The 144,179-nt window shown below is 44.4% G+C and overlaps 4 protein-coding genes across 7 annotated transcripts; 2 read left to right on the forward strand and 2 right to left on the reverse strand.

The window, feature by feature from the left end:
- The first annotated feature begins 18,719 nt into the window (after window positions 1-18,719).
- On the forward strand, window positions 18,720-64,148 carry LOC110537098 (phosphatidylinositol 4-kinase alpha). 4 transcript variants are annotated; one of them, XM_036937088.1, is made up of 51 exons: window positions 18,721-18,956; window positions 24,742-24,858; window positions 26,501-26,594; window positions 26,695-26,856; window positions 27,023-27,285; window positions 27,652-27,718; window positions 27,835-27,983; window positions 28,084-28,149; window positions 28,239-28,335; window positions 28,499-28,690; window positions 28,864-28,964; window positions 29,069-29,328; window positions 29,491-29,586; window positions 29,818-30,001; window positions 30,178-30,278; window positions 30,384-30,552; window positions 30,813-30,863; window positions 31,010-31,118; window positions 31,320-31,456; window positions 31,555-31,688; window positions 32,796-32,923; window positions 33,015-33,085; window positions 33,212-33,418; window positions 33,606-33,689; window positions 33,758-33,847; window positions 34,864-34,983; window positions 35,074-35,166; window positions 41,656-41,812; window positions 43,140-43,267; window positions 43,371-43,529; window positions 44,068-44,219; window positions 44,310-44,417; window positions 44,572-44,699; window positions 52,504-52,662; window positions 52,749-52,828; window positions 52,962-53,161; window positions 56,567-56,654; window positions 56,820-56,987; window positions 58,359-58,412; window positions 58,682-58,802; window positions 58,939-59,068; window positions 59,165-59,235; window positions 59,442-59,514; window positions 59,713-59,890; window positions 60,025-60,129; window positions 60,631-60,756; window positions 61,007-61,127; window positions 61,766-61,925; window positions 62,014-62,103; window positions 62,189-62,272; window positions 62,485-64,148. In XM_036937088.1, the coding sequence occupies exons 1-51, from the start codon at window positions 18,858-18,860 to the stop codon at window positions 62,534-62,536; spliced, it is 6,333 nt and encodes a 2,110-aa protein (XP_036792983.1). In that variant the 5' UTR covers window positions 18,721-18,857; the 3' UTR covers window positions 62,537-64,148. The 4 variants fall into 4 exon arrangements, with proteins under 4 accessions (XP_036792985.1, XP_036792983.1, XP_036792984.1 ...); XM_036937089.1 differs by having other exon boundaries at window positions 32,841-32,923; XM_036937091.1 differs by lacking the exons at window positions 18,721-18,956; window positions 26,501-26,594 and having other exon boundaries at window positions 24,756-24,858.
- An 18,106-nt stretch (window positions 64,149-82,254) lies between these two features.
- Window positions 82,255-110,707, reverse strand: LOC110537100 (hypermethylated in cancer 2 protein-like). The gene is made up of 3 exons (XM_021622869.2): window positions 110,585-110,707; window positions 89,767-90,008; window positions 82,255-89,529 (listed from the first exon to the last, which is right to left on the reverse strand). Exons 2-3 carry the CDS (start codon window positions 89,983-89,985, stop codon window positions 88,168-88,170), a joined length of 1,581 nt encoding a protein of 526 aa, XP_021478544.2. The 5' UTR covers window positions 89,986-90,008; window positions 110,585-110,707; the 3' UTR covers window positions 82,255-88,167.
- Window positions 110,708-114,629: 3,922 nt separating this feature from the next.
- LOC110537101 (ubiquitin-conjugating enzyme E2 L3) lies at window positions 114,630-118,199 on the forward strand. Its single transcript, XM_021622870.1, has 4 exons — window positions 114,630-115,056; window positions 116,545-116,640; window positions 116,820-117,006; window positions 117,307-118,199. Exons 1-4 carry the CDS (start codon window positions 115,030-115,032, stop codon window positions 117,459-117,461), a joined length of 465 nt encoding a protein of 154 aa, XP_021478545.1. The 5' UTR covers window positions 114,630-115,029; the 3' UTR covers window positions 117,462-118,199.
- A 3,447-nt stretch (window positions 118,200-121,646) lies between these two features.
- On the reverse strand, window positions 121,647-129,714 carry LOC110537102 (creatine kinase S-type, mitochondrial). Its single transcript, XM_021622871.2, has 10 exons — window positions 129,647-129,714; window positions 125,667-125,847; window positions 124,845-125,043; window positions 124,658-124,753; window positions 124,347-124,568; window positions 123,642-123,727; window positions 122,888-123,011; window positions 122,476-122,610; window positions 122,227-122,352; window positions 121,647-122,098 (listed from the first exon to the last, which is right to left on the reverse strand). Exons 2-10 carry the CDS (start codon window positions 125,813-125,815, stop codon window positions 121,982-121,984), a joined length of 1,254 nt encoding a protein of 417 aa, XP_021478546.1. The 5' UTR covers window positions 125,816-125,847; window positions 129,647-129,714; the 3' UTR covers window positions 121,647-121,981.
- Window positions 129,715-144,179: the final 14,465 nt, after the last annotated feature.

A 144,179-nucleotide genomic window follows, 5' to 3' on the forward strand; every position in this document is an offset into this window, starting at 1 on the left:
CCACCCCCCTCCCCCTGTAGAATTACAGGAAATTTGCTTTCAACTGTCAAAAATGTCTCCACCCCATGGCAAAATTGGTAGAATTGCTGGAAATTTGCTGTGAAATTGAAATTTATTTCTCTCTGTCCCATTGCAAAATAAGTAGAATTGCATGAAATTTTTTATAAAATTGTAACATTTTCTCTCCGCTCTATGGCAAAATATGTAGAACTGAAGAACACTTTCAAACTGCACCATGTTTTTTTAACGTTTTTTTTACTCAGTCGAGGTCTCAATTTACTGTTGAGTTAGAATAGTAGAATACAGTCGGTGTAAGTCGAAGTTTGGTTGTGCATCAACAATTTATCTCTTATGTCAGTCACTGACAGTCATTCAAATCAATTCACATGTTGTGCCGAATACAACAGGTGTTTACCCCTTACAGTAAAATGCTTACTTATAAGCCCTTAACCAGCAATGCAGTTTTAAGAAAATACCAACAAAAAAAAGTATGAGATAAGAATAACAAATAATTAAAGAGCAGCAGTAAATAACAATAGCGGGGCTATATACACGGGGTACCGGTGTCGAGGTAATTGAGGTAATATGTACATGTAGGTAGAGTTATTAAAGTGACTATGCATAGATAATAACAGAGTAGTAGCAGCAACGTAGGGGGGGGGGCAATGCAAATAGTCCGGGTTGACATTTGATTAGCTGTTCAGGAATCTTATGGCTGTTTAGAAGCCTCTTGGACCTAGACTTGGCACTCTGGTACCGCTTGCCGTGTGGTAGCAGAGAGAACAATCTATAACTAGGGTGGCTGAAGTCGTTGACAATTTGTAGGGCCTTCCTCTGATACCGCCTGGTATAGAGGTCCTGGATGGCAGGAAGCTTGACCCCGGTGATGTTCTTGGCCATACGCGCTACCCTCTGTAGTGCCTTGCGGTTGGAGGCCAAGCAATTGCCATACAAGACTGTGATGCAACCCGTCATGATGCTCTCGATGGTGCAGCTGTAAAAGCTTTTTGAGGATCTGAGGACCCATGCCAAATCTTTTCAGTCTCCTGAGGGGGAATATGTTTTGTCGTGCCCTCTTCACGACGGTCTTGGTGTGTTTCGATCATGTTAGTTTGTTGGTGATGTGGATGCCAAGGAACTTGAAGCTCTCAACCTGCTCCACTGTTAGCAATTAGCCCCCAAAAGGCAAGAACCGACCCTGTTTATATTTAGCAAAACCTAATAGATGTTTTACATGAAACAAGACATTTGCCACTGTTATGTCTACCCAATGTAAAATACATCAATTTTTGATGCTCTTAGACAAGATCTTGTGTAAGCATGTTTTATTGAAAGATCACGTACACAGTCATTGCAGATTGTATTTGCCTGAAGAGAGACATTTGGAACATTTGCCTTTGGGATTGTGAATATGCCATGTGTGCATTAAAGAGTATAAAGGATTGTGTACAAGATGAGTCTGTTTAGACTGGTTTGAACCCAGGCTGTATCACAACCGGCTGTGATTGGGAATCTCATAGGGAGGCGCACAATTGGCACAGCATCGTCCGGGTTTGGCTGGTGTAGGCTGTCATTGTAAATAACAATTTGTTCTTAACTGACTTGCCTATGTCACGCCCTGACCATAGTTTACTTTGTATTTTCTATGTTTTGATTGGTCAGGGTGTGATCTGAGTGGGTATTCTATGTTTCATGTCTTGTTTGTCTATTTCTATGTTCAGCCTGATATGGTTCTCAGTCAGAGGCAGGTGTTCGTCATTGTCTCTGATTGGGAACCATATTTAGGTAGCCTGGGTTTCACTGTGTGTTTGTGGGTGATTGTTCCTGTCTATGTGTTTTTCACCAGATAGGCTGTTTTAGGTTTTCGTTACGTTCATCACGGTCTTTATTTTTGTAGTGTTTGCATTGATTCGTGTTTTACGTTTGTTCATTAAAACATGGATCGCAATCTACATGCTGCATTTTGGTCCGACTCTCCTTCTCACCAAGAAAACCGTTACAGAATCACCCACCACCAACGGACCAAGCAGCGTGTCAACAGGCAGCAGCAGCAGCGTAAAGAGGAATGGACATGGGAGGACGTTTTGGATGGCAAGGGCTGTTACACTTGGGAGGAGATACTGGCTGGAAGAGATCGCCTCCCATGGGAACAGGTGGAGGCACTTAGGAGAGCAGAGGCAGCCGGAGAGAGGAGCCGGCGATATGAGGGAACACGGCTGGCAAGGAAGCCCGAGAGGCAGCCCCACAAATTTCTTGGGGGGGGGGCTAACAGGGAGTATGGCTACGCCAGGTAGGAGACCTGGGCAGACTCCCTGTGCTTACCGGGGGGCTAGAGAGACCGGACAGGCACCGTGTTATGCAGTGGTGCGCACGGTGTCTCCAGTGCGGGTGCATAGCCCGGTGCGGTATATTCCAGCTCCGCGTGTCGGCCGGGCTAGATTGAGCGTCGAGCCTAATGCCATGAAGCCGGCTCTACGCAGCTGGTCCCCAGTGCGTCTCCTTGGGCCGGTTTACATGGCACCAGCCTTGCGCTCGGTTTCTCCGGTTCGCCTGCATAGTCCAGTGCGGGCTATTCCACCTCGCCGCACTGGCAGGGCGACCGTGAGCATTCAACCAGGTAAGGTTGGGCAGGCTCGGTGCTCAAGAGCTCCAGTGCGCCTGCACGGTCCGGTTTTTCCAGTACCACCTCCACACCCCAGCCCTCCGGTAGCAGCTCCCCGCACCAGGCTTCCTGTGCGTGTCCTCGGCCCAGTACCACCAGTGCCAGCACCACGCATCAGGCCTACAGTGCGCCTCGCCTGTTTAGCGCTGTCGGAGCCTTCCTCCTCTCCAGCGCTGTCGGAGTCTCTTACCTGTTCAGCGCTGCCAGAGCCTTCCTCCTCTTCAGCGCTGTTGGAGTCTCCCGCCGGTTTAGCGCTGTCAGAGCTTTCCGCCTCTACAGCGTTGCCGGAGTCTCCCGCCTGTTCAGAACTGCCAGTTAGCATAGAGCTGCCAGTTAGCATAGAGCTGCCAGTTAGCATAGAGCTGCCAGTTAGCATAGAGCTGCCAGTTAGCATAGAGCTGCCAGTTAGCATAGAGCTGCCAGTTAGCATAGAGCTGCCAGTTAGCATGGAGCTGCCAGTCTGCAAGGAGCTGCCAGTCTGCAAGGAGCTGCCAGTCTGCAAGGAGCTGCCAGTCTGCAAGGAGCTGCCAGAGCTGCCTGTCTGCAGGATGCCGCCAAAGCTGCCAGTCTGCAAGGAGCCGCCAAAGCTGCCAGTCTGCAAGGAGCCGCCAGAGCTGCCAGTCTGCAAGGAGCCGCCAGAGCTGCCAGTCTGCATGGAGCAGCCAGGGCCGCCAGTCAGCATGGAGCAGCCAGGGCCGCCAGTCAGCATGGAGCAGCCAGGGCCGCCAGTCAGCATGGAGCAGCCAGGGCCGCCAGTCAGCATGGAGCAGCCAGGGCCGCCAGTCAGCATGGAGCAGCCAGTCAGCATGGAGCAGCCAGTCAGCATGGAGCAGTCAGTCAGCATGGAGCAGCCAGAGCAGCCAGAGCTGCCAGTTAGCAGGGAGCAGCCAGGGCCGCCAGTTAGCAGGGAGCAGCCAGGGCCGCCAGTCAGCATGGAGCAGCCAGGGCCGCCAGTCAGCATGGAGCAGCCAGAGCAGCCAGGGCCGCCAGTCAGCATGGAGCAGCCAGAGCAGCCAGGGCCGCCAGTCAGCATGGAGCAGCCAGAGCAGCCAGAGCTGTCAGTCAGCATGGAGCAGCCAGAGCAGCCAGGGCCGCCAGTCAGCATGGAGCAGCCAGAGCTGCCAGTCAGCATGGAGCAGCCAGAGCAGTCTGCCAGCATGGAGCAGCCAGAGCTGTCAGTCAGCATGGAGCAGCCAGAGCAGCCAGTCTGTGTCGACCAGTCTCTTCCAGATCTGCCAGTCGTCCAGACTCTTCCAGATCTGCCAGTCGTCCAGACTCTTCCAGATCTGCCAGTCGTCCAGACTCTTCCAGATCTGCCAGTCGACCAGACTCTTCCAGATCTGCCAGTCGACCAGACTCTTCCAGATCTGCCAGTCGACCAGACTCTTCCAGATCTGCCAGTCGACCAGACTCTTCCAGATCTGCCAGTCGTCCAGACTCTTCCAGATCTGCCAGTCGACCAGACTCTTCCAGATCTGCCAGTCGACCAGACTCTTCCAGATCTGCCAGTCGACCAGACTCTTCCAGATCTGCCAGTCGACCAGACTCTTCCAGATCTGCCAGTCGACCAGACTCTTCCAGATCTGCCAGTCGACCAGACTCTTCCAGATCTGCCAGTCGACCAGACTCTTCCAGATCTGCCAGTCGACCAGACTCTTCCAGATCTGCCAGTCGACCAGACTCTTCCAGATCTGCCAGTCGTCCAGACTCTCTCAGATCTGCCAGTCGTCCAGATTCTCCCAGATCTGCCAGTCGACCAGATTCTCCCAGATCTGCCAGTCGACCAGATTCTCCCAGATCTGCCAGTCGACCAGATTCTCCCAGATCCGCCAGTCGACCAGATTCTCCCAGATCCGCCAGTCGACCAGATTCTCCCAGATCCGCCAGTCGACCAGATTCTTCCAGATCTGCTAGTCGACCAGGATCTGCTGAAACCGCCAGCCAGCCAGGTTCTGGTAGTTTCTACTACCTGCCTGGGCTTCCTCTCAGTGCTGAGCTTCTTCTCAGTGCTGAGCTTCCTCTCAGTGCTGAGCTACCCATCTGTCCCGAGTTACCTCTGTCCCGAGCTGTCCCTCTGTCCCATGTTATCATTGTGGTGGGTAACCTATTTAGGGACGTTTAGGAGGGGGATTAAAACTGTCATGGAGTGGGGTCCACGTCCAGCGCCAGAGCCGCCACCGCGGACAGATGCCCACCCAGACCCTCCCCTATAGGTTCAGGTTTTGCGGCCGGAGTCCGCACCTTGGGGGGGGGGTACTGTCACGCCCTGACCATAGTTTACTTTGTATTTTCTATGTTTTGATTGGTCAGGGTGTGATCTGAGTGGGTATTCTATGTTTCATGTCTTGTTTGTCTATTTCTATGTTCAGCCTGATATGGTTCTCAGTCAGAGGCAGGTGTTCGTCATTGTCTCTGATTGGGAACCATATTTAGGTAGCCTGGGTTTCACTGTGTGTTTGTGGGTGATTGTTCCTGTCTATGTGTTTTTCACCAGCTAGGCTGTTTTAGGTTTTCGTTACGTTCATCACGGTCTTTATTTTTGTAGTGTTTGCATTGATTCGTGTTTTACGTTTGTTCATTAAAACATGGATCGCAATCTACATGCTGCATTTTGGTCCGACTCTCCTTCTCACCAAGAAAACCGTTACAGCCTAGTTATTAAATGAAGGTTAAATAAATAAAAACTGAAGCAGCAGTTATCCTCTAGATCCTACCAGCGGAATCCTCCTACCTCACCAGTACCTCCATTAATGTCTTACATTATGAAGATGTTTGTGTGTGACACATATGCCTTGCTTCAGATCTACTTGTGCCATATCTGCACAAAAAAAGGCAAGAACTTGTGGGTGGCTTTTATTTTCACATAAGGTAAGCAGAGAGGAACTGACCTCACTGAGAAACTGCATGTGTCACACCCTGATCTGTTTCACCTGTCTTTGTGCTTGTCTCCACCCCCATCCTGCTGCTGCCTATCTTCCCCATTATCCCCAGTGTATTTATACCCGTGTTCTCTGTTGCCAGTTTGTCTTGTCAGGTCTTACCAGTGTAGTTTCCCGGCGCCCTGCCGTCTCAAGTTCTGTTTCCCTGGTTCTGATCATTCTGACTGCCCTGAGCCTGCCTGCCGTTCTGTACCTGCCTGACTCTGACCTGTTTACGTACCTCTGCCTGTCCTGACCCCGAGCCTGCCTACTGTTCTGTACCTTATTGACTCTGCCCTGGATTACAGACCCCAGCCTGCCTTTGACCTGTCTTTTGCCTGCCCCCTGTCAATAAACGTCTGTGACTCTAGCTGTCTGCATCTGGGTCTTATCCTGAGTTCTGATAGCATGGGTCTACAACAGACCCACGTTTGGAAATTCTGTTTAATTATACATTCCATTAGATGTTTTCTCATTCTCCGCAGCACAAGGATCTAGCTTCAGCAAACTATTCTGGGTTTTTTTGCCAGCTAATTCCAAGCAATGCTAGTGTGTAAATACTAGCTTTGCTAAAAGCTTCTAATAATCCCTCATCGTCAACAAACTGAAAAATATTCATGGTCAACCAACAATATTTTTTTTAAGTGATTCCTACATTTTTACATTTCTGGTTCTGAACAGATATGATTTGCCATTCAGTTGAGTTCTCAAATTGTTTGAAGTCAAAACCTTTACAATGTTGACATACCATTAACAACACATTTTTCTGTTGACCTTGAACTCACATGTGGCGGACTGCAATAGCATCGAATAGTCCCCGTGATATGCAACTGTTCAGGGAAGTCCGGAACCAATACACGCAGTCAGTCAGGAAAGCTAAGGCCAGCTTCTTCAGGCAGAAGTTTGCATCCTGTAGCTCCAACTCCAAAAAGTTCTGGGACACTGTGAAGTCAATGGAGAACAAGAGCACCTCCTCCCAGCTGCCCACTGCACTGAGGCTAGGTAACACGGTCACCACCGATAAATCCATGATTATCGAAAACTTCAATGAGCATTTCTCAACGGCTGGCCATGCCTTCCGCCTGGCTACTTCAACCTCGGCCGACAGCCCCGCCCCCCCCGCTGCTCCTCGCCCAAGCCTCTCCAGGTTCTCCTTTACCCAAATCCAGATAGCAGATGTTCTGAAAGAGCTGCAAAACCTGGACCCGTACAAATCAGCTGGGCTTGACAATCTGGACCCTCTATTTCTGAAACTATCCGCCACCATTGTCGCAACCCCTATTACCAGCCTGTTCAACCTCTCTTTCATATCGTCTGAGATCCCCAAGGATTGGAAAGCTGCCGCAGTTATCCCCCTCTTCAAAGGGGGAGACACCCTGGACCCAAACTGTTACAGACCTATATCCATCCTGCCCTGCCTATCTAAGGTCTTCGAAAGCCAAGTCAACAAACAGGTCACTGACCATCTCGAATCCCACTGTACCTTCTCCGCTGTGCAATCTGGTTTCCGAGCCGGTCACGGGTGCACCTCAGCCACACTCAAGGTACTAAACGATATCATAACCGCCATTGATAAAAGACAGTACTGTGCAGCCGTCTTCATCGACCTTGCCAAGGCTTTCGACTCTGTCAATCACCATATTCTTATCGGCAGACTCAGTAGCCTCGGTTTTTCGGATGACTGCCTTGCCTGGTTCACCAATTACTTTGCAGACAGAGTTCAGTGTGTCAAATCGGAGGGCATGCTGTCCGGTCCTCTGGCAGTCTCTATGGGGGTGCCACAGGGTTCAATTCTCGGGCCGACTCTTTTCTCTGTATACATCAATGATGTTGCTCTTGCTGCGGGCGATTCCCTGATCCACCTCTACGCAGACGACACCATTCTATATACTTTCGGCCCGTCATTGGACACTGTGCTATCTAACCTCCAAACAAGCTTCAATGCCATACAACACTCCTTCCGTGGCCTCCGACTGCTCTTAAACGCTAGTAAAACCAAATGCATGCTTTTCAACCGATCGCTGCCTGCACCCGCATCCCCGCCTAGCATCACCACCCTGGATGGTTCCGACCTAGAATATGTGGACATCTATAAGTACCTAGGTGTCTGGCTAGACTGCAAACTCTCCTTCCAGACTCATATCAAACATCTCCAATCGAAAATCAAATCAAGAGTCGGCTTTCTATTCCGCAACAAAGCCTCCTTCACTCACGCCGCCAAGCTTACCCTAGTAAAACTGACTATCCTACCGATCCTCGACTTCGGCGATGTCATCTACAAAATGGCTTCCAACACTCTACTCAGCAAACTGGATGCAGTCTATCACAGTGCCATCCGTTTTGTCACTAAAGCACCTTATACCACCCACCACTGCGACTTGTATGCTCTAGTCGGCTGGCCCTCGCTACATATTCGTCGCCAGACCCACTGGCTCCAGGTCATCTACAAGTCCATGCTAGGTAAAGCTCCGCCTTATCTCAGCTCACTGGTCACGATGGCAACACCCATCCGTAGCACGCGCTCCAGCAGGTGTATCTCACTGATCATCCCTAAAGCCAACACCTAATTTGGCCGCCTTTCGTTCCAGTACTCTGCTGCCTGTGACTGGAACGAATTGCAAAAATCGCTGAAGTTGGAGACTTTTATCTCCCTCACCAACTTCAAACATCAGCTATCTGAGCAGCTAACCGATCGCTGCAGCTGTACATAGTCTATTGGTAAATAGCCCACCCATTTTCACCTACCTCATACCCATACTGTTTTTATTTATTTATTTTTTTCTGCTCTTTTGCACACCAATATCTCTACCTGTACACGACCATCTGATCATTTATCACTCCAGTGTTAATCTGCAAAATTGTAATTATTCGCCTACCTCATGCCTTTTGCACACATTGTATATAGACTCCCCCTTTGTTTTCTACTGTGTTATTGACTTGTTAATTGTTTACTCCATGTGTAACTCTGTGTTGTCTGCTCATACTGCTATGCTTTATCTTGGCCAGGTCGCAGTTGCAAATGAGAACTTGTTCTCAACTAGCCTACCTGGTTAAATAAAGGTGAAATAAAATAAATAAAATAAAAACATGCTCGCTGTAGATGTTGGTGTCTGCTAGGGTCGTCACTAATTACCACAGCCACAAAGACAAACAATTATTAAATCTTAATCTTAATTTAAGGCTAGCAGAGTTAAGATTAGGATAATATTTAAAATCAGATTTTAAGAAGAGAAACTGTAGAAATGGGGAGAGGGGTCCAGCTGCGACATCATCTTTCAGAGCAGGCATCCCTCAGGTTTTCTATGCTTACATATATGGGTTGCACAAATGACATCTCTCAGGAAAAGTAGGGGTTTCGAAAGGAACCATATAAGGATAAGTGGGGGTTTTGGAAATAACCATATAAGAAGAAGTGGGGGTTTCGAAAGGTGCCACTCAAGACGTCGTTTGAATTATCGGACGTTAGTCATGGTCTGCAGAGATGACAGAAAGGAATTTCAGTTATGCAAAAAAAAAAGTCTACCAACAGGTAGCCATGCATGTAACGTTACGTTTTTCGCAGATGTAATTGCTAGCTAATGTTAGCTGAATAATTTTTTTCATCTAAGAATGTATTGTCAATAAAGTGTTTCTTTGTGGGAGGAAGGAAAATATATTAAACAGACCAATGTACATTTCAACCTGCATTTTTATGTAATAATTTCACTAGCAGTTTTAGAGGAACGTAACAATAACAGAAAACAAACACAAGTAACAACATAACCATATGAATTAATTAACACAGCAATAGCACAGCCTCCACATAGGCCTATCTGATAGTATTACACTCATTATTTCAGAGCTCACTTTACTTGCATGCAGCATAACAGGCTCTCTAGGGTGGATGTCTCCTCCCTGCCCCTAGTGACTCAACACACTTTATAGCTCAGTTTTGAACTCTGATCGCTAGGTGGAAGTTTCATCATATTGCCTTGAACCCACCTGTCCTTGACTTTTTCTACACATATGTATTTTACAGTCTAGCACTACTTTGACCGTCATGACGGTCACCGTATGCATATTTAACAGTGGAATAGACCATATTGATTTGCAGCAGCCGTCTGTCTGTAAAGCCATGTAGCTTAATATACAGTACACAATTCCAAATAAATCCATTATTATTTTGTTTAGGAGGGTCATACATTTTTTTTAAATATCTAGACCAAAACTGTTACAGACCTATATCTATTCTACCCTGCCTTTCTAAAGTCTTTGAAAGCCAAGTTAACAAACAGATCACCGACCATTTCGAATCCCACCGTACCTTCTCCGCTATGCAATCTGGTTTCCGAGCTGGTCATGAGTGCACCTCAGCTACGCTCAAGGTCCTAAATTATATCATAGCCGCCATCAATAAAAGACAATACTGTGCAGTCGTCTTCATCGACCTGTCCAAGGCTTTCGACTCGGTCAATCACCGCATTCTTATCAGCAGACTCAACGGCCTTGGTTTCTTAAATGACTGCATCGCCTGGTTCATCAACTACTTCTCAGATAGAGGTTAGTGTGTCAAATCGGAGGGCCTGTTGTCCGGACCTCTGGCAGTCTATTGGGGTACCACAGGGTTCAATTCACGGGCCAATTATTTTCTCTGTATACGTCAATGATGTTGCTCTTGCTGCTGGTGATTCTCTGATCCACCTCTACCCAGATGACACCATTATGTATACTTCTGACCCTTCTTTGGACACTGTGTTAACAAGAGTCCAGACAAGCTTAAATGCCATACAACTCTCCTTCCGTGGCCTCCAACTGCTCTTAAATGCAAGCAAAACTAAATGCATGCTCTTCAACCCATCGCTGCCTGCACACACCCGCCCGTCTAGCATCACTACTCTGGACAGTTCTGACTTAGAATATGTGGACAACTACAAATACCTAGGTGTCTGGTTCAACTGTAAACTCTTCTTCCAGACTCACATTAAGCATCTCCAATCCAAAATTAAATCTAGAATCGGCTTCCTATTTCGCAACAAAGCCTCCTTCACTCATGCTGCCAAACATACCCTCATAAACTGACTATCCTACCGATCCTTGACTTCAGCGATGTAATTTACAAAATAGCCTCCAACACTCTACTCAGCTAATTGGATGTAGTCTATCACAATGCCATCGTTTTTGTCATCAAAGCCCCATATACTACCCACCACTGCGAACTGTATGCTCTCATTGGCTGGTGTCACGCCCTGACCATAGAGAGTCCTTGTTTCTCTACGGTGTCCGGTGCCAATTGTGCCGGCTCCACGCATCAGGCCTCCAGTGCGCCTCACCAGTCCGGTACGTCCTTTGCCTCCTCCTCGCAACCGCCCTGATGTGCATGTCACCAGTCCGGTGCCACCTGTACCGGCTCCACGCAGTAGGCCTCCAGTGCGCATTCACAGTCCAGAGCTTCCGCCGACAGTTCACAGTCCAGAGCTTCCGGCGACGGTTCACAGTCCAGAGCTTCCAGTGATGTTTCACAGTCCGGAACCTCCTGCGACGGTCCACAGTCCGGAACCTCCTGCGACGATCCACAGTCCGGAACCTCCTGCGACGGTCCACGGTCCGGAACCTCCTGCGACGGTCAACGGTCCGGAACCTCCAGCGAGGGTCAACGGTCCAGAGTCCAGTGACAGTGTCCAGTTCCGCTCTATGGCCGGAGCCTTCCTCTGCGCCGGTGCCCAGTCCAGGCACGGCGCCCAGTTCCGCTCCATGGCAGGAGCCTTCCTCTGCGCCGGTGCCCAGTCCAGGCACGGCGCCCAGTCCCGCTCCATGGCAGGAGCCTTCCTCTGCACCGGTGCCCAGCCACCACCGACACTAGTCACTCCCCCTAACCCCCCCATTTGATTTCAGGTTTTGCGGCCGGAGTCTGCACCTTTGGGGGGGGTGTTAGATCAATTTAGTTCTTATGTGTTCATTAACCAATTGGATTAAAACACTGTCCATCTCTAAGAATTTGTAAGGGTTCATATTTGCATAAAATGGACAGAGACCAGCCATCAAAATTGGCCAATAGCGTTTATTCTCGAGAGCTCTACCCATCATTTCATGTACATTGGTTTATATACCTCTCATTTCGTCATAAATGTCCCTCCTCCTCTAAGACAATGACAAAGCTGCTTTTCAATTCCATTCCAACACATACATATTGCTTATCATATGCTACCACATGTTACACAATCTACTGCAAGCCCAACGGTTTCTCCCGTCCCTGGTTGGGGACCAGACATCCTTCCTGTTGTTAGTTTCACTGTGATCACAAGTTGTCTGTTAACCCTTCCTCTTGGCCTATGTACAAATATTCTTCATCAGAGAGGATAGAATTCTATTAGTTATAATTCTATGTTAAATGTATACATAATTTAGTCATTATTGATAAAAATCCTTCAACAGTTGTCTGTTAACCCTTCCTCTTGGCCTATGTACAAATATTCTTCATCAGAGAGGATATAATTCTATTAGTTATAATTCTATGTTAAATGTATACATCATTTAGTCATTATTGATAAAAATCCTTCAACAGGGGGATTTTCACGCCCTTCACCATAGAGAGCCCTTGTTTCTCTATGGTGTAGTAGGTCAGGGCGTGACTAGGGGTATTCTAGTATATTATTTTCTATGTTGGTGTTTTGTATGATTCCCAATTAGAGGCAGCTGGTAATCATTGTCTCTAATTGGGGATCATATTTAAGTAGATATTTCTCCCACCTGTGTTTGTGGGATATTATTTTGTGTTTGTGCCTGTGCACCACGTAGTCACGTTTCGTTTTTCGTTTATTGATTTATTGTTTTTGCTTTAAGTTTCACTTTTGAAATAAATATGTGGAACTCAACCTCTGCTGCGCCTTGGTCCCGTTCTTATGACAACCATGACAGCTGGCCCTCGCTTCATATTCGTTGCCAAACCCACTGGCTCCAGGTCATCTATAGGTCATCAGGCGTGCGGGTGCAGGCAGCGAACGGTTGAAAAGCATGCATTTGGTTTTACTAGCGTTTAAGAGCAGTTGGAGGCCACGGAAGGAGTGTTGTATGGCATTGAAGCTCGTTTGGAGGTTAGATAGCACAGTGTCCAAGGACGGGCCGGAAGTATATAGAATGGTGTCGTCTGCGTAGAGGTGGATCAGGGAATCGCCCGCAGCAAGAGCAACATCATTGATATATACAGAGAAAAGAGTCGGCCCGAGAATTGAACCCTGTGGCACCCCCATAGAGACTGCCAGAGGACCGGACAGCATGCCCTCCGATTTGACACACTGAACTCTGTCTGCAAAGTAGTTGGTGAACCAGGCAAGGCTACTGAGTCTGCCGATAAGAAAATGGGGATTGACAGAGTCGAAAGCCTTGGCAAGGTCGATGAAGACGGCTGCACAGTACTGTATTTTATCGATGGTGGTTATGATATCGTTTAGTACCTTGAGCGTGGCTGAGGTGCACCCGTGACCGGCTCGGAAACCAGATTGCACAGCGGAGAAGGTACGGTGGGATTCGAGATGGTCAGTGACCTGTTTGTTGACTTGGCTTTCGAAGACCTTAGATAGGCAGGGCAGGATGGATATAGGTCTGTAACAGTTTGGGTCCAGGGTGTCTCCCCCTTTGAAGAGGGGGATGACTGCGGCAGCTTTCCAATCCTTGGGGATCTCAGACGATATGAAAGAGAAGTTGAACAGGCTGGTAATAGGGGTTGCGACAATGGCGGCGGATAGTTTCAGAAATAGAGGGTCCAGATTGTCAAGCCCAGCTGATTTGTACGCGTCCAGGTTTTGCAGCTCTTTCAGAACATCTGCTATCTGGATTTGGGTAAAGGAGAACCTGGAGAGGCTTGGGCGAGTAGCTGCGGGGTGGGGGGGCGGAGCTGTTGGCCGAGGTTGGAGTAGCCAGGCGGAAGGCATGGCCAGCCGTTGAGAAATGCTTGTTGAAGTTTTCGATAATCATGGATTTATCGGTGGTGACCGTGTTACCTAGCCTCAGTGCAGTGGGCAGCTGGGAGGAGGTGCTCTTGTTCTCCATGGACTTCACAGTGTCCCAGAACTTTTTGGAGTTGGAGCTACAAGATGCAAATTTCTGCCTGAAGAAGCTGGCCTTAGCTTTCCTGACTGACTGCGTGTATTGGTTCCTGACTTCCCTGAACAGTTGCATATCGCGGGGACTATTCGATGCTATTGCAGTCCGCCACAGGATGTTTTTGTGCTGGTCGAGGGCAGTCAGGTCTGGAGTGAACCAAGGGCTATATCTGTTCTTAGTTCTGCATTTTTTGAACGGAGCATGCTTATCTAAAATGGTGAGGAAGTTACTTTTAAAGAATGACCAGGCATCCTCAACTGACGGGATGAGGTCAATGTCCTTCCAGGATACCCGGGCCAGGTCGATTAGAAAGGCCTGCTCACAGAAGTGTTTTAGGGAGCGTTTGACAGTGATGAGGGGTGGTCGTTTGACTGCGGCTCCGTAGCGGATACAGGCAATGAGGCAGTGATCGCTGAGATCCTGGTTGAAGACAGCGGAGGTGTATTTGGAGGGCCAGTTGGTCAGGATGACATCTATGAGGGTGCCCTTGTTTACAGATTTAGCGTTGTACCTGGTGGGTTCCTTGATGATTTGTGTGAGATTGAGGGCATCTAGCTTAGATTGTGGGACTGCCGGGGTGTTAAGCATATCCCAGTTTAGGTCACCTAACAGAACAAACTCTGAAGCTAGATGGGGGGCGATCAATTCAAAAATGGTGTCCAGGGCACAGCTGGGAGCTGAGGGGGGTCGGTAGCAGGCGGCAACAGTGAGAGACTTATTTCTGGAGAGAGTAATTTTTAAAATTAGTACTTGCACATATATCACTCCAGTGTTTAATTTCTAAATTATAATTATTTTGCCACTATGGCCTATTTTTTGCCTTATCTCCCTAATCTTACTATATTTGCACACACTGTATATAGACTTTTCTATTGTGTCTTTGACTGTATGTTTTTTTATCCCTTCTGTAACTCTGTTGTTTTTGTCACACTGCTTTACTCTATCTTGGCCAAGTCACAGTTGTAAATGAGAACTTGTCTCAACTGGCCTACCTGGTTAAATAAATAAAAATATCAAAGCTGCAGGCTAAAGTTAAATCTAGACATGGTTGCCGCTATCTTAATCGCTCCTCTTTCATCCCAGCTGCCAAACTAACCCTGATTCAGATGACCATCCTACCCTAGATTACGGAAACATAATTTATACAGTGCCTTGCGAAAGTATTCGGCCCCCTTGAACTTTGCAACCTTTTGCCACATTTCAGGCTTCAAACATAAAGATATAACACTGTATTTTTTTGTGAAGAATCAACAACAAGTGGGACACAATCATGAAGTGGAACGACATTTATTGGATATTTCAAACTTTTTTAACAAATCAAAAACTGAAAAATTGGGCGTGCACAATTATTCAGCCCCCTTAAGTTAATACTTTGTAGCGCCACCTTTTGCTGCGATTACAGCTGTAAGTCGCTTGGGGTATGTCTCTATCAGTTTTGCACATCGAGAAACTGAAATTTTTTCCCATTCCTCCTTGCAAAACAGCTCGAGCTCAGTGAGGTTGGATGGAGAGCATTAAGTGAACAGCAGTTTTCAGTTCTTTCCACAGATTCTCGATTGGATTCAGGTCTGGACTTTGACTTGGCCATTCTAACACCTGGATATGTTTATTTTTGAACCATTCCATTGTAGATTTTGCTTTATGTTTTGGATCATTGTCTTGTTGGAAGACAAATCTCCGTCCCAGTCTCAGGTCTTTTGCAGACTCCATCAGGTTTTCTTCCAGAATGGTCCTGTATTTGGCTCCATCCATCTTCCCATCAATTTTAACCATCTTCCCTGTCCCTGCTGAAGAAAAGCAGGCCCAAACCATGATGCTGCCACCACCATGTTTGACAGTGGGGATGGTGTGTTCAGCTGTGTTGCTTTTACGCCAAACATAACGTTTTGCATTGTTGCCAAAAAGTTCAATTTTGGTTTCATCTGACCAGAGCACCTTCTTCCACATGTTTGGTGTGTCTCCCAGGTGGCTTGTGGCAAACTTTAAACGACACTTTTTATGGATATCTTTAAGAAATGGCTTTCTTCTTGCCACTCTTCCATAAAGGCCAGATTTGAGCAATATACGACTGATTGTTGTCCTATGGACAGAGTCTCCCACCTCAGCTGTAGATCTCTGCAGTTCATCCAGAGTGATCATGGGCCTCTTGGCTGCATCTCTGATCAGTCTTCTCCTTGTATGAGTTGAAAGTTTAGAGGGACGGCCAGGTCTTGGTAGATTTGCAGTGGTCTGATACCTCTTCCATTTCAATATTATCGCTTGCACAGTGCTCCTTGGGATGTTTAAAGCTTGGGAAATCTTTTTGTATCCAAATCCGGCTTTAAACTTCTTCACAACAGTATCTCGGACCTGCCTGGTGTGTTCCTTGTTCTTCATGATGCTCTCTGCACTTTTAACGGACCTCTGAGACTATCACAGTGCAGGTGCATTTATACGGAGACTTGATTACACAGGTGGATTGTATTTATCATCATTAGTCCTTTAGGTCAACATTGGATCATTCAGAGATCCTCACTGAACTTCTGGAGAGAGTTTGCTGCACTGAAAGTAAAGGGGCTAAATAATTTTGCACGCCCAATTTTTCAGTTTTTGATTTGTTAAAAAAGTTTGAAATATCCAATAGATGTCGTTCCACTTCATGATTGTGTCCCACTTGTTGTTGATTCTTCACAAAAAAATACAGTTTTATATCTTTATGTTTGAAGCCTGAAATGTGGCAAAAGGTCGCAAAGTTCAAGGGGGCCGAATACTTTCGCAAGGCACTGTAGATCGGCAGGTAAGGATGCTCTCGAGCAGCTAGATGTTCCTTACCACTCGGCCATCAGATTTGCCACCAATGCTCCTTATAGGACACATCACTGCACTCTATACCTGTATACCCGTCGCAAGACCCACTGGTTGATGCTTATTTATAAAACCCTCTTAGGCCTCACTCCCCCCTATCTGAGATATCTATTGCAGCCCTCATCTTCCACATACAACACCCGTTCTGCCAGCCACATTCTGTTAAATGTCCCAAAAGCGCACACATCCCTGGGTCGCTCGTCTTTTCAGTTCGCTGCCGCTAACGACTGGAACGAGCTGCAACAAACACTCAAACTGGACAGTTTTATCTCAATCTCTTCATTCAAAGACTCAGTTATGGACACTCTTACTGACAGCTGTTGCTGATTTGCGTGATGTATTGTTGTCTCTACCTCCTCGCCTTTGTGCTGTTGTCTGTGCCCAATAATGTTTGTACCGTGTTTTGTGCTGCTACCATGTTGTGTTGCTACCATGTTATTGTCATGTTGTGTTGCTACCATGCTGTGTTGTCATGTGTTGCTGCCTTGCTATGTTGTTGTCTTTAGGTCTCTCTTTATGTAGTGTTGTGTTGTCTCTCTTGCCGTGATGTGTGTTTTGTCCTATATTTACATTTCATTTTTTAATCCCAGCCCCCGCCTCTGCAGAGGCCTTTTGCCTTTTGGTAGGCCGTCATTGTAAATAAGAATTTGTTCTTAACTGACTTGCCTAGTTAAATAAAGGTTAAATAAAATAAATTAAATAAAAATGTCTTCAGGTAGGCTAATTTAATCTTGTTTTGTATGTAGTCCCAAAGAAATACATTCATATTTTGTTTAGGAGTGTCATAAAAACAGTATTATATTAAGAAAATGTATTTCAAAAGAACATGATATGTGCTGCATGATATGTGTGCATGATATGATATGTGCTGCTTAGCCAGGCTATTTGCTGCTCCATGCCAATGAAATCAACATGTTCATTTAGAAGACATCAAACACATGCCCTACCACAGTAAACATTTAGAACAATATAACCCCCCCCAAAAAAATTGAAAGGCTACTAAATTGCCTGCCTGCATTGCAGCCCATATAGCCATACTCAGTGAGGAATGGGTTGTGCTGCATTATTCTAGGAGAACAATTCCGGATCAATCAATACATTTTCTAAATGATGACAATTTACATTTGGTGTCCTGAAGTTTATGATTTTTTTAAATTACATATATTTTGTATTATTATTTTACCCCCTTTTTCATGGTATCCAATTGGTAGTAGTTACTGTCTTGTCTCATTGCTGCAACTCCCGTACGGACTCGGGAGAGGCGAAGGTCGAGAGCCATGCGTCCTCCGAAACACAAGCCAACCAAGCCGCACTGCTTCTTGACACAACACACATCCAACCCGGAAGCCAGTCACACAAATGTGTCGGAGGAAACACCGTACACCTAGCGACCTGGTCAGCGTGCACTGCGCCCTGTCCGCCATAGGAGCCCCATGGGCCTCCCGGTCGCGGCTGGCTGCGACAGAGCCTGGGCTCGAACCCAGAATCTCTGGTGGCACAGCTAGCTGCTAGTGCCTTAGACCCCTGCGCCACCGGGGAGGTCTGTTATAATTTATTTTAACATAAAAATGCATTAATTTTAGAATGAATGATTTATTATTGATTATACAACGGGTGGGTCTAATCCTTGATGCTGATGGGTTAAAACCACATTCCAGTCGGTGTCTATTCCACAAATTACCACCGCAATCCCCTGTCTCATCAGCCCAGCCAGGCAATTTATAAACTTGATCTCCACTATAAAAAGCATTTAGACATGATCTCACATTTCTTTTAGACTAACATTTAGTTTTCAACAGCGGAGATTTGTATAAACCTTGCTGTCTGTCTCTGAAAATATGTAAATCATTGTTTGAATATGTTGGTAACCCGTTTGGAGAATATATTGGCCCATAACAACACCCGTGATAATATATCCTCCAAACACCGGCTTCTCGGACATTATCACTTAAATATTTGAAATAATAATATATAATTGAAATATCAAGTCATTGCGGTTCTAGTAGTTGTGGAATTCCCAGCGCTTCTAGTGTTAAAATACTCCTTTCGAAATCCCCACTTCTCCTTACATGGCCCCTTTCGAAACCCCCACTTTTTATGTGGTTAGTTTCGAAAGCCCCCACTTTTCCTAAGAGATGCTGTGCACTGAGATTTACATATCAGTAGGTGGCAGCATAGAGACCCTCCGGGACCCTATTGGAAATAGGCGGGGCTTAGCCATAATTAAGACCTTGTGGCTGTGGTAACTAGTTACGGCCGTCTACTAGGCACCAACGTTGGGTGTTAACTTGTCCTCTTCGCAGCGGTAAAAGCTGTATAATGTTCTTACTACCCGTTTGTCTTGATTCGTAAACATGTCTGCAAAAGGAGTAGGAACGAGGGGTTTTTATTTCAACACTGTATTGTCCCTGGCGCGCTCTTTGGCCGCACACCGCCCAGCGCCGATAGATAAGGTGAGTTATGTTATTAGCGTTAACGTAAAGTGAGCGTATGCTAGCTAGCTAAGTTGTCTATACAGTTCCGTAAACATACATGTTTTACAGTATCGCCACAGAATAATGTACATTATTTACAAAAAAACGTTTCGCTATGGCTAACGTTATATGGCAGTGATATGCGATGCTATCGAAATTAGCTATTAGTTAATTATTCGTTTTCCAAGAGCTGCACACGGCTGTTGGACAGCAATGCTAGCCACTGTAGACATTCATTCACAAGTAGAGGCCCTTAGTTAATTGGCTTGTAATTTCACACCGGAACACGACACAAAAACTAGGCAGTTTTACATACTGACAACCTAGTTTAATAACTAACAAATCACTTGCTAACTACGCGTTTAGCTATCTGTCCTGTCGATTATGATATATCGTGGATTGTCATTCCATCAGAATGAGGAAGTTGGCATACCCATTAGTTAGCTAGCTCTCAAACCTCAACCAAGGTAACGCCCCCGTTTATTTCTGGTCATTGATTGGTCACTATTTACTTAAGTTTTGTATTCTTTATTTCAACCATAAGGTCTATGATTTCAACAGACAGTTTGCTCATTTGCCTTATATCACATTACATCATGTTGATTCAGGTGTTGGTAGGAAAGCTGTATGGGAGGAACTTTCAGCCAAACTTTAGGCAAAAACTGGAAGTCATCAATGATGTTGCTCTGAATGGTCTCCGTTTTAAATTGTGTACAAACGCATATACTGTATATACAGTACCAGTCAAGAGTTTGGACACCTACTCATCAAGGGTTTTTCTTTATTTTTTACTATTTTCTATGTTGTAGAACAACAGTGAATACATCAGAACTATTAAATAACACATGGAATCATGTAGTAACCAATTTATTCAACAAATCAAAATAAATTTGAGATTCTTCAAAGTCGCCACCCTTTGCCTTGATGACAGCTTGGCACCCTCTTGGCATTCTCTCAACCAGCTTCACATGGAATGCTTTTCCAACAGTCTTGAAGGAGTGCCCACATATGCTGAGCACTTGTTGGCTGCTTTTCCTTCACTCTGCGGTCCAAACCATCTCAATTGTGTTGAGGTCGTGTAGTTGTGGAGGCCAGGTAATCTGATGCACCATTCCATAACTCTGCTTCTTGGTCAAATAGCCCTTACACTGCCTGGAGGTGTTTTGGGTCATTGTCCTGTTGAAAAAAAAAAATAAAAAATCACAGTCCCACTAAGCGCAAACCAGATTGGATTAGGGCTGGGTGATAAAATATGATGGTATTTTATGTTTTTTAATAATAAAAGTTCAACATTTTCTTTGAGTAGTGCATGACCCTAGGGTGGCAACACATTATTCTAAGTGATTTCAATGAATCTCTCTCCATTCCTATTGCTTTATACTGTTCAACTTCAATGCAAAAAAGTCCTAATTTTCATACATTTATGCATTTGAGGTCATTTCCACACTGCCACATAGGGATGCACAATATGGGCAAGTAATCTGGGCCTTATTTTTAACCTAATGTTGCAATTTGACTTGCGATTTAGAGCAAAACACTTGGGTTAACTGTTGGAATCATGGGAAGAATGTCTATTCTAATTATGTAGTTGGAATATAATAGTGGGCACTTTTAATACAGTGTTTGACATGACAACGAATGAAAATACCAGGGAGGAGTTATTGTTATTGTGTTATGTGTTGATAGTTGTTTCCTAAAGGACCCTATAATCTTTGGCTACATTGAATGTTTTCTCTAAGCTACCTCATGTAGCTAACATATTCTTGCTTTGCGTTTACCTCTTTAATTTAGAAGACACTGTTGCACAAACATGCTGATTTAGGTCTACACAATCACTGGTATTTTCAGGCTGTATAGATAATTATGCTTGCTCTTAGTACATTTTATTAGCTAGCTAGCGATTAGCATCAGCGGCTAACACGATTTAGGAACAACTTGCTAAGAAAAGACAAACTATCTGTTTGCAGATGTAAGAAACAAAAGCTAATAATGTAATTATAGAATCCTAGTAGATTTATATTAAGAAGCAAGTGACAACTGCATTGTTGTCATCAACAGTGTTGCATATGCTGCATTGACCATACAGACTGAACACAAGTGTCCGGTAGTTGAGGAACACCAAATGCGATCCTTGAGTGACAGGGGGCGTGGCTGTCTGTTTGGGAAGCGGCATAGAGAAAGTGGAGAGATATAACTCAAGTTGTGAAGTAAACTATACAAATGGGCGTTATACACTGCGTATCACATTTAACAAACCAAACATTCAAATACTGGTATAGAAGGTAAAGTAAAAACTCATGGTCCATACATCAATACTGGTATATTGCAATAAAGCAGTATACTGCCCAGCCCTAGATGGGATGGCGTATTGCTGCAGAATGTTGTGGTAGCCATGCTGGTTGTGTGCCTTGAAATCTAAATAAATCACTGACAGTGTCCCCATCACACCTCCTCCTCCATGCTTCAAGGTGGGAACCACACGTGGAGATCAGCCGTTCACCTACTCTGCGTCTCACAAAGAGACAGCTGTTGGAACCGAAAATCTCAAATTTGGACTCATCAGACCAAAGGACATATTTCCACCGGTCTAATGTCCATTGCTCATGTTTCTTGGCCCAAGCAAGTCTCTTATTCTTATTGGTGTCTTTTTAGTAGTGGTTTCTTTGCAGCATTTCGACCATGAGCGGCAGGGTAGCCTAGTGGTTAGAGTGTTGGACTAGTAACCGGAAGGTTGCAAGTTCAAACCCCCGAGCTGACAAGGTACAAATCTGTCGTTTTGCCCCTGAACAGGCAGTTAACCCACTAAGCCGTCATTGAAAATAAGAATTTGTTCTTAACTGACTTGCCTAGTTAAATAAAGGTAAAATAAATAAAAATGAAGGCCAGATTCACCCAGTCTCCTCTGAACATTTGATGTTGAGATGAGTCTGTTACTTGAACTCTGAAGGATTTATTTGGGCTGCAATTTCTGAGGCTGGTAATTCTAATGAACTTATCTTCTGCAGCAGAGGTAACTGGGTCTTCTTTTCCTGTGGCGATCCTCATGAGAGCCAGTTTCATCATAGCGCTTGGTGGTTTTTGCGACTGCACTTAAAGAAACAAATTTCCTGAAATTTTCCGTATTGACTGACCATGTCTTAAAGTAAAGACTGTTGTTTCTCTTTGCTTATTTGAGCTGTTCTTGCCATGACATGGACTTAGTCCTATTTCGTAAAAGGCCATCTTCTGCATACCATCTATCTTGTCACAAGAGAACTGATTGGCTCAAACACATTAAGGAAAGATATTCCAGAAATTAACTTTTAAGAAGGCACACCTGTTAATTGCAATGCATTCCAGGTGACTACCTCATGAACCTGGTTGAGAGTAGGCCAAGTGTGCAAAGCTGTCATCAAGGAAAAGTGTGGCTACTTTGAAGAATCTCTCATATAACATATATTTTGATTTAACACTTTTTGTTTCAACATGATTCCATATGTGTTGTCATAGTTTTTATGTCTTCACTATTATTCTACAATGTAGAAAATAGTACAAATAAAGAAACTCTTGAATGAGTAGGTGTGTCCAAACCGTTGACTGCTACTGTGTATGCATGAATGTTTGCACCATTTTACACAAACATTCAGAATGGTATGATAAAACCATAGAGATCCTATTAAATTACCTTGCTATTGCAACCATGGCAAGTGCACTAGTCTTACTACTGTGCCATAAAGGTCCAGAATTCTGGGTAGAAAACTTTGTGTATATAAGTGTACAGAGGTTAGAATGATATATTATACAGTTGAAGTCGGCAGTTTACATACACTTAGGTTGGAGTCATTAACTCGTTTTTCAAACACTCCACAAATTTCTTGTTAACAAACTATACTTTTGGCAAGTCGGTTAGGACATCTACTTTGCATGACAAGTAATTTTTCCAACAAATGTTTACAGACAGATTATTTAACTTATTATTCACTGTCACAATTCCAGTGGGTCAGAAGTTTACATACACTAAGTTGATTGTTTCTTTAAACAGCTTGGAAAATTCATGGCTTTAGAAGCTTCTGATAGGCTAATTGACATCATTTGAGTCAATTGGAGGTTTACCTGTGGATGTATTTCAAGGCCTACCTTCAAACTCAGTGCCTCTTTGCTTGACATAATGGGAAAATCAAAAGAAATCAGCCAAGACCTCAGAAAAAAATAGTGTAGATCTCCAAGTCTGGTTCATCCTTGGGAGCAATTTCCAAATGCCTGAAGGTACCTCGTTCATCTGTACAAACAATGGTACGCAAGTATAACCACCATGGGACCACGCAGCCGTCATACCGCTCAGGAAGGAGATGCGTTCTGTCTCATAGAGATGAACGTACTTTGGTGCGAAAAGTGCAAATCAATCCCAGAACAACAGCAAAGGACCTTGTGAAGATGCTGGAGGAAACAGGTACAGAAGTATCTATATCCATAGTAAAATGAGTCCTATATTGACATAAGGCCGCTCAGCAAGGAAGAAGTGACTGCTCCAAAACCGCCATAAAAAAGCCAGGCTACGGTTTGCAACTGCACATAGTGACAGATATCGTACTTTTTGGAGAAATATCCTCTGGTTTGATGAAACAAAAATAGAACTGTTTGGCCTTAATGACCATCGTTATGTTTGGAGGAAAAAGGGGGATGCTTGCAAGCCAAAGAACACCATCCCAACCGTGAAGCATGGGGTGGCAGCATCATGTTGTGGGGTGCTTTGCTGTAGGAGGGACTGGTGCACTTCACAAAATAGATGGCATCATAAGGAAGGGAAAATGATGTGGATATATTGAAGCAACATCTCAAGTTCAAGCTTGGTCGAAAATGGGTCTTCGAAATGGACAATGACCCCAAGCATACTTCCAAAGTTGTGGCAAAATGGCTTAAGAACAACAAAGTCAAGGTATTGGAGAAAGCCCTGCCCTCAATCCTATAGAAAATGTGTGGGCAGAACTGAAAACGTTTGTACGAGCAAGGAGGCCCACAAACCTGACTCAGTTACCCCAGCTCTGTCATGAGGAATGGGACAAAATTCACCCAACTTATTGTGGGAAGCTTGTGGAAGGCTACCTGAAACATTTGACGCAAGTTAAACAATTTAAAGGCAATGCTACCAAATACTAATTGAGTGTATGTAAACTTCTGACCCACTGGGAATGTGATGAAAGAAATGAAAGCTATTCTCTCTACTATTATTCTGACATTTCACATTCTTAAAATAAAGCGGCGATCCTAAACCAGGTAATTTTTATTTGGATTAAATGTCAGGAATTGTGAAACTGAGTTTAAATGTATTTTGCTAAGGTGTATGTAAACTTCCGACTTCAACTGTGCGTGTGACTGAGTGTAATTTTTATCACTGGATTTGTATCTCTCTCTGCTGTGGTGGCGAGTTGACATTAGGCTGTAATCCTCCTCACTGAGCTTAAAGGCTGATCCTCGTTAGCTAAGCTAATTAATGCTAAGGGCTAGTTGTTTGGCTCCTCGCCTGGAGTGCAGTCACGCTGTCAATGCCATGTTTACTATGCGGTATAGGACTGTCTGTTGTTTTTCCTGAAGGCCATGGAATCCAGGGGTACTTTACTATCTTTATCTGTAAAGCTGGAGCAGAGGCAAGCGTTTAGCCTCTCGTGAATGTCAGTTGGCCGTGGTAGAAGTCACCCTAATTGCTAATACAGGGCAAGGTATTTGTGAAGGTTAGGACTGATGGTTTGATTAGTCAGCCGCAAGCCACGCTTATTCTCTGTTTCAGGTCCAAAAGCTCCAATGCATGTGTCCAGTGGACTTCCGAGGGGTGTTCCAGCTGGACGAGAGGAGGAGGGATGCGGTCCTAGCTCTGGGTATCTTCCTGGTCAAGTCTGACCTACAGGTACATTGAACTGGAGCAGCGATGCCTTCTCTCTGACACTGTTAAGGGTTGTATTTACAGTGCCTTGCGAAAGTATTCGGCCCCCTTGAACTTTGCGACCTTTTGCCACATTTCAGGCTTCAAACATAAAGATATAAAACTGTATTTTTTTGTGAAGAATCAACAACAAGTGGGACACAATCATGAAGTGGAACGACATTTATTGGATATTTCAAACTTTTTTAACAAATCAAAAACTGAAAAATTGGGCGTGCAAAATTATTCAGCCCCCTTAAGTTAATACTTTGTAGCGCCACCTTTTGCTGCGATTACAGCTGTAAGTCGCTTGGGGTATGTCTCTATCAGTTTTGCACATCGAGAGACTGACATTTTTTCCCCATTCCTCCTTGCAAAACAGCTCGAGCTCAGTGAGGTTGGATGGAGAGCATTTGTGAACAGCAGTTTTCAGTTCTTTCCACAGATTCTCGATTGGATTCAGGTCTGGACTTTGACTTGGCCATTCTAACACCTGGATATGTTTATTTTTGAACCATTCCATTGTAGATTTTGCTTTATGTTTTGGATCATTGTCTTGTTGGAAGACAAATCTCCGTCCCAGTCTCAGGTCTTTTGCAGACTCCATCAGGTTTTCTTCCAGAATGGTCCTGTATTTGGCTCCATCCATCTTCCCATCAATTTTAACCATCTTCCCTGTCCCTGCTGAAGAAAAGCAGGCCCAAACCATGATGCTGCCACCACCATGTTTGACAGTGGGGATGGTGTGTTCAGGGTGATGAGCTGTGTTGCTTTTACGCCAAACATAACGTTTTGCATTGTTGCCAAAAAGTTCAATTTTGGTTTCATCTGACCAGAGCACCTTCTTCCACATGTTTGGTGTGTCTCCCAGGTGGCTTGTGGCAAACTTTAAACGACACTTTTTATGGATATCTTTAAGAAATGGCTTTCTTCTTGCCACTCTTCCATAAAGGCCAGATTTGAGCAATATACGACTGATTGTTGTCCTATGGACAGAGTCTCCCACCTCAGCTGTAGATCTCTGCAGTTCATCCAGAGTGATCATGGGCCTCTTGGCTGCATCTCTGATCAGTCTTCTCCTTGTATGAGCTGAAAGTTTAGAGGGACGCTTTTAACGGACCTCTGAGACTATCACAGTGCAGGTGCATTTATACGGAGACTTGATTACACACAGGTGGATTGTATTTATCATCATTAGTCATTTAGGTCAACATTGGATCATTCAGAGATCCTCACTGAACTTCTGGAGAGAGTTTGCTGCACTGAAAGTAAAGGGGCTGAATAATTTTGCACGCCCAATTTTTCAGTTTTTGATTTGTTAAAAAAGTTTGAAATATCCAATAAATGTCGTTCCACTTCATGATTGTGTCCCACTTGTTGTTGATTCTTCACAAAAAAATACAGTTTTATATCTTTATGTTTGAAGCCTGAAATGTGGCAAAAGGTCGCAAAGTTCAAGGGGGCCGAATACTTTCGCAAGGCACTGTATATCCTGCTTTTATGGGATGGATGTTCCCTGACCTCCTCAGGACTAATAATTGGCTCCTATCCATGGCACCTTCTGTGCTCCCCTTAGCTGTTTAATGGCCTTTGCTCGGGTGGTTTGTGAATTATGTTTTTATTGTAGCACAAAGACTCTATTGTCCCCTACCTGCTGGGGCTGCTGAAGGGACTTCCCAGAGTCCAGTGGATCGAAGAAAGCTCTGGAAGTAAAGGGCGGGGTAAGGAGAGAGATGCCAGCATTTTGTCTCTCGCACCAGTCAAGATGATGTCTAATTCCACCTTTCTGACTGGTTGATGATCTTTCTTCTTGTCCTGTAGATATCCTTCCGGTGGCAGAGAACTTCTGCTTCTGTCTGGTCACTCTTCTCTCAGACGTGGCCCAGCGAGATGACACCCTGCGAGGACAGATCGTGGAGGCCGTCCTGGACTTAATGCAGGTCCTGCTGGACATCTGCTTGAACTCAGAGGGACATGATAAAGGTACCAGCATGCTCTCTGTTCCACCATTTCATCTTCACCAGTGTTTAATGAATATGCTAGTTACTGATTAGTTATCTAGTTGTTGTCTCTTGTCCTCACAAACTTGAAAAAGGCAGCCTTTCACTTATCTTTCTTTCTTTGTTCCCCCGTCTCCCTCCCTCCCAAGAATACCTGTGCAAGTACACTGTGCCCTGCTTGTTGGGTGTGGCCCGGGCCTTTGGTCGCTATAGCAACACGGAGGAGCCCCTGCTGTCCAAGCTGTTTCCGCGGGCGGAAGCCCCGCCAGTGTCCACTGGCAATGATGTCGACCCATCACGACGGCGCTCCTTCAACGACTTCCGCTCCATCATGCCTGCCTCGCTGCTCACAGTCTGTCAGGGAGACACCATCAGACGCAAAGGAAGCTCCGTGTCCAGCATATCACAACAGGCACTATTACTATACTAGACCAGTGGTTCCCAACTCCGGTCCTCCAGTACACCCAACAGCACACATTTTGTTGTAGCCCTGGACAGACGTTCCTGATTGATTTAGGTGTGCTTGTCTAGGCCTACAACAAAAATGGTGTACTGCTGGGAAGCACTGTACTCTACTACTACCACTACACCATAGTACTACCGCTAATTCTCATCAGGTATCAGGGAGACACCATAAGATGCAAAGGCTCCTCCTTTACCATATATATATATATATATCACTACAGAGAATATAACTGTACTACCATAGCCGGCCACTAGAGGACAAAGGAAATTCTTATTTGAAATGTCTGAAAATGATCTGTTCCTCTGTCTGTAGGCCAGTCCAGAGAGAGCAGGACTCACCCCCAGCTCCCCAGCTGACCCCTCAGCACAGTACTTTGAAGGTAAGACTATATTAGACAGGTAATATATTTCTGAAGTATTTCAGTTTATTACTAAGTAGCCTGTGTCTCTCCTTTTTTGACTGTCCTTTTCTCCCCCTGCCTCCCTCTCTCTCCAGGCTCCTATCTCCCTGATGGTAGTGCTGTGGACCCAGACTATTACTTCTCCACCATCAGTTCTAGTTTCTCTGTGTCTCCTCTGTTTGCGGGCAGTGCCCAGGGAGAGTTTGACGTCCCTCTGGACGTTCTGCGCCAGCTCCTCAACATGGTCAGTACGTAGAATCAGAATGCATAGAACTATAGAATTAGAATGGGTAGAACATCGTTTATCAGAATTCCTTTCTGAGTGTTCTGTTTGTCTTTTGCAGGTTGAGCAGTTTGTCTCTGAATCCTTTCTGAAAACACTGGATAACACCCTGCAGGAACTTCTGGAGGTAGGTTAATTTTCCCTATATTTGAATTAAAGCGCTGTCCTGTGTACTCCTCAATGTTACATCATGTTTGTTGTGTTCTCTCCCTCTAGTTGAACCCAGGGATGCACCTGCACTATAGGACCTTCAGTGACCCTCTGTATGTGACCATCTTCAAGATGCTCAGAGACACGCTGTACAACCTGAAAGGTAACAAATGCACTGCTCTCTCACTTTAACCTTTACTATCTCTAATATACAGAAACCCTCTACTATGACCTGATTATTCTGAAGCAGTTCAGTAGAGTTTATTACATGTGTTTATTACTGTGCTACTAACATGTTATTGATGTTGGTGTGGCGGTGTTCCCAGACCTGCAGACAGGCTATGTGAAGGAGGTTCATGACTTTGTGCTGAAGCAGTTCAGTAGTAGCCAGTCAGAGCTGCAGAGGATCCTACATGATGTAGATCACCTCCACAGTGAACTGAGTCCTCTGAAGCTACGCTGCCAGGCTAACGCTGCCTGTGTCGACCTCATGGTCTGGGCTGTCACTGAGGAGCAGGGTACGAGTGTGTTTGTGTTCAAACCTGTGTGTGTACTATCCATCCGTGCACATGTATTGAAAAATATCAGGTCGTGAATTTGGAATGCATTTGCCATGTGTTGAAAAACATTGGGTTGTTAAATTGAATTGAACACCAAACTAACTGTTGTTCATGCGTTTTATTTTGATCAGGAGCTGAGAACCTGTGTACCAAGCTGTCAGAGAAACTGCAGTCCAAGACGTCCAGTAAAGTTATCATCGCTCACATTCCCCTGCTCGTCTGCTGTCTACAGGTTGGGCCTGTAATGTCTTCATCTGTCTTCACAATACTGTGTTGATAAGACGCCATAATACCAGTATTATCCTACCTAATCAAATTTTTCCTATGTGTGTGTAGGGTTTGGGTCGTCTGTGTGAGCGGTTCCCGGTGGTGGCCCACTCTGTCACCACGTCTCTCAGAGACTTCCTGGTGGTCCCCTCTCCTGTCCTTGTAAAGCTGTACAAGTACCACAGCCAGAACACCACAGGGACTGGCGAGATCAAGATCCATGTGACCAATGAGCACTCCCAGTCTACGTTCAGTGCTCACGCTAATAAGAAGAGCCAGCCCTCCATGTACGAACAGCTCCGAGACATCTCCATTGACAACATCTGCAGGTGAGGAAAGATAAAATATTGTATGTGAAAGGAGAGAAATATGAGCTGTGTTTGCATAATTTGGTTACCATGGAGCAATCTCTTTTCTTCTCCCTCTCCCTTCTCTCTTTCTCTGTCTTCTCTTGCTCTCTCTGCCCCCTGCCCCCTCTCTCTGCTTCTCAGGTGTCTGAAGGCAGGTCTGACTATGGACAGTGTTATAGTGGAGGCTTTCCTGGCCAGCCTGTCCAACCGTCTCTACATCTCTCAGGAGAATGACAAGTAAGTATTATTTCATACCTGAGCCCTCCAATATTACCAGTTAGTGTACTTTACTTATTCACAGGCTGGATTACGTCTGAGAAATAACTGTCAATGTTAGCGAGTGAAACCTCAGGTGATCTCGCTAGTTAGACTCTCCTGCAATGATTGACAGCTGCTCTGACCAGTCCCCAGGTCCGTGGCAATGACTGACAGCCCCTCTGACCAACGCACTGTTTCTCTGTCCCCCAGGGAGGCCCATCTGATCCCAGACCACACCATCAGAGCGCTGGGTCACATCGCGGTGGCTCTGAGGGACACGCCACGCGTCATGGAGCCCATCCTGCAGATCCTACAGCAGAAGTTCTGCCAGCCACCGTCACAGCTAGACGTACTCATTATAGATCAGCTGGGATGCATGGTCATCACTGGGAATGTGAGACACACACACACACACACACTTGATACACTGTATACACTTCATTATTTTACCTCTCCCCTCAGCAATATGTCCTTCAGTAAACTCTCCTCTCTCACTCTGTCTCTTCTGTCAGTAAACTCATCAACCTCTCGTCTCTCAGTAAAGTAATCTGTTTCTCTCTCTCCTCACAGCAATATATCTACCAGGAGGTGTGGAACCTGTTCCAGCAGATCAGTGTGAAGGCCTCCTCCATGGTCTACTCCACCAAGGACTACAAGGACCATGGATACAGGTATCCTTAGCCGCTACACCTTTACCCCTATCCCCAATTCCCTACCCATAGCCAGCTCCACGACCCACTCTGCTAAAGACACTGTGTTAATCTTGTGTGTTCCAGACACTGTTCCCTGGCTGTGATCAATGCATTAGCTAACATAGCTGCCAACCTGGCAACAGAGCAGATGGTTGATGAGTTGCTGGTCAACCTACTGGAGCTGTTTGTCCAGCTGGGACTGGAGGGAAAGAGGGCCAGCGAGAGGGCCTCGGACAAGGGCCCTGCACTGAAGGTAAACTCCGTTTACAGTAGCCATGACTTCTGATAGACCTATAGAGTTCAGCGACAACAGGCTTGTGTTAAGGGCCCTACACACTTCATTCAAACTACGCAAACGCAACGTCGTTTTCACACCTAGTTCTACGTACTTTTGTGGGTTTCAATTTTGGAAACGGGCCATATACGTCGCTCTGTTTGGGTGAAGTGTGTAGCGGCCTTTAGAGGTTAACTCTTTTTTTCTTGTTGACATTGGTTTATTATTTGTATTTACAGGCGTCGAGCAGTGCTGGAAACCTTGGAGTACTCGTTCCTGTTATTGCTGTGGTATGTGGGTTGCCTCTATACATTTTTCACTTTCAACAGTTTGTCCAGTAGTGCCTCTGTGCCCGAGTGTCTATACAGTACTACAGTATACAGTATATAATCTATACACTTAGTATTGATCGAGATCCCCCTCTCTCTCTGTGTAGCTGACGAAGCGTCTGCCGCCCATCAAGGAAGCGAAGCCTCGTCTACAGAAGCTGTTCAGAGACTTCTGGCTCTACTCTGTGGTGATGGGTTTCGCTGTTGAGGGATCAGGTGGCTGTTTAACAATGTTAACTTGTACTACAATATTCCACCAGGATTGGAATACAATATAAAGAATTGACTAAACATGGTTGAAATGGTGGACTAATACCCATCTGATGGAAAGATAAAAGGGAAGTGAGTTATCAGGCTAACAGTCATCCTGCTATGTAGAAGTCTGTAGGTTTATTAAGTGCTTTGTGTGTTGTGCAGGTCTGTGGCCAGAGGAGTGGTATGAGGGAGTGTGTGAGATCGCCACCAAGTCTCCCCTCCTCACCTTCCCCAGTGGAGAACCTCTACGCTCTGAACTACAGTACAACTCTGCCCTGAAGAATGACACCGTCACAGCGGTACAGTACACATGCATGCCCACACAACACACGTGTGTACAGACATACACACACACACACACAACTGATGTTCTTTGGGTGGGTGGTTGTGTTTTCAGGCGGAGCTGAATGACCTGAGGAGCACCATTATAAACCTGCTAGATCCTCCTCCTGAGGTGTCTGCTCTCATCAACAAACTAGACTTCGCCATGTCTACCTACCTACTGTCTGTCTACAGGCTGGAGTACATGAGGTAAGGAAAAGGAAACCACGTAGGACTATTGAGATGCACCCCTGCTAGACTAGGGCTCTCCAACCCTGTTCCTGGACAGCTACTGTGCTGCAGGTTTTCACTCCAACCCTGTTCCTGGAGTGCCACTGTGCTGCAGGTTTTCACTCCAACCCTGTTCTTGGAGAGCTACTGTGCTGCAGGTTTTCACTCCAACCCTGTTCTTGGAGAGCTGCTGTGCTGCAGGTTTTCACTCCAACCCTGTTCCTGGAGAGCTACTGTGCTGCAGGTTTTTGCTCCAACCCTGTTCCTGGAGAGCTACTGTGCTGCAGGTTTTCACTCCAACCCTGTTCCTGGAGAGCTACTGTGCTGCAGGTTTTTGCTCCAAACCCAGTTGTAACTAACCTAATTCAACTTATTTAGGTGTACTAGTGTAGGGTTTGAGCTAAACCCTACAGGACATTAGCTCTCCGGGAACGGTCTGGTCTGGAGTGTAGCAGTTGGAGAGGCCTGGTCTGGAGTGTAGCAGTTGGAGAGGCCTGGTCTGGAGTGTAGCAGTTGGAGAGGCCTGGTCTGGAGTGTAGCAGGTAGAGACGCCTGGTCTGGAGTGTAGCAGGTGGAGAGGCCTGGTCTGGAGTGTAGCAGGTGGAGAGGCCTGGTCTGGAGTGTAGCAGTTGGAGAGGCCTGGTCTGGAGTGTAGCAGTTGGAGAGGCCTGGTCTGGAGTGTAGCAGTTGAGGTTAGTTAGTTAGTTAAATCTCCTAGTCATTCATATCGTGCCTCCTTGCCAATTCATTTCTCCTCTCTTCTCTCACCAGGATGCTGCGCGTTCTGGACTCTGACCGTTTCTCTTCTCTCACCAGGATGCTGCGCGTTCTGGACTCTGACCGTTTCTCTTCTCTCACCAGGATGCTGCGCGCTCTGGTCTCTGACCGTTTCTCTTCTCTCACCAGGATGCTGCGCGCTCTGGACTCTGACCGTTTCTCTTCTCTCACCAGGATGCTGCGCGCTCTGGACTCTGACCGTTTCTCTTCTCTCACCAGGATGCTGCGCGCTCTGGACTCTGACCGTTTCTCTTCTCTCACCAGGATGCTGCGCGCTCTGGACTCTGACCGTTTCTCTTCTCTCACCAGGATGCTGCGTGCTCTGGACTCTGACCGTTTCTCTTCTCTCACCAGGATGCTGCGCGCTCTGGACTCTGACCGTTTCCAGGTGATGTTCCGCTACTTTGAGGACAGAGCCATCCAGAAGGACAAGTCTGGTGAGCTGCATTACACACGTGGTAGACAGGTGCTGTGTGCATATTTCATGCGGTAGACAGTGAGAGAATGTCTCTTTTTGTCTGTGTGCAGGTATGATGCAGTGTGTGATAGCGGTGGGGGACAAGGTGTTTGAGGTCTTCCTACACATGATGGCTGAGAAGGTAAAGGTCATCGGTCAAAACAGAGAAACTGGGTCTCTAGGAGAAGTCGAGAGCAAACTACCTTCTGTGGAGCGTGTCCTCTACAATGATTGGCTGCCTGAGTGCTGTCTCTGTTTCTCTCCCCAGCCGAAGACTAAAGCCCATGAGGAGGAGTTGGAGCGCCACGCTCAGTTCCTATTGGTCAACTTCAACCACGTCCACAAGAGGATCCGTAGGGTGGCCGACAAATACCTGTCAGGTCTGGCCGAAACGTTCCCTCACCTACTGTGGAGTGGCCGTGTACTGAAGACGATGCTGGACATCCTGCAGACTCTCTCCCTTTCCCTCAGTGCAGTACGGACACTCACACACTTTCTTTGTCATAACCACCTGCTATTGTTATTCTCTGTGGTCCCTGAAAGGGGTTGTGTTCTGATGTGTCGTGCTCCTACCTTGTTATTGTTATTCTCTGTGGTCCCTGAAAGGGGTTATTAGACAACGTATTGTGTTCTGATGTGTCGTGCTCCTACCTTGTTTGCAGGACATCCATAAGGACCAGCCTTACTATGACATCCCAGACACCCCCTACAGGATCACTGTGCCAGACACATACGAGGCCAGAGAGGTAGGAATGTGTGTGTGATATGTGTGTGTGTTTTCTAAATAATGGTCTATGTTTCTCTGTGGTTGTAGAGCATAGTGAAGGACTTTGCTGCTCGCTGCGGGGAGATCCTGAAGGAGGCCATGAAGTGGGCCCCCTCTGTCACCAAGTCACACCTACAGGTGAGAGACACACACGCCGCATTTCGTAAAGGAAAAGCATAGACGGATTGGTTGTTTAGCACCACAACCGATGCGTGTGCAACTATTGGGCAAAACAGACAGGGTTGGCTTGGATTGTTGACAACTTTATTTCCTCCATGTTTATTAAAAACATAAATATATTTGCACAATGAGCACTTGTCTCTCAAACGTCGTTACAGTTGTTGGTTAGCGAGCGAATTTTAGCCATATTAGCATTGACATGAGATCAGTTAAAACACCTCAAGACATGGCAGCAGCTTGTCATTGTTATTCTCTCCATTAGGAATCACAGCAACTCACGGACTTCTGCCTCATTGAAGCGTGCGCATCGTTTTCGTGACGTTGTCAGCTAACCCATCTTTATGACAACTTGTTGCAGTTGTTCTGCCAAATCATTATTCAAGTACGCAACTAACTTCTTCTTTTTTTTTACATATTTAAAAAAAATATATATATATTTTTACCCCTTTTTCTCCCCAATTTCGTGGTATCCAATTGCTACTATCTTGTCTCATTGCTACAACTCCCGTACGGGATCGGGAGAGACGAAGGCTGAATGTCATGCGTCCTCCGATTCACAACCCAACCAGCCGTACCGCTTCTTAACACAGCGCGCATCCAACCCGGAAGCCAGCCGCACCAATGTGTCGGAGGCTACACCGTGCACCTGGCAACCTTGGCTAGCGCGCACTGCGCCCGGCCCGCCACAGGAGTCGTTGGTGCTTACTTAATGAGACAAGGAGATCCCTACCGACCAATCCCTCCCTAAACCGGACGACGCTAGGCCAATTGTGCGTCACCCCACGGACCTCCCGGTCGCGGCCGGTTACGACAGAGCCTGGGCGCGAACCCAGGGACTCTGATGGCACAGCTGGTGCAGTACAGCGCCCTTAACCACTGCGCCACCCGGGAGGCCCTAACAAGAGCTTCTTGATTGCCTTTCAGATGAATCTTCTCCTATCCCCTGTTTTATATGTTTTCTCCCTGTTCTCCAGGAGTACCTAAACAAGCATCAGAACTGGGTGTCCGGTCTGTCCCAGCACACTGGCCTGGCCATGGCTACAGAGAGCATCCTGCACTTCGCTGGCTACAACAGACAGAGCACTACACTAGGGGTGAGGAGACACACACACACACACACACACACACACAATTACACACACAATTACACACACATACTAACCAAGTTCCGTCATCCGCTCTAGATCACCCAGCTGACAGAAAGGCCAGCCTGTGTGAAGAAGGACTACTCCAACTTCATGGCTTCACTCAACCTGAGAAACCGCTATGCCGGAGAGGTACAGAGAGACACTGCTACAGGTCTAGACAGGACTCCCGCTATGCCGGAGAGGTACAGAGAGACACTGCTACAGATCTAGACAGGACTCCCACTATGCCGGAGAGACACTGCTACAGGTCTAGACAGGACTCCCGCTATGCCGGAGAGGTACAGAGAGACTGCTACAGATCTAGACAGGACTCCCACTATGCCAGAGAGACACTGCTACAGATCTAGACAGGACTCCCGCTATGCCGTAGAGGTACAGAGAGACACTGCTACAGGTCTAGACAGGACTCCCGCTATGCCGGAGAGGTACAGAGAGACACTGCTACAGATCTAGACAGGACTCCCGCTATGCCGGAGAGGTACAGAGAGACACTGCTACAGGTCTAGACAGGACTCCCGCTATGCCGGAGAGGTACAGAGAGACACTGCTACAGATCTAGACAGGACTCCTGCTATGCCGTAGAGGTACAGAGAGACACTGCTACAGGTCTAGACAGGACTCCCGCTATGCCGGAGAGGTACAGAGAGACACTGCTACAGGTCTAGACAGGACTCCCGCTATGTCGGAGAGACACTGCTACAGGTCTAGACAGGACTCCCGCTATGTCGGAGAGACACTGCTACAGGTCTAGACAGGACTCCCGCTATGCCAGAGAGACACTGCTACAGGTCTAGACAGGACTCCCGCTATGCCGGAGAGGTACAGAGAGACACTGCTACAGGTCTAGACAGGACTCCCGCTATGCCGGAGAGGTACAGAGAGACACTGCTACAGGTCTAGACAGGACTCCCGCTATGCCGGAGAGACACTGCTACAGGTCTAGACAGGACTCCCACTATGCCGGAGAGGTACAGAGAGACACTGCTACAGGTCTAGACAGGACTCCCGCTATGCCGGAGAGGTACAGAGAGACACTGCTACAGATCTAGACAGGACTCCCGCTATGCCGGAGAGACACTGCTACAGGTCTAGGCAGGACTCCCGCTATGCCGGAGAGACACTGCTACAGGTCTAGACAGGACTCCCGCTATGCCGGAGAGGTACAGAGAGACACTGCTACAGGTCTAGACAGGACTCCCGCTATGCCGTAGAGGTACAGAGAGACACTGCTACAGGTCTAGACAGGACTCCCGCTATGCCGGAGAGGTACAGAGAGACACTGCTACAGATCTAGACAGGACTCCCGCTATGCCGGAGAGGTACAGAGAGACACTGCTACAGGTCTAGACAGGACTCCCGCTATGCCGGAGAGGTACAGAGAGACACTGCTACAGATCTAGACAGGACTCCCGCTATGCCGTAGAGGTACAGAGAGACACTGCTACAGATCTAGACAGGACTCCTGCTATGCCGTAGAGGTACAGAGAGACACTGCTACAGGTCTAGACAGGACTCCCGCTATGTCGGAGAGACACTGCTACAGGTCTAGACAGGACTCCCGCTATGTCGGAGAGACACTGCTACAGGTCTAGACAGGACTCCCGCTATGCCAGAGAGACACTGCTACAGGTCTAGACAGGACTCCCGCTATGCCGGAGAGGTACAGAGAGACACTGCTACAGGTCTAGACAGGACTCCCGCTATGCCGGAGAGACACTGCTACAGGTCTAGACAGGACTCCCACTATGCCGGAGAGGTACAGAGAGACACTGCTACAGGTCTAGACAGGACTCCCGCTATGCCGGAGAGGTACAGAGAGACACTGCTACAGGTCTAGACAGGACTCCCGCTATGCCGGAGAGGTACAGAGAGACACTGCTACAGGTCTAGACAGGACTCCCACTATGCCAGAGAGACACTGCTACAGGTCTAGACAGGACTCCCACTATGCCGGAGAGGTATAGAGAGACACTGCTACAGGTCTAGACAGGACTCCCACTATGCCGGAGAGGTATAGAGAGACACTGCTACAGGTCTAGACAGGACTCCCACTATGCCGGAGAGGTATAGAGAGACACTGCTACAGGTCTAGACAGGACTCCCACTATGCCGGAGAGGTACAGAGAGACACTGCTACAGATCTAGACAGGACTCCCACTATGCCAGAGAGACACTGCTACAGGTCTAGACAGGACTCCCGCTATGCCAGAGAGACACTGCTACAGGTCTAGACAGGACTCCCACTATGCCAGAGAGACACTGCTACAGGTCTAGACAGGACTCCCGCTATGCCAGAGAGACACTGCTACAGGTCTAGACAGGACTCCCACTATGCCAGAGAGACACTGCTACAGGTCTAGACAGGACTCCCACTATGCCGGAGAGGTACAGAGAGACACTGCTACAGGTCTAGACAGGACTCCCACTATGCCGGAGAGGTACAGAGAGACACTGCTACAGGTCTAGACAGGACTCCCGCTATGCCGGAGAGACACTGCTACAGGTCTAGGCAGGACTCCCGCTATGCCGGAGAGACACTGCTACAGGTCTAGACAGGACTCCCGCTATGCCGGAGAGGTACAGAGAGACACTGCTACAGGTCTAGACAGGACTCCCGCTATGCCGTAGAGGTACAGAGAGACACTGCTACAGGTCTAGACAGGACTCCCGCTATGCCGGAGAGGTACAGAGAGACACTGCTACAGATCTAGACAGGACTCCCGCTATGCCGGAGAGGTACAGAGAGACACTGCTACAGGTCTAGACAGGACTCCCGCTATGCCGGAGAGGTACAGAGAGACACTGCTACAGATCTAGACAGGACTCCCGCTATGCCGTAGAGGTACAGAGAGACACTGCTACAGATCTAGACAGGACTCCCGCTATGCCGGAGAGGTACAGAGAGACACTGCTACAGGTCTAGACAGGACTCCCGCTATGTCGGAGAGACACTGCTACAGGTCTAGACAGGACTCCCGCTATGTCGGAGAGACACTGCTACAGGTCTAGATAGGACTCCCGCTATGCCGGAGAGGTACAGAGAGACACTGCTACAGGTCTAGACAGGACTCCCGCTATGCCGGAGAGACACTGCTACAGGTCTAGACAGGACTCCCACTATGCCGGAGAGGTACAGAGAGACACTGCTACAGGTCTAGACAGGACTCCCGCTATGCCGGAGAGGTACAGAGAGACACTGCTACAGGTCTAGACAGGACTCCCGCTATGCCGGAGAGGTACAGAGAGACACTGCTACAGATCTAGACAGGACTCCCGCTATGCCGGAGAGGTACAGAGAGACACTGCTACAGGTCTAAACAGGACTCCCGCTATGCCGGAGAGGTACAGAGAGACACTGCTACAGGTCTAGACAGGACTCCCACTATGCCAGAGAGACACTGCTACAGGTCTAGACAGGACTCCCACTATGCCGGAGAGGTATAGAGAGACACTGCTACAGGTCTAGACAGGACTCCCACTATGCCGGAGAGGTATAGAGAGACACTGCTACAGGTCTAGACAGGACTCCCACTATGCCAGAGAGACACTGCTACAGGTCTAGACAGGACTCCCGCTATGCCAGAGAGACACTGCTACAGGTCTAGACAGGACTCCCACTATGCCAGAGAGACACTGCTACAGGTCTAGACAGGACTCCCGCTATGCCAGAGAGACACTGCTACAGGTCTAGACAGGACTCCCACTATGCCAGAGAGACACTGCTACAGGTCTAGACAGGACTCCCACTATGCCGGAGAGGTACAGAGAGACACTGCTACAGGTCTAGACAGGACTCCCACTATGCCAGAGAGAAACTGCTACAGGTCTAGACAGGACTCCCACTATGCCAGAGAGACACTGCTACAGGTCTAGACAGGACTCCCACTATGCCGGAGAGGTACAGAGAGACACTGCTACAGGTCTAGACAGGACTCCCACTATGCCGGAGAGGTACAGAGAGACACTGCTACAGGTCTAGACAGGACTCCCACTATGCCGGAGAGGTACAGAGAGACACTGCTACAGGTCTAGACAGGACTCCCACTATGCCAGAGAGACACTGCTACAGGTCTAGACAGGACTCCCACTATGCCAGAGAGACACTGCTACAGATCTAGACAGGACTCTCACTATGCCAGAGAGACACTGCTACAGATCTAGACAGGACTCCCACTATGCCAGAGAGACACTGCTACAGGTCTAGACAGGACTCCCACTATGCCGGAGAGGTACAGAGAGACACTGCTACAGGTCTAGACAGGACTCCCACTATGCCAGAGAGACACTGCTACAGGTCTAGACAGGACTCCCACTATGCCGGAGAGGTACAGAGAGACACTGCTACAGGTCTAGACAGGACTCCCACTATGCCGGAGAGACACTGCTACAGGTCTAGACAGGACTCTCACTATGCCAGAGAGACACTGCTACAGGTCTAGACAGGACTCCCGCTATGCTGGAGAGGTACAGAGAGACACTGCTACAGGTCTAGACAGGACTCCCACTATGCCAGAGAGACACTGCTACAGATCTAGACAGGACTCTCACTATGCCAGAGAGACACTGCTACAGATCTAGACAGGACTCCCACTATGCCAGAGAGACACTGCTACAGGTCTAGACAGGACTCCCGCTATGCTGGAGAGGTACAGAGAGACACTGCTACAGGTCTAGACAGGACTCCCACTATGCCGGAGAGACACTGCTACAGGTCTAGACAGGACTCCCACTATGCCGGAGAGACACTGCTACAGATCTAGACAGGACTCCCACTATGCCAGAGAGGTACAGAGAGACACTGCTACAGGTCTAGACAGGACTCCCACTATGCCAGAGAGACACTGCTACAGGTCTAGACAGGACTCCCACTATGCCAGAGAGACACTGCTACAGATCTAGACAGGACTCCCGCTATGCCGGAGAGACACTGCTACAGATCTAGACAGGACTCCCACTATGCCAGAGAGGTACAGAGAGACACTGCTACAGATCTAGACAGGACTCCCACTATGCCGGAGAGGTACAGAGAGACACTGCTACAGGTCTAGACAGGACTCCCACTATGCCAGAGAGACACTGCTACAGGTCTAGACAGGACTCCCACTATGCCAGAGAGACACTGCTACAGGTCTAGACAGGACTCCCACTATGCCGGAGAGGTACAGAGAGACACTGCTACAGATCTAGACACTACTCCCACTATGCCAGAGAGGTACAGAGAGACACTGCTACAGGTCTAGACAGGACTCCCACTATGCCAGAGAGACACTGCTACAGGTCTAGACAGGACTCCCACTATGCCGGAGAGGTACAGAGAGACACTGCTACAGATCTAGACACTACTCCCACTATGCCAGAGAGGTACAGAGAGACACTGCTACAGGTCTAGACAGGACTCCCACTATGCCAGAGAGACACTGCTACAGGTCTAGACAGGACTCCCACTATGCCAGAGAGACACTGCTACAGGTCTAGACAGGACTCCCACTATGCCGGAGAGGTACAGAGAGACACTGCTACAGATCTAGACACTACTCCCACTATGCCAGAGAGGTACAGAGAGACACTGCTACAGGTCTAGACAGGACTCCCACTATGCCAGAGAGACACTGCTACAGGTCTAGACAGGACTCCCACTATGCCGGAGAGACACTGCTACAGGTCTAGACAGGACTCCCACTATGCCAGAGAGACATTGCTACAGGTCTAGACAGGACTCCCGCTATGCCAGAGAGACACTGCTACAGGTCTAGACAGGACTCCCACTATGCCAGAGAGACACTGCTACAGGTCTAGACAGGACTCCCACTATGCCGGAGAGACACTGCTACAGATCTAGACAGGACTCCCACTATGCCAGAGAGACACTGCTACAGGTCTAGACAGGACTCCCACTATGCCAGAGAGACACTGCTACAGATCTAGACAGGACTCCCACTATGCCAGAGAGACACTGCTACAGATCTAGACAGGACTCCCACTATGCCGGAGAGGTACAGAGAGACACTGCTACAGATCTAGACAGGACTCCCACTATGCCAGAGAGACTGCTACAGATCTAGACAGGACTCCCACTATGCCAGAGAGACACTGCTACAGATCTAGACAGGACTCCCACTATGCCGGAGAGACACTGCTACAGATCTAGACAGGACTCCCACTATGCCGGAGAGACACTGCTACAGGTCTAGACAGGACTCCCACTATGCCGGAGAGACACTGCTACAGATCTAGACAGGACTCCCACTATGCCAGAGAGACACTGCTACAGGTCTAGACAGGACTCCCACTATGCCGGAGAGGTACAGAGAGACACTGCTACAGGTCTAGACAGGACTCCCACTATGCCGGAGAGGTACAGAGAGACACTGCTACAGATCTAGACAGGACTCCCACTATGCCAGAGAGACACTGCTACAGGTCTAGACAGGACTCCCACTATGCCAGAGAGACACTGCTACAGATCTAGACAGGACTCCCACTATGCCAGAGAGACACTGCTACAGATCTAGACTCTACTCACTTCTCCTTTATACACTTTATCATAGTTCTCCTCCTTATTCAACAGAACAATATTGTGTGTGTGTGTGTGTGTTCGTGTTCCCTCCCTCCCTCCAGGTGGCAGGTATGATCCATTTCAGTAAGGCAGTGCGTAGCCAGTCAGACCTGTCCAGGCTGATGGTCGGACAGACAACAGAGGCTCTAGATGCCCAGAACCCTGAGTCCTTCACTGAGAACATGTTCAAACTGGCAGCACTGCTCATCAGCACTAAAGGTGTGTGTGTGTGTGTGTTGAAAAGTGAAGACTTTGATATGGAATGAATGTACCAAATAGCCCGTTGTTGGGATGCATCATAAGTATTCATTCCCCGTTTAGATTTTGTTCCGTTATAAAGTGGGATTGAAATACATTTAATAGATGTTTTTTGTTATTGATCTACACAAAATACTCCATAATGTCAAAGGGAAAATAAAATTCTACACTATTGTTTTGATACAAATGAAATAACTGAAATCTGTAGTTGTTGCATAAGTATTAACCCCTTTGTTTAGGCAAGCCTAAATTAGTTCTGAACAAAATCTTCTCTGTGTTGTAGCTCTGTACCTGTCCTACTGAAGTCTTCCCTTTGCTGTGGCCCTTAAACCTGTTCTACTGAAATCTTCTCTGTGTTGTAGCTCTGTACCTGTCCTACTGATGTCTTCTCTGTGTTGTAGCTCTGTACCTGTCCTACTGAAGTCTTCCCTGTGCTGTGGCCCTTAAACCTGTTCTACTGAAGTCTTCCCTGTGCTGTAGCCCTTAAACCTGTTCTACTGAAATCTTCTCTGTGTTGTAGCTCTGTACCTGTCCTACTGATGTCTTCTCTGTGTTGTAGCTCTGTACCTGTCCTACTGAAGTCTTCCCTGTGCTGTGGCCCTTAAACCTGTTCTACTGAAATCTTCGCTGTGTTGTAGCTCTGTACCTGTCCTACTGAAGTCTTCCCTGTGCTGTAGCCCTTAAACCTGTTCTACTGAAATCTTCTCTGTGTTGTAGCTCTGTACCTGTCCTACTGATGTCTTCTCTGTGTTGTAGCTCTGTACCTGTCCTACTGAAGTCTTCCCTGTGCTGTGGCCCTTAAACCTGTTCTACTGAAATCTTCTCTGTGTTGTAGCTCTGTACCTGTCCTACTGAAGTCTTCCCTGTGCTGTAGCCCTTAAACCTGTTCTACTGAAATCTTCTCTGTGTTGTAGCTCTGTACCTGTCCTACTGATGTCTTCTCTGTGTTGTAGCTCTGTACCTGTCCTACTGAAGTCTTCCCTGTGCTGTGGCCCTTAAACCTGTTCTACTGAAATCTTCTCTGTGTTGTAGCTCTGTACCTGTCCTACTGAAGTCTTCCCTGTGCTGTAGCCCTTAAACCTGTTCTACTGAAATCTTCTCTGTGTTGTAGCTCTGTACCTGTCCTACTGAAGTCTTCCCTGTGCTGTAGCCCTTAAACCTGTTCTACTGAAATCTTCTCTGTGTTGTAGCTCTGTACCTGTCCTACTGATGTCTTCTCTGTGTTGTAGCTCTGTACCTGTCCTACTGAAGTCTTCTGTGTTCTCTCTGGGCGGGGGGGGGGGTGTAGAATGTGATCCTCAGCTGCTGCACCACCTGTGTTGGTCTCCTCTGAAGATGTTTACAGAACACGGCATGGAGACGGCTATCGCCTGCTGGGAGTGGCTGCTGGCTGCTCGCACAGGAGTAGAGGTCCCGGTAAGTATCTGGAGACATCCTATTGCTTCAGTTCAAGTACCGGCATTCAAACCCACACTAACATGGGCATCTTTCTCGCTCTCCCCCACCCCCCTCTCTGCAGTTCATGCGTGAGATGGCGGGGGCGTGGCAGATGACAGTGGAGCTGAAGATGGGCTTGTTCTCTGATGCTCAGGTGGAGGCTGATCCCCTAGCAGCCTCGGAGGAGAGTCAGCCTGTCCCTTGCCCCCCCGCCGTCACACCTCACTGCATTTGGATAGAGGTGTGTGTGTGTGTCCTGTCTGGCAGCTTTAGTTCATTTTTTACATTTGGGTTAAAACACTAGAGTAAGAGGACTTTACCGCATAAACGGCTTTGTGCTTTCTCTCCCTTGCAATTCAAGGACATCTCTCCCCCCTCTCTCTCCTCCCCCCTCTCTCTCCTCTCTCCTCTCTCTCCCCCCTCTCTCCTCTCTCTCTCTCCTCTCTCTCTCTCCCCTCTCTCTCCTCTCTCCCTCCTCTCTCTCTCTCCTCTGTCCTCTCTCTCCCCCCTCTCTCTCCTCTCTCTCTCTCTCTCCTCTCTCTCCTCTCTCTCTCCCCTCTCCCCTCTCTCTCTCTCCCCCCTCTCTCCCCTCTCTCTCCCCCCTCTCTCCCCTCTCTCTCCCCCCTCTCTCCTCTCTCTCTCCCCCCTCCTCTCTCTCCCCCCTCCTCTCTCTCCCCCTCTCTCTCTCCTCTCTCCCCCCCTCTCTCTGTATCCTCTCTCTCTGTGTCCTCTCTCCCCCCTCTCTTCTCTGTCCTCTGTCTCTCTCTCCCCCCCTCCAGTTCTTGGTCCAGAGGTTTGAGATAGCTAAGTATTCCAGTGAAGACCAGGTGGAGATATTCGGCAGCCTATTACAACGCTCGCTCTCCCTCAACGTGGGCGGAGCTAAGAGCAACCTCAACCGCCACGTAGCCGCCATCGGACCCCGCTTCAGGTCCTCTCTCACACACACACTAGATCCAGTTTCTGATTCAGAACAAATGAGCCACTCATTGATGCAATCATTGTGTGTGTGTGTGTGTAGGCTCCTTACTCTGGGTCTAGCACTGCTCCATTCTGACGTAGTCACCAACGCCACCATCAGGAATGTCCTCCGAGAGAAGATCTACTCCACCGCCTTCGACTACTTCAGGTACGCACACACACACACACACACACACACACACACACACACACACACACACACACACAGTTCTACTCCACAGTCCAACTCACTACTAACGTGGGACATAACTTTCCCTCTCTAAATCGGCATCTTTTAAATCATTTTATCCTCCCCCCTCTAGTGCCCCCCCTAAGTTCCCTACCCAGGGGGACAAGCGTCTGCGTGAGGACATCAGCTTCATGATCCGTTTCTACGCCAGCATCCTGTCAGACAAGAAGTACCTGGCGGCGTGCCAGCTGGTCCCTCCCGGTGAGCTAGGCGCCGTGCCCACCCCCAGCACCTTCTCTGCCGGGATATTCGGATCGTTAATTGTGTCCAGCACTTCTCCGATATCGATGCTAAGAAAGCCTACAGCGGTGGGCCTGGCTGGTTTAACAACCGCACTGCAAGACTACAGGAGGACGTTTTTACACAGGTCAAATCTGATGCCTGAACAGGCTCTCTTTACGCTGCTGATGGATCGATGCATCTGCGTAGTCTGTAGAATCTCTCTTTCTCCTTTTTTCCCCCCGCCTCGCTCGCTCTGTGTGTGTGTGTGGGGCTCTCTCGCTCGCTCTGTGTGTGTGTGGGGCTCTCTCGCTCGCTCTGTGTGTGTGGGGCTCTCTCGCTCGCTCTGTGTGTGTGGGGCTCTCTCGCTTGCTCTGTGTGTGTGGGGCTCTCTCGCTCGCTCTGTGTGTGTGGGGCTCTCTCGCTCGCTCTGTGTGTGTGGGGCTCTCTCGCTCGCTCTGTGTGTGTGGGGCTCTCTCGCTCGCTCTGTGTGTGTGGGGCTCTCTCGCTCGCTCTGTGTGTGTGGGGCTCTCTCGCTCGCTCTGTGTGTGTGGGGCTCTCTCGCTCGCTCTGTGTGTGGGGCTCTCTCGCTCGCTCTGTGTGTGTGGGGCTCTCTCGCTCGCTCTGTGTGTGTGGGGCTCTCTCGCTCGCTCTGTGTGTGTGGGGCTCTCTCGCTCGCTCTGTGTGTGTGGGGCTCTCTCGCTCGCTCTGTGTGTGTGGGGCTCTCTCGCTCGCTCTGTGTGTGTGGGGCTCTCTCGCTCGCTCTGTGTGTGTGGGGCTCTCTCGCTCGCTCTGTGTGTGTGGGGCTCTCTCGCTCGCTCTGTGTGTGTGGGGCTCTCTCGCTCGCTCTGTGTGTGTGGGGCTCTCTCGCTCGCTCTGTGTGTGTGGGGCTCTCTCGCTCGCTCTGTGTGTGTGGGGCTCTCTCGCTCGCTGTGTGTGTGTGGGGCTCTCTCGCTCGCTGTGTGTGTGTGTGGGGCTCTCTCGCTCGCTGTGTGTGTGTGTGGGGCTCTCTCGCTCGCTCTGTGTGTGTGTGGGGCTCTCTCGCTCGCTCTGTGTGTGTGGGGCTCTCTCGCTCGCTCTGTGTGTGTGGGGCTCTCTCGCTCGCTCTGTGTGTGGGGCTCTCTCGCTCGCTCTGTGTGTGGGGCTCTCTCGCTCGCTCTGTGTGTGGGGCTCTCTCGCTCGCTCTGTGTGTGGGGCTCTCTCGCTCGCTCTGTGTGTGGGGCTCTCTCGCTCGCTCTGTGTGTGGGGCTCTCTCGCTCGCTCTGTGTGTGGGGCTCTCTCGCTCGCTCTGTGTGTGTGGGGCTCTCTCGCTCGCTCTGTGTGTGGGGCTCTCTCGCTCGCTCTGTGTGTGGGGCTCTCTCGCTCGCTCTGTGTGTGGGGCTCTCTCGCTCGCTCTGTGTGTGGGGCTCTCTCGCTCGCTCTGTGTGTGGGGCTCTCTCGCTCGCTCTGTGTGTGGGGCTCTCTCGCTCGCTCTGTGTGTGGGGCTCTCTCGCTCGCTCTGTGTGTGGGGCTCTCTCGCTCGCTCTGTGTGTGGGGCTCTCTCGCTCGCTCTGTGTGTGGGGCTCTCTCGCTCGCTCTGTGTGTGGGGCTCTCTCGCTCGCTCTGTGTGTGGGGCTCTCTCGCTCGCTCTGTGTGTGGGGCTCTCTCGCTCGCTCTGTGTGTGGGGCTCTCTCGCTCGCTCTGTGTGTGTGGGGCTCTCTCGCTCGCTCTGTGTGTGTGGGGCTCTCTCGCTCGCTCTGTGTGTGTGGGGCTCGCTCGCTCGCTCTGTGTGTGTGGGGCTCGCTCGCTCGCTCTGTGTGTGTGGGGCTCTCTCGCTCGCTCTGTGTGTGGGGCTCTCTCGCTCGCTCTGTGTGTGGGGCTCTCTCGCTCGCTCTGTGTGTGTGGGGCTCTCTCGCTCGCTCTGTGTGTGTGGGGCTCTCTCGCTCGCTCTGTGTGTGTGTGGGGCTCTCTTGATCGCTCTGTGTGTGTGTGGGGCTCTGTGTGTGTGTGTGGGGCTCTCTCGCTCGCTCTGTGTGTGTGTGGGGGGCTCGCTCGCTCTGTGTGTGTGTGTGGGGCTCTCTCGCTCGCTCTGTGTGTGTGTGTGGGGCTCTCTCGCTCGCTCTGTGTGTGTGTGGGGCTCGCTCGCTCTGTGTGTGTGTGGGGCTCTCTCGCTCGCTCTGTGTGTGTGTGGGGCTCTCTCGCTCGCTCTGTGTGTGTGGGGCTCTCTCGCTCGCTCTGTGTGTGTGTGGGGCTCTCTCGCTCGCTCTGTGTGTGTGTGGGGCTCTCTCGCTCGCTCTGTGTGTGTGTGGGGCTCTCTCGCTCGCTCTGTGTGTGTGTGGGGCTCTCTCGCTCGCTCTGTGTGTGTGTGGGGCTCTCTCGCTCGCTCTGTGTGATTGGGGCTCGCTCGCTCGCTCTGTGTGTGTGTGCGGGGCTCGCTCGCTCGCTCTGTGTGTGTGTGCGGGGCTCGCTCGCTGTGTGTGTGTGCGGGGCTCTCTCGCTCGCTCTGTGTGTGTGCGGGGCTCTCTCGCTCGCTCTGTGTGTGTGCGGGGCTCGCTCGCTCTGTGTGTGTGCGGGGCTCGCTCGCTCGCTCTGTGTGTGTGCGGGGCTCGCTCGCTCGCTCTGTGTGTGTGCGGGGCTCTCTCGCTCGCTCTGTGTGTGTGTGCGGGGCTCTCTCGCTCGCTCTGTGTGTGTGCGGGGCTCTCTCGCTCGCTCTGTGTGTGTGTGCGGGGCTCTCTCGCTCGCTCTGTGTGTGTGTGCGGGGCTCTCTCGCTCGCTCTGTGTGTGCGGGGCTCGCTCGCTCACTCGCTCTGTGTGTGTGTGCGGGGCTCGCTCTCTCACTCGCTCTGTGTGTGCGGGGCTCGCTCGCTCACTCGCTCTGTGTGTGTGCGGGGCTCGCTCTGTGTGTGTGTGCGGGGCTCGCTCGCTCGCTCTGTGTGTGTGTGTGCGGGGCTCTCTCGCTCGCTCTGTGTGTGTGTGTGTGTGTGTGCGGGGCTCGCTCGCTCGCTCTGTGTGTGTGTGTGTGCGGGGCTCTCTCGCTCGCTCTGTGTGCGGGGCTCGCTCTCTCGCTCGCTCTGTGTGTATGTGTGTGTGCGGGGCTCGCTCGCTCTGTGAGTGTGTGTGCGGGGCTCTCTCGCTCGCTCTGTGTGTGTGTGTGCGGGGCTCGCTCTGTGTGTATGTGTGTGTGCGGGGCTCGCTCGCTCTGTGTGTGTGTGTGTGCGGGGCTCGCTCGCTCTGTGTGTGTGTGTGGGGCTCGCTCGCTCTGTGTGTGTGCGGGGCTCTCTCGCTCGCTCTGTGTGTGTGTGCGGGGCTCGCTCGCTCGCTCTGTGTGTGTGTGCGGGGCTCTCTCGCTCGCTCTGTGTGTGTGTGTGTGTGCGGGGCTCTCTCGCTCGCTCTGTGTGTGTGTGTGTGCGGGGCTCGCTCGCTCTGTGTGTGTGTGTGTGCGAGGCTCTCTCGCTCGCTCTGTGTGTGTGTGTGCGAGGCTCTCTCGCTCGCTCTGTGTGTGTGTGTGTGCGAGGCTCTCTCGCTCGCTCTGTGTGTGTGTGTGCGAGGCTCTCTCGCTCGCTCTGTGTGTGTGTGTGAGGCTCTCTCGCTCGCTCTGTGTGTGTGTCCATTTCAATATATCCATCTATAGCTGCTGTGGAGCTTGGTGCAGATCTGCCACTTGTGACAAAACACAAGATGTATTATTATTCTACACATCATGCCGATCCGCCCCCTCAGCTTGATTTGTCAGCAAAAACAAAACACAAGATGTATTATTATTCTACACATCATGCCGATCCGCCCCCTCAGCTTGATTTGTCAGCAAAAACAAAACACAAGATGTATTATTATTCTACACATCATGCCGATCCGCCCCCTCAGCTTGATTTGTCAGCAAAAACAAAACACAAGATGTATTATTATTCTACACATCATGCCGATCCGCCCCCTCAGCTTGATTTGTCAGCAAAAACAAAACACAAGATGTATTATTATTCTACACATCATGCCGATCCGCCCCCTCAGCTTGATTTGTCAGCAAAAACAAAACACAAGATGTATTATTATTCTACACATCATGCCGATCCGCCCCCTCAGCTTGATTTGTCAGCAAAAACAAAACACAAGATGTATTATTATTCTACACATCATGCCGATCCGCCCCCTCAGCTTGATTTGTCAACAAAAACAAAACACAAGATGTATTATTATTCTACACATCATGCCGATCCGCCCCCTCAGCTTGATTTGTCAGCAAAAACAAAACACAAGATGTATTATTATTCTACACATCATGCCGATCCGCCCCCTCAGCTTGATTTGTCAGCAAAAACAAAACACAAGATGTATTATTATTCTACACATCATGCCGATCCGCCCCCTCAGCTTGATTTGTCAGCAAAAACAAAACACAAGATGTATTATTATTCTACACATCATGCCGATCCGCCCCCTCAGCTTGATTTGTCAGCAAAAACAAAACACAAGATGTATTATTATTCTACACATCATGCCGATCCGCCCCCTCAGCTTGATTTGTCAGCAAAAACAAAACACAAGATGTATTATTATTCTACACATCATGCCGATCCGCCCCCTCAGCTTGATTTGTCAGCAAAAACAAAACACAAGATGTATTATTATTCTACACATCATGCCGATCCGCCCCCTCAGCTTGATTTGTCAGCAAAAACAAAACACAAGATGTATTATTATTCTACACATCATGCCGATCCGCCCCCTCAGCTTGATTTGTCAACAAAAACAAAACACAAGATGTATTATTATTCTACACATCATGCCGATCCGCCCCCTCAGCTTGATTTGTCAACAAAAACAAAACACAAGATGTATTATTATTCTACACATCATGCCGATCCGCCCCCTCAGCTTGATTTGTCAGCAAAAACAAAACACAAGATGTATTATTATTCTACACATCATGCCGATCCGCCCCCTCAGCTTGATTTGTCAGCAAAAACAAAACACAAGATGTATTATTATTCTACACATCATGCCGATCCGCCCCCTCAGCTTGATTTGTCAGCAAAAACAAAACACAAGATGTATTATTATTCTACACATCATGCCGATCCGCCCCCTCAGCTTGATTTGTCAGCAAAAACAAAACACAAGATGTATTATTATTCTACACATCATGCCGATCCGCCCCCTCAGCTTGATTTGTCAGCAAAAACAAAACACAAGATGTATTATTATTCTACACATCATGCCGATCCGCCCCCTCAGCTTGATTTGTCAGCAAAAACAAAACACAAGATGTATTATTATTCTACACATCATGCCGATCCGCCCCCTCAGCTTGATTTGTCAGCAAAAACAAAACACAAGATGTATTATTATTCTACACATCATGCCGATCCGCCCCCTCAGCTTGATTTGTCAGCAAAAACAAAACACAAGATGTATTATTATTCTACACATCATGCCGATCCGCCCCCTCAGCTTGATTTGTCAGCAAAAACAAAACACAAGATGTATTATTATTCTACACATCATGCCGATCCGCCCCCTCAGCTTGATTTGTCAGCAAAAACAAAACACAAGATGTATTATTATTCTACACATCATGCCGATCCGCCCCCTCAGCTTGATTTGTCAGCAAAAACAAAACACAAGATGTATTATTATTCTACACATCATGCCGATCCGCCCCCTCAGCTTGATTTGTCAGCAAAAACAAAACACAAGATGTATTATTATTCTACACATCATGCCGATCCGCCCCCTCAGCTTGATTTGTCAGCAAAAACAAAACACAAGATGTATTATTATTCTACACATCATGCCGATCCGCCCCCTCAGCTTGATTTGTCAGCAAAAACAAAACACAAGATGTATTATTATTCTACACATCATGCCGATCCGCCCCCTCAGCTTGATTTGTCAGCAAAAACAAAACACAAGATGTATTATTATTCTACACATCATGCCGATCCGCCCCCTCAGCTTGATTTGTCAGCAAAAACAAAACACAAGATGTATTATTATTCTACACATCATGCCGATCCGCCCCCTCAGCTTGATTTGTCAGCAAAAACAAAACACAAGATGTATTATTATTCTACACATCATGCCGATCCGCCCCCTCAGCTTGATTTGTCAGCAAAAACAAAACACAAGATGTATTATTATTCTACACATCATGCCGATCCGCCCCCTCAGCTTGATTTGTCAGCAAAAACAAAACACAAGATGTATTATTATTCTACACATCATGCCGATCCGCCCCCTCAGCTTGATTTGTCAGCAAAAACAAAACACAAGATGTATTATTATTCTACACATCATGCCGATCCGCCCCCTCAGCTTGATTTGTCAGCAAAAACAAAACACAAGATGTATTATTATTCTACACATCATGCCGATCCGCCCCCTCAGCTTGATTTGTCAGCAAAAACAAAACACAAGATGTATTATTATTCTACACATCATGCCGATCCGCCCCCTCAGCTTGATTTGTCAGCAAAAACAAAACACAAGATGTATTATTATTCTACACATCATGCCGATCCGCCCCCTCAGCTTGATTTGTCAACAAAAACAAAACACAAGATGTATTATTATTCTACACATCATGCCGATCCGCCCCCTCAGCTTGATTTGTCAGCAAAAACAAAACACAAGATGTATTATTATTCTACACATCATGCCGATCCGCCCCCTCAGCTTGATTTGTCAGCAAAAACAAAACACAAGATGTATTATTATTCTACACATCATGCCGATCCGCCCCCTCAGCTTGATTTGTCAGCAAAAACAAAACACAAGATGTATTATTATTCTACACATCATGCCGATCCGCCCCCTCAGCTTGATTTGTCAGCAAAAACAAAACACAAGATGTATTATTATTCTACACATCATGCCGATCCGCCCCCTCAGCTTGATTTGTCAGCAAAAACAAAACACAAGATGTATTATTATTCTACACATCATGCCGATCCGCCCCCTCAGCTTGATTTGTCAGCAAAAACAAAACACAAGATGTATTATTATTCTACACATCATGCCGATCCGCCCCCTCAGCTTGATTTGTCAGCAAAAACAAAACACAAATTGAGAAATTCAAGGTTTTTCTTGTTCTAGGTTTTTTTTGTGACAACCCACACCTTTCTTACTCCTCTGTCCTTGGCGTCCCAAAGAACAACATGATCTCACTCATAACTCATCGGATCACACCAGGTAGAAACTAGCACTAACCACAGATCTAGGATCAGATTACTCTACCGTCAATGGTAACTATTTACCATTAGGTGGGTGAAATAACCCCTGATCCTGTATCAGCGGTTATGGGTAAATTCTACCACCACCTGTGAGAACAACGCATGGCCATCTCATATAAGACCGGGCTAACACTATAAAGCTCACTATACCGCAGGTCAACTCCCCCTCCATCGACTGCTGAGACGATGCTCGCTACCTCATTTATATTTTCCTCTGGTTCACAACATCTTTTCATATGGATGCTGATGCATGTCGGTCTCAATTTAGAATAAATGAATGCATTAAGCGAAATGGAGAGAGATGCATGCCAGTGTTTATTTTGATGAATGCAGAGAGAGAATGTGAAGCAATTCAGAGTTAGACTGACAGACATAATTGCAGAAAAAGATGGAAAGAGATAATGGATAGAGTTAAATGAAGGACCAGAATTTTTCCTGATTAGGTCATAGTCAGGAAAATCTCAGGGCCCAAATAATGAGGGATAGAAAGAGGCAGGGAGTGTGTGTGTGTGTGTGTGTGTCAGCCTGCTGAGTGTCCCTGTGTATGTGTTCCTGTCTGTCTGTCCGTGGGTGTGTAGACAACCAGGACCCGTCATTGAACAGTCTGTCAGTGATGACAGCCCAGGAGCCCAGGAGCACCATGTCTCATGACTCCCGCTCCCAGCAGAGTGGCCAGAGTGGCTGGATCAACACCTACCCTCTGTCCTCTGGCATGTCCACCGCCTCCAAGAAGTCAGGTAACACAACACACACGCCCACAGACAGACGCAATGCGCTCACACACACACACCCTGAGATCTGACCATGTCCTTCCTGTCCCCAGGCATGTCTAAGAAGAGTAACAGAGGGACTCAGCTCCATAAGTACTACATGAAGCGTCGGACCCTGCTGCTGGCCTTACTGGTGACATTCTGGAGACTTTGACAAAGACATTAACATTGACTCTCCCTCCAGGCTATTCAATTACATTTTGTTGCTAGGACTGATGTGCTTTCTCTCTCGCCCCCCCCCCCCCCCCCCCCCCCCCCTTCTCTAGGCCAGTGAGATTGAGCGGTTGACTACCTGGTACAACCCTCTGTGCACCCAGGAGTTGGCCATCGCTACAGAACAGTCCGTGGAGACCAGCATCGCCAACTGGAGGTCCAAGTACATCAGCCTCAGTGAGAAACAGTGGAAAGACAACGTCAACCTGGCCTGGGGTATATCTCCTTACCTGGCTATGCAGCTACCAGCCAGGTACACACACATACACCCTGGTTAGGATTTGTTTGGGAAAAGCTTTGGATTCATTCCACCTCTAACTTTTGTTGTCAGGTTTAAGAACAGCGTTTGGGTTAACCCTCTCGTTCTGTATGTTCAGGTTTAAGAACAGCGTTTGGGTTAACCCTCTCGTTCTGTATGTTCAGGTTTAAGAACAGCGTTTGGGTTAACCCTCTCGTGTCTGTATGTTCAGGTTTAAGAACAGCGTTTGGGTTAACCCTCTCGTTCTGTATGTTCAGGTTTAAGAACAGCGTTTGGGTTAACCCTCTCGTGTCTGTATGTTCAGGTTTAAGAACAGCGTTTGGGTTAACCCTCTCGTTCTGTATGTTCAGGTTTAAGAACAGCGTTTGGGTTAACCCTCTCGTTCTGTATGTTCAGGTTTAAGAACAGCGTTTGGGTTAACCCTCTCGTGTCTGTATGTTCAGGTTTAAGAACAGCGTTTGGGTTAACCCTCTCGTTCTGTATGTTCAGGTTTAAGAACAGCGTTTGGGTTAACCCTCTCGTTCTGTATGTTCAGGTTTAAGAACAGCGTTTGGGTTAACCCTCTCGTTCTGTATGTTCAGGTTTAAGAACAGCGTTTGGGTTAACCCTCTCGTGTCTGTATGTTCAGGTTTAAGAACAGCGTTTGGGTTAACCCTCTCGTGTCTGTATGTTCAGGTTTAAGAACAGCGTTTGGGTTAACCCTCTCGTTCTGTATGTTCAGGTTTAAGAACAGCGTTTGGGTTAACCCTCTCGTTCTGTATGTTCAGGTTTAAGAACAGCGTTTGGGTTAACCCTCTCGTTCTGTATGTTCAGGTTTAAGAACAGCGTTTGGGTTAACCCTCTCGTTCTGTATGTTCAGGTTTAAGAACAGCGTTTGGGTTAACCCTCTCGTTCTGTATGTTCAGGTTTAAGAACAGCGTTTGGGTTAACCCTCTCGTTCTGTATGTTCAGGTTTAAGAACAGCGTTTGGGTTAACCCTCTCGTTCTGTATGTTCAGGTTTAAGAACAGCGTTTGGGTTAACCCTCTCGTTCTGTATGTTCAGGTTTAAGAACAGCGTTTGGGTTAACCCTCTCGTTCTGTATGTTCAGGTTTAAGAACAGCGTTTGGGTTAACCCTCTCGTGTCTGTATGTTCAGGTTTAAGAACAGCGTTTGGGTTAACCCTCTCGTGTCTGTATGTTCAGGTTTAAGAACAGCGTTTGGGTTAACCCTCTCGTTCTGTATGTTCAGGTTTAAGAACAGCGTTTGGGTTAACCCTCTCGTTCTGTATGTTCAGGTTTAAGAACAGCGTTTGGGTTAACCCTCTCGTTCTGTATGTTCAGGTTTAAGAACAGCGTTTGGGTTAACCCTCTCGTTCTGTATGTTCAGGTTTAAGAACAGCGTTTGGGTTAACCCTCTCGTTCTGTATGTTCAGGTTTAAGAACAGCGTTTGGGTTAACCCTCTCGTTCTGTATGTTCAGGTTTAAGAACAGCGTTTGGGTTAACCCTCTCGTTCTGTATGTTCAGGTTTAAGAACAGCGTTTGGGTTAACCCTCTCGTTCTGTATGTTCAGGTTTAAGAACAGCGTTTGGGTTAACCCTCTCGTTCTGTATGTTCAGGTTTAAGAACAGCGTTTGGGTTAACCCTCTCGTTCTGTATGTTCAGGTTTAAGAACAGCGTTTGGGTTAACCCTCTCGTGTCTGTATGTTCAGGTTTAAGAACAGCGTTTGGGTTAACCCTCTCGTTCTGTATGTTCAGGTTTAAGAACAGCGTTTGGGTTAACCCTCTCGTTCTGTATGTTCAGGTTTAAGAACAGCGTTTGGGTTAACCCTCTCGTTCTGTATGTTCAGGTTTAAGAACAGCGTTTGGGTTAACCCTCTCGTTCTGTATGTTCAGGTTTAAGAACAGCGTTTGGGTTAACCCTCTCGTTCTGTATGTTCAGGTTTAAGAACAGCGTTTGGGTTAACCCTCTCGTTCTGTATGTTCAGGTTTAAGAACAGCGTTTGGGTTAACCCTCTCGTTCTGTATGTTCAGGTTTAAGAACAGCGTTTGGGTTAACCCTCTCGTTCTGTATGTTCAGGTTTAAGAACAGCGTTTGGGTTAACCCTCTCGTTCTGTATGTTCAGGTTTAAGAACAGCGTTTGGGTTAACCCTCTCGTTCTGTATGTTCAGGTTTAAGAACAGCGTTTGGGTTAACCCTCTCGTTCTGTATGTTCAGGTTTAAGAACAGCGTTTGGGTTAACCCTCTCGTTCTGTATGTTCAGGTTTAAGAACAGCGTTTGGGTTAACCCTCTCGTTCTGTATGTTCAGGTTTAAGAACAGCGTTTGGGTTAACCCTCTAGTTCTGTATGTTCAGGTTTAAGAACAGCGTTTGGGTTAACCCTCTCGTTCTGTATGTTCAGGTTTAAGAACAGCGTTTGGGTTAACCCTCTCGTTCTGTATGTTCAGGTTTAAGAACAGCGTTTGGGTTAACCCTCTCGTTCTGTATGTTCAGGTTTAAGAACAGCGTTTGGGTTAACCCTCTCGTTCTGTATGTTCAGGTTTAAGAACAGCGTTTGGGTTAACCCTCTCGTTCTGTATGTTCAGGTTTAAGAACAGCGTTTGGGTTAACCCTCTCGTTCTGTATGTTCAGGTTTAAGAACAGCGTTTGGGTTAACCCTCTCGTTCTGTATGTTCAGGTTTAAGAACAGCGTTTGGGTTAACCCTCTCGTTCTGTATGTTCAGGTTTAAGAACAGCGTTTGGGTTAACCCTCTCGTTCTGTATGTTCAGGTTTAAGAACAGCGTTTGGGTTAACCCTCTCGTTCTGTATGTTCAGGTTTAAGAACAGCGTTTGGGTTAACCCTCTCGTTCTGTATGTTCAGGTTTAAGAACAGCGTTTGGGTTAACCCTCTCGTTCTGTATGTTCAGGTTTAAGAACAGCGTTTGGGTTAACCCTCTCGTTCTGTATGTTCAGGTTTAAGAACAGCGTTTGGGTTAACCCTCTCGTGTCTGTATGTTCAGGTTTAAGAACAGCGTTTGGGTTAACCCTCTCGTGTCTGTATGTTCAGGTTTAAGAACAGCGTTTGGGTTAACCCTCTCGTGTCTGTATGTTCAGGTTTAAGAACAGCGTTTGGGTTAACCCTCTCGTGTCTGTATGTTCAGGTTTAAGAACAGCGTTTGGGTTAACCCTCGTGTCTGTATGTTCAGGTTTAAGAACAGCGTTTGGGTTAACCCTCTCGTGTCTGTATGTTCAGGTTTAAGAACAGCGTTTGGGTTAACCCTCTCGTGTCTGTATGTTCAGGTTTAAGAACAGCGTTTGGGTTAACCCTCTCGTGTCTGTATGTTCAGGTTTAAGAACAGCGTTTGGGTTAACCCTCTCGTGTCTGTATGTTCAGGTTTAAGAACAGCGTTTGGGTTAACCCTCTCGTTCTGTATGTTCAGGTTTAAGAACGATGTGATCGTGGCTGAGGTGACCCGGCTGGTAAGGCTGGACCCTGGAGCGGTCAGCGACGTACCTGAGGCTGTCAAGGTGAGTCACTGTTGATCTACAGGTCATCTGCAACACAGGAGTGGCCAATGCTTATGATACCTCAAATAGGTTTTTATGAAAGACATGTTTTTTTATGTCAGAGCCAAACAGTTCAGGATTAGAAGTGATGGTGTTTCAATTTACCAAAATGTATTTGTGTTCCAGTTCCTGGTGACATGGCACACCATTGATGCAGATTCTCCAGAGCTGAGTCATATCCTGTGTTGGGCTCCTGCTGACCCTCCCACCGGCCTGTCCTACTTCTCTTCCATGTACCCCCCGCACCCCCTTACTGCTCAGTACGGGGTCAAAGTACTACGGTCCTTTCCTCCGGTACGACACACACTTCATAGACACACACACACTATGGCCGTTTCTTCTGGTACGAAACACACACACACACTATGGCCGTTTCCTCTGGTACGAAACACACACACACTATGGCCGTTTCCTCTGGTACGAAACACACACACACTATGGCCGTTTCCTCTGGTACGAAACACACACACACTATGGCCGTTTCCTCTGGTACGAAACACACACACACTATGGCCGTTTCCTCTGGTACGAAACGCACACACACACTATGGCCGTTTCCTCTGGTACGAAACACACACGCACACTATGGCCGTTTCCTCTGGTACGAAACACACACGCACACTATGGCCGTTTCCTATGGTACGAAACACGCACACACACACTATGGCCGTTTCCTCTGGTACGAAACACACACACACACACTATGGCCGTTTCCTCTGGTACGAAACACACACACACACACTATGGCCGTTTCCTCTGGTACGAAACACACACACACACACTATGTCCGTTTCCTCTGGTACGAAACACACACACTATGGCCGTTTCCTCTGGTACGAAACACACACACACACACTATGGCCGTTTCCTCTGGTACGACACACACACACTATGGCCGTTTCCTCTGGTATGAAACACACACACTATGGCCGCTTCCTCTGGTACGACACACACACACTATGGCCGTTTCCTCTGGTACGAAACACACACACATTATGGCCGTTTCCTCTGGTACGAAACACACACACTGGCCGTTTCCTCTGGTACGAAACACACACACTATGGCCGTTTCCTCTGGTACGAAACACACACACTATGGCTGTTTCCTCTGGTACGAAACACACACACTATGGCCGTTTCCTCTGGTATGAAACACACACACTATGGCCGTTTCCTCTGGTACGAAACACACACACTATGGCCGTTTCCTCTGGTACGAAACACACACACTATGGCCGTTTCCTCTGGTACGACACACACACACACACTATGGCCGTTTCCTCTGGTACGACACACACACACACACACACACACTATGGCCGTTTCCTCTGGTACGACACACACACACTATGGCCGTTTCCTCTGGTACGACACACACACACACACGCACACTATGGCTGTTTCCTCTGGTATGAAACACACACACTATGGCCGTTTCCTCTGGTACGACACACACACACTATGGCCGTTTCCTCTGGTACGACACACACACACACTATGGCCGTTTCCTCTGGTACGACACACACACACACTATGGCCGTTTCCTCTGGTACGAAACGCACACACTATGGCCGTTTCCTCTGGTATGAAACACACACACACTATGGCCGTTTCCTCTGGTATGAAACACACACTATACCGTCACTAATCTATCTCAATCTCTAGGATGCCATCCTGTTCTACATTCCTCAGATTGTTCAGGCCCTGCGCTATGACAAGGTGAGTGACACGACATTTAACTAGCTGCTGTGTTTCTACATTACCGTGTGTGTTTGGTTTTTACTTTCCTTGTGGGGAACAGAAGTCCTAACAAGGATAGTAAAGCAAGTACCATTTAGACAGGTGGAGACATTTTACCACTAGGAAACATGCTATTTTAGAGGTCAGGGTTAGCTTAAGGTTTAGGGGTAGGTGTAGGGGTAAGGAAAAATAGGGTATCAATTGTTTTTAGTAAAACAAGTGTGTGTATGTCTGTATTTGATTGGCAGATGGGGTATGTGAGGGAGTACATCCTGTGGGCGGCCCAGAAGTCTCAGCTGTTGGCCCACCAGTTCATCTGGAACATGAAGACTAACATCTACCTGGACGAGGAGGCACACCATAAAGACCGTGAGACACATACGTACCCACACTCTCATACTCACTCACTCACACTTACTTGCACACTCACACACTTACCACTCCTCACACTCTCTCTTCCCTCCTCTCTCTTCCCTCCTCTCTCTTCCCTCCTCTCTCCGTGTAGCCGACATCGGGGATCTGCTGGAGGAGATGGTTGAGGAGATAATAGGTGCTCAGTCTGGTGCAGCTAAAGACTTCTTCCAGAGAGAGTTTGACTTCTTTGACAAAATCACCAACGTATCTGCCATCATCAAGTAAGACTAACAAATCTAATCACAACTCCAGTCCCTATAGTCCACTACTGTCAACCAACTAGTTTCTGGATATGAAAGTGTTGATGTTTTTATTAGGCCCACCCCAAAGGGAGATGAGAGGAAGAGGGCCTGTCTCAAAGCTCTGTCTGACATCAAAGTCCAGCAAGGTAACAACAGCTAGGAGACATCTATGTTGCTAGGTCTTTGGGTGCAGGTGCATGTTTGATTACAGTGAGGTGTATGTGAATAGTTTTGACTTAGGTGTTTTTACCTCTAAGCAGTTGATTCCTGTATCTGTGATTTGTGCTATGTGGAAGCAGTAGTCACTGTTTGTGTCTGTCCATCTCGCCCCCTCCCGGTGGCCATCCTCCAGGCTGCTACCTGCCCAGTAATCCAGAGGCCATCGTATTGGACATTGACTACAAGTCTGGAACACCAATGCAGAGGTACTCACTCACTGATTCTATTCATTTGATTGATTGATTTCATGCCTGACAAAGACCTTCCAGTTGGAACGTTGCAATAAAGTACACAGGAGCATTCAATGGTGTGTGGATATCTATTCCTTTATGCTATTTCAAAAAAAGGAATAGAAACCCTTCTCACAGGATCTATGTCTGACTGCTGTCTCCGTTCTCTCCCAGTGCTGCCAAGGCCCCGTACCTGGCTAAGTTCAAGGTGAAGCGTTGTGGGGTCAGTGAGCTGGAGAAAGAGGGTCTGCGTTGTCAGACTGACTCCCAGGACGTGGAGTCGGGTGAAGATGTAGCTCGCAGGATCGTCTGGCAGGCCGCCATCTTTAAAGTGGGAGACGACTGCAGACAGGTAGGATAGATAGACCAACACATGCGCATACACACGCCACAAGCATATTTTACATACTCAGCGCTTATAAACTATTTATTTTTCAATCAGCATATTTTAGAATTTTCTTTTCCTCTCTCTCCCTCCCTGCCCAGGACATGCTGGCTCTCCAGATCATTGGTCTGTTTAAGAACATCTTCCAACTTGTGGGTCTGGACCTGTTTGTGTTTCCCTACAGAGTTGTGGCTACTGCCCCTGGGGTATGTACACTTCTCCCCTACACCAGGGCTAGGCTGATAGATTCAGTCGCAGGGACATTTTTGTTGGGAGTGAATGGTTCAGGGTTCTGGGAAAAATGTTAGTCAATTTTCAGTGTAGAAATTATTATAACTATGCCCAAAAAGATATTCGTACTTCCAAATACAATAATTTCATACCTTGATTACATTGAGACACGATCACATGTCTCTTTTTGTATTTGTAGGAATACTTGGACAGATTTTCTAAATTCAACTCATTTTTAGCTTAATTCCTGGTGATTTTAGTCTTTCTTGAGCAAAAACTAAAATCCCCACTTTTGGGGGGAGGGCATAATTACTAGTGGGCCGGTTTTGGCCCACAGGCAGCCTGTTTCTGTCCTGTGCCCTACATCCTACCTCCTATACCCTAACCCCTGCACCCTAATCTTTATTAACCTTAATCTTTGTCTTGTTCTGTGCAGTGTAGCATCACAGTAATGGTTTTCCTGTCTCTGTGTCCAGTGTGGTGTGATTGAGTGTATCCCAGACTGTAAATCCCGTGACCAACTGGGCAGACAGACAGACTTTGGGATGTATGACTACTTCAGAAACCAGTATGGAGATGAGTCCACTCTGGCCTTCCAGAAGGTGAGATGACTGTGCTGTCCTACGACCCCTAAACTCTGACCCCTGACCTGATCCTCGTCTGTGCCATTATTCTTAATGAATCAGAAATGATAGATTATTAAAAAAAGAGAAATACTCTTTGAGTACATACAGTACGTCATTACAATGGATCTGTTGCCTTAATAAACATATGTCAACTATTTTACTTCACCAACATGGTTAATACAAGGTACTTCCTAATCTCTCCCTCTCTCATTCCCCTCCTCTCCAGGCGAGGTATAACTTCATCCGTAGTATGGCTGCTTACAGCCTGCTGCTCTTCCTGCTACAAATCAAAGATAGACACAACGGGAACATCATGCTGGACAGCAAGGGACACCTTATCCACATAGGTAAAAAATAATCCACATTGGTACACAATCAACCATCCTTAACCTCATCCAAAACATCATCCACATAGGAACACGATCATCCACATAGGAACACGACCATCCTTAACCTCATCCAAAACATCCTCCACATAGGAACACGACCATCCTTAACCTCATCCAAAACATCATCCACATAGGAACACGACCATCCTTAACCGCATCCAAAACATCATCCACATTGGTACACAATCAACCATCCTTAACTTCATCCAAAACATCATCCACATGGAAACACAATCATCCTGAACTTAATCCAAAACATCATCCACATAGGAACACGACCATCCTTAAGCTCATCCAAAACATCATCCACATAGGAACACGACCATCCTTAACCTCATCCAAAACATCATCCACATAGGAACACGACCATCCTTAACCTCATCCAAAACATCATCCACATAGGAACACGACCATCCTTAACCTCATCCAAAACATCATCCACATAGGAACACGACCATCCTGAACTTCATCCAAAACATCAGCCACACAATCAATCATTAATTTAATACAGCAATGTGGATATCTTTTATCTCTTTGTGACAATAAATATATGAATTGAATTTATAATCGTTGTCTAAAACAGCATCTTCTTTCAGACTTTGGCTTCATGTTTGAGAGTTCTCCTGGTGGTAACCTGGGCTGGGAGCCGGACATCAAGCTGACCGATGAGATGGTGATGATCATGGGAGGCAAGATGGAAGCCACTCCCTTCAAATGGTTCATGGAGCTGTGTGTCAGGGGTTACCTGGCTGTCAGGTAAGAGTGTGTGGGTGGGGTCTTAATCTTATTTGCATCTAAACGGTCTTTCTATGGGTTAATTCTATTTTTGTTACACCTCTCTCAGGCCCTACATGGATGCAGTGGTGTCTCTAGTCACTCTGATGCTGGACACTGGACTACCGTGCTTCAGAGGACAGACCATCAAACTGCTCAAGTCAGTACATCAATAAACCACATGGGAGCATAAATTAGGTTGTGCCAAGTCTCGTGACCATTTCTGACCATGTCTGTGTTCACAGGCAGCGGTTCAACCCCAGTATGAGTGAGAAGGAGGCGGCTGCTTTCATCATCAAGGTCATCCAGAGCTGCTTCCTCAGCAGCAGGTAACACCAATGGCCCTGTACCATTCCAGTTCCTTTCCTCACTCAATGGCCCTGTACCATTTCAGCTCCTTTCCTCACTCAATGGCCCTGCTCCCATTCCAGTCTCTCGCTCCTTTCCTTACCCCTATGGCCCCAACTCGGCCACAGGAAATATCCATAATGCTAACTGTCTATATACACATGCTGACTGTCTGTTTTCTGTCTTTCCTCAGGAGCAAGACCTATGATATGCTTCAGTATTACCAGAACCAGATCCCATACTGAAGACCTGCTGCAATATTATCACATACCTGTCTGATATGAGTTCTTATTCCTTATATAGGCAGTAACCTCTTCTTTAGACTATGTAAGGTCAGAGGTTGTCCTATATACTAAGTAATATCCTTGGCTTGCTAGCCAGCTAGCGTCCAGCAACTTATGCACTTTATAGATCGCTGTATTTCACCCACCTGATTGAACCCTGATCAAGAGCTGTTATGCTAGACTAGAGAAATCACACTAACCAATCAACCAAACAACCAATCACACAACCTGTAACTGAACTCCAATACAATCAGCAAATCCCACGATCATAATCCATATATCACGTATCAATGTCTTGATGCAATCACATAGTGGATGTGAGTGTCCCCGTCCTGTAGTCAAAAGTGATGAGTAGATATTTTCTCTGGGGACATTTCTAATGGTGGAGCTAGTGACTATATCTGTCTTGAGTCAGTCACATACTGTGTGTGTATCCGCCCCAAGGTTGGTGGGTCCAGTACAGAATAAACCAGTGTTGTTTACCAAATAACCCACTAACTCTGCATGTCTCATGACCAGACCTTCTAGCAGTTACATGGATTTAGTAGCATTCTTAAACAGGTGTGTGTGAGATTCTGTTTGGAGACATTCCTCTTTCTGCACAAAGAAAGATTTTATTCACCTTCAATCCTGTAGTTGAATCTCCGGGATTTGTGTTTAGTATTACAATGGTGGTGGTGATTTTACAATGACAACGAAGACCCAAAAAGCCATTTCTCTAAGCGTTGGCACAAACAGAAGGGTGGTATTACATGACAACTATACTCCTCTGATGTTATGTTAGACGTTACCTTCTTAATGTGTGTCAACATAGGAGATTACTGTCATAATCTCTTCAGAAACCCTTCTGTTTATGAATATATTTTACTTGGTAGTCTGTAAAGATAATTCATCTTACATCTATCATTTTAGATGAGATGGTATGTATTATTTTTGATCTGAATGGATATGTTATTATTTTACTTAGGGTATTTCATCTTAAACATCCATGTATGTATTACAGAGTATGTTTGTAATATAACGTGGGCGGCAGGTCAGCTAGCGGCGAGGAACCGAAAGGTCGCTGGTTTGAATGCCCCCAGCTGACTAGGTGAGGTATCTACCAATGTGCCCTTGAGCAAGACACTTATTCATAGTGACTTACAGGAGCAATTAGGGTTAGGAGTGTCTGCTAAATGAGTAGAAATTGACATGTGAAGTATATTACGGTGTACTGTATTTCAGGGCTCTACAGTGTAACCATTTTACTCACATATGCGCCTAAATGTTCTGCTGTGTGACCTGGAGGTTAAATGTAGGCGTACCAGTGCACCTAGAAAAATTTTAAGGATTCTAGCTTTAATACTTCAAATATTTTTCATTGTGCGTATTAATTTCTTTGTGTGCTTACATTTTTCAACTTAGGTGCGCACATGCTCATTGTAAAAAAAGATCAGCGTAGAGCCCTGCTATGTACTGTAGGTTGTAATGGCTAACAGGACATGCATTTCAGACCAATGGGATGATAAAGAGCTGTTCCATTATTAGTATTTTTATTGGACTGTTGTATTGTGATAAAGTACTGAAACATAAACCCCAGTTTGTGTGTCATTTTATCTATACTGAACAAAAATAGAAATGCAACAATTTCAACTGTGTTACTGAGTTACAGTTCATATAAGGAATTCAGTCAATTGAATTAAATTCCTTAGGCCCTTATCTATGGATTTCACATGACTGGGCAGGGGTGCAGCCAAGGGTGGGCCTGGGAGGGCATAGGCCCACCCACTTGGGAGCCAGGACCAGCCAATCAGAATTAGTTTTTCCCACAAGGGCTTTGTTAAAGACAAAAATACTCCTCAGCACACCCACCCTCCCCCGTCAGACTATCCCGCAGGTGCAGCCAGATGTGGAGATCCTGGGCTGGCATGGTTACACGTGGTCTTCGGTTGTGAGGTCGGTTGGACATACTGCCAAATACTCTAAAACGACGTGAGGTGACTTATGGTAGAGAAATTAACATTAAACAAAAGTCAACTCTAAAATGTGAAGTTCTCACACAACACAATGCCACAGATGTCTCAAGTCTTGAGGGAGTGTGCAATTGGCATGCTGACTGCAGGAATGTCCACCAGAGCTGTTGCCAGAGAATTTAATGTTTGTTTCTCTACCATAAGCCGAAAATAATTGCATATTATCGATGGCAATATGAATGCACAGAGATACCGTCACATGATCTTGAGGTCCATTGTCGTGCCATTCATCCGCCGCCATTCATGTTTCAGCATGATAATGCACGGACCCATGTCTCAAGGATCTGTATACAATTCCTGGAAGCTGAAAATGTCCCAGTTCTTCCATGGCCTGCATAGTCACCAGACATATCACCCATTGAACATGTTTGGGATGCTGTGGATCGACGTGTACGACGAGTGTTCCAGATCCTGCCAATATCCAGCAACTTCGCCCAGCCATTGAAGAGGAGTGGGACAACATTCCATGGGCCATAATCAACAGCCTGATCAACTCTGCAAATGAGATGTGTCGTGCTGCATGAGGCAAATGGTGGTTACACCAGATACTGACTGGTTTTCTGATCCACTCCCCTACTTAATTTTTAAGGTAGGAATCCATTCAGGCCAAAGAGTTCAATCTTGGTTTCATCAGACCAGAAAATCTTGTTTCTCATGGTCTGAGAGTCTTTAGGTGCCTTTTGGCAAACTCCAAGTGGGCTGTCATGTGCCTTTTACTGAGGATTGGCTTCCATCTGGTCACTCTACCATAAACGCCTGATTGGTGGAGTGTTGCAGAGATGGTTGTCCTTCTATAAGTTTTTCCCATCTCCACAGAGGAACTGGAGGTCTGTCAACGTGACCACCATTCTCCCCCGATTGCTCAGTTTGGCCGGGCGGCCAGCTCTAGGCATAGTCTTGGAGATTCCAAACTTTTTCCATTTAAGAATGATGGCGGCCACTGTGTTCTTGGGAGCCTTCAATGCTGCAGACATGTTTTGGTACCCTTTCCTAGATCTGTGCCTTTACACGATCCTGTCTCGGAGCTCTACGGACAATTCCTTCGACCTCATGGCTTGGTTTTTGCTCTGACATGCACTGTCAACTGTGGGACCTTTTATAGACAGGTTTGTGCCTTTCCAAATCATGTCCAATCAATTGAATTTACAACAGGTGGACTCCAATCAAGTTGTAGAAACATCGCAAGGATGATCATTGGAAACAGTATGCACCTGAGCTCAATTTTGAGTCTCAAAGCAAACAATCTGAATACTTATGTAAATAAGGTATTTCTGTACTTTATTTCTAATAAATGTGCAAACATTATTAAAAACCTGTTTGTTTCTTTGTCATTATGGGGTTTTGTGTGTAGATTGATGAGGGAAAAATTAAATGAATCCATTTTACAACAAGGCTGTAACGTAACAAAACGTGGAAAAAGTGAAGGGATCTGAATACTATGTACACTCAAAACACCTTTGTCTGGATAGATAAAAATGGCAGCAGACTGCTTGGCATGGCAACACCAAGTATTCCAAGTCACAAGCCTCCTTGGGGATCAATGAGCCAACTGGGAGGCTCCAACCCTGGACTCTGTCACCCTCTCCTTAGCTCGACAACTTTGCCCCCGCTGTGGTATAAATTGCCCCTCAAGGATTGTGTCATATAGTGTATCTGTCACCAACAGATTCATATCTGTATTCCCAGTCATGTGAAATCCATAGATTAGGGACAAATTAATTTGGTTGATTTCCTTATATGAACTGTAACTCAGAAAATCTTTGAAATTGTTGCAGGTTGCACTTATATTTTAGTTCAGTGTAAAATTTGTTAACATATTTGACAACTTTCCAGTCAACAAGCTAATTGTTTGGATTTAAACACCAGATAAGATCCTCCTACATCCTCATCTCCCATCTACTGGGTAATGGCTAGAAGGGATCCAGCTTTTGTCGAATTAACCTCAGATTTGACTATTCATAGCAGGTTAGGAGAATTTACACAGCAGGTTATCATAATTATTTTAAGATTAGGAAGGATTAGGGTCAATAAAAATGCAAATAAATCTACTTCAGACCTTCATTTGATAAAGGCTGGATCTCTTCTAGCCATGATCCATCTACTAGACCAAAGGCTGGACCAAAAACTACAGAAATTTCAGCAACTATCACTCACCACACCCAACATAGCTAGCACATAACATTCTGAGAAACATATGTTTTTTACAGCTGGGGTGAGAGCGTGGTTGTCCTATGGTTATTTTGCATACAACCTTCGCACAATGTTCTGGGAATGGTGCTTGATACCCAGCTAGCACATAACATTCTGAAAAACATATGTTTCTTAGGTGGGAATTTCAGTACTTCAGCATAATTTTTCCTACAGGTTTCCTCCTAGTTCTATTTAAAGTCATGTTCTCAGAACGTTAAGAAACGGCGTTCTTATGTGGGAATTTCAGTACTTCAGCATAATGTTTTCTGCAGATTTCCTCGTGGTTCTATTTAAAGTCAAGTTCTCATTGTTCCAAGAATATTAAGAAACAATGATCTTCTGTGGGAATTTCAGTACTTCAACATAACGTTTCCTACAGGTTTCCTCATGGTTCTATTTAAAGTAATGTTCTCACAAGATTTCCATAAACACCACAAGAAAACATGAGTAAACGTTCAAAGAACATTCTAGAAATGATTTCATTCTCAGCATCAACAAACTCTCTCAAACCTTTATGTACAGCACCTCCAATGTATTGAGCTGTTGTAGACTTCTGACCTGTGCGGTTGCTTGTAAATTTTGATTTAGGCCTTTTTTGGAAGCTAATACCAGCCGTAATGGGAGTAAATGAAGATCGTTGCTCAATGAAACTTCATATTTGGGTCATTCCTACTATCTTTTGAAAGTGCAGTCGCAAAAACCATCAAGCGCTACGATGAAACTGGCTCTCATGAGGACTGCCACAGGAAAGGAAGACCCAGAGTTACCTTTGCTGCAGAGGATAAGTTCATTAGAGTTACCAGCCTCAGAAATTGCAGCCCAAATAAATCCTTCACAGAGTTCAAGTAACAGACACATCTCAACATCAACTGTTCAGAGGAGACTGTGTGAATCAGGCCTTCATGATCAAATTGCTGCAAAGAAACCACTACTAAAGGACACCAATAAGAAGAGACTTGCTTGGGCCAAGAAACACAAGCAATGGACATTAGACCAGTGGAAATATGTCCTTTGGTCTGATGAGTCCAAATTTGAGATTTTTGGTTCCAACAGCCATGTCTTTGTGAGACACAGAGTAGGTGAATGGATGAGCTCTGCATGTGTGGTTCCCACTGTGAAATATGGAGGAGGAGGTGTGATGGTGTGGGGTGCTTTGCTGGTGACACTGTCTGTGATTTATTTAGAATTCAAGGCACACTTAACCAGTATGGCTACCACAGCATTCTGCAGCAATACACCATCCCATCTGGTTTGCACTTTTTAAAATGTTTTTATTTTACCTTTATTTAAGTTGGCAAGTCAGTTAAGAACAAATTCTTATTTTCAATGACAGCCTAGGAACGGTGGGTTAACTGCCTTGTTCAGGGGCAGAACAACAGATTTTTTTTAACATTTTCAGCTCTGGGATTTAATCTTGAAACCTTTCGGTTACTAGTCCAATGCTCTAACCACTAGGCTACCTGCCACTTAGTGGGACTATCATTTGTTTTTCAACGGGACAATGACCCAACACACCTCCAGGCTGTGTAAGTGCTATTTGACCAAGAATGAGAGTGCAGGACTCCTGCATCAGATTACCTGGCCTACACAATCACCTGACCTCAACCAAATTGAGATGGTTTGGGATGAGTTGGACCGCAGTGTCAAGGGAAAGCAGCCAACAAGTGCTCAGCATATGTGGGAACTCCTTCAAGACTGTTGGAAAAGCATTCCAGGTGAAGCTGGATGAGAGAATGCCAAGAGTGTGCAAAGCATTCCGGCGCCGACAGAGATGGCCGCCTCGCTTCGCGTTCCTAGGAAACTATGCAGTTTTTTGTTTTTTTACGTGTTATTTCTTACATTAGTACCCCAGCTCATCTTAGGTTTCATTACATACAGTCGAGAAGAACTACTGAATATAAGATCAGCATCAACTCACCATCAGTACTACCAAGAATATGTTTTTCGCGACGCGGATCCTGTGTTCTGCCTTACAAACAGGACAACTGAGTGGATTCCATGCAGCGACCCAAAAAAAAAACAACTCCGAAAAAGAGGGAAACGAGGCGGTCTTCTGGTCAGACTCCGGAGACGGGCACATCGTGCACCACTCCCTAGCATTCTTCTTGCCAATGTCCAGTCTCTTGACAACAAGGTTGATGAAATCCGAGCAAGGGTAGCATTCCAGAGGGACATCAGAGACTGTAACGTTCTTTGCGTCACGGAAACGTGGCTCACTGGAGAGACTCTATCCGAAGCGGTGCAGCCAACGGGTTTCTCCACACATCGCGCAGACAGAAACAAACAACTTTCTGGTAAGAAGAGGGGCGGCGGCGTATGCCTTATGACTAACGTGACATGGTGTGATGAAAGGAACATACAGGAACTCAAATCCTTCTGTTCACCTGATTTAGAATTCCTCACAATCAAATGTAGACCGCATTATCTACCAAGAGAATTCTCTTCGATTATAATCACAGCCGTATACATCCCCCCCCAAGCAGACACATCGATGGCTCTGAACGAACTTTATTTAACTCTTTGCAAACTGGAAACCATTCATCCGGAGGCTGCATTCATTGTAGCTGGGGATTTTAACAAGGCTAATCTGAAAACAAGACTCCCTAAATTTTATCAGCATATCGATTGCGCAACCAGGGGTGGAAAGACCTTGGATCATTGTTACTCTAACTTCCGCGACGCATATAAGGCCCTGCCCCGCCCCCCTTTCGGAAAAGCTGACCACGACTCCATTTTGTTGATCCCTGCCTACAGACAGAAACTAAAACAAGAGGCTCCCACGCTGAGGTCTGTCCAACGCTGGTCCGACCAAGCTGACTCCACACTCCAAGACTGCTTCCACCACGTGGACTGGGACATGTTTCGTATTGCGTCAGACAACAACATTGACGAATACGCTGATTCGGTGTGTGAGTTCATTAGAACGTGCGTTGAAGATGTCGTTCCCATAGCAACGATTAAAACATTCCCTAACCAGAAACCGTGGATTGATGGCAGCATTCGCGTGAAACTGAAAGCGCGAACCACTGCTTTTAATCAGGGGAAGGTGTCTGGTAACATGACCGAATACAAACAGTGCAGCTATTCCCTCCGCAAGGCTATCAAACAAGCTAAGCGTCAGTACAGAGACAAAGTAGAATCTCAATTCAACGGCTCAGACACAAGAGGCATGTGGCAGGGTCTACAGTCAATCACGGACTACAGGAAGAAATCCAGCCCAGTCACGGACCAGGATGTCCTGCTCCCAGGCAGACTAAACAACTTTTTTGCCCGCTTTGAGGACAATACAGTGCCACTGACACGGCCGGCAACGAAAACATGCGGTCTCTCCTTCACTGCAGCCGAGGTGAGTAAGACATTTAAACGTGTTAACCCTCGCAAGGCTGCAGGCCCAGACGGCATCCCCAGCCGCGCCCTCAGAGCATGCGCAGACCAGCTGGCCGGTGTGTTTACGGACATATTCAATCAATCCCTATACCAGTCTGCTGTTCCCACATGCTTCAAGAGGGCCACCATTGTTCCTGTTCCCAAGAAAGCTAAGGTAACTGAGCTAAACGACTACCGCCCCGTAGCACTCACTTCCGTCATCATGAAGTGCTTTGAGAGACTAGTCAAGGACCATATCACCTCCACCCTACCTGACACCCTAGACCCACTCCAATTTGCTTACCGCCCAAATAGGTCCACAGACGATGCAATCTCAACCACACTGCACACCGCCCTAACCCATCTGGACAAGAGGAATACCTATGTGAGAATGCTGTTCATTGACTACAGCTCGGCATTCAACACCATAGTACCCTCCAAGCTCGTCATCAAGCTCGAGACCCTGGGTCTCGACCCCGCCCTGTGCAACTGGGTACTGGACTTCCTGACGGGCCGCCCCCAGGTGGTGAGGGTAGGCAACAACATCTCCTCCCCGCTGATCCTCAACACTGGGGCCCCACAAGGGTGCGTTCTGAGCCCTCTCCTGTACTCCCTGTTCACCCACGACTGCGTGGCCACGCACGCCTCCAACTCAATCATCAAGTTTGCGGACGACACAACAGTGGTAGGCTTGATTACCAACAACGACGAGACGGCCTACAGGGAGGAGGTGAGGGCCCTCGGAGTGTGGTGTCAGGAAAATAACCTCACACTCAACGTCAACAAAACTAAGGAGATGATTGTGGACTTCAGGAAACAGCAGAGGGAACACCCCCCTATCCACATCGATGGAACAGTAGTGGAGAGGGTAGCAAGTTTTAAGTTCCTCGGCATACACATCACAGACAAACTGAATTGGTCCACTCACACAGACAGCATTGTGAAGAAGGCGCAGCAGCGCCTCTTCAACCTCAAGAGGCTGAAGAAATTTGGCTTGTCACCAAAAGCACTCACAAACTTCTACAGATGCACAATCGAGAGCATCCTGGCGGGCTGTATCACCGCCTGGTACGGCAACTGCTCCGCCCTCAACCGTAAGGCTCTCCAGAGGGTGGTGAGGTCTGCACAACGCATCACCGGGGGCAAACTACCTGCCCTCCAGGACACCTACACCACCCGATGTCACAGGAAGGCCATAAAGATCATCAAGGACATCAACCACCCGAGCCACTGCCTGTTCACCCCGCTATCATCCAGAAGGCGAGGTCAGTACAGGTGCATCAAAGCTGGGACCGAGAGACTGAAAAACAGCTTCTATCTCAAGGCCATCAGACTGTTAAACAGCCACCACTAACATTGAGTGGCTGCTGCCAACACACTGACACTGACTCAACTCCAGCCACTTTAATAATGGGAATTGATGGGAAATGATGTAAATATATCACTAGCCACTTTAAACAATGCTACCTTATATAATGTTACTTACCCTACATTATTCATCTCATATGCATACGTATATACTGTACTCTATATCATCGACTGTATCCTTATGTAATACATGTATCACTAGCCACTTTAAACTATGCCACTTTGTTTACATACTCATCTCATTTGTACATACTGTACTCGATACCATCTACTGTATCTTGCCTATGCTGCTCTGTACCATCACTCATTCATATATCCTTATGTACATATTCTTTATCCCCTTACACTGTGTACAAGACAGTAGTTTTGGAATTGTTAGTTAGATTACTTGTTGGTTATTACTGCATTGTCGGAACTAGAAGCACAAGCATTTCGCTACACTCGCATTAACATCTGCTAACCATGTGTATGTGACAAATAAAATTTGATTTGATTTGATTTGATTTGAAGCTGTCATCAAGGCAAAGGATGGCTACTTTGAAGAGTCTCAAATATAAAATATATTTAGATTTGTTTAAGACTTTTTTGATTACTTCTTGTAGAAGTTGAAGAATAGAGCTCGCCAGCTTGTAGTCCTAAAACCCGGAAATTAGTTATCCCCTGGTTCGTTCAGCCATTCCTATGGGATAAATATAGGGTTTAGGTCTGAGGTTAACACAGGTTTAAGAGATTTTATGTTTTGTTCTATGAGATAATGTCAGTCAGTTAACATGACCTTTATCAATTATAAAGCCTTTAGGGAAAGGGAATACCTAGTCAGTTGCACAACTGAATGCATCTTCTGCATTTAATCCAACCCCTCTGAATTAGAGAGGTGCTGAGTTCATCAAGGTCCATGTCATCAGCACCCAGGGAGCAGTTGTTGGGGGTTAACTACCTTGTGTCATGTATTGTCATGTTGTGTCTTGTTTCTGTCCTTTCCCTTCACCCTGTCTCCCTCTGCTGGTCGTTACTAGGTTACCGTTTCTTCCCCTCTTTCCCCCAGCTGTTCCTTGTCTTCTCTGACTACCTCATTCACCCCTTTTCCCACCTGTTCCCTTTTTCCCTCTGATTAGGTCCTCTATATCTCTCTCTGTTCCTGCTCCTGTCTTTGTCGGATTCTCGTTTGTGTTACTCATGCCTGAACCAGACTATCGTCGTGTTTGCTGCTACCTTGTCCTGTCCTGTCGGAATCTGCCTGTTCAGCTAACCTTGTCCTGTCCTGTCGGAATCTGCCTGTCCATCTGAGCCTACGTGTGTTTCGTCATTAAAGAAACTCTGTTTTGTTAATTCGCTTTTGGGTCCTCATTCACGCACCTGACACCTTGATCAAGGGTAGAACCAATCATTTCCCACCTTGCTGGCAATTAGAACAAGAGACCTTACGGTTGCTGGCCCAAGGCGCTTAGCCACTAGGCTACCTGCCCACCCCCAGCTGATATGAATTATGAAGCCTTTATGTGCCTTTGATAACATAAATGCTTCAAAATTCAGCAGTGACATTAGCTGATCAAGATTATCTCATAGAACAAAACGTAAGCCTATAAAACCTCATATGCTTGGGTTTACCACAGGCCGTATTTAAAGCGTTTATCCAAAAGCCCTACAAAACTCCATGTATTTTCCCATTTTTTCAACAAACTATAAGAGTTAGTGCCTACAAAAAGACACATGCCTATTGCTCTCTATAACACCCGGGGACATGGCAAAAACGCCTACATTCAGTTTTCAAAACACATAAAATTACCTTTCTAGAGCCACATTTTTGTGTTTTTAAGGTAAATGACACCTGCTCTTATATTTAAATAATTTTAGAATCCACATTTTACACTAAGTAAGATGTAATATTTCCTGGGGACAGAAACGGTATGGCATAGTAGGAATTACTAATTTGCTGATCAAATAAATATTTTAACATTCTAATGCTTGTCGAGCAGGTGAATCAGAGTTTGAATCGGAGCATTCTGGCCAATATTGGCCTACTGGTTCACTCCTGCCCCACACGCACCCTTTGCTCCTCCAGGTCCGTCTCCCTTCAGCAGCCCAGCAGCAGACTAAAAACTATGGGTGACAGGGCTTTCAGTTGCGCGGCTCCGCGGCTATGGAACGCACTTCCAGACACTATCATGGCTGCAGTCTATGTTCTCGTTAAACCACAGCTCAAGACCGTGCTGTTCAGAAAAGCTTTGAAGGACCTCTGCAGATCCTCCGGATCTGATGACACCTGTATATTGTCTGGGTTTTATGTTATGTGTTTTGTATTGTTTTTATTATTGTAATTATTTATATAGGCTATATAAAGATAATTTGCGCCCGATTATATGTGATAAAATGAAAATCAGAGGCCCGCACCCGACCCTAACCCCCACATATATAAAATGCAAATCAGAGAAAGATTTTTTTTTGACAGGACTTTTAGATAGGTCTATGTTTCTGTTTAATTTCCGACATTTTGGTAGGCTATTTGTTAGTCAATGTGTCTATAGATACACAGCTTCGCTTCTGTCATGATTTGTTGCCATAGAAGACTAAATAAACCCTTGCTCACCAGAATAATGTCATATATCGATAGAATGAATGCTTCAATCTAGTTGACATCGGTAAAGTTTGTTTTCTCGTTCTTCTTTCATCTCTGCTTCTCTCGCGCAGCAGCCGTTTAGGGACCGTGTAGAAATGCAATAAGCCTAGCAACAAAAAAAACGGGAAAGATTTTCCTTGCAAAATCTCCAGATGACATCTGTTTAACCAGTTTTAAGGAAATTAAAATCTATTAAAGGTCCCGAACAGTGAAAATCATGTTTTCATGAAATTGGATGCTCTTTGGATGCAGTTCATAGTAGGTTGACCCAAATATGAAAAATGACTGTTGCTGGTACATTTTCTGAAGAATGAAGACATCAGACAGCAGTGGCTGCTTTTCATTTCAGGTGGACAGGGTGCACCGAAAATGATTTGATGCACATTTCAATTGATTGTTATCATTTCACATTCCATCTCCTTTTGTCTTTCTACTTTCATCAAGCTGTAATGACAGACATCTACTCTGTCTGCACAGCTTCCCAGGCAACCAGCGCAGCAAGAATGTTGTGATACAAAATCAGCTTTCCGCAAGGCAAGCATGTGAAGACAAACCCAACATATTCTAAGTAATAGTTATATATTTCAAATCAATTAAGCTTTTCAGGCACACACATTCCAAATACAAACATTTCAAAGTTTCACCAAAAAGTACACAATCAAATAGTGTATATTTCAAATGGAGTACATAAAAAATACCTGAACACACATTGTAGAATGAGTAGATCCCTACATAAACAAATTGATAGCATCATAACAGTAAATCAAAGGAAATTCAATTCATTATCCATTTAACAAACATGTCCTTTTTCAAAAACATTACAGGCTATGTAGACAGGCTCCTGGATCTCCTCTTTAACAGGTCAACCTTGATCCAGCGCCATATGTGGGAAAGCTGCGCACGCTGTCCATTCCAGAACCCCTTTCTGCCCAGTGTGAGGCCTGACAAGTAGGAGGTCATATCTGTCACCCGTTCAATCTTGGAGATGACTGAAGCCAAGTGAGTGACTGAAGCCTGGTTTATTGAAGTGGGGTACGTGGGTTCCCCTCCTCTCCTGCTCCCCTCCCCATCAATCTCTGTAGTTGGTTGCCTTTCCTAAAGCCTAAGTAATTCACTTTTATGTGCAAGCCTATAGCTTGGGTCTCCAGATTTCATCCCTGCAAGGTTTTAAGGCCAGCATTTGAATAGCATGCTATGCTCATGCTTAGATTCAAGGTCAAATATGAGTAGAGACAAAAGTGCATAAAAAGGTAATTACGTTCCATTTAGGCACTTAACTCGGGTCGGAATTCCCCCTTATTGAATTAAACTCATTGTCCTTTTTTCCTCAGTGGGTCTAAGATTTTCTGCCCAAGTTCCCAAAAGCTTTTGGGAATTGGCATGTATTTGGCACGCTACAATATCTCTCTAAAGCGTAGAAGCACCTCGAAGTAGCAATAAGATATGTTAATAAATGTATGGATATATGAGTCAACCTGTGCATCACTAACGCTATCTAATGCTGCTCACCAGTGTCCAAAACACAGCGAAGGCTGGTCACCAGCAAAAACACAACAAAGGTTGGTCACCAACTAAAACAGATTGTTACATTTGAAATACCTTATTAGATCATCAGATTGTTTAGCATTACATGTACCTCCCCACTTCGCTTACCTCCATTGAAAATGAATGGGGCTCTGTTGTCTCATTACCCCCATTGTGTTACGTAGACATGCACTGTTAACCTGTATTTTCTTTGACCATTATTCCAGGGGGAGCGTTCGAAAATAAACACATTCATTGGACCAGCGCCATTGCTGATTGTACAGGACAAGCATTGAAAATGTGACCAGTGGTCGGGATATCAAGTAATAAAGAGGCTGTAGATAATAAAGGTTTATTAGATTAAAGCCGAAAATAAGGATATTTTATAGGTTTGGTTCTATGAGATAATCTTCAGCAGCTAACATACATACAGGCTACATACATAAAGCACATACAGGCTCCCTAATTCATAAAGGTCATATTAGCTGACTTATATTATCTAATAGAACAAAACATTTAAGATCTCCTATTTTTGGCGTTTATCCCAAAACCCTATTCTTTCCCCATTCAGTTTCCCTATAGCAACGGCTGAACGAACCAGAGCTAACTAATTTCAGTTTTTTAGGACTACAACTGGCAAGCTCTATGAGAGGCTTTGAGGACACCGGTCGGCCATATTGGTACTCCCCGGAAGAAGCGTGGTCCTCCACAGGAATGAATGTAATTCTACAGTATTTCAATTAAATGTTTCAAGGACAACATGTCATGTATTTAAGTATTTTTTTGTAGTATTGGGGACAGTAACATTGCAAAAAATGATAAATTAAGGAAAAAGTATCATTATTTTTCATATTACATTTTTATCTCACATAATATAATTTAAAAGTATGCATTAAACCTATTAAGGATCAGGCCCTTCTTTTTCATTTCTGCCTAAAATGACATACCCAAATCTGTAGCTCAAATCTGTAGCTATATTTAACCAGGTAGGCTAGTTGAGAACAAGTTCTCATTTGCAACTGCGACCTGGCCAAGATAAAGCGTAGCAATTCGACACATACAACAACACAGAGTGACACATGGAATAAACAAAACATACAGTCAATAATACAGTAGAACAAAAGAAAACAAAAAGTCTATATACAGTGAGTGCAAATGAGGTAAGTTAAGGAAATAAATAGGCCATGGTGGTCGAATTAATTACAATATAGCAATTAAACACTGGAATGGTAGATGTGCAGAAGATGAATGTGCAAGTAGAGATACTGGGTTGCAAAGGAGCAAGCTAAATAAATAAATAAATACAGTATGGGGATGAGGTAGGTAGATAGATGGGCTGTTTACAGATGGGCTATGTACAAGGTACAGTGATCTGTGAGCTGCTCTGACAGCTGGTGCTTAAAGCTAGTGAGGGAGATATGAGTCTCCAGCTTCAGAGATTTTTGCAGTTCGTTCCAGTCATTGGCAGCAGGAAGGAAAGACAACCAAAGGAGGAATTGGCTTTGGGGGTGACCAGTGAGATATACCTGCTGGAGCGCGCACTAAGAGTGGGTGCTGCAATGGTGACCAGTGAGCTGAGATAAGGCAGGGACCTAGCAGAGACTTGTTGATAACCTGGAGCCAGTGGGTTTGGCGACGAGTATGAAGCGAGGGCCAACCAACAAGAGCGTACGGGTCGCAATGGTGGGTAGTGGATGGGGCTTTGGTGACAAAATGGATGGCACTGTGATAGACTGCATCCAGTTTGTTGAGTAGAGTGTTGGAGGCTATTTTATAGATGACATCGCCGAAGTTGAGGATCTGTAGGATGGTCAGTTTTACGAGGGTATATTTGGCAGCATGAGTGAAGGATGCTTTGTTGCGAAATAGGAAGCCGATTCTAGATTTCATTTTGGATTGTAGATGCTTAGTGTGAGTCTTGAAGGAGAGTTTTCAGTCTAACCAGACACCCAGGTATTTGTAATCATCCACAAATCCTAAGTCAGAGCCGTCCAGAGTAGTAATGCTGGACCGGCGAGCAGGTGCAGGCAGTGATCGATTGAATAGCATGCATTTAGTTTTACTTGCGTTTAAGAGCAGTTGGAGGCCACGGAAGGAGTGTAGTATGGCATTGAAGCTCGTCTGGAGGTTAGCTAACACAGTGTCCAAAGAGGGGCCAGAAGTATACAGAATGGTGTCGTCTGCGTAGAGGTGGATCAGAGAATCACCAGCAGCAAGAGCAACATCATTGTTGTATACAGAGAAGAGAGTCGGCCTAAGAATTGAACCCTGTGGCACCCCCATAGACTACCAGAGGTCCGGACAACAGGCCCTCCGATTTGACACACTGAACTCTGTCTGCGAAGTAGTTGGTAAACCATGCGATGCAATCATTTGAGAAACCAAGGCTGTCGAGTCTGCCAATAAGAATGCGGTGATTGACAGAGTCTAAAGCCTTGGCCAGGTCGATGAATACGGCTGCACAGTAATGTCTCTTATCGATGGCGGTTATGATGTCGTTTAGGACATAGGAAATGGTCGGTAATCTGTTTGTTAACTTGGCTTTCGAAGACCCTAGAAAGACAGGGTAGGATAGATATAGGTCTGTAGCAGTTTGTGTCTAGAGTGTCACCCTCTTTGAAGAGGGGGATGACCGCGGCAGCTTTCCAATCTTTTGGGATCTCAGACTATACGAAAGAGAGGTTGAACAGGCTAGTAATAGGGCTTGCAACAATTTGAAAGGAAACCCTTTGAAGTTTGTGGAAATGTGAAATGAATGTAGGAGAACATAACACAATAGATCTGGTAAAAGATAATACAAAGAAAAATTGTTTTCTATTTTTGTTGCATTATCTTTGACATGAAATAGAAATGCCACACATTCAGCTAGGAAGCTGGAGGTCATTTAGATGTTGTCCAGAAGAGGGCAACAGTGTATGTGCAAAGTGTCAGACTGATAACTTCAAGAATGAGCAACCTACATGACATTCAGTATGAAGTCACCTAGGTGTCTTTCACAACTTTCCCAAATGTACCCAAGTGGCCTCCAAGTGGCCGAATTGGAAATTGATACATTTTCAAGCACAACTATAGAAAACATACAAAAATGCTGTGCTAATAAAAAATATAAGTTTAACCACTCCCAGGAATGTCATACATGATGGATCATTAGCTTCCCTACATAAAATGTACTAACAGGAGATGCGACAAGAATGCTGATCCAATGTCTCCAAACACAGAAGTGAAATATTTAAGATAAGAGCCAAGTTAGCAGCCATCAGAATGTCATAATTGAACACACCACAAAGTAAGAGTAAAAAAAACACCACAGAGTAAAAAAAATTACAAAATAAAATACAAAATGTACACACTATTTACTATTAAAGTATTTAGAACACCCTCTACACAAGATGGTGCTGCTGGTCCCAAGTCTCTTTCTGCTGTAAAGCACTTACCATCCTCTCTACTTGTAGGCTGGCTGGGTATTCACACCTCTAGATGGCCAGGCGGGGGTTTGTTGTGGAGCCAGAGAGAGCAGCAGTCAGACTAAGTGGGGGAGGACTTGAATGTGGTCTCTTTGAAGTCAGTCTTCACCACTAAAAAAAATCCATAAGAACTCAAGTTTATTACTTATTATATTGAACCTTTATTTTAGCAATACATCAAATAAATAACACATCTTTAAACATATATTATATAGAGTAGGAGGAACACTCTGGTGAAGTGTGTGTACCAATTATTTAAAATAAATGTTTGACCTGGCTCTGCCAGTCAGCTCACTTTAAAGGTCCATTGCAGCCATTTAAAACAAATCTCAAAATCAAATCATTTCTAGGTAACAATTAAGTACCTTACTGTGAGTGTTTTCAAAGCAGGCTGAAATTTCAGCATTATCATAATTTTCACAATTTCACAGTATTATTCCATTCTCATTAGTGGAAATATACACTGAACAAAATATAAACACGACATGCAACAATTTCAAAGATTTTACTGAGTTACAGTCAATTAAAATAAATCAATTAGGCCCTAATCACCAGACCCTAGTGAGGGTGACAAGCATGCAGAAGAACTTCCCTGAGATGGTTTCTGACAGTTTGTGCAGAAATTCTTCGGTTGTGCAAACCGTTTCATCAGCTGTCCGGGTGGCTTTGTCTCAGATGATCCCGCAACTGAAGAAGTCAGATGTGGAGGTCCTGGGCTGGCTTGGTTGCACATGGTCTGCGGTTGTGAGACCGGTTGAATGTACTGCAAAATTCTCTACAATGACATTGGATGAGGCTTATCGTAGACAAATTCTCATTCAATTCTCTGGTAACAGCACTGGTGGACATTGCGGCAGTCACAAGCCAATTGCATACTCCCTCAAAACTTGAGACATCTGCGGCATTGTGTTGTGTGACAAAACTACACATTTTAGAGTGGACTTTTGTCACCAGCACAAGGTGCACCTGTGCAATGACCATGCTGTTTAATGAGCTTCTTGATATGCCACACCTGTCAGGTGAATGGATTATCTTGGCAAAGGAGAAATGCTCACTAACGGGGATGTAAACAAATTTGTACAACATTTGAGAGAAGTAAGCTTTTATTGCATATGAAAAATGTTGGGGATATTTTATTTCAGCCCATGAAACATGGGACCAACACTTTACATGTTGTGTTTATATTTTTGTTCAGTATATATACACACATATATATATATATATATATATAACACACGTTTTTGACTGCACTGGGCCTTTAAGAACAGTTTTTTGTTCATTCAGAGTTGTTTGTTTTCGAGATTGGATGTGATCCTTGTCGAGTGCATAGGCAATCAAACAACCTCATCTAGTTGACAATGGGCATGACTGTCTACACACTATCCACAAACCATTAGCACATAAAGAAAGCAGCAGATGTTATGAGTTCTTGTCCGCCGCTCTCTCCATCCTTCTGTTTCTCCCTTCATCCTTTTGTTGCCCACTGAGGACCTCCACCCACCCTAACCCCAGATGCCCAACCAACCCTCTTTGTCCTTCAGTGGTGGGCTTGGGTACTGAGGTGGTGGTGGTGGGGTGGGGGGGGTTGAGGCCCTTTCAGTCCTCAGGGCAGCTGTGAAGTTCAGAGCCCCCCCCCACCCCACCGTACACACACATCTTTCTGCCCACTACGACTAGAGTGAGAGGTTGTTACTTCTACATAACCTCCTTAAACCCTAATCTCCAAGTAGCTGAGGAACAAGCTCAACAGTTCAACCAACAGGGCTCTTGATGACCAAAACAAAGGCAAGTTCACACAGGCTCTTTAAACTAGAATCCTTTATTGCTTCATACATTTTTGGACTTATAAATTATATATACCCATGGATTCTTGAAGAATATAACTTAGAAATGCCTTGAGCTTAGTTCAACTGTTGTACCCCATCAGAACCCAGAATATGAGCTAGTTTTACACTATAAACAATATAAATGTAAACAAACACTGTATAGCCTCAAAACATGGTTAATACTATAATTGTGATATCATGGATGGTCAGTCCTTGCATCCATAGCTCTGTCTATATATTTGAGAGTGGTTACATTTCTCCAGGCACATCCCTCAGCTCTTTACCAAAACAGAGGCGAGGTGGCCACTTTGTTATGTTTCAATTAAGGATTCAAGCTTTAACTGCTCTTTTCTGGATTCAGCACCACAAACCCCCTCCAACCAGCAGCCTGTCCCTCCAAAATGTAAATCCCTTCACGCCGACCCTCAGATTGAAATGCATCTAATTACGTATCCCTGCTTGCTGCCATATTTGGTCACGACGGCTATGAAAGGAGGACGTAGGGAGGGAGGGGTTAGAAACAAAATGCAACCTATTGTGTTGAACCTTGACCCCTTCAAGGGTCAACTGGCATGTGACACCAGGAGGGGAGGGGCTTAAAATGGGCCTCACATTATCAACCACTCTGCTCCCCCAGGGGCAAAGTTGTTTCGAAGGGATACAGCTTTTGACAAAACATTTCGCAGCAGGTTAAGAACTTACACAGCAGGTTAGGAGAATTAGGTAAAGGGTTATCTAAAAAGTAAAACAATTCAACTTTTGACATCAATTTGACAAAAGTGGTATCACATCTAGACATGACACAGGGGCAAGGGTGTGTGTTGGGGGAGTAGCTAAGTGGGGTGCACAGGGTTTACACCAAGACAAACAGGAAGGCTATGACCAAAACGACAGCCATTCTCTCCACTGAAAACATCTAATGAAACATTGAAGTGCACTACTACTCTCAGACCAATTCTCCAACTCTAATCACAAAGAAGATGAGAGGCGGGCTAGGTTGATTATATCGCGGGTAGCATTCACCTCATCCTGGTGATAATGGACCTAAGAGGGCTGGCTGGCTGGCTGGGGAGAGATCAGTCTGCTGAAGGAAAGCCTATTTGACTTGGGCACAATAGACAGATGGTAGACATTGCCCCATGCCCCCTCCCCCAACCCCAACCCACCCTTCAACCATGCCCAACTGGAACAGGGCCCCCCTAGTCTGGACCCTTCCCCTCCCCCTTATGCCCTCTCCAGCACCCCATCAATAACCACCAGTGACAAATCCCCCCGACACACACACACACACACACACACACCACAAAAGAAAAACATTTAGTTCTTTCCAATCAAGTTTAATGAAAAGATCTTTATAAAGATGACACTCATATCTGTACATTAAGAGACTGCAGGTTAACCAGTGGACTCTGAATCATGACGCTGTGTTGAATCACGTGGTGGTGCAGCGAGAACCACACGGATCAAGAAACTCCTGAACACAAGCTCTGAGGAATTGAACTTTGGAGTTTCTCAGTAAAGCATGTTGAAGACTGAGAAAAATATATATATAATTGAACAAATATTTAGTAGAACAGAGAAACTTGTTGTACAAAGACAGAGTAAATGAATACATAAAGCCAGCTTTGACATGGTTTCATGCCCAGAAGTCTTAGGAATTATATGAATAGACCTGCTGCCTTAGACTGCCTTTGGTTTAGTTCATAAGTGGCTTGGTTTGGATTAGTAGTGGCACATGTGACTATGTACATATTTATGCTGCCATAGACACCTTTGGTTTTCAGATAGAGATTAAACAAGAAGCGTCTCTGTAATAGTAACAATACCAGCCTTTAACAGAAGTTGCTTTGACAAAACCAATGCTTTCTGTAGAATACAATACATATTGCATCTGTACCAGGAGTCAGTGGTCCCATACCAATGAATAAGACCACCTATAGAACAGATGACAACAACAACACAGATTACATTCTCAGAAAAACAGGAAACAATGTAGCACAATAAAAAACATTTCATCTTTGTGTTCTACATGCTTTGGATGAGGTAAAAGCGGTACAAAACACCTATACCACAGGAGCAGTACATTCCCACTGTCTCCAGTGTCTTGGGCTGGGAGCTTGATCTTACTTATAGCCATATCATGTTTAAAGGGTCCTTTCACCCAATAAATCACGGTTTGACGTTCTCACACAGAGTGGTTGTCAAGCTATTTGGGGTTAACTAACCCTTTAATAACATATTTTCTCTCTAAACTGTATTAGCAGTAACAAAGTAATAAAGCCCCTGACTATCATCCACTGAGATATCATAAAGCGGTTTAAAACAGGATCCAACTAATAAATACATTCTGTCTGGAAGTGACTGCAACAACTTACTTAATAAGAGAGAGAGACAGTAAGAGATAAATAGAATAATGTAACTGGATAAAGGGTTTGTGACCAAATCCCTGACTGGTGTACTAGGAGGTAATATTTCCTATTCTTAAAAATAATGAGTTGTAGACTAAATAACTTGATATTACAGCCTACTCCATTTTCACATGTTGTTTCTACCCCTTCGTAAAACATTTGGTTGGTCACAACAAACAATCAACAACAAACAAGATATCAAAAATGGCTTCATCATATTTTCATAACATGCGGATACTTAAGTTTACAGGCTCAACAATACATGCAAATAAACAATGCTGTTCTTTTCTTTGTTTCTAGACGTGAAAAAACGATTCCTTGCCTGAGGTCTGACTGTTGGGTTTATGTAAACAATGAGATCACGCTCCCACACACTCACACTTTACACCACACAAGCCGTCAGTCGTTCAGTATGTGCTTTGGTTTAGAAAATAGTCTGTTGATTTGGAACAAGCTTGTATCTTTTATACAATGCATGCTGATAACATTCAAGAACTAATATTTTATAATATATTTTAAACACCTCTACCTTTTATCCAGAAGTTATTTGAAAGATAATCACCACCCACCTCCTTTAAAAAATCTCTTGCTTAGGAAACTAGTGTTTTTGCTTTCTGACAGTACAGACAGTTTGACAACACAGCAGAGGGTTCTTCAGTTAAAATGTGAGGAACCATCCCTGAAGATATGGTTTAGAGTTATCACCCTCACAGCTGAAACATGTTGATCCTTTTCGCTCTGCTCTTTCATTTGTCGACATTCTAAATGCCTGAACCAAAACAACCAGAGTCTTGCAGTTTAACGGAACTCATAAGTGTGGATATGTACTTTATGGACGCCAGACCCTGACATCAATGTTCCTGAGTTATCTACACTTTTCTGAAGTAAAAATGACTTTTTTTCAACACTTAAGTGATAAACATGTAGGAAAGAGAATTTTAAAACTATGTACTTACTAGTCTAAAACGAAGCAATTACAACACATTCTTAGATGTTCAGAAATGACACGTATGTAGTCCTCCTGAGGACATAGTGAAGACAAAGTAAGGCAATGAGGTGAGGTTGGTCCAATCAACATGAGTCATTTCTACCACAAGGCTGTTAGTGTGGAACTAGGAGTGGACACAATAGTATTGTTAAAACTACACTGACATTGAAAAACGTTAGTTGTTGTTAGTTTGCAATAATTTTCTCTTTGGATTTCACCTTACAATATCATACACTAGTACCAGTAACACACTTATCCAGGAAGCAATACTCTCCCCTCACAGCATTAACAGACGAGAGGAACTTGTTGAAAACCAACAGCAAACTTAATACAGGGATACTGGGAGAGTATTATTCAATGGTTAATGTGAAGAGTGAAGAGGTAGCAGTGTGACAGGGCTAGTAGCAGTAGACCAGCCTTTTAAAAATGCAGACAAAACAACGGTACCAACAGAATATGATGCCTCAAATTAAAAAGAAACACCCCCACCTGACCCAAACCCCTTAAAGTAGAAATACCCAGTACAAACGCATAACTAAGTTCTCAAACATTTTACACCCAAGTTAAACTACAAAGTCTGACCTATGAACTACAAATAAAGCAAACATTGCTGTTAGAACACCCCTGATCATTTTCTAATAATGCCACGTTTCCAACAGGCAGTGTATGTAAAGGTGATAAGTTATTATATGCACACTGGCTAGGCTGACTCACCTGTCCTATCTAGCTGGAGAACATAATATTAGTGACTGCTAGCCAACTTTGCCTGGGGTCCAGTATGTGTCTGATAATGAGGCAGGAGAGCCAATGAGGTCCCCCATTGGCCAGCGAGAGACAGCTACAACAGCCTGGAGGAACGACAGCACGGACTGATACCCTGGGAGGGCTAGTTTGGTTGGATGCTAAAAGCTATCATCAAAACATATTTGAGCCACCTGGGATGGGGAGGAAGGCGTCTTTGGTTTTATGTCAGATGGAGAGGTGTGGTGTGTTGACCCTGAGATAGCCAGAACAGCTGGCTGGCTGGCTGAATGTGGATTTATGATGGGTTCTAAGGGTGAAGTAATGGTTGGTATTAGTAAGATGAGGAACAGTTCTCAAATAGAGGTATGGAATCATGGTTGCCATGATGAGGGCGATAGTTGTTAAGCGGATGAGGGTATGGGTGATAGTTGTTAAGAGGTTGAGGGTACGGATTAACACTGGTAACCGGGATCCTGGGACTGTCTCTGGACCACTTGTCACATTTCCCGAAAAACATTTGTGACAAGACCCGGGAAATGACCAAATTTACCCCGATGTCGCAGTAATGCAATTCCACCAAATGCCCAACATCTACAGCAGCAGATTGGCAAAAAATAAAATGGTACATTATCCAAACAAGTTGTCACATGGAAGCCTTTAACCTAGCATATTTTCTTTACACAAAGTCGTCATAAATGCAAAGCAAATGCCGGATTGCACACAAGGCCCGAATGCAGTTTAGAGTTCTCATCAGAAATGACAATTCGATCCCGGGCCGACCCAAGCCAGTGAGCTGAAGCCTGATCCCAGGCCTGGTCCGACATCACAGAATAAAAAAAATGGCAGATTTCTAGATAACAGTAGGCTATATTGATTTAAACTGGTGTTGAGAATAACGTGGTGGAGGTGGGAAGCGCCGGAGTGAGGAGACGAGGAAACAGGCATTGGGCTGAGGAAAAGCGCAGAGAGAGGACAACACCTGAGTTATGATCAACTGAATGATGAAAATATTAGAATAAAGTAGGCGAAAGCAAATTTATTGCATGTATCAAATTCTTGGTTACACTGATCCTGCCAAAGTTATATCCAACCGTTATACTAAATTAAAGCAATAGTCGTGTGTTGTCACCTAGATGATCATTTCAGCAGTTTTAATTGAGACAGCACCATCGCACTGCTTCGAGACAAACGTGGGGTACTCGTCTAGATAAATCAATCAATGTCCGGTTTTTGTTTTCACTGAATCTCCGTTTGGATATTTGGTAGGCTGGGGAAATGTTAGTCAAGTTGAGGTGAGTGCTAATGATCATCTTTACTCTAGTTTGCTCATATATTAGCTGATCAGAAAATGTTGCTAGCATGTTATACAAGTCTGCTTGCTCTTCACTCGCATTGTAGCCTGTCCTACTCGCAACAAAAAGCCTGTGTCAATCAATCAATGTGATTTTGTTTCACTGAATCTCTGTCTATATATTTGGTTAATTTATCTTGGCTGGGCAAGTAGAAGTAATAGTTAATTTATTTGTTTATCACTGATCAGAAACATTTAGAATGGAATAATGTAGCCAAATTCAAGTGTATTATCTATTGACTCAGGTCCTTATATAGAGCCTAGGCAATTTTCCTATAGTCCCAATAATCCCACTGAAACCAGAAATCTTGACTCTTGTCTCTTCATTCTGTAATCCATAGGTTGCACTATCAATGCATGTCTGCTTATGCTCCTGAGTGGCGCAGCGGTCTAAGGTACTGCATCTCAGTGCAGAGTCTTCGATTCCAGGCTGTATCACAGCCGGCCGTGATTGGGAGTTCCATAGGGCGGCGCACAATTGGCCCACCGTCTTCCGGGTCAGGGTCTGGCCGGGGTAGGCTGTCATTGTAAATAAGAATTTGTTCTTAACTGACTTGCCTAATTAAATAAAGGTTCAATAAATCAAAAATAAAACAATGCATGTCAAAATACCTGGAACATTTCCCCCGCTTCTCTGCGCTGTTTCGTATTTCTGACCATATGAGAGCATCGGTACAGAATGTGAGATCAACAAACAGTTTGAGAGTAGAGAGTATGGTCCCCGTTAAGATACATTGATCTTTAAAACAATTTCCTTTCTTCAACTACTAGTTATTCATGAGCTGATCTGCTATCTGTATAATCATCAACTCCATTTTGCCAAATAGGAGATATTTTGTCATTCGATGGAGGTTAACAAGCGTAGCAACTTTAGTCATTTGACTTTTGTTTGACTGCCGTTACAAAGTTTGTATGATTCGACAACACTATAGCCTACTCTGGGTGCGCTCTGTGGGTCCTGACCATGCTCTGTCTCGAGATAGCATATTTCAGCAGTAGTCCTGGGCTAAATTAACTGAGTAACATGATAATGCTCGGAATTCATGAACGGCCTGTTTCGCAATTCACAACAATGTCATTGGTGATCAAAGTTACTCTATCAATACTAAATATCAGTTTCACTTGCTGTGAAATCTTTACAGTGGCGCAGCCATGCCGGCATTGTGGCACAGCGACAATCTTATTTTGGGAGAACCCAGGCATAGTGACATATCTTGGTTTTAAAGGCCTGAGAATGGGCACTTCAATTTTTTTGCGGTATTTCCCGGGACTCTTGGGATAAATATCAATTATTCCCTGTATTAAAACTTGGTAGGTTTTCGTGAAAATATGAATCCCTAGTTGAGGGTATGGGTGATAGTTGTTACGAGGGTGAGGGTATGGGTGATAGTTGTTACGAGGGTGAGGGTATAAGTGATAGTTGTTAAGAGGTTGAAAATATTGGTAAAGTTACTACTCGGGGTGAGTGGTTATAAAGGTGAGGTAATTCATTTCAAGGTGAGTTTCTGAAGTTGAGGTAGAACCCATGTGTGTTTACAAGGGTGAGGAGGTACTATGGGTAACTGAGGCTCCAGATGGTTAGCTGAAAATGAGGTAGAAGCCAGGTGTGTTTACAAGGGTGAGGAGGTACTATGGGTAACTGAGGCTCCAGATGGTTAGCTGAAAATGAGGTAGACAGCCTAATAGAACCCAGGTAGCTGTGGTTCAGCTGCAGTAACCATGGTGAAGTGTCCTCTATGAGGGCGAGGTGTGCATCCGCATATGACTAAGGAGGTTGCGTTGCTGGGTGAACTTTCCACCACACAGCTGGCACTCGTAGGGCTTCTCCCCCGAATGGACCCGCATGTGCTCGGCGAGGCGGTACTGTCGTGTGAAGCGCATGCCACACTCCTCGCAGGCGAAGGGCTTGAGGCCCAGGTGACTCCTCATGTGGCGCGTCATGGTGCCTCGCTGAGTGAACAGCTTGCCACAGATGTTACAGGGGAATGGCCTGTTCAGCCAATGGCTCTTCTCGTGTTGCCGTAGTGATGTCGCGTCCTTGCAGCTCTTACTGCAGACAGTGCAGAGATGCCCAGGTTCTTCAGGGTCAGGCTTCATCCCCTTTGATGCAGAGTCATCTGGGCATGTGTCCGGATCTTTGTCCTTCAAGTATCCACCACATTCCTCTTCCTCTTCCTCCTCCTCGTCTTTCAGGTAGAGTTGGTCGTGGGTGTGTGTGTCGACATGGGCATTGAGCTGTTCTGAGCTGGGGAAGCCTTTCCCACAGGGGATGCAGACGTACAGGTTGTCCCCCACACCTGGCTCAAACCCTGGCTGGGGCTGACGGTAGATGTAGTTGGTGTTTCCGTTTCTCCTCCCTTTTCTTCCTCCTCCTCCTCCTCCTCCTCTTCCACTGTGCCCGCTCCCCTCACTCTGATCTAGACCGTTCTCCTCTCCATCCACCTCTCCATCCTCCAGCTCTGGGGTCACTTTATCACCTCGGGGCCTCTTGCGAGGGGCTCTGGGCTGGAGGTCTGTGGAGGTCTTTGGAGGCTCTGGCTTGGCACTAGACGTTGTGGGAGGAGTGGGAGTGGGGGAGAGAGAGGAGGAGTGGGGGGAAGAGCTCTGGAGCAGACTGCTGGGGGACACCTCCTCTGTGGCAGTGCTCTCTGACGGACTCCTTTTGGACAGGTCCAGTCCCAGCCCATTACTCCTACCTTCTCCAGAGGGGCTGAGGGAGGCACAGCGCGAGCCTGAAATAAACACCTTCTCGGACAGATCCTCTCTCAGCCTTCCCTCCTGGCTCGGTCTCTGGTTCCTCTGGCTCCCCTTCTTGGACCCTGAGTGGTTGTTATGGTGCTGGTGGTTGTGGAGGGGGGTGGAGGAGAGGCAGAGGGGGCCAGGGGTGTGTCCATTTGGGGTTGGGGAGGTGGAAGAGGAGGGGGTCATCTTGTTGGAGCTGGAGGGGGTCTGACCGTTGTGTTTGAGCTTCCTGCGACAGAGAGCAGCCAGTTCAGTCAGCTGGAGGTAGGAGGCGGCGATCAGGAGAGACGAGATACTGTGGTCACTGACAGAGTCAGAACTGGACAGACAACCTGTATAGATGAAGTCCAACACCTAGAGGAATGGGGGGTAGAGAGTAATCTTTATATTGTCCCAATGAGCAATTTGTTTCACAGCAAGTTGATGACCGAATGCAGATAAAACAGCTAGGCTTCACAGCATTGATGTGGAAACTAAAACGTTGATTCATGTGTAATGTCCGTGGCTACTAAATTACATGACAGAGTCCCATACAAATATGTCTGTATATGTGACTGTGGTCAGTGAGACACTGCCCGTCAAGTGACCCACCTGTCTGAAAATGGAGGGGCTGACCATCTCTGTGTCCAGGTTGATGAGGTTGTCGTGGGGGACCAGCGACTTGAAGTAGACGCTGCTAGCCGCCAGGACGTTCTTGTGGGCGCGGAACAGCGCGTTCTCCACCACGATGATGACATCACACAGGTATCCTTTGGCTCGCTGCTGGTTCAGCTGCAGTAGCAGCTGCTTTGAATGATTCTGCTGTTCCATCACACACACTTTGGTTTACACACCTGGGGAGAGAGGGAGAGTTCAGTTGAGAACTCAAAGAAATCCCACCACTAAATTTAAACTCCTGCAGGTCCAAACGTGCTCCTGAAATTCTTGCAATGCCCAGGATGCCTAAAAAAAGAAATGTAAAAAGTTGCCCAAGTATGGCCAATACATTACACCTCTCTGCTCACCCTGAAACCATCACACTGTTTTCCTCAAAAGATAGGCCTCAACAACATACTGGCAGGAGGAAGAAAGATAACCAACGCGATAAACTAACCACCAACCCACTAACGAATACCAACAAATATCAAAAACCTGGTAAAAATAACCTAAATTGTTTTTTTTGCTGCTCTACCATTTATTCTTGGCCCATTGTAGCTTCTCTGGTAGCAATAGATTCTGAGGAACCAGAGAAAGTAACCATGAAATGGTTCTATTCATTATCACAGCACACAAACACCTTAACCCAGCGCTACAGTATTGTCAGCTAACACATTAGAGGAAAAAACATCATAATTGGACTACAAATTCTTATTTTCAATGACGGCCTAGGAACAGTGGGTTAACTGCCTTGTTCAGGGGAACAGTGGGTTAACTGCCTTGTTCAGGGGAACAGTGGGTTAACTGCCTTGTTCAGGGGAACAGTGGGTTAACTGCCTTGTTCAGGGGAACAGTGGGTTAACTGCTTTGTTCAGGGGAACAGTGGGTTAACTGCCTTGTTCAGGGGCAGAACGACAGATATTTATTTACCTTGTCAGCTCGGGAATTTGATCTAGCAACATTACAGTTAACTAGTCCAATGCTCTAACCACTAGGCCCTCGCTACATATTCGTCGCCAGACCCACTGGCTCCAGGTCATCTACAAGTCCATGCTAGGTAAAGCTCCGTCTTATCTCAGTTCACTGGTCACGATGGCAACACCCACCCGTAGCACGCGCTCCAGCAGGTGTATCTTACGGATCATCCCTAAAGCCAACACCTCCTTTGTCCGCCTTTCCTTCCAGTTCTCTGCTGCCTGTGACTGGAACGAATTGCAAAAATCACTGAAGTTGGAAACTTATCTCCCTCACCAACTTTAAACATCTGCTATCTGAGCAGCTAACCGATCGCTGCAGCTGTACATAGTCCATCGTAAATAGCCCACCCAATTTTACCTACCTCATCCCCATACTGTTCTTATTTATTTACTTTTCTGCTCTTTTGCACACCAGTATCTCTACCTGCACATGACCATCTGATCATTTATCACTACAGTGTTAATCTGCTAAATTGTAATTATTCGCCTACCTCCTTATGCCTTTTGCACACAATGTATATAGACTCTTATTTTTTTCTACTGTGTTATTGACTTGTTAATGGTTTACTCCATGTGTAACTGTTGTTGTCTGTTCACACTGCTATGCTTTATCTTGGCCAGGTCGCAGTTGTAAATGAGAACTTGTTCTCAACTAGCCTCCCTGGTTAAATAAAGGTGAAATAAAATAAAAATACACAATCCATGTCTTAATTGTCTCAAGGCTTAAAAATCCTTTAACCTGTCTTCTCCCCTTCATCTACACTGATTGAAGTGGATTTAACAAGTGACATCAATAAGGGATCATAGCTTTCACCTGGATCCACCTGGTCAGTCTGTCATGGAAAGAGCAGGTGACGATGTTTTGTACACTCAGTGTATAATCAGTGTTAGTAACTAGGCTTACTGTTAACATAAGCCTACATCCATTATCATATGTCATATGCCAGGTATTGGTATTCAAACACCTGCTTTAAATAAAGGTTTTTATGTAAACAACTTGATTGGAGCAATTAACAATAGTTATATTTACAGTACTGACCAGTGTGTGTAATATATATATATATATATATATATATATATATACATACACATACACACACACACACACACACACACACACACTGGTCCCCTGAGGGAATCAAATCCACAAACCTTGTCGTTGCAAGTACCATGCTCTACCAACTGAGCTGCACGGGACCCTTGGGTAATTTAAAAACAGGATGGTACAAAATTTGAAATAGTACTACTGATAACAACGCATCTCATCAGTCTTGCCATCAATACAGTATCTCAAAACACACGCTCCCTCCCCCAAAAATACACACTGAAACAAAAGAGTTGTTTGGGTAATCCATCTGACGACTGCACAACACACTGATGGTGATAAGATGCTGAGGGTCCATTTATGAGCCTACAGCCCCGTTCTGCCCCCCTCCTTCCCTGCCTGCTCAAAAATCACCTCATCGCTTAAGATGAGAGAACCATAGACTTACAGTATATAATCAAGCCATAACCAGGAAGGCAGGCTGGACAGAACAGGCCGTAACCAAGGCATCTGGAGGGAAGAGAGAACAGAGAGCAGGCCATATAACCAGGTGGTCTGGTCTGGAGAGGATGTCTGGCCTACAGGATCAATGAGTTAGCCTTGCTAGAATCTGATAAACACTCCTGTTTATAAATAATTTCAATATAGGTTGCCTGTACTGTTCCATCTTGTGTTCTAAAACGGTTCTAGTCTGACCTAGCCTGTGTTCTGTAACTGTTCTAGTCTGTTCTGTGCTACCCAGTGTTCTGTGCTACCCAGTGTTCTGTAACTGTTCTAGTCTGTTCTGTTCTACCCAGTGTTCTGTAACTGTTCTGGTCTGTTCTGTTCTACCCAGTGTTCTGTAACTGTTCTGGTCTGTTCTGTTCTACCCAGTGTTCTGTTCTACCCAGTGTTCTGTAACTGTTCTTGTCTATTCTGTTCTTGTCTGTTCTGTGCTACCCAGTGTTCTGTTCTACCCAGTGTTGTTCTACCCAGTGTTCTGTAACTGTTCTTGTCTGTTCTGTTCTACCTAGTGTTCTGTAACTGTTCTAGTCTGTTCTACCCAGTGTTCTGTAACTGTTCTTGTCTGTTCTGTTCTACCCAGTGTTCTGTAACTGTTCTAGCGTTCAGTCCTAGCCTGTGGGTTCTAACCTGTAATATCCTATGTTCTGTTAGCCCGTGTTCAGTTTGGCTGTCCAGTGTTTCAACTGATCTTCCTGGCAGAGATCACTGCCAGTAAATCACATGATCTGGTAATCTAGCTGGGCTTTAGGCATTAGGTCCACTACAGGACGCAGTTTGGCCCTCTGGTAAAACCTAGGGAACACTGATAATCTGAGCCAGTCCAATTGACACTCCTTAATGCTCATTAACTTAAATTAACTGTTTTCTAGGTATAAAATAAACGTCCTTTCCACTCACCAGGTGGGCTGAACGAGGAGCGAGACTTGAAAAATAACATCCCCATTGTTGAGCCAGGTTTACTCCAGGTGTTCTGGAAAAGGGCACCCCAAGGATAGCCCATGTCACATGTTTACGCCTAACTAGCTAACATAATTATTACTAAACACATGTTAACTCCTAACAGAATTAGTTTGTTAGATGCATGCCAAGAGGAGTGTAGTTGGCTGGCTCTTACTACCTTCTGATGGAAGAATTTTTTTTAAAAGTCTATTTGCTTCATATTATGGCAACTTTGTTCCGTCCAAGTTTGTGTTCATTCAGTTCAACCAAAAAAGGCCAGTAAGTTTTTACAGCCACAATCCTGAGTTTGTGTTTGAGCCAAACATTAGTCTTACCACCTGGTATAAAGCGGAGGGATGTGGCTGAGGAAATGTAACTACTAAAACTTATAGACCAAGCTAAAAAAGCAGAGACTGGCTATACATATTAACATTGATTTGACGCCACAGTTTTTAAACATATTGCTACACATTGTTTGTGTAAAACTGAAATGGGAATAAAACATACAAATTTGAGTAAAATAACCTCAGGCCTATTCTGGGCCATGATAGGGTAAGAAAGTTGTACTAGCGGATGTAAACAATCATGATGCTTTTGTTATATATTCTTCAGGAACCAATGGGTAGAAATCATTAATAGAAATTTAACAGCAGGAAACATTCTAAGAGAGTGGCAGCGATCAGAAAATAAATAAATAACCAAAATCGACAAATTCCGGAACAATTAATTTTTTATTTCAGCTATATATACACTATTTTGTAGAAATTCTGCTAGATTTTGGTCAAACCTACGCAGCAAAACGTTAAATCAACGCTACTGGTTGCCATGTTGCAAAAGCCTAACGTTTCTCACATACTGGAGAAACATTTAAATTCAATGCTGTGGCCATCATCCTACAAGCATTCCAAACCAGTGTTGCTCTACCATGATCTAAAACAGGAATCAACAACTAGATTCCAAACCAGTGTTGCTCTACCATGATCTAAAACAGGAATCAACAACTAGATTCCAAACCAGTGTTGCTCTACCATGATCTAAAACAGGAATCAACAATTAGATTCCAAACCAGTGTTGCTCTACCATGATCTAAAACAGGAATCAACAACTAGATTCAGGAATCAACAACTAGATTCCAAACCAGTGTTGCTCTACCATGATCTAAAACAGGAATCAACAACTAGATTCCAAACCAGTGTTGCTCTACCATGATCTAAAACAGGGATCAACAACTAGATTCCAAACCAGTGTTGCTCTACCATGATCTAAAACAGGAATCAACAACTAGATTCCAAACCAGTGTTGCTCTACCATGATCTAAAACAGGGATCAACAACTAGATTCCAAACCAGTGTTGCTCTACCATGATCTAAAACAGGAATCAACAACTAGATTCAGGAATCAACAACTAGATTCCAAACCAGTGTTGCTCTACCATGATCTAAAACAGGAATCAACAACTAGATTCAGGAATCAACAACTAGATTCCAAACCAGTGTTGCTCTACCATGATCTAAAACAGGAATCAACAACTAGATTCCAAACCAGTGTTCCTCTACCATGATCTAAAACAGGAATCAACAACTAGATTCCAAACCAGTGTTGCTCTACCATGATCTAAAACAGGAATCAACAACTAGATTCCAAACCAGTGTTGCTCTACCATGATCTAAAACAGGGATCAACAACTAGATTCCAAACCAGTGTTGCTCTACCATGATCTAAAACAGGAATCAACAACTAGATTCCAAACCAGTGTTGCTCTACCATGAGCTAAAACAGGAATCAACAACTAGATTCCAAACCAGTGTTGCTCTACCATGATCTAAAACAGGAATCAACAACTAGATTCAGGAATCAACAACTAGATTCCAAACCAGTGTTGCTCTACCATGATCTAAAACAGGAATCAACAACTAGATTCCAAACCAGTGTTGCTCTACCATGATCTAAAACAGGAATCAACAACTAGATTCCAAACCAGTGTTGCTCTACCATGATCTAAAACAGGAATCAACAACTAGATTCCAAACCAGTGTTGCTCTACCATGATCTAAAACAGGAATCAACAACTAGATTCCAAACCAGTGTTGCTCTACCATGATCTAAAACAGGAATCAACAACTAGATTCCAAACCAGTGTTGCTCTACCATGATCTAAAACAGGAATCAACAACTAGATTCCAAACCAGTGTTGCTCTACCATGATCTAAAACAGGAATCAACAACTAGATTCCAAACCAGTGTTGCTCTACCATGATCTAAAACAGGAATCAACAACTAGATTCCAAACCAGTGTTGCTCTACCATGATCTAAAACAGGAATCAACAACTAGATTCCAAACCAGTGTTGCTCTACCATGATCTAAAACAGGAATCAACAACTAGATTCAGGAATCAACAACTAGATTCCAAACCAGTGTTGCTCTACCATGATCTAAAACAGGAATCAACAACTAGATTCAGGAATCAACAACTAGATTCCAAACCAGTGTTGCTCTACCATGATCTAAAACAGGAATCAACAACTAGATTCCAAACCAGTGTTGCTCTACCATGATCTAAAACAGGAATCAACAACTAGATTCCAAACCAGTGTTGCTCTACCATGATCTAAAACAGGAATCAACAACTAGATTCCAAACCAGTGTTGCTCTACCATGATCTAAAACAGGAATCAACAACTAGATTCAGGAATCAACAACTAGATTCCAAACCAGTGTTGCTCTACCATGATCTAAAACAGGAATCAACAACTAGATTCAGGAATCAACAACTAGATTCCAAACCAGTGTTGCTCTACCATGATCTAAAACAGGAATCAACAACTAGATTCAGCCGCGGGATGATTTGTTTCTTGAGCAGATGGCCAGAACATAATTACACATCATTTGTAGACTGGAAATTGACTGCAAGAAGTCCAAATAGATATAATATTTAACGAAAACAATTCATTCAAATCTTGCTTACATTTGTATACAATCACATATAAATCTCTATTAGCGTGGGTATACTTTGGATCAAAATGTCCAAAAATATTATCACTTGTAGCTGATTTGCGGGTGTTTTTACATTTTAACTGTAACAATAATAATAAACTCTAAAATGTATGATTCATTGATACAGTTGAGAGAACGAAATCTTGAAGGAAAAAAAATCAAAAATCAATAGGCCTACTCGTAGGCCTACTAAATCAATAGGCCTACTCGTCTACCACAAAATTGATAATGCCCTACGTGCAGAGGGGGTGGTGAAGGGATCCACCAATGTATTTTATTCAATTAGCCTATATATATATTTTTTTTAACATTTATTTTATTTAATCAGGTAGGCTAGTTGAGAACAAGTTCTCATTTGCAACTGCGACCTGGCCAAGATAAAGCAAAGCAGTGTGACACAGACAACAACACAGAGTTACACATGGAGTAAACAATAAACAAGCCAATAACACAATAAACAAGCAATGACACAGTAGAAAAAAGAAAGTCTATATACAGTGTGTGCAGAAGACATGAGGAGGTAGGTAATAAATAGGCCATAGGAGCGAATAATTACAATTTAGCAGATTAACACTGGAGTGATAAATGAGCAGATGATGATGTGCAAGTAGAGATACTGGTGTGCAAAAGGGCAGAAAAGTAAATAAACTAAAAACAGTATGGGGATGAGGTAGGTAGATTGGGTGGGCTATTTACAGCTGCAGCGATCGGTTAGCTGCTCATAGTTGATGTTTAAAGTTGGTGAGGGAAATAAAAGTCTCCAACTTCAGCGATTTTTGCAATTCGTTCCAGTCACTGGCAGCAGAGAACTGGAAGGAAAGGCGGCCAAATGGGGTGTTGGCTTTAGGGATGATCAGTGAGATACACCTGCTGGAACGTGTGCTACGGGTGGGTGTTGTTATCGTGACCAGTGAACTGAGATAAGGCGGAGCTTTACCTAGCATAGACTTATAGATGACCTGGAGCCAGTGGGTCTGGCGACAAATATGTAGTGAGGACCAGCCGACTAGAGCATACAGGTCGGGTGGTATAAGGTGATTTGGTAACAAAACGGATGGCACTGTGATAAACTGCATCCAGTTTGCTGAGTAGAGTGTTGGAAGCTATTTTGTAGATGACATCGCCGAAGTCGAGGATCGGTAGGATAGTCAGTTTTACGAGGGTAAGTTTGGCGGCGTGAGTGAAGGAGGCTTTGTTGCGAAATAGAAAGCCGATTCTAGATTTGATTTTGGATTGGAGATATTTAATATGAGTCTGGAAGGAGAGTTTACAGTCTAGCCAGACACCTAGGTATTTATAGTTGTCCACATATTCTAGGTCAGAACAGTCCAGGGTGGTGATGCTAGTCGGGCGGGTGGGTGCGGGCAGGGAACGATTGAAAAGCATGCATTTGGTTTGGCATTGAAGCTCATTTGGAGGTTAGTTAGCACAGTGTCCAAGGAAGGACCAGAAGTATACAGAATGGTGTCATCTGCGTCGAGGTGGATTTTCCACCACTGCATACATCCAGATTTCAGTTAATATTCTTAGTTTGTTGAAAGTTATTCATCTTATTCCAAAGCTGTGAAAAACAAACCGAAGCCAGCAATCCACAGGCTAAAATTAGTGCAAGTATAGAGGTGGTTGCCAAGCTGGTAATACTAGTTCTGGAATTAGGCTATGCCCTCTGGGCATACAAGCCATTTGTTAGGCGTTTCTGGTATTTCTTCAAAAAACATCGTGCAACCTCTTGAACACAACCACACATGCCAACTTAAATCAAAAAACGTGACGATCTGAGAAAATGACATATTTACCTTAATGAATTGATGAACACTTTATTTACTATCCTCTCTCACCTCACAACCCTCGGTTCACAATCTTGCTAAGGCCAAAATGTCATAAATATGCCACCTTTGGTTATTTGTCAATTACGCTTTTAAAAACAAATGTAAAATATACTGTATTTTAACAATCCTTCCTACAAAATGACCCTTCTTGTGAAAATACCCAAAATCATGGTCTTTTTTTGTCCTTGCTTCGTATTGAATCCCTCTACTGGAGGTATGTTTAGGCCGGAGGTCATCCAGCCTGGTCCTGGACAGCTAGCAGGGGTCTAATCCTAATCAGTACTCACCCAATCGATTTAACCTAACCTTTATTTACCCCGGTTAGTCTCATTGAGATAAAAATCTATTTTGCAGAGAGACCCGGTCCAAGATAGCAGCAGGGTCAAAGTTTAAGTGCTGGGCTGGAACTGTCCACATACACGCACAAGACTTTAGAGAGGTAGAGATATTTGAAGAAGTGAGCAAGGCATTGTGAGCAAGACATTCTTGACATTTTTCAAAATAAGCCTCTGATCGTCAAACGTCCTCTGTGTTAATGTTGACAGAGTTTATTCTAACCAGAAGCTGGTGTACCGGTTCGTCGTGGTTCATGTCATGGTAATGTCATGTTCCATTCCTTCCTTTCAGTGGGAAGGGAGGGGGGCTGGACTGCATTAATCCCAGATACCTGAAATGAGACAGGCTGCCAGTATGGAGTAGGCTACCCCATTCATAGATGCAAACTGTTTTAGCGTCTATTGGCGATAGTATCTTCTGATCAGGGGAGTTTTGTTAAGAGCCCCAACACTAGTCTAAACAAACACACATTGCTTGCTGTACGTTTTTGGAAACATAAGGAACGCATCTTTGATAACAATATAGATATATTTTTAAAAGGTTAAATTACTACACCTTTAGCGTTAGGGGTCACACACGGCCATATCTCCACTTTACATCGCTTGTTTTCAGAAGACAGACGGAAGACAGTTAATTAGCATAGGTGGCTTCCTATCTAGCGTGCTCCAAACACCAGTGCTGTGTACAAGCGTAACTGGGAAGGAAGTGTAGTTCGGAAGCTGGAGGCACACACAGCTTGTAGATCTGTGCAAAACTGCTACAGTAAGTACATTCTTTCTTGCTAATTTGAAAGATAAGGAGCATACCAGCATATGTTTGGAAAATAATTTTGAAAGCAATGATTGACGTTTCTAAACGTTAAAACACAGCTTCGGAATTGTAGTTCACATGGAGCCAACAGTGGGTGAATGTAACTGCTGGAAACCGTACCTACGGAGAAGTTAGGAGTAGGTTAGTTACCAATAATCTTCCTGCCAGAGTGCCAATAGGAGGAGAGGTAACCTGGAGTGGAGCCAATGAGAGGGGTACACTATGAAGGAAACTATATTGAACAGAAATAGATGAATAATAAATGCAACATGTAAAGTGTTGGTCCCATGTTCCATACGCACAAAAAACGAATCTGTCACGGATTCCCACAGTACTGCTGCTCATTCCGTTCACCAGCTCAGGAGGTCTGACCACCAACCCCGGACTGGAGGTCTGACCACCAACCCCAGACTGGAGGTCTGACCACCAACCCCAGACTGGAGGTCTGACCACCAACCCCAGACTGGAGGTCTGACCACCAACCCCAGACTGGAGGTCTGACCACCAACCCCAGACTGGAGGTCTGACCACCAACCCCAGACTGGAGGTCTGACCACCAACCCCAGACTGGAGGTCTGACCACCAACCCCAGACTGGAGGTCTGACCACCAACCCCAGACTGGAGGTCTGACCACCAACCCCAGACTGGAGGTCTGACCACCAACCCCAGACTGGAGGTCTGACCACCAACCCCAGACTGGAGGTCTGACCACCAACCCCAGACTGGAGGTCTGACCACCAACCCCAGACTGGAGGTCTGACCACCAACCCCAGACTGGAGGTCTGACCACCAACCCCAGACTGGAGGTCTGACCACCAACCCCAGACTGGAGGTCTGACCACCAACCCCAGACTGGAGGTCTGACCACCAACCCCAGACTGGAGGTCTGACCACCAACCCCAGACTGTCTTGTCTCATTATTCAGCTTGTCTCATTACGCACACCTGGTTCCCATTAATGTTATGGTGCTTTTTTTGGCTGTGTGTTTATTGTAAAAATGAAATAATGTCAAATTAAAATAAGGGGATGATGACGCAATCTTTGCGAGAGGAAGGGAATCTGATTCCATTGGTACTCAACTCGTGGCTCAGACACTTCATTCAGGATAAATGGAGTTAAGATAGTTCGGCGTGTCATTGTGAAAAGGCAATACTGCTCTGTGACCACGATTGACTGGGACGCACAGCCTTAACGCGCAGTTGAACTCAGTTGCCCTCAAACTCGACAAGGCTCTGGTCACAGATTTGAGAGAACCCCGTAAACTACAGTTATGAAGCTGGCTTAAAGCTGTACCTATTGTGACACTTACAGAGCCACGTTCACCCAAGGTGTTCCGGGAAAGGCCAGCGCAAGGATAGCTCATGTCACGTTTACTCCTAACTAGCCAGGGCTGGATTAATGCAAGGGCTTACAGGGGTTGAAGGCAATATAGGTAGTAGTGGTGCGCGGGTCAGCTGTTTGTTCACCCGCACCCACCCGCAATTGCTAAAACCCATCCTCAACCGCCTGACTAAGTGATGAAGTGAAAATGTGAGGCCCGCACCTGACCCTAACCTGCAAATATAGAAATGATGCTGTAGGCTACAGTCAGAGATGGAGGACCGATTGTTTTGTCAGGTTTGACAGATACGTTTCTGCTAAGAATTTCGGTAGGCTATCAGTAGGCTTGTCTGTAATTAGATACATGCAGCTTCTCTTCCGTCATTACATGCTGCCCTAGAATAGGGTTTCCCAAACCCGGTCCTGGGGCCCCCACTGAGTGAACGTTTAGTTTTTTGCCCTAGGACTACACAACCGATTCAAATAACCAACTCATCAAGCTTTGCCTAGTTGAATTAGCTGTGTAGTGCTAGGGAGAAAAACAAAACATGCACCCAGGGGGGCCCCAGGACCGGGTTTGGGAATCCTGCCCTGGAAGACCTTGCGAACCAGAATAATGTCAGAAATGATTGATGCATTCATTCTATCTAGTTGACATAGGTAAAGTTCTGAAATCTCGGCTTCTTTCGCTGAGAACCGACGTTTAGGAATCAGGGACAAAATACAATAAATAAATCCAAAAAATGCACAGTCGCATTCTCTCAAGATGCTGAAACTCCTGTTCCCGAGTCAAAATGTACATTTGGTGTATCATTCTACTGCAAGAAATGCTTAATTCTGCAGGCATTAATATTAAGACTGAAAGATTATAGTCAGTGTCCGGATTTCAGTTTCCATTTAACCCCTCTGAACAGTAGGCTACAGTTCCCTTGACGTGCTATAGGCCTATTTGAAGTCCCCTTCTTGTTACTGTCAAATATGTATAGCGCTTCACAATCATCACACATAACATAAGCATTGCTATCATCCTCTACCACTTCACCAAAACGTTCCTGTACCTCCCTTCTCTTTATTTTCAACTCTCCATTACGCAGCTTTTCACTTCTCCGTTTTGCTTCAGTGGGTTAACTTTTTCCTTTCACAGCACTATAAGGCTGCGTTGAGAGAATGACTTATCAATGACCCAAGCCCAGCTCATTAAATCCCTACCATTGTGTCACTGAGTTGTCATAATGCTTCAGCAAGTGTACATTATCCCAGGGGCGTTGGAAGACACAATGTAATGTACATCATTTATGTCCCTCTTACTGCACTGAATGCCTCTGCTGATCCTACAGTTATTGTATGCTGTAAATCATATGCCTATGAACCAGCGCACTGAGGCGGTGTTCCCTAGCAGGAAGTCCACTATGTGTAACTCCCCATGCACTAACATTAATCACCCAAGCATTTCTACCTCTGCTAAGCTTCCCTGGATAACAAGAACACCTATGTGAGAACTGCAACTGGATCCTGGACTTCCTGACGGACCACCCTCAGGTGGTGAGAGTACAGGCAACAAAACATCCCCCACAGGGATGAGGTCAAGCGACCTGGCAGTGTGGTGCCAGGACAACAACCTTTCCCTCAATATCAGTAAGAGAGAGGAGCTGATCGTGGACTAAAGGAATGGAGGGCCAAACACGGCCCCATCCACACCGACGAGGCTGTAGTGGAGCGGGTCTAGAACTTCAAGTTCCTCTGTGTCCACATTAGAGGTCGACCTATATATGATTTTCCTAACGCCGATACCGATTATTGGAGGACCAAAAAAGCTGATAACGATTAATCGACCGATTGTTAAAATGTATTTGTAATAATGACAATTACAACAATACTGAATGAACACTTATTTTAACTTAATATAATACATCAATAAAACTCCATTTAGCCTCAAATAAATCATTTGGTTTAAATAATGCAAAAACAAAGTGTTGGAGAAGAAAGTAAAAGTGCAATATGTGCCATGTAAAAAAAGCTAATGTTTAAGTTCCTTGCTCAGAACATGAGAACATATGAAAGCTGGTGGTTCGTTTTAACATGAGACTTCAATATTCCAAGGTAAGAGGTTTTAGGTTGTAGTTAATATAGTATTTATAGGGCTATTTCTCTCTATACCATTTGTATTTCATATACCTTTGACTATTGGATGTTCTTATAGGCACTATAGTATTGCCAGTGTAACAGTATAGCTTCCGTCCCTCTCCTCGCCCCTACTTGGGCTCAAACCAGGATACATCGACAACAGCCACCCTCGAAGCATCGTTACCCATCGCTCCACAAAAGCCGCGGCACTTGCAGAGCAAGGGGAACAACTACTCCAAGTCTCAGAGCGAGTGACGTTTGAAATGCTATTAGCGCGTACCCCGCTAACCATTTCCCATCGGTTACACCAGCCTAATCTCGGGAGTTGATAAACCTGAAGTCATAAACAGGTCAATGCTAGAAGAGCTGCTGGCAAAAAGCAGTAAAGTGCTGTTTGAATGAATGCTTACGAGCCTGCTGCTGCCTACCGTCGCTCAGTCAGACTGCTCTATCAAATCATAGACTTTAATTATAACATAATAACACACAGAAATATGAGCCTTTGGTCATTAATATGGTTGAATCCGGAAACTATTATTTCGAAAACAAAACATTTATTATTTCAGTGAAATACGGAACCGTTCTGTATTTTATCTAACGGGTGGCATCCCTAAGTCTAAATATTCCTGTTACATTGTACAACCCTCAATGTTATGTCATAATTACGTAAAATTCTGGCAAATTAGTTCACAACGAGCCAGGCGGCACAAACTGCTGCATATACCCTGACTCTGTTGCAAGAGAAGTGACACAATTTACCTAGTTAAAAGAAATTAATGTTAGCAGGCAATATTATATTAATGCAGTTTTTTTATATTTTATTTTACCTTTATTTAACTAGGCAAGTCAGTTAAGAACAAATTCTCTAACCACTAGGCTACCCTGCCGCCCCAATGCTGTTTAAAAACATATACTTGTGTATTGATTTTAAGAAAGGCATTTATGTTTATGGTTAGGTACACGTTGGAGCAACGACAGTCCTTTTCTTGAATGCACACCGCATCGATTATATGCAACGCAGGACACGCTAGATAAACTAGTAATATCATCAACCATCATAACTAGTGATTATGAGTGATTGATTGCTTTTTAAAAGATACATTTAATGCTAGCTAGCAACTTACCTTGGCTTCTTACTGCATTCGCGTAACAGGCAGGCTCCTTGTGGAGTGCAATGAGAGGCAGGTGGTTAGAGCGTTTGACTAGTTAACTGTAAGGTTGCAAGATTGAATCCCCGAGCTGACAAGGTAAAAAATCTGTCATTCTGCCCCTGAACAAGGCAGTGAACCCACCATTCCTAGGCCGTCATTGAAAATAAGAACGTGTTCTTAACTGACTTGCCTAGTTAAATAAAGGTGTAAAAAAATGATAATAATAATAATAATAATAATAATTCAAAAACTGTCCAAAAATACCGATTTCCGATTGTTATGAAAACTTGAAATCGGCCCTAATTAAATCAGCCATTCCGATGAATCGGTCGACCTCTAGTCCACATCCCAAAGGAATGAACATGGTCTACAAACACCCAGCCTCTTCCCCCTCAGGAGCCTGCAAAGATTTGTCATGGGCCCTCAGATCCTAAAATGTTTCTAAAGCTGCACCATTGAGAGCATTTTGACTGGCTGCATCACTGCTTGGTATGGCAACTGCTTGGCATCTGACCGCAAGGTACAACAGAGTAGAGGTGGACCGATTAATCGGAATGAACGATTAATTAGGGCCGATTTCAAGTTTTCATAACAATCGGAAATCTGTATTTTTGGGCGCAGATTTGCCCATTTTTTTGTTTTTACACCTTTATTTAATATTTTTAACTAGGCAAGTCAGTTAAGAACACATTCTTATTTTCAATGACTGCCTAGGAACAGTGGGTTAACTGCCTTGTTCAGGGGCAGAACGACATATTTTCACATTGTCAGCTCGGGGGATCTAATCTTGCAACCTTAACTAGTCCAATGCAATAACGACCTGCCTCTTTCTCGTTGCACTCCACAAGGAGGCTGCCTGTTATTGAATGCAGTAAGCCAACGTAAGTTGCTAGCTAGCATTAAACTTATCTTATAAGAAACAATCAATCAATCATAATCACTAGTTAACTACACATGGTTGATGATATTACTAGATATTATCTAGCATGTCTTGCGTTGCATATAATCTGACTGAACATACAAGTATCTGACTGAGCGGTGGTAGGCAGAAGCAGGCGCGTAAACATTCATTCAAACAGCACTTTCGTGCGTTTTGCCAGCAGCTCTTCGTTGTGCGTCAAGCATTGCGCTGTTTATGACTTCAAGCCTATCAACTCCCAGGATGAGGCTGGTGTAACCGAAGTGAAATGGCTAGCTAGTTAGCGTGCGCTAATTGTTGTTGTGTTGCTAGTTCGAGCCCAGGGAGGAGTGAGGAGAGGGACGGAAGCTATACTGTTACACTGGCAATACTAAAGTGCCTTTAAGAACACCCAATAGTCAAAGGTTAATGAAATACACTGCTCAAAAAAATTAAGGGAACACTTAAACAACACAATGTAACTCCAAGTCAATCACACTTCTGTGAAATCAAACTGTCCACTTAGGAAGCAACACTGATTGACAATAAATTTTGCATGCTGTTGTGCAAATGGAATAGACAACAGGTGGAAATTATAGGCATTTAGCAAGACAAAGGAGTGGTTCTGCAGGTGGTGACTACAGACCACTTCTCAGTTCCTATGCTTCCTGGCTGATGTTTTGGTCACTTTTGAATGCTGACGTTGCTTTCACTCCAGTGGTAGCATGAGACGGAGTCTACAACCCACACAAGTGGCTCAGGTAGTGCAGCTCATACAGGATGGCACATCTGGCCATCAATGCGAGCTGTGGCAAGAAGGTTTGCTGTGTCTGTCAGCGTAGTGTCCAGAGCATGGAGGCGCTACCAGGAGACATGCCAGTATATCAGGAGACGTGGAGGAGGCCGTAGGAGGGCAACAACCCAGCAGCAGGACCGCTACCTCCGCCTTTGTGCAAGGAGGAGCAGGAGGAGCACTGCCAGAGCCCTGCAAAATGACCTCCAGCAGGCCACAAATGTGCAAGTGTCTGCTCAGACGGTCAGAAACAGACTCCATGAGGGTGGTATGAGGGCCCGACGTCCACAGGTGGGGGTTGTGCTTACAGCCCAACACCGTGCAGGACGTTTGGCATTTGCCAGAGAACACCAAGATTGGCAAATTCGCCACTGTGCTCTTCACAGATGAAAGCAGGTTCACACTGAGCACATGTGACAGACGTGACAGTCTGGAGGCGCCGTGGAGAACGTTCTGCTGCCTGCAACATCCTCCAGCATGACCGGTTTGGCGGTGGGTCAGTCATGGTGTGGGGTGGCATTTCGCCTCCATGTGCTCGCCAGAGGTAGCCTGACTGCCATTAGGTACCGAGATGAGATCCTCAGACCCCTTGTGAGACCATATGCTGGTGCGGTTGGCCCTGGGTTCCTCCTAATGCAAGACAATGCTAGACCTCATGTGGCTGGAGTGTGTCAGCAGTTCTTGCAAGAGGAAGGCATTGATGCGATGGACTGGCCCGCCCGTTCCCCAGACCTGAATCCAATTGAGCACATCTGGGACATCATGTTTCGCTCCATCCACCAACGCCACGTTGCACCACAGACTGTCCAGGAGTTAGCGGATGCTTTAGTCCAGGTCTGGAAGGAAATCTCTCAGGAGACCATCCGCCACCTCATCAGGAGCATGCCCAGTCGTTGTAGGGAGGTCATACAGGCACGTGGAGGCCACACACACTACTGAGCCTCATTTTGACTTGTTTTAAGGACATTACATCAAAGTTGGATCAGCCTGTAGTGTGGTTTTCCACTTTAATTTTGAGTGTGACTCCAAATCCAGACCTCCATGGGTTGATAAATTTGATTTCCATTGATAATTTTTGTGTGATTTTGTTGTCAGCACATTCAACTATGTAAAGAAAAAAGTATTTAATAAAAACATTTCATTCATTCAGATCTAGGGTGTTATTTTAGTGTTCCCTTTTTTTTGAGCAGTGTACAAATGGTATAGAGGGAAATAGTCCTATAATTCCTATAATAACTACAACCTAAAACTTCTTACCTGGGAATATTGAAGACTCATGTTAAAAAGGAACCACCAGCTTTCATATGTTCTCATGTTCTGAGCAAGGAACTGAAATGTTAGCTTTCTTACATGGCACATATTTTACATGGAACATATTGCACTTTTACTTTCTTCTCCAACACTTTGTTTTTGCATTATTTAAACCAAATTGAACATGATCCATTATTTACTTGAGGCTAAATTGATTTTATTGATGTTTTATATTAAGTTAAAATAAGTGTTCATTCAGTATTGTTGTAATTGTCATTATTACAAATAAATAAATAAAAAAATTCAAATTGGCCGATTAATCGGTATCGGCTTTTATGGTCCTCCAATAATCGGCATCGAAAAATCATAATCGGTCCACCTCTACTACAGAGGGTAGTACGCACGGCCCAGTACATCACCTCTATACCAGGCTGTGTCAGAGGAAAGACCTAAAAATTATCGACCTCCAGCCACCCAAGTCATAGACTGCCCTCTCTGCTACCGCACGCAAGCGGTACCGATGAACCAAGTCTGGAACCAACAGGACCCTGAACAGCTTCTACCCCCAAGTCATACGACTGCTAAATAGTTAACCAAATACCTACCCGGACTATCTGTACTGACCCCCTATTGCACTAACTCGTACATCACATGGAGTGCATTCAGAAAGTATTCAGACCCCCACATGAGACTCGGAATTCATTCTAACATTAAAATATGCAGTACAAATCTCCAAACGTCTTTTAGGTTTTTTTATACCACAGTTAGCTGTGGTATTGATTTTTTATACCACAGTATAATGCTCCAGGGCTAATTTTGTTAGCATTTTGGTTGGATTTTCTAGATACAGAACATAAAACAAGATTTATAAGGCAAGAATTATCTCTTATGTCTAATAAAGCAAGTACTGCAATAGTTTAAGCATATGTTGCAGGACAATAAAAATATTTTTTCAGAATATAAAAAAAAGAAAATCAATGTCAAGGGGGTTAGCAACCAATTGACCAACCATTGACGGAGTTGACAACAGAAACTCAAAACAGACATATTCTTGTCTTTAAAAATATAAGTTATATTCAAATATTTGTAAAATATGGAAAAGTATTAATTTGACAATCCCCAACAAATTATAATCATTCTATCAGATGTTTCAGCACTCTGACAGAGTTTGTTTTAGGGAGTTGATAAAATGATTCATTTTTCTTTTTTATTCAAATGGTATACAAAGTAGCAATTTTGTTTTTCCTCAGTTGCTTTGATTAACTAAAATAAAACATTTGAACCAACATTAATAGTCTAGCTTAATATTATATAAGGGAGATGGAGTTGACATGTTATGGTTGTGACCATGGGGATTTCAATATTGTTTGTTTAAATCTATCAACAGTTGAGAACTTGTCAGACCATAAGTGGTCTTGTTGCACTACAGTTAATCAGGAGATAAGTAAGGGGTTCTCATGGTATAGCTGACCCTGCTAAATAATAATTAATTTATGATTTTAGACAAATCTGACGGAGTTGACCAAACTCCAGAGACATTTTTAATCACATTTTTGAGAGAAATATTGCTTAAAGTCAGAGATGGATATTGCAAGTAACTACAGTACATGTGATACTTTCAGTTAATATTCATTTATGCCAGTTATTAGAATTTTAAACACTTTTGTGGCGTTTGAAATTGTGATCCTTTTTTCCGGACAGGGGCATTTCCTGGCAGAGAGCCGACATGGAAATGACTAAAACTGGAAAATTACTAAAAACAAATGTTTTCCGTATATGTTGGTACATGAACATTATTGGAATTTGGCAAATATTAGTCAATTATTGCATTCTATCCATGCTGGCTTTCGCAAAAAAAATCACTGGACAAGTTAAAGGAATATTGTGTAATATTCTTGATTTGTAATTTCAGAAAATGTCCATAATAAATAAATAAATGGCAGTAATAGTTTTCCATTATTTTTTCACACAAAAAATATTTGGGGGCCCATACTGGCTACCGGATTCCTTGCTCCGGCCAAACACTACACCACGCCCACACACGTTCGTTTCTTTGACGTAGTACCTTTAACGGAAACATAGCTGTTGATACACAGTTGTGAGAATACAATCTCAAGAGAGAAAAAAAAACATACAAATGGGCGATACCCGTCTACAACAAAATAGATACCACCTCAGAGTTTCTAAACCCAAAGGCCGAACATCGCGAGACTTCCGGGAACGCTTTAGATAGAACTGCATCGGTCTGCGGACCCAAATGTAGCATGCATCGGTCAGAAAATCCATTCAGACTGTGAATGAATCAGCGATTCATATTTTTTTGTTGTTGCTCATATTACTTTCTACCTTCCGAGAATACCTCGTATTTTCTGACAACTGATGCGTCCTCTCCTTCAGTGTCGAATTAAGTATGTAACTATGTTAACAATCATTGATCTACACGTCTTTCTGCAAGCTTCGCGCACTGACCGATATTAAGCTGTATTAGTTGAGTGGCAACCCATGTAATTTGCTAGGTTATTGTTATCTTTGCGCTGTTGAAAATTGTGTTTTACTGGAATAAAAGTACTGGGGACAACTAATCTGCCAATACCTGCTGAACGGGGCTTACAATAGATTTGATTTTGATGTTCAAGTTCAACGTCGGCGATAGTTTTGGTAGAGTATTTTGATGTTCAAGTTCAACGTCAGCAATAGTTTTGGTAGTGTATATGGTAATTGTTTTATATACTGGGTAAAATGTATAATTTCATAATGAAGAATCACTTTTTCGAGGCGCACTGCATGGCCAAAACTGGAGGAGAAAACAAATAGCTCACTCCAAAAAACCTTCCAAAAGCTTAAAAAAAAAACATTTTGAAATGGGGGTGAAATCGAAAGTTGTGCTATATATATATATATATATTCATTGGGTATGTCATAGCTCATTTGTAAATGATAAATATAGATATTACTAGCTCAACCCCTTAATCTGCAAAAACAACAAGTTAATTAGTGGGTGATGGTGATTTCAGAAACAAAGTGTGGGGGGGGGGGACAAAAAAACAAACTAAATTGCCCCCCTCCATTACCCTAACAGTGGGGCCGTAGATGCCTAGTGTCCTTTATGGCTCAGATCAGGTGCCTACATAGTATACAATATAGACATACACCATTTACACACACACACACAAACTGAAGTCAGCTCAGACAATTCCAGATCAGAGGCCCAGCTCATGAGCTGCATCAACAGCATATTTGAATTTTGTGCATGAATTGTATCGCATCGATTCGTTCTCTAATCAAACCGAATCGTTTCAAACTAAAACGTATCGCTTCGGTATCGTATCCGAGCCCATGTATCTACATATGTATCGGATCTTCTTGAAAGGGAAAAATGCACATCCCCACGATATAGCCATTTTGACTTTGTGGCTGTGGTAACTAGTGGCAACCCTAGCAGAGGGGGTGGGTAAAGGGGTCCACCAATGCCTTTTATTCAATTAGCCTATATTGATGCGCCAGCCTTGCATACATTAGATTTAAGTAAATGTTTTGTTTGTTTAAAGTTATTTATCTTATTCCAAAGCTGTGAAAAACAAACCGAAGCCCGCAATGCACGGGTTAAAAGGAACGCAGGTAAAGAGGTGGTTGCCAAGCTGGCTACACACGGGGAGACCTCTCTGGGCATACGAGCCAAATGTTTGTTGTTTCTGGTGTTTCTTCAAACAACGTAGTGCAAAATCTTGAACATGACTACACACACACCAAGTTACATCGCAAAACATACGACGATCTGAGAAATATTACATAGATTTACCTTAATTCATCGATGAACGCGTTTTTCATTTACCATCCCACCTCACAACCCTCTGTTCGCCATCTTGCCACTGCAGGCTATTTCCCTGGGAAGCCTACCCCCTGGCCCAAATTTAAATAAAAGCCAACTGAAAGGGGGAGAGGAGAAAAAGGCTTGCCTCTGCCTCAGAAATGCCAGACCATCCGCCGATGAGCAGAAGTGCCCTGAACAACCAGGATACAAACCGGATCAATTGACCAGAATCCACAAAGATTACAAACGCCTCCGACACACAGTATGTATGGGCCCCTGTCCCATGGCATTCTACAAACTCAAATATCCTTGAGCCAGGTGCTTGAAACAGACTTGATGTGAAAAACTCACTAGAAGTGATAAGAGGGTGTGGTGCAGGCTGATTATAGGTTACATGTCTCTGTCAAAAAAGGAGTAAATTATTTCAAGTCTTACACCTTGCTGACATGAAGGCACAGCATTCTTTCACACTTGTCTCATTGATTGTATGCCAATAATGTGTATTACATCTTATAGTGTGAGATAAAAATAACTGACAGAAATAGTTAGTACACCTCTATCAAATATGAATCTCTCAAAAAAAAAATATTAAAAGAAACACAAGAAATACACCCATTTGACAAGGTTAATAAACCATGGAAAAGTTGTTGTTTGAAAAACCATTGGTAATTAAATAATAAATACATTGTGTGTTTAAGTTAAACTGTCAATGTGTAAACATGTGACAAGGAGCAGTAAGATAAATAGATTGAACATTCATTTAAACTAATTTCTTACTGCCTTTAGACAGTGTTATTAACACAGCAGTATGAGTGGTAATTCATTGGAAATTGGTTGGAAATTGTAAAACAATTTATAGTAAACCACACAAATATCATTGTCCCTGTCCAATTACTTGGGGGGGGGGGGGGGGGGGGGGGGGGGTCATCATGTCCTTTACTGGGGAATAACAAACCACAACTAAAATCAACAACTAAAACATTTGGACTACTTAAGTGCAAATGATGACTGTATTATTTTGCTATTAGACAGACTCCTGCTTCCCATGCAACAGTCAGTCAGCAATCCAGCTATGGACTTTTAAAGGCAGGCTGGTGAGCTTGACTAGGGGTGCATCTCAATAGTGAATTTCAAGTACAGTAGCTTCCTCTGCTTGTATCCTCTCTCTCATGTTCTGATCTGTAAGACCTGGATGCCTCTCTCCTCTGCAGTGGAGGTTGCTGATGGCTCAAAATATTGTCTGGAATGGAGTGAATGGAATGGTATCAAACATAATTTCCCTTAGCGGTGCAGCGGTCTCAGGCACTGCATCTCAGAGCTAGAGGTGTCACTACAGACCCTGGTTTGATTCCAAGCTGTATCACAACCGGCCGTGATTGGGAGTCCCATAGGGCGGCACACAATTGGCCCAGCGTCGTCTGGGTTAGGGTTTGGCTGGGGTAGGCCGTCATTGTAAATAAGAATTTGTTCTTAACTGGCTTGCCTAGTTAAATAAAAATAAAATTTACTCCATTCCAGCTGTTGCACTCCATTCCAGCCATCATTATGCACCATCCTCACCTCCACTGGTCTCCAGCTATCCCTATGAACAGTGAGTGGGTCACAAGAAGACGAGGTGAAAAGAGGAGGAGAGGAGATGGTGCCAATTCATCTTTAATTTATTGTGTGTGTGTGTTTTCTCTGCAAGGGATTATATGTTTACCAGTATGCCCCTAGAGGACATAGCATACACTATAATAACACCCATATCAGTATTGTCAAAAATGATGTATATACTGACAAGATACTTGTCTCTCTGCCCTAACAACAGGAGTCGTTGTCCACAAAGCGGCACGGCGGTTGACAAGTGCCCGCAAATACATCTCTTTGGATTGGTGGATACATCTAATTATTGTAATAAAGTTTTAAATATTCAATGAGGGTTGTTGATGTCAACCACCTGTATTAAATGTAGAGAGATGCTATGCTACTAGCCTCATGTCATTAATTTGCATAGCCATCTCCAGACAACTCCGATATAATGTGTTTTCAAAAAGTGTCCGGGATGTTACGTGTCCTACTTATATCACTCATAACAACCTAAACATTACAAAACTTATATTCGATTAAATAATCCTCACGTAGCAAATAAGCCATTCTATTTTTTGTTGATAAAATTCGACACTATCATTGAACTCCATACAAAAACTCCTTGCTTAGGCAAGCGAAGGAAACTAAACAACGCCACCTTCTGGAGGAGGTAGATTTTTGTCCGAGTTGGGCCTCGCTTCACCTCTTTCTCTCTGGTATCGTCCATGCAAGTTTTTGGAAGTATGGCACTTGTGTATATTACTTAATTGACAACTTTTACTTTTACTCCACTACATTCCTAAAGAAAATATGTACTTCCTACTCCCATACATTTTGGTCATTTTCTGACAATTGAGTACTTTTTCCACCACTGAAGTATGGTACCTATGGTATAGCATATGTTCCATCATGGTAGTAGGCTATTCCATAGATTTTAAGGCAAAAGTTTGATTCAGTGAGGGATCTATTTTTTTTTCACACCAAATACAAAACATACACATATGAACAACAACTTACAGACCAACTACATCACACACGAACAACAACTTACAGACCCACATAAACAAGGACTACATCTCCTCTGCCCAGACCTGCATTGTTTATGTGGGTATGTAAGTTGTTGTTCGTATGTGATGTAGTTGGTTTACACGTTCTGATGATAAAGGGAGGTTTGTTTGTACACCTTATATTGTTCCTGGTGTAGAAAACCTTTTGGGAAAAATAAACTCCAGCACACTGGTTCTTGTAAGCTTCAGAATGCTTTATTGATTTGGAAAAGGAGCCATTCAGATTAGGCTCACAAGGGGGCATGGCACTATACAAACCATTGTTAAATATTTTGTACCATGTTCTCAGTGCTGGACAAAGTACCCAATTGTCATACTTGAGTAAAGGTAAAGATAGAATAGAAAATTCTTAATTTAATAGAAAATGAGTCAAGTAAAATTAAATGTAATTGCTAAAATATACTCCCTTATCAAAAGTAAAAGTAGAAGCATAAATAATTTCACATTCCTTATATTAAGCAAGCCAGAAGGCTTGATTTTCTTATTTTTTATTTATTTATGGATAGTCAGGGGCACACTCCAACAATCAGACATAATGTACCAATGAAGCATTTGTGTTTAGTGAGTCCACCAGATCAGAAGCAGTAGGGATGACCAGAGAAGCTCTCTTGATAAGTGTGTGAATTGGACCATTTTCCTGTCCTGCTAAGCCTTCAAAATGTATGAGTAGGCCTACTTTTGAGTGGCAGGGAAAATGTATGGAGTAAAAACAACATTATTTTCATTAGGAATGTAGGGGAGTAAAAGTTAAAGTTGTCAAAAAATGTAAAGAGTAAAGTACAGATATATCCCAAAAACGACTTAAGTAGAACTTTAAAGTATTTTTAGTTAACACCGCTTAAGGATCTCACCCTTTTTTCAATTTTCGCCTAAAATGACATGTCCAAATCTAACTAATCTAACTAATCTAACTACATGTAGCTCAGGACCTGAATCAAGGATATGCATATTCTTGATGCCATTTGAAAGGAAACACTTTGAAGTTTGTGTAAATGTGAAATTAATTTAGGAGAATATAACACATTAGATCTGGTAAAAGATTATACAATGAAAAAAACATGCGTTATTATTATTATTTTTGTACCAGAGAAAGGGCATAATGTATTATTCCAGCCCAGGTGCAATTTAGATGTTGGCCAATAGATGGCAGCAGTGTATGTGCAACGTTTTAGAATGATCCAATGAACCAGTGCATATTTCTTCAAAACGTTGTATCAAGACTGCCCAAATGTGCCTAATTGGTTTATTAATACATTTTCATAATTGTGCACTCTCCTCAAACAATAGCGTGGTATTATTTCATTGTAATAGTTACTGTAAATTGGGCAGTGCAGTTAGATGAACAAGAATTTAAGCTTTCTGCCCATGTCAGATATGTCTATGTCCAGGGAAATGTTTTCTTACCTACAACCTCATGCTAATCACATTAGCCTATGTTAGCTCAACCGACCAACGGGGGGAGAGGGGCACGGTTTACACCACTGCATGATCTTATTATTTCAACAGCAACCTGCTATAAGTATGTTTTCAGATGTGATTGCCTCAGCTCAGATGTGATTACACTTTTACTATTTAAATCAGGTGACAAATAGTGGCCCATAATGTGTAGGCTTCTCCCAAACTAGGCTAAATACATTGACAAATGCTCTCATTTGACAAAATAACTTCAAGATAATAACTAAAATCAAAGTACACTCAAATTACAGTGCGTACACAGTACACACAGTGTACAGAGGTGAGAGTGAGTGGACTATTTGGATATCGCTGTGTATTCTGGGTACAGACAGTAATTCCACGATGGCGGCGAGCAGGAGGCTGCACAAGGTACATTTCCTGATCAATCAAATTAGGATTTTCAAATATTAGATTAAAGAGAATACAACATTCAGATTGCTAAATCTCCGATAAAATTAAAAGTGTCGTTAAATTTGTTTAATTTAGCCCCACACTATTAGAAACCTCATGAATCTCCAGTAAGCGGAAAATGAAGCTAGCTAGACGTTAGCATGCTAAGCTAACCAGCTAGCAGTTTTTTGGTGATGTTTTGATGTTAGCACCGGTATATTAATATGCAAGATCCGTGTATTGTTAATATAAATTAAGTACCAATGTGTCATCAAATGTATTTAGATTGAATTCAATATTGTGTCATACATTGCGTGACGCAGGTTCAACATGATTGAACATTGTCTCAGAAAAACTTGGCTGGCTAGCTAACGCTACTAGCTGGCTAACTTGCGAACCTTAGCAAGGGAATTAATTGTGCAATGCACAGCAGTTACCTAGTTAGCTAACAGTGTGGTTCTATGAGAAAACCATCTAGTTAGCAACTCAGGTTAATTCCGCTTATTTTTTCAATGTGTAACCGAGGAAGCTAACCAGCTAGCCAATTACATGCATTTCCTCATATTTGGTTTCTCAGTTTTTAATTGTTTTGAATAGTCATCGAATGAATCGAAAGCGAAATTGTAGAAATGTATTCTCTGCCAAGTACGTTAGCTAAGCTAGTTGAATTTCATTCATTCGACCTCAATAAACTAGCCAGCTAGCTTTATAGCCAACAGTCACATTAGCTGACCAACACTGTGTGTAAACAATCCTCCTGTTCTCAACACTGGGTGTTAACAAACTTAATCGATTAACCTAACTTTAGCTTTTTGTTTATTTGTGCCACCAGTGGTTATTTCTTAGAACGTTTTTACACAGACTTGTAAACCATGTATTTTCTCAAAACAACCGTAGGACATAGAGTAAGTCTACATTCAAGCTCAGATTTATATGGAGAGAAATTAAACCAGGAAGCTGTGTGCCCATGTTTTATTGTTATGGGTGTGTTAACTGTAATGTCCTTGTCACAATAACACACTGTAACACTACCCCCAATCTTATGATCTGTAGTGAAAGATTACCAGCCCTGGTTTGGCAGAGAGCAGTGTTCTGTAGTGAGATCAGAGTGTGAGAATGCACTGGAACACTTCCTGGGTGGGTGTCTGAGGGAAGGGATGTGGCTGCTTGGCTACCAGGATGAGAGAGAGACAGTTAAGGTGTCAGATATAGGCTCATCCCTAGTACTCGTTGTAGTCATTCGGTCTGTGTTTACCTGTGTGATTCAGTCATTGGGCTGTTTTGGCCTATCGGACACAGCTTGTTTAATGGTTACTAAGACTCAGCCAACAGACATGTTTTATCAGTCCTTTATCTCTAGTTTGATATACACCTTTCTGCTTCCCGTAGTGGTGATGTTTGTGATTAACTGTCATTAATTAGCAGTACAGGAGAACTTGTTCATTATGTTTTCTCTCTCTTTTTCAGGAACTTGATGAAATCCGCAAGTCTGGAATGAAAAATTTCCGTAACATTCAAGTGGATGAAACAAATATTTTGACTTGGCAAGGCCTCATTGTTCCAGTAAGTAGCCTAGCGGTACTACGTACTACTTTCTCCAGACAGAAAACATGAGCAGAATAACAAGGAGGACCAAGGCACTCACAGCGATATTAAAATGTATTTGTTGCTGTGACATGTTCAGCAGGACTCAGTTCGCCTTTTAACCAAACATCATTCTCTCTCTTTCTCCCCTCTAAAAGGACAACCCTCCATACGATAAAGGTGCGTTCAGGATCGAGATAATCTTCCCTGCGGAGTACCCATTCAAGCCCCCCAAGATCACGTTCAAGACGAAGATCTACCACCCCAACATCGACGAGAAGGGACAGGTGTGTCTGCCTGTGATCAGCGCAGAGAATTGGAAACCAGCCACTAAAACTGACCAAGGTACGGTGGAAAGAAGCGTGCACACACACACGGAGAGCGAGACAGAGGCAATGGACACTGGTTTTCTTCTGTAGTTATTATTTGCAATTTTTCATAATTTGTCATTGAAATGCTGTCTGAACCCTAACCCTCCAGTCTCCTCTCCCTCAGAGGCTCATATCTATTTGGCTGGAGAGGTTTCCATCCTGTATCCTAAGCCTGGTTATGGATTTCAATGTGTCTTTCTGACTTGTTTCATATGTCGTCATCCATTTTTACACCATTCTTACGGTCTCTTTTGTCCTGCTTGGCTCTTTGCAGTGATCCAGTCCCTGATCGCGCTGGTCAACGACCCCCAGCCAGAGCATCCTCTCAGGGCAGACCTAGCAGAGGAATACTCTAAGGACCGTAAAAAATTCTTTAAGAACGCAGAAGAGTTTACAAAGAAACATGGAGAAAAACGACCTATGGACTGAGAACGCAAACGTGTGACTCCCTCTTCCCTTTCTTCCCTCCCCCGGGACCCTCTCTCAACTCCTCTCTCCCCTCTTCCAAGACCACCTATACCCCTTTGTTCTTACCCCATCTCCTGAAAATGGCCCTCACACACGTACACACATCCTTCTAGCCCCCCTCCTCCTCCTGGGGCGGTATATCTCGGCTCCACTTTGCCCTGGCAACAGGACTTTGTCGTGAATCAGGCTCGTCGGTCACCTCTGGGTGTTAGCTTGTGGCTGTTACTAACTTTCTACTGATTTCTTAAATTAAATTATAAAAGTGCCAGATTTGGGCCAGAGAGAGCAACCTGTAACAGGGAGAGGAAACAAATATGTGGATAAAATGTTGTTCTGCTCATGATTTGTTCACAGAAGTGTATTGATTGCTGGAGCAGACCTGTATAAAGATTGTCGACTGTTTTGAAAGCTATTTGCTAAATGCTCAACTTGTGGTCTGTTTGCTAACCCTTTTCCTCTCACTCCTTCCCCTCACTAAAATATGTAACATAAAAAAACAACCCCAAAAGCAACTAAATGATAAACATTTAAAGCATCCAGGTTCAGGAGGTGTGTGACAAAATGTTTATTTTCTATTTCTTTTTATTGTTTTGCTTAAGTTGCACTTTGCTCTGTGGAACTAGCTTTTAAGTTCACCATAAAACTTCAGTTTGTCACCAATACGATGTTCCAGATGTTATAAAAAGGAGAAGAAAAAAATGTGTGTGAACCTTAATTGAGAAATTATCATGAAATGTTTTGTAAAGCAGATATGACACTTCCTGTAAAGGTCTGACCATGTGACAGGAAGTACCCATCTTTACACCTTTGCCCACTTGCCTTTTCCAAGAAGGGAATCGGACTATCACATCTTGTTCCCATGGAAACTGCTTATCATTCTTCCTCTGTGACTGGGGGGATGGCAAAACGTTTTCTGGGTATTGAAGTGATCAGCCCTAGAAAGGCACTGCACAAATTCACTAATCTTGTACACATATTTGTCATACAAAGGTATTTGCGAATCAGATGAGTCAATTGCAGAAATGTAGTCATTTACAAATTTGTTTAGTCATTCCACCTGACCAGTACTAGGAGAAGAACAGCTGCCAGTGGGGAATAATAATGGCATTGGACCAGAACATTTGATTATTTTAGTAATATATGCAATTGTAAATGAAAGTTAGCCAGTAACCACCTAGAGGCAGGAGGCAGTTTCCCATCCAGTCCACAGGGATCTGTAAACACTGAAGGGTTAGGACCAATGATGTGATGAATTGGTTGACTGCCAATGAGATGCATGCAAGGTACTGAAGAGACCAGTATATGTCAGTAACACTTTTTCACCACTAGAGGACGATACTTTACAAGAGTAATGGAGCTCCTTATCCAAAGGTCTCTGGGTCTTCAATTGTTTTTAATTTAACCTTTAACTAGGCAAGTCAGTTAAGAACAAATTCTTATTTACACTGACGGCCTATCAAACCATAACCCGGACTATGCTGGTTCAATTGTGTGCTGCCCAATGGGTCTATCTCTGCCGGGGTTCCTCAACCGGCGACCCACAGGCCAGGTTGCCTTATTTGGCCCCCAAGGTTTTCTGAGCATAAAATTATAAAAAATAAATTGTTTATTTACATTTTTTATTGTTGGGCATAAATGACACCAGGAGATCAGCTCCAAGTGATTTTAATTTGAGATGCGTTCCCTATTCCCACGCATAATATAGAGAGAGACGTGTTCATATACAAATCTAAGCAAGGTTTGAAATGACTGTTTTAGTCAAATATATCTTATTTGGGATTCTTCAATTTGAAGTCAAATGGTTTGTAATTATGTTCTGCGCAGATTAGTGATTCTGCGCACTGCTTTGTTCAGATCGATACCCTCACGTGTAGTAGAAACTAGTGTTGTCTTTGAAGTGAATGTGGACTCAGTTTCCCATGGTCCTCTAGTCTACATCTTCATTGGAACATTTCCATTGATGGTTTACCCCAGTCTTTTACCCAAAAGGCTCAGACTTTTATGTTTCCATCTACGGGGGCCAGCACCCGTGTCTCACTGGGCCTTTGGCTCCGGGGGACCTGCTCTAATTTGGAGACAACGCAAGGGCCTGGGTACTTTTCAAGTGGCATTTATAATAATGTCTATAACTGTTAACTTTTAACACCTTCTCACAAAGCAACAGTCTTGAGTGATGCTGAGGTCGTTGAGGAGGTTCTGTGCATCACAAGTCTTTAGTGTCACTCCTGATGGAAACACAACACTACAGCCTACATTAACATAAAACGCTGACGAGCCACTAGTGTGGGAGTAAGTCTCAATGGAAAAGCACCGAAGTGAAGGGCCCGTAGGAGTTGGAGCAGCGAGGTCAGTGTGGTGACCCCTGCTGCTGATGATGAGCGACCGAGGACCATAAGGTTATGGAAAAATTCATTTACAGACAGCACCACACTATTATACTGGTGTAGTATTACATAGCTTGACCATTATGTGAATTGTCCAAAGGAAAATTAACATTTTAATAGAGCTCAATGGCAGTTGTGATATTAAATGGGATTTATTTTTGCTTTTATTTCAGTGGGTAGTCTAGATTCTACTATAGGACAGATCATTGTGGGATACAGATGAAGATGTATGTACGGAAACTTTCAGTAAACTACAAAAAGCTATATTCTGGTTGTTTGTGCATTATACCAAACCCCACGTCTTACCATGGGACAAATCTACAACCCTCATCTCTCAAATTTCTAATGTCTCCTCCTTGGCATTAGACAGAAGACTAGTGGTCAGAACACTGCTAAAAATACACCGACCAGATTCAGTTTCCTGTCTGACCATGTTAGTGGTCACAGACCCTCTCACACCTACACACACAAACCCACTGGTACTTGCCCTCTCAGTCACACAATGTCCAAAGCATAGAAGCATAATATCTAGAGCAGATCTGCCACCTGGTCTTTCCGACATGCAAAAAAATGTCCTATATGCCCTCTGTTTCTGTGGTCCCCTGACCCTCTCAGTGTAAATATAGCAGGCAGCGATTAGCTGATTATCTCCACGCCACTAAGCTGCTCCAAGTAGCCCAATTACCCTCCTAGAGACAGACAGACGGACAGATGGACAGACAGATGGACAGAATCTACCCTTTTAAGACAGACAGACGTTTTGGCACTGAGGCTGCTCCCATTCTAGTCTGGAGCCCTCAACTGCGATTTGTATTTTATCTAATTGAGACTAACCTGGATGAATAAAGGTTAGATTAGAGACATCTGTGCCAATTCTACTGGTAGTTCCATTGGTGGAATTGGATCTCTGTTCCTCTCTGTCTGACCTCTAAAAGTGCTTAACTCAGGGTTAAACTCTGTTACTGCAGTAAACCCATTATGGCAGATCAGCTGGTGGGAGACAGAGGCCTGCTGAGAGAAGAGACTCACTGGAGAGATTGGAACTGTACACTGCCAGACTTCCACCTACAACACAGCTATACAGTGGGGCAAAAAAAAAATGGGCAAAAATACCAGCAACAGTGTGTGAAAACCTTGTGAAGACTTACAGAAAACGTTTGTCCTCTGTCATTGCCAACAAAGGGTATATACAGTGCCTTGCGAAAGTATTCGGCCCCCTTGAACTTTGCGACTGTTTGCCACATTTCAGGCTTCAAACATAAAGATATAAAACTGTATTTTTTTGTGAAGAATCAACAACAAGTGGGACACAATCATGAAGTGGAACGACATTTATTGGATATTTCAAACTTTTTTGACAAATCAAAAACGGAAAACTTGGGCATGCAAAATTATTCAGCCCCCTTAATTGTATTTATCATCATTAGTCATTTAGGTCAACATTGGATCATTCAGAGATCCTCACTGAACTTCTGGAGAGAGTTTTCTGCACTGAAAGTAAAGGGGCTGAATAATTTTGCACACCCAATTTTTCAGTTTTTGATTTGTTAAAAAAGTTTGAAATATTCAATATAGTCAACTTCACAGTGAATGATGGATCTTCTACACAGTCATTACATATAAAAAGTCCAATGACATTTTTGGGGAATGGAAACGTACTACAGTTATGGACATTCCCAGTCAGTTGTTAATTGAAAAGGTATTTAAGCTTTTAGTTGGGGTAGAATGATTAGTAGGAGAAAACACAAGCTGTAACGTCGCCTTGGAATCAGACAATTAGTTATTTTATTGATCAGAGATCAGTGGTTTTATTAGGGTTGATTTTTATTGAGGTTAGTGTTACAGGTAAGACTTTCGCTCCTGGTAGAAGCTGTCCCTAACCACAGATCTAGGATCAGATTATGATACCCCCAACCCCAGCCTTAACCATCAAGGGGGATACACCAACACTTGTCCCTGGACCAGTGGAAAGACATTCTACTTCTACTTTACTCCAAATTGCTCAGTTTGGGGATGAGGAGGGATCATGCTCCTCTTCTTTGGCCCTCTCTAACCGCAGAGCGGGTCACTTCCTCTCAGATGTGGGGCTCAGGTGTTTCACTTTCTGAACTGGGCGATGGGGGAGGGGACCTTGATGTCCTGCCCCCTTTCCAGCTTCTTCTCACAGTCAATCAGATAGTTGACTCCATCAACCAGCAACTGGACCAGCTCCACCTATACACACGCACCGATACACACAGTTATCAGCGGTCAAGGGGAGTTTAATCTCTAGTCCAGATAGAGATGGTTTATAGTTTCCTTCAGTTATTCATTCATTCATAGAATATCGGTTCTAGTTTTACCTCAGATTTTCCCAGACGGTCGTTGTTGGAGATATCAAAGGTGTCTCCAGTTGTGGCTGAGTCAACTCCGCCTGTCCCTCTCTTCTGCAGACGCATGTTGTCCAGGATCTTACCAAAGCGAGGGTCCTGCATGGTAAGTACAGAACTTTAATAAATGCTTTGTCTAGGGAAAGAGGGGTCAATGCACAGGGACAATCCAAGTAAAAACTTTGAGGAAAAGGAAAGAGAAAGAGAGAGCGTGTGTGTTACCTTGCTGAGGTTGGGCAGTCTGATGTGCACTCCAGCCCTGAGTCCAGTACCCAGGTTAGAGGGACAGGTCAGGATGTATCCCAGGCGCTCGTTCCACATGAACTCCCAGCCTCTCTCCTGGATCAGCTTCTCCACCTAGAGGATGGGGGGCCACATTAATGATCTACTGTACATGTATATTATAGACAAAAGGGTGCTATCTACAACATAAAATGGTTCTTCAGCTATCCTCATAGGAGAACCCTTCAAATAACCCCTTTTGGTTCCAGGTAGTATTACCTGGAACCAAAAATGGTTCTACCTGGAACCAAAAAGGGTTCTCCTATGGGGACAGCCGAAGAGCCATTTTGGAACCCTTTTTTAAGAGTGTACAGACAAGCATCATTACATGTGACATGTAAATGTAAATTACCTGTTGGAGTCCTCTGCAGAACCTCTCGAACACTCTCTTCATGTTTCCTCCCTTCTCCATGGAGATGACCCTGGTGTGGTCCTCCTCATTGACCCAGATCAAGAAGGTCTTCTCATTGTTGTGCCTGGAGAGAAAGAACACATTCCTAAGAATCTAGAAACATTTGTTGGTTGCATTGATTGTCAACTTCTGTGATCACAGCACACACATGCTGGTTAGAGGATTCTGCTGATGAGAGCCTTGTAGACCCTACCAGAGGCCCCTGCCGTCGGGCCATGAAATGCACACGTCAACAAGGGGGGGACAGGCTTGTCAAACAGGAAGTGGTCCTACAGGGGAGAGGAGAGAGAAGGAGGAGGAGGAGGAGAGGGAGGGGAAGAGGAAGAGGAGGAAGATAAGGAGGTGGTCACGGAAATGGGAATTCAGGGCTAGGACATTGATGTAATGACACTTTGGGGAGAAGAGGACGAGAGGAGGAGGATGAAGAGTAGTCAGAGGAAGAGACCTTTCCCAATGCCATAATGTTATGGAAACATGGTTCTGCTCTCTACTGGTCTTACCAGGTGCCCCTAATCACCGATAGTACGATCTCTACAGCTATTACGATACAAGACAGTGCTACAGGTTTTTAAATCTACAGGGACAGGGTTGGGCTCTCTACTACTCTGGCCTTACCAGTTTCTTAGTACTAAGTCTCTCTACAGGTAGTGTAGTTTTGGGGACATGGGTTGGCTCTCTACTACTCTGGTCTTACCAGATGCCCCTGGCATCAGGCCAGTCACGGGCCATGAAGGCAGAGGTCAGCAGAGGAGAGACGGGCTTGTCGAACAGGAAATGCTCCTGAGGCAACGTGAGGTTCAGAGTACAAAGGTTAATGAGACTGAAAGTTAAAGATCAAGACTAGTGTAATCTCTCCCAAAGATTACCTCTATTTCCAATCTTAATCTTAGCCGTTAGGATTAAACGCAAAGTCACCCCAGTCTGTCTAGACTGAGTGGATTAACTGGGTAAGACCCTTTTTTCCACTGTGCTAAACTTCATTAAATCATTGGTAGGCCTACCACTGGGGAATGAAGACAAATTAGTGCAATTAAAAACCATGTCCTCAAATGAGTCGGGTCCAATAAAAGTCATGAAACAATGTTGTCACTACAGTCTAGGTTCCAGTTGCACTATTTCAGCATAATCCTCACAACAATCCCTGCCATTAGCATGGCAATATAAGTAGACATTATCATGGATATGAGGAATCCCATATGCAGTCAGATTATGATAATACATGTATGTACATTTTGGGATAAGAGGCGAAGAGAGACAGACAAAGAGGAAGAGAGAGAGGGGGATGCAGAGAGATAGAGAGATACAGACAGATGGACAGACAGACCCACAGACAGAAAGATAGATAGGTAGATTAGATAGATAGATCGATAGATAGATAAACGTCCTCTGAGTGTCTCACATCAATAAGCTGCTGCTGCTCCTTCTCCGTCATGTCTCCCAGGCTGTAGTAACGTCCGGCCAGATCACCCTTCAGGCCGGCCAGGGCCTGAACGGTCACACGCTCTACCTCACGGCGCTCCGAGCGGGAGCAGCACGGGGGCAGGCTCAGACCACGGATACTACGGCCTGTACGCACGCGAGACGACAGAACGTATTTCTCATCAAACATACCGTTGGTGATCTGAGGAGAAGGAGGGTTATCAGTAAATCGGAGAATAATGGACTATCTCATGTAGTGTGTAGAGGTTACTGGAGGTGTGTGTGTGTTACCTTGGACGCGTCCAGATCAGTGGGGTGTTTCATTGTTTTGGGGTCGTAGCCATTGTGTCGGTCTTTGATGACGGGGTCAAATATATCAGCAAACACCTGCAGAGGACAGGATGAACAGTTAACCAAAAGGAGATACCTCCTTCAAAATATAGAAAAAAACACACAAACTCAAGCACACATACAGTACCTCGTAGCTCTCCTCGTCCCCAGCCACCATGCCAACAGTCTTAATGAACGGGTGGCCAGGGTTGTCCACTCCGGTCTGGATGCACTGGTCCAGGCTCCAGTTGTTAGGGGTCACCTTGTCTCTCAGCTTACCGTAGATAGCAGGGGTCAGGGAGTGCGCCATGCAGTTATTGTGCCTCCTCAGGTCAGGATAGTCAGCGCTGGGGATGATGGGAAAAGTAGTTTTCATTTGAAACATAGACATTCCAAATGAATTATCTGTCTGTATAGGATGTGCACTGTGAAGGACATTTCAAATAGGGTTTGATTATGGACACACCCCTTGCCAAGAGGGCTGCGGTTTTAGATGTAATGTGGATGTTGTTTATTTGGACAGGTACATATTAATTGGTTGTTTGATTGATTGAGACAAGTAGAGGAAGTTATTTTAGAGTGTTGGTGATCTGTCTAATCTATGGCTCAAGCCTTAGTTCCTGATCTGGTCTCCCCTTGACTCCTGTCCCTGTCCCTGTCCCTGTGTGTGTGTGTGTGTGTGTGTGTGTGTGTGTGTGTGTGTGTGTTTACTAAATGTGAATGTCAGAAAGAGCGTGAAGGGGGTGACTGGCAACACTTGTATCTACTAAGGTTTCATTCCCCGCCCCTCTACCTTAGACTTACATTTGGACTGCACACTGGGTGTCAGATTATAGTTGTTCCTATTCAATCGATGCAGCTATCCTAGGCCCAACACCTGTATTCCAAATGAATTATCCGTCTGTATAGGATGGCCGTGCCAGGATGGCCGTCCACAGTCCATTAGAGGCCATGTTGTTTGTAGTCCTACCTGGGTGGATAGAGCTTCCTCCTCTCCTCAGCGGACAGGATGTTGCTGTCGGTCATCAGGTAGCCGGTTGCCATGGTGCCTACTCCCAGGCTGGCCAACAGCACGGCCGTGTTACGGCCGGACATCATTCTTGTGAAGGAGGTCGCCATCTTGGACAGTTCAGAGGTCAGAATCAGGTCAACTGGGGGAGAGAGAGAGAGGAATTAGGGAAGAAGAGAGACAAGAAAAAATGTACACATTTCAAAGGTTTTACTTCTTAAAAATTCTTAAATATGTATTTATCTATGCATTAGTTTCTTTGTGTGTATGTCCTTCACATCAGGTGAGCTGTGGGAAGAATCTCCTCCTACAGAACAATACACTTCCTACCTTTAGCCCATTGGCCACTACCTTTTGTCTATGAAATACAGACTGTGGATGCTGCAACTCAAACTTACTTCATGTCCTCAGTTGAGTTACAATGCACTTCCAGTTGGTTGATTGTACTGTATTCAATTGTATCGTAACAAGTCCATTTTTTAAATGTTTTATATCTTATAGAGTAGATGTAGGTCGTGGATAACGAGCTTACAGTATGAGACGGGAGTATCAGCAGATGGCTGATTAAGCTCAGTTTCCTAAACTGGCCTCACAGGATGGCCTCTTAGCAAGCACAATCTGGCCGCCACCATCAAGGAGGAGTAGGTAGGATGAAGTTGCCCCTATACACTGATCTTAGGTCACCAAGATAAAATTACATTTGGTTTTGCCCCTGCCCGAACAAGTTATTCCTCTCAGTATGTCCTGTGACTAAAATCTAAATGTGAAAACTTGTCCTTCACCGCAGTGCAGAGGACAGAGAGAGAGGGAAAGCTGTCTTAAAATAGAGAGGTCTACTGTATTTAGGTCTGTAGAGGTCTAGTAGAGGTCTATTCACTAATCCCTGTCAGAGCGGAAACAAAAGCTGGGATTGACTTCCTGTCTTGATTATCATTCTACACATCTATTCCATCATGATCTGCAGTCGTCAGTTGACTTGGTTCCATGCGATTGTTCTTCATTAAGAATACAGGAAGAGTACTATTCCATCAGATCATCAGTTGGCTGCAAAGCTAATGATCCACCCTCTCTGCTCTATGATCCATATCAAGGAAAACTACATGCATATCAGTGTCTGGACACAAGGTAACATCTCTGGGTCATTTAAACTCTATTGACATCAAAGTTGTGGCTGTGTTTTCCTTGATACAGCATGACTAGAACCCACTAGATGGCTGAGGAGTCAGAATGGAGGAGGCTGTCAGCACTGCAAATAAATTATTATTTATAGAAATCTGGAGGAGAGAAACAGTGCCAGATGGGTCTAATGCCAAGACCGCTCTTTCTGGAATCAAAACACCACAGGCCTCGTGTTCTGTTCTGCTCTGATATGCTGAACCAGCCACAGTCTCTCGAGACAGGACACAGGCCAAGACAAAGACAGTGGGATGGGAAAGGAAGAAAGAGAGAGAGAGAGAGACACACACACACACAGCGAGAAAGAGATACAGAGAGTTATAGAGACAGAGAAAGAGATTGAGAGATAAGTGAGACAGAAAGAGAGAGATGAGGGAGAGATGGAAAATAAGAGGTGGAAAATATGAACACAGAGACGTAGAAAGAGAAAGGGGGGCTACAGCCCTGACAGCAAAGACCAGTGAATCAGTGATAAGGTTATGTCAGAAACAGCAACTTTCTGGTATGACAGGCCTATATGGTGGTTTAAAGGCAGCCATCAGTCAGTCACATTGGATTGTAATGCTTTAAAGCCAGGATTACTACAGATCTAGGATCAGTTTATTATCCTCCCCCAATTCTAATCATCAGGGGGAGAAACGTAAAACTGACCTTAGATCAGTGTCGAGAAGCAACTTTCATCCCTACTAGCCAATACGGAGAGGAGTGTTAACACTGTCACACTTAGTTGAATTAATTGTATTTTTTTTCTTCCGGGAGGGGGGGGGGGGGGGGACTGTGGGAGGGGTCTCGAATGGTTGAGGGACAGCTATTGGGGAACTGTGGGGGGATCTTGGAGGGTTCGGGTTTTACAAGATTGTGATCATGAAAAGGGAAACTATGACATATATTTTATATCACTATCATGCACGCGCACTCTCACACATAAGGATGGCTCTGTTGCAGAAAGACTGATACATGTTTGATAGTGTCTTGATGCTGTATTGTTTGTTCTTCATGTTCTAATACTTTTGTGTTACCCCTTCCTTGTGTTTTTTGTCATTAATAATTGTAAAAAAAACAACAACAAAAAACAACAAAAACACTGCTTGAGTATTTAATATGTGGGGATGTAGTGAACAGACATAATACTACTTCTTTGTAAAGCTCTCAAAATGATGCATTATCTCGAGTCATGAAGCAGTTACTGACAGTTAATAATGAATATAAGGATTAAGTATCACTATGAACATGCTCTGCCCTCCTTTAGAACATCAGACTAGACCAGGGCTCTCCAACCCTGTTCCTGGAGAGCTACCTACCATCCTGTAGGTTTTCACTCTAACCCTGTTCCTGGAGAGCTGCCTACCATCCTGTAGGTTTTCACTCCAACCCTGTTCCTGGAGAGCTGCCTACCATCCTGTAGGTTTTCACTCCAACCCTGTTCCTGGAGAGCTGCCTACCATCCTGTAGGTTTTCACTCCAACCCTGTTCCTGGAGAGCTGCCTACCGTCCTGTAGGTTTTCACTCCAACCCTGTTCCTGGAGAGCTGCATACCATCCTGTAGGTTTTCACTCCAACCCTGTTCCTGGAGAGCTGCCTACCATCTTGTAGGTTTTCACTCCAACCCTGTTCCTGGAGAGCTGCCTACCATCCTGTAGGTTTTCACTCCAACCCTGTTCCTGGAGAGCTGCCTACCATCCTGTAGGTTTTCACTCCAACCCTGTTCCTGGAGAGCTGCCTACCATCCTGTAGGTTTTCACTCCAACCCTGTTCCTGGAGAGCTGCCTACCATCCTGTAGGTTTTCACTCCAACCCTGTTCCTGGAGAGCTGCCTACCATCCTGTAGGTTTTCACTCCAACCCTGTTCCTGGAGAGCTGCCTACCATCCTGTAGGTTTTCACTCCAACCCTGTTCCTGGAGAGCTGCCTACCATCCTGTAGGTTTTCACTCCAACCCTGTTCCTGGAGAGCTGCCTACCATCCTGTAGGTTTTCACTCCAACCCTGTTCCTGGAGAGCTGCCTACCATCCTGTAGGTTTTCACTCCAACCCTGTTCCTGGAGAGCTGCCTACCATCCTGTAGGTTTTCACTCCAACCCTGTTCCTGGAGAGCTGCCTACCATCCTGTAGGTTTTCACACCAACCCTGTTCCTGGAGAGCTACCTACCATTCTGTAGGTTTTCATTCCAACTCTAATCTAGCGCACTTGATTCTAATAATTAGCTGGTTGATAAAATGAATCAAGTTAGTTACAACTGGGGTTGGAGTGAAAACCTACAGGATGGTAGGTAGCTCTCCAGGAACAGGGTTGGAGCGAAAACCTACAGGAGGATAGCTCTCCAGGAACAGGGTTGGAGCGAAAACCTACAGGAGGATAGCTCTCCAGGAACAGGGTTGGAGCGAAAACCTACAGGATAGCTCTCCAGGAACAGGGTTGGAGAGCCCTGGTCTAGACTATGTAGACCAGTCTACATTTCAACACCAAAAGGCTCCTGTTCTGTTCAACAAATATCATGTCAGTCTTACAATGATAGTGACTATATCAGCAAAATCTTATTAAAATATGCAGAAGGAAACATTAACTTCAAATCTGTCTGTAGTTCTCAAGGTGGGAGGGAGGGGCTCTCACCAAAGTAATTTAGATTTGAACAACTACTTGGCTTCATCTACCATTTTAAAATGTATCAAGTATCTAACTTAAAACAGTTTGTTAATGTCCCCCCTTCCAGAATGAATGAGAGATAGAGGAGAGCTATAGAGAGAGGAATCATAGAGAGTACAGTACCTGTTTCACTGCCGGTATACCTCCCTGCTATAGAATCCTCTTTCAGGAGTCTTTTTCTCTATTTCTCATCCCACACTCCGCCCACTAATGTGGGATTAGGACCTGTGCTTTAAACCAATTAAAAATTCAGAATTTACGCTGTAGGCCAATGGGGAGATAAGAACCTGTGCTGCTGACCAATCGTATTTTTATTCCTCGTGCAACACCTTGGACGGTCCTTGCTCTGCTGTCTGTCTTGACCTTGTTCTTTCCTTAATCTTTACTAGAGGTAACCCCCGCTCCCACACACACAATGAAAATTGTATTTCCATTGTGAATTCAATTCATATATTGACAGGCTATATCATAGAATTTTATCACGTCAGTGCATCTGTTAGATACTAATGCATATAACATAGAGGGATTTGATCAATTAGAGGCACGTGTGAAAGTGAAACCATTGTTGAAATAGGCTACTATAAAAGACAGAGATAATGGGAAGTCGAATGAGAGATCAAAATATGATTTTTATTTGTCAAATGCACCAAATACAACAGGTGTAGTAGACCTTACCGTGAAATGTAGTAGACCTTACCGTGAAGTGTAGTAGACCTTACCGTGAAATGTAGTAGACCTTACCATGAAGTGTAGTAGACCTTACCGTGAAATGTAGTAGACCTTACCATGAAGTGTAGTAGACCTTACCATGAAGTGTAGTAGACCTTACCGTGAAGTGTAGTAGACCTTACCGTGAAGTGTAGTAGACCTTACCATGAAGTGTAGTAGACCTTACCGTGAAGTGTAGTAGACCTTACCGTGAAGTGTAGTAGACCTTACCGTGAAGTGTAGTAGACCTTACCGTGAAGTGTAGTAGACCTTACCATGAAGTGTAGTAGACCTTACCGTGAAGTGTAGTAGACCTTACCGTGAAATGTAGTAGACCTTACCATGAAGTGTAGTAGACCTTACCGTGAAGTGTAGTAGACCTTACCGTGAAGTGTAGTAGACCTTACCATGAAGTGTAGTAGACCTTACCATGAAGTGTAGTAGACCTTACCGTGAAATGTAGTAGACCTTACCATGAAGTGTAGTAGACCTTACCGTGAAATGTAGTAGACCTTACCATGAAGTGTAGTAGACCTTACCGTGAAATGTAGTAGACCTTACCGTGAAGTGTAGTAGACCTTACCGTGAAATGTAGTAGACCTTACCGTGAAATGTAGTAGACCTTACCATGAAGTGTAGTAGACCTTACCGTGAAATGTAGTAGACCTTACCATGAAGTGTAGTAGACCTTACCATGAAGTGTAGTAGACCTTACCGTGAAGTGTAGTAGACCTTACCATGAAGTGTAGTAGACCTTACCGTGAAATGTAGTAGACCTTACCATGAAGTGTAGTAGACCTTACCGTGAAGTGTAGTAGACCTTACCGTGAAGTGTAGTAGACCTTACCGTGAAATGTAGTAGACCTTACCATGAAGTGTAGTAGACCTTACCGTGAAATGTAGTAGACCTTACCATGAAGTGTAGTAGACCTTACCATGAAGTGTAGTAGACCTTACCGTGAAGTGTAGTAGACCTTACCATGAAGTGTAGTAGACCTTACCGTGAAATGTAGTAGACCTTACCATGAAGTGTAGTAGACCTTACCGTGAAGTGTAGTAGACCTTTCCGTGAAGTGTAGTAGACCTTACCGTGAAGTGTAGTAGACCTTACCGTGAAGTGTAGTAGACCTTACCATGAAGTGTAGTAGACCTTACCGTGAAGTGTAGTAGACCTTTCCGTGAAGTGTAGTAGACCTTACTGTGAAATGTAGTAGACCTTACCGTGAAGTGTAGTAGACCTTACCGTGAAGTGTAGTAGACCTTACCATGAAGTGTAGTAGACCTTACTGTGAAGTGTAGTAGACCTTACCGTGAAGTGTAGTAGACCTTACCGTGAAGTGTAGTAGACCTTACCGTGAAGTGTAGTAGACCTTTCCGTGAAGTGTAGTAGACCTTACCGTGAAGTGTAGTAGACCTTTCCGTGAAGTGTAGTAGACCTTACCGTGAAGTGTAGTAGACCTTACCGTGAAGTGTAGTAGGCCTTACCGTGAAGTGTAGTAGACCTTACCGTGAAGTGTAGTAGACCTTACCGTGAAGTGTAGTAGACCTTTCCGTGAAGTGTAGTAGACCTTACCATGAAGTGTAGTAGACCTTACCGTGAAGTGTAGTAGACCTTTCCGTGAAGTGTAGTAGACCTTACCATGAAGTGTAGTAGACCTTACCGTGAAGTGTAGTATACCTTACCGTGAAGTGTAGTATACCTTACCGTGAAGTGTAGTATACCTTACCGTGAAGTGTAGTAGACCTTACCGTGAAGTGTAGTATACCTTACCGTGAAGTGTAGTAGACCTTACCGTGAAATGTAGTAGACCTTACCGTGAAGTGTAGTAGACCTTACCGTGAAGTGTAGTATACCTTACCGTGAAGTGTAGTAGACCTTTCCGTGAAGTGTAGTATACCTTACCGTGAAGTGTAGTAGACCTTTCCGTGAAGTGTAGTAGACCTTACCATGAAGTGTAGTAGACCTTACCGTGAAGTGTAGTATACCTTACCGTGAAGTGTAGTATACCTTACCGTGAAGTGTAGTATACCTTACCGTGAAGTGTAGTATACCTTACCGTGAAGTGTAGTAGACCTTACCGTGAAGTGTAGTATACCTTACCGTGAAGTGTAGTAGACCTTTCCGTGAAGTGTAGTATACCTTACCGTGAAGTGTAGTAGACCTTTCCGTGAAGTGTAGTAGACCTTACCGTGAAATGCAGATGGCTATTCATGCTCTGTTGGAAGACCCTACGTTTTGCAGAGTGTGTTTTTAGAGACAGATGGGACTTTTGCAGAAAGTACAGACTGGCTCATCAGATATAGATTAACAAAACACATTTCATTAGATTTTTGCTAGTGTTTAAGACCTACATTAAAAAGGCAAACACATGCCATTCCGGTGCACATCTAAGTGCTTTCCACCATCAGGTTTTGGCAATGGACACTTTTCAGCGGGAGTTTGCCGATCAGCATCTCACAGGTCTTGATGAGCCTGTGGTTTTATATTCACACATTCGGACATTCAACAGACATTCAACAAACATTCATCAGACATTCAACAGACATTCGCCAAAAGCCATGTAAAATGTAAAAATCAATAACTAATTCACCGTTTGTCACAGAATGATCAAACTAGATATGATTTATTCTATAAATGTCTAGCATATTTTTACAACCTTTGTTTTGAGTAGAAATTCCAGTTGGAAATACATAAAATATATAAAATTGAATTTAAAGCAGTATAAAAAATCATTAACTTATTCACAGTTTGTCACAGAAACATCAAACTAAGTAAATGTATTCTATAAATGTCTAGCATACTTTTACAACCTTTATTTTGAGGAAATATTCCAGTTTTGACTTGATAGAAATACATAAAATCTGTCAAATGTAATTTTAAACTGTATAAATCAGTAACTAATTCACTGTTTGTCACAGAAACATCAAACTAGATATGATTTATTCTATAAATGTCTAGCATACTTTTACAACTTTTGTTTTGAGTAAAAAAATTATGTTTTGATTTGATAGAGGGCATGTAGTCCGTCTAAAGGGTGTGTGGTCAAAGTTCTAACCAGTCTGTTATACCCTATTAGAAGCGGCCTGGCATACACTTCTGCATCTTCAGTCATATTAAAATAGATAACTGGAATAAACTACGGGATGAAGGGGTCAGGCCTGACTAACAAAGACAGGTGGATGGACCAAGAGGATCAACATGGACATTCCACAGGGCCACAGAAGGTACAGAAGGTCACAGTGGAGATAAGGAAAGCGAAGATTGAACCATAACATACACTACCGTGCAAAAGTTTGGGGCCAATTAGAAATGTTCTTGTTTTCAACAGTGAAGAGGCCACTCCGGGATGTTGGCCTTCTAGGCAGAATTACAAAGAAAAAGCCATATCTCAGACTGGCCAATAAAAATAAAAGATTAAGATGGGCAAAAGAACAGACACTAGACAGAGATTTGGCTTTTTCTTTGAAACTCTACCTAAAAGGCCAGCAACCCGGAGTCTTCTCTTCACTGTTGACGTTGAGACTGGTGTTTTGGGGATACTCTATTTAATGAAGCTGCCAGTTGAGGACTTGTGAAGCGTCTGTTTCTCAAACTAGACACTCTCATGTACTTGTCCTCTTGCTCAGTTGTGCACCAGGGCCTCCAACTCCTCTTTCTATTCTGGTTAGAGCCAGTTTGCGCTGTTCTGTGAAGGCAGTAGTACACAGCATTGTATGAGATCTTCAGTTTCTTGGCAATTTCTCGCATGGAATAGCCTTCATTTCTCAGAACAAGAATAGACTGACGAGTTTCAGAAGAAAGTTATTTGTTTCTGGCCATTTTGAGCCTGTAATCAAACCCACAAATGTTGATGCTCCAGATACTCAACTAGTCTAAAGAAGGCCAGTTTTATTGCTTCTTTAATCAGGACAACAGTTTTCAGCTGTGCTAACATAATTGCAAAATGATCAATTTGCCTTTTAAAATGATAAACTTGGATTAGCTAACAAAACATGCCATTGGAACACAGGAGTGATGGTTGCTGATAATGGGCCCCTGTACACCTATGTAGATATTCCATTAAAAATCAGCCCTTTCCAGCTCCAATAGTAATTTATAACATTAACAATGTCTACACTGTATTTCTGATCAATTTGATGTTATTTTAATTGTGCTTATCTTTCAAAAACAAGGAAATTGACCGTAAACTTTAGAATGTTAGTGTAAATTAGCATGAGTATTGAAAGATAACAGAGGGTGGATAACACAAAAAAGCACTAATATAAGAAGTTTTTTTATTTTATTTTACCAGGCAAGTCAGTTAAGAACAAACTCTTATTTTCAATGACGGCCTGGGAACAGTGGGTTAACTGCCTGTTCAGGGGCAGAACGACAGATTTGTACCTTGTCAGCTCGGGGGTTTGAACTCGCAACCTTCCGGTTACTAGTCCAACGCTCTAACCACTAGGCTACCCTGCCGCCCCGTGGACGGTACATGTTTTGTTTTTGGGCTGAATGTATACATTATGATTTGCTTCTGAACTGTATGTGAACCCTTCTGCAATCTACTGGCACTGACCATTAAAAACTAGGACTTCAACCAGGCTGTCCCTATGCTATTTGCTCTCTTTCTCTCTTAAACTGCTAGCACAATGTCTACGTGAAAATGTGGTTTTTCAGAAAAAATAATGAAAAAATAATAAACTGGCTCAAATCAGCTCTACATAATTCAGCAGGGAGGTGAGCAACTACCACACATTATATTCATTATACCAGTGTAGAAACTACGTAATACCTACATATGGTAATACCTACATAGGTATTACCATATCCCTTTCAATTCACATTACTTGCAGAAATAACTATTTGCAAACCTTGTAAAACGTCCAGAAAGACAGTGGTCTTAGAAGGGTATTTATACTTTAAAATGCATATTTTATGTGAATGGATGTAGATGAAAGAATTCTGCCAGTGTTTTAATGTCCTATTTTCATATATTTTTTATTTTTTCTTTACCTCCAACTCTATATATCCGAGTGAGCCTATGAGGACCTTGGGGATCAGATTTACCATTATACCCATTGATCAAACGTATGTGTCACGCCCTGACCTTGGAGATCCTTTTTATGTCTCTATTTTGGTTTGGTCAGGGTTTGAGTTGGGGTGGGCATTTCTATGTTTTGTGTTTCTATGATTTTCTCTCTCTATGTTTTGGCCGGGTATGGTTCTCAATCAGGGACAGCTGTCTATCATTGTCTCTGATTGGGAACCATACTTAGGTACCCTTTTTCCCACCTGTGTTTGTGGGAAGTTGACTTTGTTTAGGGCACATAGCCTTTGAGCTTCACAGTTTGGTTTTGTAGTGTGTATTGTTTTGTTTGGCGTCATATTGATAAAGAAAATGTACCCTCCCCACGCTGCACCTCGGTCCACTCCTTTCAACAGCCGTGACAGTATGACAGCCAGACACTGTTCGAAAGGAGTTGTTTATCTACACTCAGTTGACACTTTATTATGTTCACCACACTATTCACTAAAATAAATTGCTCCTACATACACCAAGTCCCGTGGTCTTGCCTTGCTAGACACTAAAGCATGCAGAGAAGTATTCAGGTATTCTGTTACTGTTTGTTTGAACTTTAGAATGTGCAAAATGACAGTACATTTTGTGATGGTCTTTTGTAACTCAAAAGTTCCAAAACTTGTACTGACAGTAAACTCCAACTGGACTTAAAAACTTGAACCGTCAAATAAAATCAAACCAAATTTAGCAGATGTTAATGCCAGTGTAGCGAAATGCTTGTGCTTTTAGTTCCGACCATGCAGTAATATCTAACAAGTAATCTAACAATTTCACAACTACCTTTTACGCACAAGTGTAAAGGAATGAATAAGAATATGTACATAAAAATATATGGATGAGCGATGGCCGAACGGCATAGGCAAGATGCAGTAGATGGTATAGAGTACAGTATATACAGTGCCTTGCGAAAGTATTCGGCCCCCTTGAACTTTGCGACCTTTTGCCACATTTCAGGCTTCAAACATAAAAATATAAAACTATTTTTTTGTGAAGAATCAACAAGTGGGACACAATCATGAAGTGAAATGACATTTATTGGATATTTCAAACTTTTTTTAACAAACTGAAAAATTGGGCGTGCAAAATTATCCAGCCCCCTTAAGTTAATACTTTGTAGCGATTACAGTCGTTTGGGGAATGTCTCTATCAGTTTTGCACATCGAGAGACTGAAATTATTTCCCATTCTTCCTTGCAAAACAGCTCGAGCTCAGTGAGGTTGGATGGAGAGCATTTGTGAACAGCAGTTTTCAGTTCTTTCCACAGATTCTCGATTGGATTCAGGTCTGGACTTTGACTTGGCCATTCTAACACCTGGATATGTTTATTTTTGAACCATTCCATTGTAGATTTTGCTTTATGTTTTGGATCATTGTCTTGTTGGAAGACAAATCTCCGTCCCAGTCTCAGGTCTTTTGCAGACTCCATCAGGTTTTCTTCCAGAATGGTCCTGTATTTGGCTCCATCCATCTTCCCATCAATTTTAACCATCTTCCCTGTCCCTGCTGAAGAAAAGCAGGTGCTGATGCTGCCACCGCCATGTTTGACAGAGGGGATGGTGTGTTCAGCTGTGTTGCTTTTACGCCAAACATAACGTTTTGCATTGTTGCCAAAAAGTTCAATTTTGGTTTCATCTGACCAGAGCACCTTCTTCCACATGTTTGGTGTGTCTCCCAGGTGGCTTGTGGCAAACTTTAAACGACACTTGTGCAATATACGACTGATTGTTGTCCTATGGACAGAGTCTCCCACCTCAGCTGTAGATCTCTGCAGTTCATCCAGAGTGATCATGGGCCTCTTGGCTGCATCTCTGATCTTCTTCTCCTTGTATGAGCTGAAAGTTTAGAGGGACGGCCAGGTCTTGGTAGATTTGCAGTGGTCTGATACTCCTTCCATTTCAATATTATCGCTTGCACAGTGCTCCTTGGGATGTTTAAAGCTTGGGAAATCTTTTTGTATCCAAATCCGGCTTTAAACTTCTTCACAACAGTATCTTGTGTCCCACTTGGTGTTGATTCTTCACAAAAAAATACAGTTTTATATCTTTATTTTTGAAGCCTGAAATGTGGCAAAAGGTCGCAAAGTTCAAGGGGGCCAAATACTTTCGCAAGGCACTGTACATATGAGATGAGTAATGTAGGGTATGTAAACATAGAAATTGGCATTGTTTAAAGTGACTAGTGATATATTTATTACATCCAATTTTAATTATTAAAGTGGCTAGAGATGAGCCAGTGTGTTGGCAGCAGCCACTCAATGTTAGTGATGGCTGTTTAACAGTCTAATGGCCTTCAGATAGAAGCTGTTTTTCAGTCTCTCTGTCCCAGCTTTGATGCACCTGTACTGACCCTGCCTTCTGGATGATAGCGGTATGAACAGGCAGTGGCTCGGGTGGTTGTTGTCCTTGATGATCTTTTAGGCCTTCCTGTGACATCGGGTGGTGTGGGTGTCCTGGAGGGCAGGTAGTTTGCCCCCGGTGATGCGTTGTGCAGACCTCACTACCCTCTGGAGAGCCTTGCGGTTGTGGGCGGAGCAGTTGCCGTACCAGGCGGTGATACAGCTCTTCAGGATGCTCTCGATTGTGCATCTGTAAAAGTTTTTGAGTGTTTTAGGTGACAAGCCAAATTTCTTCAGCCTCCTGAGGTTGAAGAGACGCTGCTGCGCCTTCTTCACCACGCTGTCTGTGTGGGTGGACCATTTCAGTTTGTCCATGATGTGTACACCGAGGAACAAAACTTTCCACCTTCTCCACTAATGTCCCGTCGATGTTGATAGCGGGCTACTCCCTCTGCTGTTTCCTGAAGTCCACGATCATCTCCTTTGTTTTGTTGACATTGAGTGTGAGGTTATTTTCCTGACACCACACTCCGAGGGCCCTCACCTCCTCGCTGTATGCGCAGTGTATCTCCTTTCCCAGTTTCATCAACAGTTTTGAATTCACGCTGTTCCAGATGCAAAGGGGGTTGTACCTAATAAAGTGACCACTGAATCTATAGACTTTCCAGAATGTGTTCTGGGAATACCTGGGGTACTAAACATTTGGCTGTATGTGTTGAACAGATGGTACCTTTCAGCTTGTCTGGGGATGACAAAGAAGGACTTCAACAAAGCCAACATAGAAAATGATTGGAAAGGTCTACTTTGCTGTTAAATTAGAGACATATAAAGAAATGACCGTTGTGCTTTGCAACTATTTTAAAATGTGGACTTCATATAGAAGAAATTGCATTTGAAATGAACATGTCTTTGAAGTTTTTGCGAATAAATGCATATTTTCACTTTTTTCTGCGACAGTCACTGAATTAGTTATTGATTTATTCATCTTTAAATGAAATATTTGAGATTTTATGTATTTCTATCAAATCAAAACTGGAATTTCTACTCAAAGCAAAGATTGTAAAAGTATACTAGACATTTATAGAATAAATAATATCTAGTTTGATGTTTCTGTGACAAATAGTGAATTAGTTATCGATTTATACAGCTTTAAATGGCATTTGATAGATTTGTATTTATTTCTATAAAATCAAAACTGGAATTTTTTCCTCAAAATAAAGGTTGTAAAAGTATGCTAGACATTTATAGAATAAATCATATCTAGTTTGATCATTCTGTGACAAATGGTGAATAAGTTATTGATTTTTACATTTTGAAATGGCATTTGGAGAATGTCTGTTGAATTTCTGATGAATGTCTGTTGAATGTCTGTTGAATGTCCGAATGTGTGAATATAAAACCAACTTTACTTCGGTATCGTCAGCTAAATGAACAGTAGTAACACATTCAATTTCCATACACCATCACACAACATGTTGATGTCAAGAGGGGTTTCTTATTTATGATGCCGTCAATGGGTTCCCAAATATGAACTGAATAGACGGCACCCACATCGCCATAAAGGCACCGTCCCAAAACGAGTTTAACTTTGTGAACAGAAAAGGCTTCCACTCCTAATATGTAGGTGATAGGTTATGTGATGCGCAAAAGGTGACCAGGTGGAACGCACAACTCTTCTTTCTGCCTTTGATTATTTTTTTCACCTTCACCAGCTAGGCAAGTTGAGAACATGTTCTCATTTACAATTGCGACCTGGCCAAGATAAAGAAAAGCAGTTCGACACATACAACAACACAGGCTTTGAGTAAAATAAACATACAGCGGAAGCTGTTGAGGATGTATTTTTTCTTTATTTAACTAGGCAAGAACAAATTCTTATTTTCAATGACGGCCTAGGAACAGTGGGTTTACTGCTTGTTCAGGGGAATTTATACCTTCTCAGCTCGGGGGTTTGAACTTCCAACCTTCCGGTTGCTCTAACCACTAGGCTACCCTGCCGCTCCAGGATGGATGGCTTATTTGTGAGTGTTGCCTAAAACTTTGAAGTATATTTGCCATTGCTGAAGCAACTTGAATTGTCCTAAAGGTCATCTCTTTGTAGCTATGTTTTTATTTCCAATGGGCAAGCCACAACTGAGCGAGAGAAATAAAATGTTTTTGTTGTACCTAATCTCTGACACCAGCGCCTATTTCAGTCTCGGAAAAGTTTTTTTTCTTCTTATCTTTTTTTGGTTAAGCCATTGTATTTCCTGGTACAGCATTGTATATTCCACACGGGCTTTAAAGGGATTTTTTGGACCATACGGTTAATTAGATTAATTCGAAATGCAAATAGCCAAGGTCGTGCACGGGCACTGAGGCTGAGAACCAATGGTATTTATCAATTGTGTGCATTGGACGTTCATAAGATTGTTTGATATGTCATACTTTTTTTTATGCCTACGAACATTCTAAATTACGTTCGTAAGTAGTATTTTAGAATAGTTTCTATGCAATATTGACCAACTGATACCAAATTGAGACCATTAATGGTCAAAATCATCCCTTTAATAAAACCCGCGCGGAATATACAACGCTGTACCATGAAATACAACATCGCAACCAAAAAAACTACAAGACAGAAATATGTGCTGGTGTCAGAGATTGAGTACAACCAAAATGTTTTATTTGGCTATCTCAGTTGTGGCTTGACCAGTAAAAATAAAACCACCTCTACAAAGAGAGGGCTATTAGGACAATTCAAGGTGCTTTAACAATGTCAAATATGCTTAAAATTAGTAGGCAACACTCACAAATCACAAATAAGCCGTCCATCCTCAACAGTTCCCTCCTGTAGGCGTATAGGCGAACATTGCTGTTCTGCAGAATTAACAAGTAATGCATTCCACCTTTCCTCCACATTCAGCAGCGTCTTTGCACATCACAACCTATTACTTGCAGATTGAGAGCGGAACCTTTTCTGTTCACATAGTTGAAATCATTTTGGGATGGTTCTTTTGTGACTATGTGTGTGCTGTCTATTGCTCCGTTCATATTTGGGAACCCATTGATGGCATCATGGCAAAGAAATCCCTCTCGATTTCAACCTGTTGTGCGATGGTGTATGGAAATTGCATGCGTTACTGTTCGTTTTGCTGATGTTTGCATCCAAAACATTGTCTCGTCGAGGACTGTGAGATGTAAGCAAGGTCCCATTTAAAAGTGCCCTTTGCCAAAAACCCCAGTGTGGACAGCACTTGGATGTGCACAGGATTGGCCAGCCCGGTCTCATAGACTAGACATAACATAGTACAAGCAAATTCGGAAGTCAGACACTCAAATTAGTATGTTTCAGTATATTATGATTGTTATGGTTACATGAGACAGAATTTTACTTCAGGCAAAACAAAAATTGCTGTGGCAGATGGATGGGCATATAACGCAAATTTCTAGCAATCCAAAGGTTGCGAGGTTAAATCTCATCACAGACAACTTTAGCATTTTAGCTAATTGGCAACTTTTCAACTACTTACTACTTTTTAGCTACTTTGTAACTACTTATTATGTTAGCTAACCCTTCCCCTAACCTTAACCCTTTTAGCTAACCATTCCCCTAATCCTAAACCTTTAACCTAATTCCTAAATTTAACCCTAACCCTAACCTTTTTCCCTAACCCCTAGCCTAGCTAATGTTAGCCAGCTAGCTAGAATTCATAACATATCATATGTTTCGCAAATTAGTAACATATAGTAAGTTTTTCAAGTTCGTAACATATACTGAACAAAAATATAAATGCAGCAATTTCAGCGATTTTACTGAGTTACATAATGAAATCTGTCAATTTAAATAAATAAATTATACCCTAATTTATGGATTTCACATGAGTGGGCAGTGATGCAACCATGGGTGGGTCAGGAAAACCATAGGCCCACCCACTTTGGAGCCAGGCCCAACCACTGGGGAGTCAGACCCAGCCAATCAGAATGAGTTTTTCCACACAAAAGGGCTTTATTACAGACAAAAATACTCCTCAGTTTCATCAGCTATCCGGGTAGCTGGTCACAGACGACCCCTCAGGTGAAGAAGCCGGATGTGGAGGTCCTGGGCTGGTGTAGTTACACATGGTCTGCGGTTGTGAGGCCGGTTTGGCGTACTGCCAAATTCTCTAAAATGACATTGGCTTATGGTAGAGAAATGAACATGAAATTATCTGGCAACAGCTCTGGTGGACATTCCTGCAGTCATCATGACAATTGCAGGCTCCCTGAAGACTTGAGTCATCTGTGGCATTGTGTTGTGTGACAAAACTGCACATTTTAGAGTGGCCTTTTATTGTCCCGAGCACAAGGTGCACCTTGTGTAATGATCATTCTGTTTAATCATCTTGATATGCTACACCTGTCAGGTGGATGGATTATCTTGACAAAGGCTAAAATGCTCACTAACAGGGATGTAAGCAAATATGTGCCCAACATTTAAGAGAAATAAGCTTTTTGTGTGTATGGAACATTTCTGGGATATTTTATTTCATCTCATGAAACATGGGACCAACACAAGTTGCGTTTATTTTTTTGTTCAGTATTAATGGAGTGACTCGGATTTACCTACAGAATAATGAAAAATGCTCTGAGACAAGTTGGAAAGGTAGATCTTAAGCAAAGACCCTATATGATTTGTTTGGGGAAACAATATATAATGAGCCAATCTATATACCTTCTGTGGAAAAAATCCCATCTGTCTCAACCTCGCAACTAAAAAAATCGAGACTGAAATAGAGGTCCTAGTGTCATAGACTGATTATAACCAAACTGTTTTATTTGTCTCGCTCAGTTGTGGCTTGACCAGTAGAAATCTAAACATAGCTACAAAGAGAGGATCTTTAGGAACATTTGAGTAGGCAACACCTGACCACAGTGCAACCACATTCAGCAACGTATTTTGCGCGTCACATAACTTCAACTGCACATAAAGAGTGGAAGTCTTTACTTTTCACTTAATTTAAATCGTTTTGGGATGATGGTTTTATGTCTTTGTGGGTGCCGTCTATTGCTCGTTAGTATTTGAGAACCCATTGATTGCATGATTGCATCATGGCAAATAAATCCCTCTTGACTTCAAGCTGTTGTGCGATGGTGTATGGAAATTGTATTCGTTACTGCTCGTTTTTCTATGAGATGCCAATCGGAAAGTTCCTGCTGGAAAGGGACCGTTGCAAAATACCCGAGGATGGATAGCACTTGGATGTGCACCGGAATGGTATACGTTTGCCTTTTTAAAGTAGGTCCTAAATCCGCGCAAAAATCCTATAAGATTGTTTTTTGGAAACGATATCTGATGAGCCAATCGTACTTCTGCAGAAAAAGACCCATCTGTCTCTAAAAACGTCTCTCTGTGAAATGCAGCGTGTGCCAAATCTTCCAACTGAGCAAGATCATCATGATTTCCCATTATCTCCGTTTTTAAAATAGTATCTCAACGGTTTCACTTTCACATGTGCCTCTAATTTAACAAATTATTGTACTTTATTGATTATCGTAACAAATTGATTGATATGGCCAAATTATAAAGCATGTTAAGATATGCTGCATGAATTCACAATCGAAATACAATGACATCGAAAAATAATTTAATTATTACCCTCACAATTTCACAAATGTTCAACATTTATTTTCCCCAAGCAGTTCGCTTATTCCATAACTTGGCACTGTGCGTATGCATGGTCATGGCTGTGCGTACATTTACGCACACTAATAAGCAAAGTTCATACTGATAAATCATGTGCATGCATGTGTAACGGATGTGAAACGGCTAGCTTAGTTAGCGGTGGTGCGTGCTAAATAGCGTTTCAATCGGTGACGTCACTTGCTCTGAGACCTTGAAGTAGTAGTGGGTAACGATGCTTCGTGGGTGACTGTTGATGATGTGCAGAGGGTCCCTGGTTCGCGCCCGGGTATGGTCGAGGGGACGGTCTAAATTATACCGTTACACATGGAAATATGTACATTCTCTAAGGAAATGCATGGAAAAATACTGCGGTAAAACATCAGGTTTCATAACAAAGTATATGGTCATGTATAAAAGCAGGGCTATAGAATGTATCAGGATGTGAGAAAGATTCCTGCCATTCAGGACTGTAGAAAAACGAAGCAGTCTGAAAGGTGTTTCTGTTACTGCTCTCAGCCAATAAGCGTCACAACAAAAACATGATCTGAAGAACAACACTGTAAGGAAATAAACATTTACCTCTTTAATAATAAAAAAGTTAAAATCTATTAATTATTGTGAATATCTGGATTATAGACACATACCCTTTAATTTTTTTTTACATAGCACAGACCACAAACGTTGAGTGTACAAAACATTAGAAACACCTTCCTAGTATTGCGTTGCACCCCATTCTGTGTTGTAAGATCCCCAAGGCACTGCCACTGAGTTTGTATCCTTCAGATATAAAGGACTATGTAATCAGTTCAATAAAATAGGTATGGTATCAAAATATATCAGCCTAACTTGAGTGTATGATTTTGTTATGCTATACACTGAGTGTAAAAAACATTGTACCCCTTTTCC

Source organism: Oncorhynchus mykiss, chromosome 12, assembly GCF_013265735.2.
Source record: "Oncorhynchus mykiss isolate Arlee chromosome 12, USDA_OmykA_1.1, whole genome shotgun sequence".
Classification (NCBI taxonomy): domain Eukaryota; kingdom Metazoa; phylum Chordata; class Actinopteri; order Salmoniformes; family Salmonidae; genus Oncorhynchus; species Oncorhynchus mykiss.

Bases quoted from the DNA above. Each gene is read 5' to 3' on its own strand.
- LOC110537098 (XM_036937088.1), top strand. From the start codon at position 18,858: ATGTCTGCAAAAGGAGTAGGAACGAGGGGTTTTTATTTCAACACTGTA. The intron at 59,236-59,441 runs GTAACAACAGCT...GCCATCCTCCAG, and splicing joins TGACATCAAAGTCCAGCAAG to GCTGCTACCTGCCCAGTAAT. The intron at 62,273-62,484 runs GTAACACCAATG...GTCTTTCCTCAG, and splicing joins AGCTGCTTCCTCAGCAGCAG to GAGCAAGACCTATGATATGC.
- LOC110537100 (XM_021622869.2), bottom strand. From the start codon at position 89,985: ATGGAACAGCAGAATCATTCAAAGCAGCTGCTACTGCAGCTGAACCAG. The intron at 89,530-89,766 runs GTGGGTCACTTG...CCATTCCTCTAG, and splicing joins GCCCCTCCATTTTCAGACAG to GTGTTGGACTTCATCTATAC.
- LOC110537101 (XM_021622870.1), top strand. From the start codon at position 115,030: ATGGCGGCGAGCAGGAGGCTGCACAAG. The intron at 116,641-116,819 runs GTAAGTAGCCTA...CCCCTCTAAAAG, and splicing joins GGCAAGGCCTCATTGTTCCA to GACAACCCTCCATACGATAA. The intron at 117,007-117,306 runs GTACGGTGGAAA...GGCTCTTTGCAG, and splicing joins AGCCACTAAAACTGACCAAG to TGATCCAGTCCCTGATCGCG.
- LOC110537102 (XM_021622871.2), bottom strand. From the start codon at position 125,815: ATGGCGACCTCCTTCACAAGAATGATGTCCGGCCGTAACACGGCCGTG. The intron at 123,728-124,346 runs GTGAGACACTCA...ACGTTGCCTCAG, and splicing joins AGCAGCAGCAGCTTATTGAT to GAGCATTTCCTGTTCGACAA. The intron at 122,611-122,887 runs GTAATTTACATT...CCCATCCTCTAG, and splicing joins TCTGCAGAGGACTCCAACAG to GTGGAGAAGCTGATCCAGGA.